Raw genomic sequence first — 144,179 nt, 5'->3', positions numbered from 1 at the left:
TTTTTGGTGCAGTCCTCTTGGAGCTACCTACTTGGGTACGTAGTTCAGAGTTTTCCCCAAGGAAGAGGACAGATGTGAGACGTCGATGGTAGTCCACAGGCTAGAAGGCTGAGCAGCACGACTAGTTTGGCTAAAATTGTATTACGTTAATGGAGAGAGGTAACAACTTTGTCTGAATGCAAGGCCACTAGGAAAGCACCTTTGATGAGTAACTGCGTCTGCTGTAGAATGCAGTAATTTTTCGTCACACAGAAGCCTACATGAGGTTGCATTACCGTAGTTTTTCTAAAAATAATAATAATAATATATATTACGGCATTCCTTTTATGCAACGGAGATGATGAAAACTGAAAGCATGTGTTATCCCACGAAACACATAGATGAAGTCGAAGTGAACGTCCACTAATACCTTCTGGAGGTCAATGGAGAAGAACCATACATTTTCATTTCCTACATAACGTTAATTTCGCGAATGTGTACATTATCAAAAGTGCTGCTTTACTGTCAAATGTTGCTGTTTATTCCGTGCTCCAAAAACGACAATACGAAAGAATTTTGTACGTCCGCAGCTCCTTCCGCGTTCCGCTTCGGCGATCGTAGCGGTCAGTCACATTGCGTTTACTTGTATGCTCTGCAGTCAGTGTTTAAAAGACGATTGACTCGTATACTACACAGCTGCGTTATGCAAAAAGTGGTGTTATTTTCGCTCACCTAAGTGCGCGCAGAAGTATAAATTATGATATCAATGGAATGCTGTACCCGGAAGAGTACTGTGAGACTCGAATTCGCCCAGGACGACGAGTCACCAAGACGTCTGGGGATCCAGATATGGATAACACCCTGCATGAAACAAGAGACATAGTTAGTCTGCAACTTAATGCTAACTATTCTTTCTGTTATTTGAATATTTGCTCGAGCATAGTGCACGAGGCAGTAATCCGGAGGCTTTGCCGTCACTTTGTGTTAACATTAGGAAATGTCGCTAAGTTTACGGTTAATCCAGTCGAAGACAGAAAATGTGCGTGTCTTGAACATCCAAAAGGTAGGACCGAGTAATAAAACTCAAATAACAACTTTATGAAAATTCTCATGCAATTCGGTACAAAGTCTAGAAAGTTTATTATCCGTTCCGCGTCTCAAATGGAATAAGATAAGTCAAGTCTGAAATGAGTACTGGAGGCTATTAAGCACACAACAAATACATGGAACAACAACCAGCGTGTACCATCTGTAATATTACAGATCATGTTAAACAAGACTATCCCAGAAGAAAATTCCACCTTGAACTCAACCTAAGGAATCGTAAAGCTTTATTCTCTGACCTAGAAATGGGACTGTAGGATCAAATAGAACCAAGCCGAAGCCTAACCTTGGTTCAAAATCCAGACCAATAACAAGATCAGTAACAATAAACGTACTTTGGAACTGAGAAAAAATAATTCAGCAACAGAAAAGACATTAACGACCTACAAAAGTTATAAAAATTATATTTCAAATATCAATAAAGCATCAGTTATGTTAAAATTGACCTATCTGTAACGGTTCTTAACCCAAATTTAATAGATTTGGAATTACCGCAGAAACTCGAAACTATTTAGCTAGGTGAAAGTGTAGGGCGTAACGTCATTCTCAACAGATCTGAAACTGCAGTTGCGGCGATATTAACAAAAGGCGGTACTCTAGTGACAAACTTGATTTTTAAAAGGCAAACGGACTGCAGTAACAACATAAGATATGAAGTATTTTAAACATAGCTGCGCAACAGCAACGGTTCCACGTAATAAAATTATAAACAGCCGACCAATTGCAATGGATAAAGAAATCTTTACCTAGGTTTCAACAAATTTAAATTTGTCTTCTTCAGAAGGTGGCCTAAGGACAATGAACATCATAGCTTACATTAAAAGGTATGAAACTTAAGTCAAGAATAGATTTTAACACATATTAGAGAGCTCTTGTATAACAAAAATATGAGAAGGACGCCTGGTACTTACAATTTTACATTAGTATGGACTGATGTATCATCGCCGTTTTTACAAATGTCTGCATAGATCCATTCGTCCAAATTAAAATATAGCCCTAAAAATAGGGTTTGTCATGTAAATATAAATTAGTACATGGATGTTGCAGAGCTCACAAGCGACTGAGTGTAATCGGCCAGCGTAGGCAGGTGACGCTTACGCCGAGAGCTACGTACAGTAAAGTTCTGACATATATACGGTGTGTGTGCTTCACTAATACTGTAATGTAATTTTTATATTCTGGCTGTATATGCCACTGTACGTAACTCTCGGCGTAAGCGCCACCTGCCTTTGTGATGTATAACTACATTGATACTAAGGCTCCCATACTGTTATAACGGGAGTGTTAAACGCTTTCATTCTTGTTATTGTTACTTTATCTAAGGACGCTATTAATACTGATAATTTACACGTTGCTTTTGTACGCCAATCGGCACATGGTTCGCGCCATGAGCGCCACCTGCCCTGGCCGCAGAGTAACTACGCTGGCCGATTACACTCAGTCGCTTGTGAGCTCCGCAACATCCATGTACTAATTTATATTTACATGACAAACCCTATTTTTAGGGCTATATTTTAATTTGGACAAATGGATCTATGCAGACATTTGTAAAAACGGCGATGATACATCAGTCCATACTAATGTATAATTGTAAGTACCAGGCGTCCTTCTCATATTTTTGTTATACAAGAGCTCTCTAATATGTGTTAAAATCTATTCTTGACTTAAGTTTCATACCTTTTAATGTAAGCTATGATGTTCATTGTCCTTAGGCCACCTTCTGAAGAAGACCAGTTTAAATTTGTTGAAACTTAGGTAAAGATTTCTTTATCCATTGCAACTGGTCGGCTGTTTATAATTTTATAAGATATGAAGTTGGTGCCACTAGACCCCGTGATCTCGGGGTAACGTCTTTCATTGGCAATCAAAACGTACTCGGTACTGGGTTCGAAAACCGCCACCGATTTAATTTTGACTGATAATCAGTATTGGTGCCTGAAGGCTTCTTGCATATGAAGTCAACCTCATTCTGCCAACAGCCATGTCAGAGAGGGCGGACGAGGGGATGGAGCTTCAGGGCACTCTCTTGCACTTGGGGTGGGAAACTGCCTCTTAAGGCGGAAGAATCAAGCTATGATCAACGACATGAGGATGCAGAAGGCAATGGAAGCCACTGCATTCAAAAATGGTTCAAATGGCTATGAGCACTATGGGACTTAACATCTGTGGTCATTAGGCCCCTAGCACTTAGAACTACTTAAACCTAACTAACCTAAGGACATCACACACATCCATGCCCGAGGCAGGATTCGAACCTGCGACCGGAGCGGTCACGCGGTTCCAGACTGAAGCGCCTAGACCGCACGACCACACCGGCCGGCGCCACTGCATTAAAGACACATAATATGTATCCACAGAAGATGTAGCCTGTAATTGAAGAAGAGTCATGATGATCTATCCATTTACAAAGGTCCCGGAATAGTCCGTGTTCGGATTTGTCAAGGGGGAGGTGACCATGAGAAGAAGATTTAATAATCAATGGAAGGATAACGTTCTACGAGTCGAGACGTGGAATGTCAGAAGTTTGAATTTGGGAGGGAAGTTAGATAATCTGGGAAGGGAAACGGAAAGGCTCAATCTATGTAGTAGGGGTCAGTGAAGTGAAATGCAAAAAAGACAATGACTTCCGGTCAGCGAGTATAGAGTAATAACAGCGGCAGAAAATGGTATAACAGGAATAGGATTCGTTATGAATAGAAAGGTAGGGCAAAGAGTATGCTACAGTGAACAGATCAGTTATATGATTGTTCTTATCAGAATCGGTAGCAAACCAACACCGTCTACGATAGTTCAGGTATACATGCCGATATCGCCAACTGAAGATGAAAAGATAGAGAAAGCATATGAGGATATTGATACCGTAGTGCAGTACAAAGAAGGAGAAGAAAATATGATTGTCATAACTGGAATGCAGTTGTAAAGGAAGGCGTAAATGAAAAGGTAATAGGAGAGTATGGGCTTGGGACAAGGAATGAGAGAGGAGAAAGACTAACTGACTTTGGTAATAACATCACGAAGTAGTAGTGATGAAGAGTAGGCTGAGTTTCAAGAGTTTAGTGAAGAAGAATCGGTAGCCAAAGAAGTGGGATGTAGAAGTACTAAGGGATGACGAGACAAGCTTGAAGTTCTGTAAGCCTGTAATACAGCAATAAGGAATAGCTCTGTAGGCAGTACAGTTGAAGAGAAATTGACATCTCTAAAAAGGACAACCACAGAAGTTGGAAAGAAAAACACAGGTACGAAGAAGGTAATACCGAAGAAACCATGGGTGAGGGAAGAAATACTTCAGTTGATCGATGAAAGAAGGAAGTACAAAGATGTTCAGGTAAATTGAGGAATGCAGAAATACAAGTCCCTGAGGAATGAAATAAATAGGAAGTCCCAGGAAGCTAAGACGAAATGGCTGCATGAAAATGTGAAGAAAACGAAAAAGAAATTGTTGTCGGATGGACAACCTCAGCATACAGGAAAGTCAAAAACACCTTCGGTGACATTAAAAGCAAGGGTGGTAGCGTAAAGAGTGCAACGGGAATGTTAAATGCAGAGCAGAGGGCAGATAGATGGGAGGAGCAGCGTACACTGAAGGCTTCTATGAGGTGGAAAATTTGTTTGGTGTGATAGAAAAAGAAACAGGAGTCGATTTAGAAGAGAGAGGGGACCGAGTATTAGGATAAGAATTTAAGAAAGCGCTGGAGGACTTAAGATCATGTTGTGTCGATTCCCTAAGGTCTCGACACAATGAGTGGCTAGGTGCACGCGAAACTAACGCAGACGGGCGTAAATTCTGAAACAGGAGACTGGATGAAAACTATAAAGAAAAGAAGAGAGATTTTAATATACTTAACTTTAATGTAGTCTTGTTCTTGTTGAAATACATCTCTTGCATAGTAGTAAGCAATTAGCAATGATACACATGGCGCCTTGCTAGGTAGTAGCGATGGACTAGCTGAAGGCTATTTAATCTGTCTCTCGGCAAATGAGAGGAAGACGTGATACGTGTGGTCGCAAGCTATGTCGTCCGTACAACTGGGGCGAGGTCAAGTCCGTGTCTTGTGACCTGCCCTGTGGTGGCGCTACGTTTGCGAATACACAGTGGCGACACGCGGGTCCGACATGTACTACAGGACCGCGGCCGATTTAAGTTACCACCTAGCAAGTGTGGTGTCTAGCGGTGACACCACATTCCTCCCCCGCAAATCGGCGAACGGTCGTGAGATAAGGCTTCCGCCCGCCGTGGGGAGGACCCCATGTTGACGTATGCGATGAGGTGGGGAGCCTAACAACAGGCGAGGCTGTGCCACCCGCACCCGGCCATTCGGTCCGAGGGGAGCTAGGAAACGCCTGCAAACCTAGTCCAGGGTGCACGTCAACATGAGGTGTATGCGCACGTAATGAGACAGAAGGGTCGACCTCCATGTGGTCGGAGCACCCGACGGGCGAAGACGACATCGGGTCCGGAGCGGGCAAGAGGTCCATGGCGGAGGACGGCTGGTCACGGGAAGCAAGCGGCGGCGCGTGACCCAGGGAGGCGCGAGGCGGCTGCAGCGAAGCGTCCGCTGCTGGCGGCGCCGGCGGCGGCTGCGGCGGCGCGACGCCATGAGGCATAATGGAAGGCATCGTCGGTAACACCTGGGGATGAGGCGAGCCAGTAGATGGGTCCCCAGGGCGCTGACCTGACGGCACCGTCGCTGAAAGCAGACGGGGAGCGGCAGAACCCAGGCGACGACAGAGGCGCAGCTGATTGAGATGCCGACGCACCTCACCAGAGGCCCCCAAAACCAAATACATCGCGCGGCCGAGGCAGCGAAGAATGCGCCCTGCGAGCCAACGCCGTGAACCGCGATAGTTGCGATAATAGACAACGTCGCCAGGAGCAAAAGCAGGAGTCTGCCGCTGCACAGGAACCTGATGCGGCGGATGCAGCAAAGACATCAGAGTTCGATGAGGACGACCATGGAGCAATTCAGCCGGCGAGCGACCATCGCGGGGCTGAGAGCGATAAGAAGACAAAAAGAGCAACAAAGCGTCCTCCCGAGAATGCGACTCTTTCAACTTCAACATCTGCGACTTGAAAGTCCGGACCAATCGTTCAGCGGCACCGTTTGACTGAGGCGAAAACGGCGCGGATGTCAGATGTTGAATACCATTGGCCTTGCAGAACGACTGAAATTCTGCGGACATGAATTGTGGGCCATTGTCGGAAACAATAGTCTGCGGAAGACCTTCAATGCAAAAGATAGCAGACAAGGCTCGGATGGTGGCAGAAGACGTCGTGGAAGACATCCGGACAACAAAAGGAAAATTACTGAAAGCATCGACCACAACCAACCATCGAGCATTCCAGAATGGACCAGCAAAATCGATGTGCAAGCGTTGCCAAGGGGAAGTGGCTTTCGGCCATGCAAAGAATTTCCGCGGCGGTGCGGATGGTTGTTCGGCACACGCCACGCAAGAGGAGCACATATTCGTAATCGCAGCATCGATTCCGAACCAAGTACAGTGCTGCCGAGCAAGTTGTTTCGTTCGCACTATACCCCAATGGCCTTGGTGAAGAAGCTTTAAGACAGAGGACTGTAACGAACGTGGGACTACGACTCGGGATTGATCATTATCGGAACGCAACAACAAAACACCACGTCGTACAAAAAGTCTCTCCTTGTGAGCAAAAAAACGGCGAACCAAAGGATCCTCGATCCGTGACTTTGACAAGGGCCATTGCGTAGCAACAAAACGCAAAACGGGAGCAAGGACAGGGTCAGCAGCTGTGGCTGTAGCTACACGACGAAAATCAATCGGAAACGATGCGACCACGTCATCGGCTTCCGAATCAATGAACATGCAAGCAAGTTCGGAAGAATCGAATGCTTTATCCTCAGCAACAGGCAAACGGGACAACGCATCAGCGTTTCCGTGCTTAGCAGTGGACCGATACAAGATATCGTAGCGGTACTGCGAGAGAAAAAGAGACCAGCGAATGAATTTCTGCGCTGTACGTGGAGGTACAGGCTTGTTCGGATGAAAAAGTGATGTCAAAGGTTTGTGGTCCGTGATGATTGTAAAGTGACGACCATACAAGAAATCGTGAAACTTTGTTACACCAAACACAAGAGCCAAAGCTTCCTTCTCTATTTGGGAATAATTTCTTTGCGCAGATGAGAGCAATTTGGACGCAAAGGCAATAGGGCGATCATGCGAGCCATCCTTGTGCGCAAGCACAGCACCGATCCCGAAATCCGAGGCATCTACCATCAACAAAAGGGGTTTTCGGGGATCGAAGGGCGTAAGGCAAGTATTTGAAAGTAACGCCGATTTCAACTGGCGAAAGGCGCGTTCGCATTCCGTTGTCCAGACGAACGGAACACCTTTACGGCGTAAGCGATGAAGCGGAGCTGAAATGGAAGAAGCATTGCGCACAAACTTTGAATAATAATTTACCTTACCCAGCACACTCTGTAGCTGTTTTAAGTTCTGCGGTGACGGCAAGTCCTGAATGGCACGAAGGTGCTCTGGACTCGGATGTATACCTTGGGCGTTAAGGACATGGCCCAGGTACGGTAAGTCACGAGCAAAAAACACACATTTGTCCTTCCTCAAGCGAAGACCATTCTGACGCAATACCTGAAATAATGTCCGGAGATTCTGCAAATGTTCGGCTTCTGTCTTTCCTGAGATCACAATATCGTCCAGATAGTTCGCAGCAGTAGGGACCGACGCACAAATAGTTTGTAAATATTGCTGAAATAAAGCAGGGGCGGATGCACACCCGAATGGCAGTCTTTTGAAGCGATACAAGCCAAGATGCGTGTTAACCACTAAGACGCGCTGGGATTCTTCGTCCACAGGTATTGGCAAGTACGCATCTGCTAGGTCCAATTTTGAAAAATATTTTCCCGGGCACAGTTTGTCAAAAAGATCTTCCGGGCGGGGCAAAGGAAAAGTAGCAGTCACAAGTTGTGGATTCACAGTGGCCTTGAAGTCCACACAAAGTCTCAATTTTCCGGAAGGTTTTGGCAAAATTACTAAGGGTGAGGCCCAAAGAGAAGCCTGCACACGTTCAATGACACCTTGAGATTCTAAATCGTGCAATGTTCTTGCGACCTCATCACGCAATGCGTGGGGAACATTGCGCGCTCTGAAAAATTTCGGTTGCGCGTTGTCTTTCAGTTCCAAATGCGCTTCATAGTTCTTAGCGCAACCAAGGCCCGGTGCAAAAATGTCTGCAAATTCTTCACAAAGACTAGAAACACTGGCGGAAGGCACAGTCTGATTCACTGATAGGACCTGATTTACAATAGACAAATTAAACAATTGAAACAAATCTAAGCCAAACAAGTTCACTGCACTAGAGGAACGAAGAACATAAAATGACACAAGTTTTGTCTGTCCCTTGTATGTGGCAAGAAGGCTGCACTGTCCTAACACAGGTATATGCTGTCCTGAGTAACTAGTTAACTTAACATTTGCGGCACGCAATGGCGGTTGGCCCAGTTGTTTGTACGTGTCGTGATTGAGCAATGAAACAGCAGCTCCGGTATCGAGCTGGAATGGTATCACTTTTCCTGCAAAGTCTAAGTCCACAAAAAGTTTATTGTCTTGTTGACGACAAGAGCGACTGTCTCGTGCAATTTGAACTGATACAGGTCCAGAAGCACTGGCAACTTTACGGGATTTCCGGCGACGTCGACGCACACGTTGGGTGGGACGAACACAGTCACTGTTAGCGAAAGTGTCACTGGACGGTTGGGAACGAACCACATGAATGTCCATGGGCGAAGGTCCACGAGCTTGATTGTCCTGGGTGCGATTCCGGCGCGAAGCAAAGGGCCTGGAATTTGTGTGATTGTCTGACCTTAACTTTATCTGGCAAACACTTTGTACATGTTCTTTCTTTTGACAGTAAAAGCAGATAGCTTGGCGTGACGGGCAATTTTCACGCGAATGTCTAGTTGCACACCGCGGGCAAGATTTCACTGCAGTTGCTTGCTTACGCGGCGCACGTGGTTGCAAGCTAGGCGGCCGCTGCGAAGTCGGGCGCGAGGGCCGCTTAGCGTCCCGTGCAGCGGGCCCGGCGGGCCGATTAATGTGACACACTGCTGGCGAAGTTTCAAATGATTCCTGAGCAAAGTCAAGTGTGTCTTGCCTGTCCAATATGTCTATCACTTGTTGCAGGGAGGGATTAACTAGCTTCAAAATCTGTTCCCTTATGCGAACATCAGAAACGTTCTGTGCAATTGCATCACGCACCATAGTATCTGAATATGGGAGGCCACATTCACAGGCAAACGCGCAGTCTCTAGTAAGTCCTTGCAAAGTTGCTACCCACTCCCTGTTAGTCTGACCGGCCGTACGTTTTGTACGAAAAAACGTATACCGTTTGGCAACTACATTTACTGTTTCTTTGAAATAGGCATCTAAAGCCGACAAAATTTCCTCGTAGGTCAGAGTTGCTACGTCGCGTCGGGGAAACAATTTCACTATCACCCGGTAGGTAGACACACCGACACAAGAAAGCAAAAACGGCTGCCGCTCGTTACCTTGAATTCCATAAGCAGTGAGGTGGAAGTTGAACTGATCGGCCCACTCAGTCCAGCTTTCGGTTGTGGCCTCGAAGGGCCTAAATGGCGGTGCGACAGCGTTGTGTGGCTGCGGTAGCGAAGAAGCGGCTGCCGCCGCATCGGTTTGCAGCGCACGTTGACCCTGGACGAGCTGTCCAAGGGCTTCCAATAACGCCTGCGTCTGCTGATTCTGCAAGCGAAAAAATTCGGACAGTACATCTGGAGAATGCGGCGAAGCCATGACACAAGCAAATTAGAGAAAGTATAACACAAAGACTGCAACGTGGGCGCGGCACCACTCCTCGGCGCCAAAATATTGTTGTGTCGATTCCCTAAGGTCTCGACACAATGAGTGGCTAGGTGCACGCGAAACTAACGCAGACGGGCGTAAATTCTGAAACAGGAGACTGGATGAAAACTATAAAGAAAAGAAGAGAGATTTTAATATACTTAACTTTAATGTAGTCTTGTTCTTGTTGAAATACATCTCTTGCATAGTAGTAAGCAATTAGCAATGATACACATGGCGCCTTGCTAGGTAGTAGCGATGGACTAGCTGAAGGCTATTTAATCTGTCTCTCGGCAAATGAGAGGAAGACGTGATACGTGTGGTCGCAAGCTATGTCGTCCGTACAACTGGGGCGAGGTCAAGTCCGTGTCTTGTGACCTGCCCTGTGGTGGCGCTACGTTTGCGAATACACAGTGGCGACACGCGGGTCCGACATGTACTACAGGACCGCGGCCGATTTAAGTTACCACCTAGCAAGTGTGGTGTCTAGCGGTGACACCACAGATCAAATAAGGCAGAAGGGGTAGATAACATTCTATAAGAATTTCTAAAATCATGGGGGGGGGGGGGAAGTGGCAACGAAAAGACTCTTCACGTTTGTATGTAGAATGTGTGAGTCTGGCGATATACCATCTGAGTTTCGGAAAAACATCATCCACCCAGTTTCGAAGACTACAAGAGCTGCGATGTGTGAGAATTATCGAATAATTAGCTTAACAGCTCACGCATCCAAGTTGCTAAAAAGAATAATATACAGAATAATGGAAAAGAAAATTGAGGATCTGGTAAGTGACGATAAGTATGGTTTTAGGAAAGGTAGAGCCACGTGAGAGGCAATTCTGATGTTGCGGTTGACAGTGGAAGCAAGACTAAAGAAATATCAAGACATGTTCAAAGGATTTTTCGACCAGGAAAAAACGTACGACAAAATAAAGTCATGCAAGATGTTCGATTTTCTGAGAAAAATAGATGTAAGTTATAGGGAAAGACGGGTAATATACATTACGTACGCGATCCAAGAGGGAATGATAAGAGTAGACGAGCAAGAACGAAGGATTAGGATTAAAAAGGGTGTAAGACAGGGTTGTAGCCTTTCCCCCCTTCTGTTCGATCTGTACATTGAAGAATCAATGATGGAATTAATATTCAAGGTGAAAGGGTATCAATGATACGTTTCACTGGTGACATTGCTATCCCGAGAGAAAGTGTAGAAGAAATACATGATATGACGAATAGAATTAACAATTTAATAAGTACAGGACATGGATGGAAATCGAACAAAGAGGAAAGTAATGAGAAGTAGCAGAAATGAGAACAGCGAGGAACTTGATGGACACGAATTGGATGAAGTTAAGGAATTCTTTTACCTCGGTAGCAAAATAACCAATGACGGACGGAGCAAGGAGGACATCAGAAACAGACTATCTATGACAAGAAGGGCATTCCTGGCCAGGAGAAGTCAAAAATGGTTCAAATGGCTCTGAGCACTATGGGACTTAACATCTATGGTCATCAGTCCCCTAGAACTTAGAACTACTTAAACCGAACTAACCTAAGGACAGCACACAACACCCAGTCATCACGAGGCAGAGAAAATCCCTGACCCCGCCAGGAGAAGTCTACTAGTGTCAAATACAGGCCTTAACTTCAGGAAGAACTTTCTGAGAATGTACGCCTGAAGCACAGCCCCTTGTATGGTGGTGGAACATGGGCTGTGCAAAAACCGGAGCAGAAGAGAATCAAAGAATTTGAGATGTGGCGCTGCACGCGAATGTTGAAAACTAGGTGGACTGATAAGGTAAGGAATGAGGAAGTCCTGAGCAGAATCGGAGAGGAAAGGAATATGTGGGAAAAGAGAGAGAAGGAGAAGAGACAGGATGGTAGAACATCTGTTACAACTTCAGGGAATGGCTTCCATGATACTGGAGGGAGCTGTAGAGGGCAAAAACCGCAGAGGAAGACAGAGATTGGAATACATCCAGCAAATAATTATGGGAGTAAGTTGCAAGTGCTACCATTTGAGGTTGCCACATGAGAGGAGTTCGTGGCTGGCCGCATCAAAGAGTGGCCTCGCGATTAGAGGCGCCGTGTCACTAATTGCGCAGCCCCTCCCGCCGGAGGTACGAGTCCTCCCTCGGCCATGGGTGTGTGTGTTGTTCTTAGCATAAGTTAGTTTAGTGTGTAAGTCTAGGGACCAATGACCTCAACAGTTTGCTCCTTTAGAAATTCACACACTTTTGAACTTTTGCCGCGGCAAGCCTATAGTTAAGTTAGAGTAGTATTAATCAAGATGCAAATAAACGCTATTAGTTTATTATTATTTATCTATAGTTTCCCATAGCAATTCAGTAAATATTTCAAAATATTTTACGGTTTGTTTTACAGTTTGGTTAAGAGGCTATGGCATGGAGGTTTGACCTACAATTTGAAGGGAGTTTTGACCTAACAATTAGTATGATTTTACTATTGTTTTAATGGTATTCTGTTTATTTCTTCTGACGCCCTTTATTTGTAAACCTGGCAAAAATGCCACTCGTACGGTTTCTACTGGAAGAATGAAAGGAGTGGTTGTGCAGACGATTAGAAAAGATGCAATTATCAGAAAGGTCGCAAAAGTTATCAGTTTCGGCAGAATGACATGGGGAAGGTATGGTGAGAAAGTAAGATGTGGCAATCAGACGACCTTCAAAGCAAAGCATGTATCTAGTCTAATATTTGCCATGGACCAGGAAGTAGATGTAACGAGTTATTTGATTAAGGCCCATAAGATGAATTATGATTTAATGTCATTTCAGCCTAGAAAATATGTTTGTGAATATTCTGCTGGCCCCACCTAATGCGATAACAATTTCAACTATGCAGACAACTGGGAAGACAATGCAGTTGCATGTTATGATTGCCTCTTTGTTTTCATGCTACGGAATAAGATATTATCTCGGCGATCACCACAAGCTACAAGCCAAGGAAGAGGAAACGCTTTTAACCAAAGAACAATGAAGGAGTTCTTTGTTAATGTAAGTGAGGTTTTCAACAAACATGCCTTTGGTTCTGAAAGCATTTATAATGTAGATGAGACCGGAGTGAGCACAGTCCAGCCACCGGAGATTATTGCAAGTAACGGAGAGAAATAAACTGCAAAGGTCAGGTCGACCGTTAGAGAGTTGCAAGTAACGGAGAGAAATAAAATTCAAAGGTCAGGTCGACAGTTAGACTTCGTCGTGCTATTGGTCGTACTGGTACAGCTTTGCCAGCTTTATTTCTCTACCTTAAAAGAAGAGTGACTGATTTAAGGAAACTTAGTACTCCTTAAGATTAAGAGTTCCATTGTCATGACTTTGGATCGATGACTGGCGGAAACTTAGAGAAATTTCATCGAATCCTGTAAAACATATATTTTTCATCCGACATTAATTATTATTGTCAATCATGTCTCACACATGACTACAAAAGGCCTAATGATTGACAAGGATAATGGAATAACACTATTTGCCCTGCCACCTCATTATGCCATAAATTGCAGCCCCTAGACATGGCTCTATTTGGTCCATTGTAAAACGTTTTTTTTAATAAAGCAACACTCATCCTGCGAAGATGATCTCTATACATATAATTCCCAGCTTGGTTGGAATAGCGCTTCCTCGTGCATTTAACCCGGTGAATAACCACAAAGGGTATGCCTGCACTGATATTTGGCAGTTTCATACCAATACTTTTACTGAGGATTATTTTCTAGGGTCATACGTTACTGACAGACCATACGGTGGATGAAAATTCGCCTTCGACAGAAAAGGTGACTGTGGCACCAAGTGCTAAGGAGGTTCATGCAAATCCCTCCACTTCTCCAGAAGGTCATCCGGCAACAGCCGCATCTACGGAAAATCATCCAATAGCATCCTCTTCTATGAAAGACGTTGCAGTAGAGTCCACTATCAGGGAGAATAATGCGTTGTGTTAATTTCTTTAGAGGACCATGCAATAGCTTCAGCATCTAAAGGTGTTGTTGAAACTCCTACGAAATGTAACCAGAATGCTGCAGAAATCTCTTCTCATACAACTGAGAAAGTAGCATAAATACGAGTATCTCCAGAAGTGGTCGGACCTTTTCCTAAAGCAGGTCAAAAAAAGAGCATTGAAAGTGTTAGGAAGGTATGTGTCAGTAGATTTGTGACTGACACACCCATTGAAGAGCCATTGAAGTGGAGCGTGTTGAGTGGCTAAGTAAAAGAAGCAAAAACAATGAAAATAAATCTAATGTCTGAACGCGAGTAGCATTTTCAAGAGTCTCCAGACATCAAGTAGCTGAACATAACAACAGACCATCAAACTTTGGAATACGTTCTTGTGAAATTTGATGTGAGAAAAGTGAGGGAGGAATTTATGCTGGGAAAACGTTAAGCTTTATGAATACCAAGGAAATCAAAGTTTCAGAGCAAAATAACACCCAAATCAAATTATTTTAATTTTCCTAACATTCAAGACTCAGAATAGTTATATTAGTGGCGTCTATTGTTCTGGTCATGTAGCTTACTTATTTTAAGAGATGCTAGAAAATTAACCATCCCAGTTGTAACTGGTGGAACGCAATTTCTTGCCTCTGAGACAGCGTTTCCTATTACATTTTAAGCATGTTTTTTATACTCAGTTGTTTTGCTTGACGTTATTAGTACAGTGTACTACAGTTATTGCTCGTTTATTTATGCACACTTAGCTTATTTTCCCATCTCTTCATCACTGGTTCAAACCTTCTTCACCACAGGTCAATTCTCCTATAGCCGTGAAGCTTTGAGCAATGCTTCAACCGTTGGGCAAAATTGATTTAAAGTCATGTCTATGACATGGAGGAAATTTTTATAAACCAGTTAGGTACTGTACATATTTAGGAAATAGAATGAACTATTACACAAAAATAACCTAAAGATAGCCTTATAACATTTGTTTTAAAAGATGGATCGAACCTCCCTAGATTCCACTACCACCATGTTAAGACACGTTTGGACCCTAAGGTAATGGAGTCTAACCACCAATTGGTTTAAGGTCTGGAAGAATATCCACAATAAATATCTTACATCAGATGTTAGGACAGAATGGTAGAAAGTCGTCAATGAAACAAACCCAGTGCGCACAAAGTTATACTTTACCCATCTTGTGTATTCACCGAACTGTGTTAATTTCAATCAAGAGGATATATTTATACTCTGGTTCATTTGTCACCACGCACGCGGAATCGGAGAATGGACTCAACATAACACTTGCATCAGTACTGCGGATGGACGGACGGTGTGGCCGAGCGGTTCTAGGCGCTTCAGTCTGGAACCGAGCGACCGCTACGGTAGCAGGTTCGAATCCTGTCTCGGGTATGGGTGTGTGTGATGTCCTTAGGTTAGTTAGGTTTAAGTAGTTCTACATTCTAGTTGACTGATGACCTCAGAAGTTAAGTCCCATAGTAATCAGAGCCATTTTTGAACTACTGCGGACGCACCGCAGTGTGTCGAGATACAAGAGGATGTGACACCGGACGAAAAGCATTGTGGTAACCTGGATATTCGGTCAATTAGTACGCTACGTCAGGAGCAGAAGGTCTGACGGAATTTTAGTCTGAACACAGAACATTACACCATGAACTGTAGAAAAAAAATGAAAATATCAAACCAATTTTACAAACTATTCGAGAGACTGGCATCTCTTCATCTCAGATATTAAGACCAGTGTATAGATTGCTGAATCCACTGCTTTTATTTTGTAGTTAATCATTTTACTCGTTATGTTACTAGCATTTTAAATGAAGCACACATTCTAGAAGCAGTATATAGGTAATATGAAGAAAAAATGCTGCAACGAAGGAGAAGAAATATACTATATTTGTTGGTGTAACCTTCCTAAAACAACAAGAACTGCTGTTTCTATGGATAACAAGCGATTGCATTTACATGAAATATCTTAAATCTTTACATCTACAAAGACGCATGCATTTAGGGCCGGCCGGAGTGGCCGTGCGGTTCTAGGCGCTACAGTCTGGAGTCGCGAGACCGCTACGATCGCAGGTTCGAATCCCACCTCGGGCATGGATGTGTGTGATGTCCCTAGGTTAGTTAGGTTTAAGTACACTCCTGGAAATGGAAAAAAGAACACATTGACACCGGTGTGTCAGACCCACCATACTTGCTCCGGACACTGCGAGAGGGCTGTACAAGCAATGATCACACGCACGGCACAGCGGACACACCAGGAACCGCGGCGTTGGCCGCCGAATGGCGCTAGCTGCGCAGCATTTGTGCACCGCCGCCGTCAGTGTCAGCCAGTTTGCCGTGGCATACGGAGCTCCATCGCAGTCTTTAACACTGGTAGCATGCCGCGACAGCGTGGACGTGAACCGTATGTGCAGTTGACGGACTTTGAGCGAGGGCGTATAGTGGGCATGCGGGAGGCCGGGTGGACGTACCGCCGAATTGCTCAACACGTGGGGCGTGAGGTCTCCACAGTACATCGATGTTGTCGCCAGTGGTCGGCGGAAGGTGCACGTGCCCGTCGACCTGGGACCGGACCGCAGCAACGCACGGATGCACGCCAAGACCGTAGGATCCTACGCAGTGCCGTAGGGGACCGCACCGTCACTTCCCAGCAAATTAGGGACACTGTTGCTCCTGGGGTATCGGCGAGGACCATTCGCAACCGTCTCCATGAAGCTGGGCTACGGTCCCGCACACCGTTAGGCCGTCTTCCGCTCACGCCCCAACATCGTGCAGCCCGCCTCCAGTGGTATCGCGACAGGCGTGAATGGAGGGACGAATGGAGACGTGTCGTCTTCAGCGATGAGAGTCGCTTCTGCCTTGGTGCCAATGATGGTCGTATGCGTGTTTGGCGCCGTGCAGGTGAGCGCCACAATCAGGACTGCATACGACCGAGGCACACAGGGCCAACACCCGGCTTCATGGTTTGGGGAGCGATCTCCTACACTGGCCGTACACCACTGGTGATCGTCGAGGGGACACTGAATAGTGCACGGTACATCCAAACCGTCATCGAACCCATCGTTCTACCATTCCTAGACCGGCAAGGGACCTTGCTGTTCCAACAGGACAATGCACGTCCGCATGTATCCCGTGCCACCCAACGTGCTCTAGAAGGTGTAAGTCAACTACCCTGGCCAGCAAGATCTCCGGATCTGTCCCCCATTGAGCATGTTTGGGACTGGATGAAGCGTCGTCTCACGCGGTCTGCACGTCCAGCACGAACGCTGGTCCAACTGAGGCGCCAGGTGGAAATGGCATGGCAAGCCGTTCCACAGGACTACATCCAGCATCTCTACGATCGTCTCCGTGGGAGAATAGCAGCCTGTATTGCTGCGAAAGGTGGATATACACTGTACTAGTGCCGACATTGTGCATGCTCTGTTTCCTGTGTCTATGTGCCTGTGGTTCTGTCAGTGTGATCATGTGATGTATCTGACCCCAGGAATGTGTCAATAAAGTTTCCCCTTCCTGGGACAATGAATTCACGGTGTTCTTATTTCAATTTCCAGGAGTGTAGTTCTAGGGGACTGATGACCTCAGAAGTTGAGTCCCATAGTGCTCAGAGCCATTTGAACCGCATACATTTAATTTTTAGCAGAAAGAGAAAAGTAAAGTTTCTCAGAAAGAGGAGAAATTACTCTAAATTTAACGATAAAGGAATATTCATTCATCAAACAGGAGTTTATCATTGCTTCCCTTTTACAGTGCCACGAAAAGTGAAGTTATTCTTATTATGTAATCCATAACTCAGAAAAAAATAAATTAAATAAATTACCAGGAGAAGAAGAAATTGGTGCAGCAAGCGAAATAGTTACGTTAGATAATGTTTTTTTTTTCATTTTCCTGTAGAGTTATTACCTTTTAACAAACGAGATAAAAGGCAGGGTAACCAGGCCGAGAAGGCAGCTAAAGGTGTGCTAATGGAAGGGCTATAAGGGGGAGGAAAGAGACCCAATAAATAAAAAATCCGAAAAAAGAACGAGATTGGCGTTGCCGCCCCTAGACCATGGGGTCTCAGGTTCGATTCCAACCGCGGGCGAATTTCACCCACTTAGGGATTGGTGCTGTGTTATCCTTATCGTCATATCATCATCATTATCGATGTGCTGGTTACCACAGTGATCTCAAATAAAAACACTCCCGCTAGGTGGGCGAACTACCAGAATGGTTTCTCGTGGCCAATAATGCTGTAACATTAACTGAGTATGTCCAATATAGTCGGATTTACTTTGCTTCACGTGAGTGCAGGGGAGTCTAAACAAGTAATGGCCTATGAAGTCAGATCAACTTGAGATTTTTTCCATACATGTAATTCATTTCTAAATTTTATTGATTATTTACAGAGTAAAGAATTTAATTATGAAACTTCCTGGCAGATTAAAACTGTGTGCCCGACCGAGACTCGAACTCGGGACCTTTGCCTTTCGCGGGCAAGTGCTCTACCAACCGAGCTACCGAAGCCCGGTACTAACAGCTTTACTTCTGCCAGTACCTCGCCTCCTACCTTCCAAACTTTACAGAAGCTCTCCTGCGAACCTTGCAGAACTAGCACTCCTGAAAGAAAGGATATTGCGGAGACATGGCTTAGCCACAGCCTGGGGGATGTTTCCAGAATGAGATTTTCACTCTGCAGCGGAGTGTGCGCTGATATGAGTTCGAGTCTCGGTCGGGCACACAGTTTTAATCTGCCAGGAAGTTTCATATCAGCGCACACTCCGCTGCAGAGTGAAAATCTCATTCTGGTATTTAATTATGTACAACATCTAATAGATAATGAGTTCTAATTGAACAGATATAAATATGTTTTGACATAGCAAATCGCCTTGTTGCATTATACGTGATATGTTTTCTCTTTGTAAGAACAAAAACTTCCCTATTACTCGAGTGCGCGATCGATTAGTCTTCGAATGCGGATCTTCCGTAAGTTTCATGAATGGACATTGAATTATTAATTTACAACCCGGAGTTGATTTAAAAATTAATCTAGAGAACCACGGCCTGACTTTCGTGCAAACAAATAGCGCGCGAATTCTCAAATATCGGCGTGGAGTTTAGGATACGCGGTTGGATATCGGGCGTTATCGTTGCGTTTATGATTCGGTAACATTAACAGAAATTTACGGACATTATCTTGATAATAACTGTGAAAGACTTATATGAGCGGCATAGTAATCGTCTTAATGCTTAAAGCAATCGAGAAGCGATTTACTGTCGGGATACGACAACTATTAATCATTGCATTGTCAGCTTGTTGATGCGTTGCTTAGCAACTCATAAACGGACAGTGATGGAATTACTGAAACGATCTTTTAAGTATCAATGACCACTACATACACACCAGAAACAAGTTACTCTAACTGTGAGTGACTTCTGGATCAGATGAGTATTTTTTATTTCAGTTAATTGGTATTAATAAACTTCTTTCGAGGGTGAAACTTCATCAGTGGGGTCGCGTTCATTCACTTTAGTAGAACGATAGACAGTAGTAGCTACGCTATATTTATAGTTTTAAGAGAATAGAGAGAACATACTTGTTTTCCTTTTGAGAAATGTTCCTACTTCAGTCATCAGCCTTCTCAAACCAGAGGCACGAGTGACGCTCCCTCATGTGTATGGTGAACCACCATACACACGTGCCCCCTTCTCACTACCTTCCAGCATTGAAAACCCTGACATATAGCCACGGTACGAACAATGAAGAAAGAAGAGGAAAGATTGGTGAAAGAAACGCAGCAAAGAGAGAGGGGGAGGTCACATCTGGCGCCCAACGAGTCGGCCTGAGTTCGTTGCAGTGCTGGAGATATCTGGCCGCAACGTCTAACTTCGCACGGACCGACTGAATAAGTACTCGCTATTGAAATGCGAGACTCGCAGGTATGGGTAGACTAGCGAATCAAAAGTTGTTATTGTATTCTTTTGTGTGCGTCGTAACGACGTCAGTAGCAGCAGTGTGTTGGGAGATTTAATCTGTGAAAATGCATACTCGAAGAAAAAGAGATTTTAATAAGAGTACGAAAAATGTGAACGAAGGGAGTAGTAATAAGGAAACGAGACCTGAGCCTCAAGGTGAGGCGATTCAGGAATTGAATGTGGGACAGGCATTGCATAGGCTAAGGTAGGAGAGCAATGAAACGTCACATGTGAAAGAGATAGATTCACAAACATCAGGTTTGGGTGAAAGTGATGTGCATGATACTGAAACAGATAGGGAGAAAGATGCCACAGCCGGTGACCCAAGTGAGGTATAGATGTCTAATAGCATGATAACGGACAAGGACGCAAAGATATTGGATTTGTTGGTGGTATTAAACACAATCGTGGGTCCACTGAATACAGATATGAGTTCATTGAAAACGAACGTGCATTCACTGAACACAGGCATGGGTTCTTTGAAAACGGAAATGGGTTCCTTAAATGAGAAATTTGAGAAATCCCAACTTTTAAGAACAATTACAATTTGAGTTCGAAGAATTTGATACAAAAGTATCTAAGGATATTAATGATTTACATCCTGAACTTAAAGGAAAAATAAATGAAGTAGACAGAAAATGTGATATAATTTCACAAGGGCATACCGATTTATCAAACAGAGTCAGTAGTTGAGAAATTAGTTGTCTGAAAACCGGAGTTCAGCTCGAGGATCTGTCCGAAAAAATGACGGTTTTCTAAAAGGATACGTGTAAGAGTATTAATTAGTATTTAAAGGAACAGACTTCCGAATTGGAGGAAGACCTTAACGGATGAATTGAGGTTAAGAATTAGGAGGTTGCGGAGAAATTTAATAACGTTCTCGAAGTGAAACGATCCGAACTTATGGAAAGGAAATAGTCGGAACACGACGGACCTGTCAAATTGTTTACTTATGAATTTCAGGCAATTAAAGAAGGGATAACTGAAGAACTGCCGAAGGGGCAAAGGGACACGAATTTTGAAATGTCTCATTTAGGTCGGTGGTCATCACAAAATGTTTTGACTGACGATAATCATCCAATGGACAAATAGAAAAACAATAGACACTGTAATGAGAATAAATGTAACTACGGTACCACAGTACCTGATAAATCTTATGAACGTTAAGAGAATAAACATGCTCCGTTTGTACAGAGAGTGTATCTATCGTTTCTAAAAGTTGAAACTAGCATATTTAAAAGCCGCAATTTCCGACATTTTCGTCAGATAACGACAACATCCATCCCAAATTTTCATAAATAACTTAATGCGTATTTTTCCACATAGTTGGGAGGAACAAGATAAGCTTCAGTTCATCGTATCCAAAATTACAGGTGAAGCAGCAGTGTGATCTGCAGAAGCATACGAGAACTGTAGTACTTGTGCAGAATTTGAGCAGCTTTTTCTGTCAAAATACTGGTCTACGAGCAAACAGCAACGGTTGCGTGAGGAAGTGAACCAACCCGAATATTATAACAGTGAGCGAAGTTCACTGCGACAGCATTTCGAAAAATACATTAACACGAGATACTGCAGCGAGCCCATTTCACATCGGGAAAGATTGCCAATTCATATTCGCGAAAAACCGATAAATATACCTGATTGTGATGTGGAACAGTTTTTGTCTGTAGTTGATTCTATTGATCTGATTATGGAAGACGTCAGAATGTGGAATAATATTCAAAGGTCTATTACATAGCGTAATGATGCTGGTATTAATAATCGTGTTGGTGGTTGTAATGACGACAACAAAGATAGGAATGCTAAACCTACACTAACAGAAGGAAAGCAAACGACGCACTATGACTATCATAAAACTAACAATGAAAGAGATCAATATAAACGCGATATACTAAGAAAACTTATGGGAATAATGGTAATCGCTTAAATTATGTCAAAACGGGAAAGCCTAATCGTAAACGCAGACATGACATATCTGGAAGAAGACCCTGATAGGATACAACCGTGGGTAGTTTATCCACAAGGTAGTGCCCCAGCATCACAACTGCAAGGACCGAAACCCCTGAGTGACAAACCAATACCGAACTCTAGACACAATATTCATATAGTGGAAGTTCATGAACCACTGATGAAGACATCCACCGACAGGTTAAACTAAAAACGGTCTCCAAAGGCCTTCTTAGGATGACCGTGGATGGAAAGTAGGGTAGGCATAATTTTTCAGTAGATATATTGAGATATAATAATGATTTAGACTTAAGGGAAGATTTGAGTGAAGAAGTGCCGAATGTTTGCAATAAAGGTGGACGAATTTTACAAGCTGTCCTGCAAGCAGTAGTAAATGGTATCGATATCGAGATCTTGATCGACACAGGCGCAAACATTAGCCTAATGACGCAAGATTGTTATAAGCAGATCAGCAGAGAGGGGAGAGTATTAACATTTCTGTTACTGGATGCACTATATCCGGTGCATTTGGTACGAAAGACAGAGAATCTCAAACCAGGCACGAGTTAATGCGGGGGGGGGGGGGGCGGGGGAGGCGGCTACTATAGATAGTACCTTCCTGATTGTTTCGAAAATGGCCGTACCCTGTGTTTGGGGTCTTGATTTTTTGTGTAGAGCCGGAGCAGTAATTGATCTGAAAGAAGGGACGTGTACTTTGAAATTCGGAAGTGAGATTACGACAATTCTTATGACGAAGGGGCAAGTAGTCCCAGAGCAATGTTCTATAAAGCTAATGGTTAGCTATATTGGTGTTAAATGCGATTCAGCAAATTAAATTTATTTTATAGAATCTTCTGAAGGAGGCATAGGTCAAGACACAATACGAGACCAAGTCTTTGAATCCGAATATCTGACGTCAGATCAGAGGGAGGACTTACTAAGTTTGCTAACTAATTATGCACCAGTATGAAATAAACGTTCAGGTATCATCTAAGAGTTAGAGTTTAATATTCAAACCTATCCTCATGAAGTATTTTGTCACACTTCATACTCTATTCCGTGGTCTAAGAGAGAGGCAGTTAAAAAAGGAACCACTAAGATGTTAGAGTGGGGAATAATAGATCCCAGTAATTCTCAATATTCAAGCCCCCTATTAGCTGTCATAAAATCGAATGGTGATGTAAGACTAGTTCTTGACGTTAGGGAAATTAACAAAATCATTATTCCACTACAAACGAGACCCGAAAATTTAGAAGAACTTATTCAGAAGTTTAAAGGTGCCCGCGATTTGACATCCCTGGATATGAGGAATTCCTATTGGCAGACGAGAATATCGCCTGAATCATGGAAGTACACTACCGTTATCTTTCGTGGGAGAAGCTATCAATTCACGTTTAAGCCATTAGTCTTAAACATCAGCAGTGGAGTATTTATTTCCGCATTAGATACGGTACTAGGACGAGATCTCCTTGATAAAGTTACTTTATATGTAGACGACCTTTTGATCGCGACTACGACGTGGGAGGAGCATCTCGATTTGCTAGAGAACGTATTAATGAAGTCAAAATTTGCCAGTAATCAAACCAAGTTTCTCGGACGCATAATTACGCCAAACAGAATTGTGCCCGACCCCAAGAAGATGAATGTTATCAAAAAGTGCCCGTATCCTGTGAGTAAAAAGGAATTAAAGTAATTTTTGGACTTGCTTGATTGTTCCGTCGATTTCTACCTGACCAAATAATTAGCCGAGACTGTTTACTACAACTATTGCCAAATAACATTACTTGGAAATGGACCCAGGAATGCAGCCAAGCATTTGATACAATCCGGCATGCTCAGATTAATGCACATCTTCTGCACCATCCGAATCTTCAGCAAGACTTTTGTATTACAACAGATCCTTCAGAAACAGGTTTACGTGCCACATTGATTTAAATAGATGATCCGCGTGACCTGAACACCATCAAAATTATGGGGTTTGCAAGAAGAACATTGTGTAAATGCGAGAAAGCATATTGTACCACTGAATTAGACGTTGTAGCTGTCATTTGAGCACTCAAGAAGTTTAGGTTTTTTGCTTATGGCAAGAGGACTACAATATACTGTGACTATAAGGCTTTATCACATATCTTGGCAGGTCGAATTTTTCATTCACGGTTAACCCGATGGGTCCTGTTGCGACAAGAATGCAACATTTCGGTGCAATACTTAAGGGAAAAAGACAATGTAATTTCTGAAACTTTATCTTGACTACCAAAAGAGAGAACGGACGAAGAGGATGATGAACTATTTTCACATTTTAAAGTTATGGACATATCAGTAAATTATTACGAAGAATAAGTTTCAGAGTTGTGTCAAAAACTGCCACAGTTGCAAGAAGACGACCTACATTAGAAGCCTATTAGGGACAAGATTAAGCACAAAAATCCTACTAATACTAAATATCAATGTACTGTACCATCTGAGGTATAATTTAGAAAAGAATCTACCAATACCAACTGGAAAGTTTGTATCCCACAGGGTTATATAGAGCCATTACTTTGGTGTACTCATACGAAGTGGGGACATTTTGGACCTTCCTCACCCACCTATAACACTAGTAGCTTGCGATGTGTGTCGTCCGTGTCCGACTGCAGGAGGAAGATTTAAGTTTAATACTGGGTTGTTACTACATTTTTTCAAAATATGTCAAGTTATCTCCGTTACGGAGCCCTACATGTGCGACCAATGTTAAGGAGATTTATCATCAGTTGTGTTACTGATTATGGGAAACTGAAAATGATTCTGACTGACATTGAAGCATATTTTACTACTGGATTGTGGAAAAGGACTACGAAGGAACACAACATCAAATATATATACATATCCTGGTTTTATTCTTGTGGGAATCCGATAGAGAGACTATTTCGGGAGTTAAACGGCTTTCTACGGGCATATAAACCACAGCGGCTTTACAATGGATTGATTAGTTGCCAGAATTCGAGAGGATCCACAATGACCTACCACATGGTTCTACTGGATATTCACCGAACCAGATAAAGCGTGGAAGAAACGAATTTCAAGATTGGTTAGGGAATTGGCCCAGAATTCAAGAAGATGATCGTACACAAGGGGATATTCTGCAAAAAGTTTATGAGAACCTACAACATCAGGCTAAACTACGGAAAGCAAAGTTTGAGAAAAGTGTAAAGAAGGTAATCACATACAGAGTTGGGGAGAAAATACTATTAAGAAATCATCCGAAACGATCCAGCCAGAAGAAACTTAACAAAAAGAGACAGTTTTAGTACACCGGGCCTTACAATATAATTCAAATACCAAATGAAGAAAGTAACATTTTAGCTGATTGTGACTCAGATACCATAAAGGGACTGTTTCACTATACAGAAATTTAGAAATGTCATCAGTAAGAAGAGAAGTACAATAATATGGAAATAAAATGCAAGAAAGAAAAAGAAAGAAGGGAAGTGATACTGAGACACCATTAATGGAACGAAGCCTTGTGAATAATATAAAGGCATACCATGTATGCTATTGTGTGTTGGTGATATACAGATAAACAGGAGATGGAATGAAGAAAGTCATAAGAAGCAAAAAGAGGTATCCAAATTGGGAAAATATTTGGATAACAGATTTTCCGCTAAAGAGAGATTCCAAAAATGTTGTTCAGGGGAATGAAGAATTAATTTAGGATTTGTAAATAGTTTTCATACATTTTTACATATTACGTAGAAAATGTTATTAATGATAGTATTAAGATGAAAAATAATTTCATGTGTGTGTGCTAGGTATGAGAAAGGAAAAGGACAGGACTTGATATGAGGTTGTTGTTGTTGTTGTGGTCTTCAGTCCCGAGACTGGTTTGATGCAGCTCTCCATGCTACTCTATCCTGTGCAAGCTTCTTCATCTCCCAGTACCTACTGCAACCTACATCCTTCTGGATCTGTTTAGTGTATTGATCTCTTGGTCTCCCTCTACGATTTTTACCCTCCACGCTGCCCTCCAATGCTAAATTTGTGATCCCTTCACGCCTCAAAACATGTCCTACCAACCGTTTCATTCTTCTAGTCAAGTTGTGCCACAAACTTCTCTTCTCCCCAATCCTATTCAATACCTCCTCATTAGTTACGTGATCTACCCACCTTATCGTCAGCATTCTTCTGTAGCACCACATTTCGAAAGCTTCTATTCTCTTCTTGTCCAAACTGGTTATCGTCCATGTTTCACTTCCATATATGGCTACACTCCATACAAATACTTTCAGAAACGACTTCCTGACACTTAAATCTATACTCGATGTTAACAAATTTCTCTTCTACAGAAACGATTTCCTTGCCATTGACAATCTACATTTTATATCCACTCTACTTCGACCATCATCAGTTATTTAGCTCCCTAAATAGCAAAACTCTTTTACTACATTAAGTGTCTCATTTCCTAATCTAATCCCCTCAGCATCATCCGATTTAATTTGACTACATTCCATTATCCTCGTTTTGCTTTTGTTGATGTTCATCTTATATCCTCCTATCAAGACACTGTCCATTCCGTTCAACTGCTCTTCCAAGTCCTTTGCTGTCTCTGACAGAATTACAATGTCATCGGCGAAGCTCAAAGTTTTTACTTCTTCTCCATGAATTTTAATACCTACTCCGAATTTTTCTTTTGTTTCCTTTACTGCTTGCTCAATATACAGATTGAATAACATCGGGGAGAGGCTACAACCCTGTCTCACTCCTTTCCCAACCACTGCTTCCCTTTCATGCCCCTTGACTTTTATAACTGCCATCTGGTTTCTGTATAAATTGTAAATAGCCTTTCGCTCCCTGTATTTTACCCCTGCCACCTTCATAATTTGAAAGAGAGTATTCCAGTTAACGTTGTCAAAAGCTTTCTCTAAGTCTACAAATGCTAGAAACGTAGGTTTGCCTTTTCTTAATCTTTCTTCTAAGATAAGTCGTAAGGTTAGTATTGCCTCACACGTTCCAACATTTCTACGGAATCCAAACTGATCTTCCCCGAGGTCCGCTTGTACCAGTTTTTCCATTCGTCTGTAAAGAATTCGCGTTAGTATGTTGCAGCTGTGACTTATTAAAGTGATAGTTCGGTAATTTTCACATATGTCAACACCTGCTTTCTTTGGGATTGGAATTATTATATTTTTCTTGAAGTCTGTGGGTATTTCGCCTGTCTCATACATCTTGCTCACCAGATGGTAGAGTTTTGTCATGACTGGCTCTCCCAAGGCCATCAGTAGTTCTAATGGAATGTTGTCTACTCCCGGGGCCTTGTTTCGACTCAGGTCTTTCAGTGCTCTGTCAAACTCTTCACGCAGTATCTTATCTCCCATTTCATCTTCATCTACATCCTCTTCCAATTCCATAATATTGTCCTCAAGTACATCGCCCTTGTATAAACCCTCTATATACTCCTTCCACCATTCTGCCTTCCCTTCATTGCTGAGCTCTTGATATTCATACAAGTGGTTCTCTTCTCTCGAAAGGTCTCTTTAATTTTCCTGTAGGCAGTATTTATCTTACCCCTAGTGAGACAAGCCTCTACATCCTTACATTTTTCCTCTAGCCATCCCTGCTTAGCCATTTTGCACTTCCTGTCGATCTCATTTCTGAGACGTTTGTATTCCTTTTTGCCTGCTTCATTTACTGCATTTTTATATTTTCTCCTTTCATCAATTAAATTCAATATCTCTTCTGTTACCCAAGGATTTCTATTAGCCCTCGTCTTTTTACCTACTTGATCCTCTGCTGCCTTCACTACTTCATCCCTCAGAGCTACCAATTCTTCTTCTACTGTATGTCTTTCCCCCATTCCTGTCAATTGTTCCCTTATGCTCTCCCTGAAACTCTCTACAACCTCTGGTTCTTTCAGTTTATCCAGGTCCCATCTCCTTAAATTCCCACCTTTTTGCAGTTTCTTCTGTTTCAATCTGCAGTTTATAACCAATAGATTGTGGTCAGAATCCACATCTGCCCCTGGAAATGTCTTACAATTTAATACCTGGTTCCTAAATCTCTGTCTTACCATTATATAATCTTTCTGATACCTTTTGGTATCTCCAGGATTCTTCCAGGTATACAACCTTCTTTTATGATTCTTGAACCAAGTGTTAGCTATGATTAAGTTACGCTCTGTGCAAAATTCTACATGGCGGCTTCCTCTTTCATTTCTTCCCCCCAATCCATATTCACCTACTATGTTTCCTTCTCTCCCTTTTCCTACTGACGAATTCCAGTCACCCATGACTATTAAATTTTCGTCTCCCTTCACTACCTGAATAATTTCCTTTATCTCGTCATACATTTCATCAATTTCTTCATCTGCAGAGCTAGTTGGTATATAAACTTGTACTACTGTAGTGGGCATGGGCTTTGTGTCTATCTTGGCCACAATAATGCGTTCACTATGCTGTTTGTAGTAGCTAACCCGCACTCCTATTTTTTATTCATTATTAAACCTACTCCTGCATTATCCCTATTTGAATTTGTATTTATAACCCTGTAATCACCTGACCAAAAGTCTTGTTCCTCCTGCCACCGAACTTAGCTAATTCCCACTATATCTAACTTCACCCTATCCATTTCCCTTTTTAAATTTTCTAACCTACCTGCCCGATTAAGGGACCTGACATTCCACGCTCCGATCCGTAGAATGCCAGTTTTCTTTCTCCTGATAACGACGTCCTCTTGAGTAGTCCCCGCCCGGAGATCCGAATGGGGGACTATTTTACCTCCGGAATATTTTACCTAAGAGGACGCCATCATCATTTAATCATACAGTACAGCTGCATGTCCTCGGGAAAAATTACGGCTGTAGTTTCCCCTTGCTTTAAGCCGTTTGCAGTACCAGCACAACAAGGCCGTTTTGGTTAATGTTACAAGGCCAGATCAGTCAATCATCCAGACTGTTACCCCTGCAACTACTGAAAAGGCTGCTGCCCCTCTTCAGGAACCACATGTTTGTCTGGCCTCTCAACAGATACCCCTCCGTTGTGGTTGTACCTACGGTACGGCCATCTGTATCGCTGAGGCACGCAAGCCTCCCCACCAACGGCAAGGTCCATGGTTCATGGGGGGGTGATATGAGGGAACCTGTATATTTAAAAGGAAAAAGAGGTCATCATCGTCGAGAAGATGACCTGCAACAGATCACATTGGAGAATTCGTTGCCAATTAGAGTAAATCTGAACACGAGGTATATTAAAATAATTTTATTGCTATTATCGCAAAATAATCATCAGTAAGGCAGGAAATGGGACGACGAACAGTGTGTAAACACGAAAATGAGGGAAACATTGGAATGGTTCACTGAAGTAATTTAGAAACAACGGCAGATAGGATAGAATTTTAATGCAAAGTGGAGGAGAATCATGACACAACGTAAATGTGACTTGCAAGCGAAAACAAAATAAATATACTCACTGCATCTATGAAGGATAAACCAATTCAGCATTGAAGAGAACTCACAACAGATTCACAGAACGCATCACACGAGAGTGATGTCTGTATTCAACAATGAACAAATGGAGTATAGTAAACACGCACCATTGCTAAGATGTATTAATAATGATAATAGGTCTTATTAAATTAAAGTTGAAAATCATTCGTCGTATAATTGTAGATGAAAGCTGGAATATGTTACGTTAATACATGCAACGTGTTGATAAACATGAAATGTCAAGGATATAATGCTCACACCAAAGAAAATCGAAAGGCGCTCTGTTGAAAAACAGACATGATCCTAACAGATTAACTATTAAATAACCTGGCAGTCTGAGCGGCCTGTTTAAAATCTGGAATCGCCGATCGACGAGCAGCAGTACCGGGATCGTCGAACGAAGAAGAGCCGAAGAAGATGACCGAGCTGCCTTTACCAGCCTGCACAGCTCGGTGGCAGCTGCTGCCTGGTCATTTTTCCATCGGAATTGGCTGCAATCCCTGCTTTCTGGAGTCAGTTAAAGTAGGGCTTCTCAGATAATAGTGTTCTGAGGTTAGTGGAGTGGAGTAAAAGTGTAATATCTGTGTGAAAATGTGCTTACAAATTTACAAATTATGACGTTTGTGGTTTATTTAATGGGAAAACCCTGTAAAGCCCCACATTTAATCAATGTTGTAAAGATTGATCTACGGTGTTCATAACTTGTAGTATGAGTCTGGAAATGACTGGTTCAAAAACAACACCATATTACCATCATTACCATCGTTCAGATAACGGGGGGGGGGGGGGGGGGGTAAGCATTAGCTAGAATGGCTACATCTACATCTACATCTACATCTATACTCCGCGAGCCACCTTACGGTGTGTGGCGGAGGGTACTTATTGTACCACTATCTGATCCCCCCTTCCCTGTTCCATTCACGAATTGTGCGTGGGAAGAACGACTGCTTGTAAGTCTCCGTATTTGCTCTAATTTCTCGGATCTTTTCGTTGTGATCATTACGCGAGATATATGTGGGCGGTAGTAATATGTTGCCCATCTCTTCCCGGAATGTGCTCTCTCGTAATTTCGATAATAAACCTCTCGGTATTGCGTAACGCCTTTCTTGAAGTGTCCGCCACTGGAGCTTGTTCAGCATCTCCGTAACGCTCTCGCGCTGACTAAATGTCCCCATGACGAATCGCGCTGCTTTTCGCTGGATCATGTCTATCTCTTCTATTAATCCAACCTGGTAAGGGTCCCATACTGATGAGCAATACTCAAGAATCGGACGAACAAGCGTTTTGTAAGCTACTTCTTTCGTCGATGAGTCACATTTTCTTAGAATTCTTCCTATGAATCTCAACCTGGCGCCTGCTTTTCCCACTATTTGTTTTATGTGATCATTCCACTTCAGATCGCTCCGGATAGTAACTCCTAAGTATTTTACGGTCGTTACCGCTTCCAATGATTTACCACCTATGGCATAATCGTACTGGAATGGATTTCTGCCCCTATGTATGCGCATTATATTACATTTATCTACGTTTAGGGAAAGCTGCCAGCTGTCGCACCATTCATTAATCCTCTGCAGGTCTTCCTGGAGTACGTACGAGTCTTCTGATGTTGCTACTTTCTTGTAGACAACCGTGTCATCTGCAAATAGCCTCACGGAGCTACCGATGTTGTCAACTAAGTCATTTATGTATATTGTAAACAATAAAGGTCCTATCACGCTTCCTTGCGGTACTCCCGAAATTACCTCTACATCTGCAGATTTTGAACCGTTAAGAATGACATGTTGTGTTCTTTCTTCTAGGAAATCCTGAATCCAATCACAAACCTGGTCCGATATTCCGTAAGCTCGTATTTTTTTCACTAAACGTAAGTGCGGAACCGTATCAAATGCCTTCCTGAAGTCCAGGAATACGGCATCAATCTGCTCGCCAGTGTCTACGGCACTGTGAATTTCTTGGACAAATAGGGCGAGCTGAGTTTCACATGATCTCTGTTTGCGGAATCCATGTTGGTTATGATGAAGGAGATTTGTATTATCTAAGAACGTCATAATACGAGAACACAAAACATGTTCCATTATTCTACAACAGATTGACGTAAGCGAAATAGGCCTATAATTATTCGCATCTGATTTATGACCCTTCTTGAAAATGGGAACGACCTGCGCTTTCTTCCAGTCGCTAGGTACTTTACGTTCTTCCAGAGATCTACGATAAATTGCTGATAGAAAGGGGGCAAGTTCTTTAGCATAATCACTGTAGAATCTTAAGGGTATCTCGTCTGGTCCGGATGCTTTTCCGCTACTAAGTGATAGCAGTTGTTTTTCAATTCCGATATCGTTTATTTCAATATTTTCCATTTTGGCGTCCGTGCGACGGCTGAAGTCAGGGACCGTGTTACGATTTTCCGCAGTGAAACAGTTTCGGAACACTGAATTCAGTATTTCTGCCTTTCTTCGGTCGTCCTCTGTTTCGGTGCCATCGTGGTCAACGAGTGACTGAATAGGGGATTTAGATCCGCTTACCGATTTTACATATGACCAAAACTTTTTAGGGTTCTTGTTTAGATTGTTTGCCAATGTTTTATGTTCGAATTCGTTGAATGCTTCTCTCATTGCTCTCTTTACGCTCTTTTTCGCTTCGTTCAGCTTTTCCTTATCAGCTATGATTCGACTACTCTTAAACCTATGATGAAGCTTTCTTTGTTTCCGTAGTACCTTTCGTACATGAATGTTATATCACGGTGGATCTTTCCCCTCGCTTTGGACCTTAGTCGGTACAAACTTGTCTAAGGCGTACTGGACGATGTTTCTGAATTTTTTCCATTTTTGTTCCACATCCTCTTCCTCAGAAATGAACGTTTGATGGTGGTCACTCAGATATTCTGCGATTTGTGCCCTATCACTCTTGTTAAGCAAATATATTTTCCTTCCTTTCTTGGCATTTCTTATTACACTTGTAGTCATTGATGCAACCACTGACTTATGATCACTGATACCCTCTTCTACATTCACGGAGTCGAAAAGTTCCGGTCTATTTGTTGCTATGAGGTCTAAAACGTTAGCTTCACGAGTTGGTTCTCTAACTATCTGCTCGAAGTAATTCTCGGACAAGGCAGTCAGGATAATGTCACAAGAGTCTCTGTCCCTGGCTCCAGTTCTGATTGTGTGACTATCCCATTCTATACCTGGTAGATTGAAGTCTCCCCCTATTACAATAGTATGATCACGAAACTTCTTCACGACGTTCTGCAGGTTCTCTCTGAGGCGCTCAACTACTACGGTTGCTGATGCAGGTGGTCTATAGAAGCATCCGACTATCATATCTGACCCACCTTTGATACTTAACTTAACCCAGATTATTTCACATTCGCATTCGCTAATAACTTCACTGGATATTATTGAATTCTTTACTGCTATAAATACTCCTCCACCATTGGCGTTTATCCTATCCTTGCGGTATATATTCCATTCTGTGTCTAGGATTTCGTTACTGTTCACTTCCGGTTTTAACCAACTTTCCGTTCCTAATACTATATGCGCACTATTTCCTTCAATAAGAGATACTAATTCAGGAACCTTGCCCTGGATACTCCTGCAGTTTACCAATATTACGTTAACTTTTCCTGTTTTTGGTCTCTGAGGACGGACGTTCTTTATCAACGATGATAATGTTCTCTCTGGTAAGCCGTCAGGTATTTTATCGTTTCGCCCAAGGGGGGGTCCCTCTAACCTAAAAAACCCCCGTGTGCACGCCACACGTACTCTGCTACCCTAGTAGCTGCTTCCGGTGTGTACGAGTAATGTACGGTTACAATGCATCCTCGTGATTGGAAATTTGAAACAGGTTCTAGTGCAGCGATGACATCACGCACGCATGCGTGCATCGGATCGATGATGTGGTGTTTTCGTCTACCTATAAGAGATCACAGTTCTGAGAAACTCTTTGAGATTGTCACTAAGTTATCGTATATCCCACCTGTGATGCACAGACGCACTATGTAACGGCTACAACTGAAAAACATTTATCGCGATTTCGGAACGGATGTAGTGGCCTGTTTTGCTGAAGGACACAACAAAAATAACCAAGACCTCAATGAAACTTCGTAATGTGTCACGACAACACAGCCAACAATAAAAGAAGGTAGAGAAGATGCAAAAATACCAAATGCACTACTATCTCATGAGAATGCTTACGATATTAGTAGACGACGCTACTCTTACTCCCCAAACTTCAATGTCGAAAATTCGTTGCCATATATCCTACCCGTTCCGATAATCTCCGTGAATACCGCCTTCTGTGATACATTGTGGAATGTTCTGACGTTAGTTTCCATTCCGTTTCCTAAAGTCCCCGCGAGAAGCGACTTCTATCGCAATGGACTGTTGGTCCGGGCCCCAGCCTGAACTGGGTTGACTGCGGAGGTATAAAATATTCAAGGGCACATACAACATTCTCCACGAAAGTGCTTCTGGTACAAGCCCAACTCGCGGGCCGCCAGCGGATGACAGCTTGGAGTCTACCAGCTAGAGCTTGTCAGTAGTTGCGGCACGTGTGCGTGGCAACTGTTAGTGGCCTCAACCACTGATGTGTATTGTTTAAAGGTCGCAGGTTCAAACCGAATCAGCCGACAGGGGCGGTTATGGCATTACAACGTCAAATACGTGAGACCCTTCATCAGCTAAACACACTAACAAGTATGGAGATAAATAACCATTTGCTGTCTACTCCCAAACAGTAAACATACACTGTGTGCAACGCACGAGCATTAAATTCTGGATGCTACAGGTGTTTGTCCTTGCACCAACTTTTTATGCGAAGGGTCAGTTTTCTATACACTAAAGCTGCGGGAAGGTGGATATACTGAATTTTGGAATTAACATACCATCAGTCCTCATAGCGAGTTGTGTCCTCTACACTTACAAATGCTCCTTCCGTCGTCTGTGCTCACCACTTGATGAGACACGGTGTGAAGATGATTCTTCATAAAATCTAAACCGATAACCATCTGACATGTGATTTTTAGTTTTTAATAATCCGCGAGTCCTCAATGGTTTTAACTATCTATCCGATCGCTACCAATTTCCAACAATGTTCTCAAAAGTTATTTCTTCTGTAATTGATTCGATATTAATGAAGGTACCACAAATTCTCTTTTCTGTGCTCACACAAATGCCGAAACCGCAGGTGCTGGAATAAGTAATCGTGGAGTAGAAAATCAACTAATGAAAAGTGATATCTTTCTCATTGTAGATAATGTCAGGAAGTTGATCCCCTTGTAGTAGCATATTACCGTATGGCGATAGACCGATTAAGTCGATTGTGCTTTAAGGAAGAGCCACCTCATTCGAAATTTCGAGAAATGTAGAACACATGCGCGAGATTGAACATAAATCAGTTGCAGATTTGTCAAAAGTATAGCTCGCTTACCTCTGATGTGGAATGTAAATACCGAATATCACCTTTTTCGGGTCAGCATGGATTCCACGAGCAGTCATCTAATTGAGATGATATATATCTCCTCGTCAATGGTCGCTGAAAGCAATGGATGCAGCGTCCCGCTGGATTTAATTTTCCTCAATTCTGTAAATACGCCTAGCGAACGGAATACGATTTTGTCAAATGTCAGATCCGATTCGTGATAGTATATCAAGGGTGTTGTGGAGGTTTTAGTTGATTCGTTTTGGTGTCTGAATATGGAACGTATGTAACACTTTACCCAACTGTCCACTGCTGACGGACGAACTGATCCTAAAAACATCCCGGTTATGCGCTACATTCCTCCACACAGCCTTTTTGTACAAATATTACAATTGGTGATCACGAAATAGATGAAGTTAAGGAATTCTGCTACCCAATCAGTAAAGTAACCCATGACGGACGGAGCAATGAGGACATCAAAAACGGACAAGCACTGCCAAAAGAGCAATCCTGGCCAAGAAGATTCAGCTAGTATCGAACATACGTCTTAATTCGAGGAATAAATTTGTGAAATGTACTTTTCGAGTACAGCATTTTATGGCAGTAAGTCATGGACTGTGGGGAAACCTGAACAGGAGAGAGTAGAAGCATTTGTGATGTGGTGCTACAGAATAACGTTGAAAATTTTGTGGACTGGTAAGGTAAGGAACGAGGAGTTTCTCCGCAGGATCGGTGAGGAAAAGTATATGTGAAAAACATTGACAAGAAGGAGGAACAAGATGATAGGACATTCGTTAAGACATTAGTGAATAACTTCCATCGTACTAGAGGGTGTTGTAGAAGGTAAAAACTGTAGAGGATGACTGAGACTAGGTTACATCGAGAAAATAATTGAGGACATTAGTTTCCACTGCTAATCAGGGATGAAAAAGTTGGCACAGTGGCACAGGAGAAGAGTTTGTGGCGGGCCGCATCAAACTAGTTCGAAGACATGACTCAAAAAGAAGTAGTTTTCGAAACGTGATATTGGCTGTCCACCCTCGGCTCAAACTCAACAGTTGGAGCAGGACGTGCTGACAGTGTTCGAAGAGGATCCAGCCACCAGCGCTCGACAAGTGACACAGCGCTCCACATAGATCAAAATTCCGTGAGGCGTGCTGTCCACGAACACCGGCTCCATCTTTACCATCTGCAGGAATTCCAGGCCTTACGGAAGAAGGAATACCATCTATGGGTAGACGTTTGTAAACTTGCACAACATGTGTGTTTCGGAGTACTCAGATTCGTGTGCGCAAGTGATTCAAAATCAGCAGCAGAGGGATGGTATTAACATCCGGGCCGGGACAATTGGCGACCACATCCTTGGGTCATATCAAATGCCAAACCGTCTAACAGGATGGGTCTACCTTACATTTAGCAGAGATATTTGGCCTACCCCAACGGATGCAGTGCCACTAAATGTTCGGAGGGACATGTGGGAACAACACAATCGAGCTCTAGCAAACTTTGATATTGATATGCGGAATCACTTCAACGTCATGTATCCAAATCGATGGACTGGTAGGGATGGATCAGTTCCATGGCCAGTACGGTCACCAGGTGTGATACCTCTCAACTACCTTCTGCCGTTAGTATGAAGAGAATGGTGTACGGCACACCTGTAATGTCAGCGGACAACCCTACTGCAAGAGTCCATGAATTATTTGAAATACTTCAAACACGACTGCACGTATTGACTCATGTGCTCTAGGCTCAGCACCGCCGACTTCGGCTCTGCATTGACGTATCGCGTACACAGTTCGTAACCCGTCTCAGATGTAGACAGCACGATGTGCTACTGACGTTTGGTTTAGTAACGTAATCCAAAACGTACACCAATGTACCCTTTCCAGCGCCCAAGCCGTGTATTTTCGGATATGCGTTCCGTCTTGATCACCGATCGGTGTGCCTTCCCAAAGAACATACTAAGTCTGTTTGTCGGTGTCTGTTGGGAAAAATATATATTGCCTTTCGGGTTATGCCCATACACCCATCTCAGCAGTCTATTTGTTAGGCTTACCCTATGCCATCGTACTAACAGACTGAGACTTGTCATGAGAGGCCATGCCGGCGATTTTGTGCCTATTATGACGATACAAAGATAAGGGGAACACCTAGTCGCCGAATGGAGAAAATCTCCGACGGGGCTGGGAATCGAACCCGGGCCCCTTCGGTCGTGACAGGTTTTAGAACTACAGATAGTATATTTTTAATAAAGGGGTTGAGGTGGTGGAGGATCTACAAATGTTAAATCAGCTTCGTGTGTACCTCAAGAGATGGCGAATAACATTGGATATTTAGTTTGGGCTGTTCCTGGAGTATGTATTTGCATATAACGTAGTTACAGCATTATACATTTGCATCAAAATACAGGGTACTTGCAGAGAACTGTTAACATATCTATATTTAGTACATCGCTTTTAAGTATTAGAAAGAAGAAAATAGTCTTCGATTAAACAATTGGTGTTGTATTACTCCAAAAATTCGCATACGGAAAATGTTTATGAGCCTACATCCCATCGGTGGATAACAGGAACCTTTTAGTGCTGGAAAACTTTCTCAGTATCTACATAAACTGTCTTATGAGCTGTTTATTGTAATTAATGTCGTGTCTGATCCTTGGCTGTACAATCAGTCTTCGGAACAAAAGTTATTTCGTGTGAGTCTCTTTAATTATCTTACGTTAGTACCCTTTTAATCCTATTCGTTTATTGCATTGCTATTTTTGCATGTTTACAATTAACAGGTTTACACATTTATATCAAAAGTACCGTGATAACAGTGCATTCGATCGAAAAGTATATGCACTCCTTACTAAATAAATTCCGAGCAGCGTAAATTTAGTTTTATAAGCAAAATAAGTAGGTAAGCTGTATTTGTTCTTTACTTGCAGCACACATACCCTACTATGTGTAAAAAACGAAAGAAAATTATCAACATCAGCACAAATGAACACAATTTGGAACCTACTATTTATAATCGGATTTAAGATGTAGCTCTCTCTGATAAAAAAGGATAGCAGAGGTTCAGACATTGTCGGTTGCCATGATAATGAACCTGCATATTCTAGCGTCCCAGGTGAAGAAAGCAGTGAAGTATCAGATGATACAGGCTACGAAAGTGCTGATTATCTTACCGGTGGTCGTGGAGATAAGTGGAGTTGTTAGCAGCAAGGTAAAAGTGGTATAATTCATAAATGTGTATCAAAGAGCTATTTCATGATACCTTCGCCAACCATAGATCGTTGCCAAATTTTCAGATAGCAAATTTGAGGATATACAAACAGTCTGGCGATTCGACGAAAAACGCATTAGAGTGAGCAGAAGAAAATCTGCCGACAAAGAATCCAATCTAACTATAGGTGAAGTACTAGTTTTTTTCAGAGGTCGTTTATTGAGTATATTTCCTGGAAACCATGGAAATACTACATAACGTGTCTGTTACACATGTTTCTGGTCAGTCAACTAAAACATTTGTTTTTTTCTGCTAAAGACAGTAAAATAGATGGATAGGAACCTCAGATAATATTGCAATGGATAACGTTTCCACAGATGCTGGATTATTTGTGAAATAGTGCAGGATAAGATTACAGAAGTGGGAATTCTGAAAGAAAAAGAAAAAAGAGAAATTTCCATCAAGAGTAAACGCTTCACAGTCCTGAGAAGTGTTACCCTTATCATTCATTTTCAAATACAATTTGACACATGTAAGTTTTCTACCAAAGATCAGCAAAAAGAATTTGTCTATACGCCATGGCACGTTGTGGATCCGAAGATAGCGGAAACTGGAAGATCACCAAAAAAGATTTTGAAGATGTACAAAGTGGTTGGACAGATAAAAAGCCGTCCTAAGAACACGAAGTATTATATACAGTGCAAAGGATTCGTTATTAATAAGCGAACCAGTAACATAGTTTGTTATTCAATACCACGAGAATTATAAAGTAACTAATGATACTGTATTCTGTATTGTGCTAAAACGAACGTCATAGTCCATACCAATACTATACATACGAAAGTAACTCTGTGTCTTACACTTCCACAACTAAGCTGCTGTACCCACTTTGATGGAATTTGGTATGGAGATACCTTGAACGCTGAGACTGAGCACAGACTACTTTTGAAAGTGTGTATAACATGTTTATGATATGAAGAGTGCAATGTGAAATGTGGAAGAATAATTGCTGTTAGAAAAAAAAAAAACTATTTACACCTTGAGTTCTGAACTTAACCAAGTTTGTAAAAATTCCTTTATAGTTCGACATATTTTACACAATACGGGTCAACGTAATGAATACTATGCTTATACAATGTTCTACGTGTTTAATCCGTATTTCCATACTAATATACTTCGCAGTCCTGTTGCATTTTAGTCGCTAAGCGTTACAGGTCTTATCATTTCTAAGACGCGCTTCGTTTTTCGATAACAGATCGCGATCGTGTGGCTAGTATTATAGACTCGAATTCCGGGTTCGATTTAAACATGGGTCATTCTTTTCTCTGCTAGCAACTGAATGTGTGTACTGTCATCACCATTTTATCATCATCGATTTGCAAGTCGCCGAAGTGGCGTCAAGTAAAGAGACGTGCACCAAGCTCCCGAACATTAAGACCGGGACCTCAAGGCCAATAAAGCCACTTGTACGTTTCATTTCATTTTACGTATATGCGAGCGCAGCCACGGGTAACAGCTAGCAACATAACAAATACGTTTTCATTCATTCTGTATCACATATCAATCTGAATGCTATATTATTAATACGGACAGTCTGTATTTGTTGTAATGCAGCGGTGCTGTAGATTCCTTTACTGTAGATTCCAGTCGCAAATGATCAGTCGGGAAAATGTTTGTTACTAAGTCTCCGGCTGAGTTCCAATCTAATTTTGCCTTCATATATTTCCCGCGATATATACATAGGAGGAACAATGTATGGTTTCACTCTTGTTGGAAGTATGCCTCCGGAATTATAACGGAAAGCCTCTCCTGTAGCGTAAGCCACTGGTAGTCGCTGGCAAGGGAACTCTCCATTGCACCCCTTTCAGCTTTACTGGTGAAGTCAAAACCTGAACACAGAACAAGCGCCGGCCGGTGTGGCCCACCGGTTCTAGGCACTTCAGGCTGGAACCGCGCGACCGTTACGGTCTAAGTTTCGAATCCTGCCTCAGGCATGGATGTGTGTGATGTCCTTAGGTTAGTTAGGTTTAAGTAGTTCTAGGTTCTAGGGGACTGATGACCACAGATGTTCCCATAGTGCTCAAAGCCATTTGGACCATTTTGAACAGATCAAGCATGAAAACAAGAATGTGTATCGAACTGTGAAAAAAGAAGCAAAATAGAGACAGTGAAGGGTGTGCAACGCCGAGCGACTATCGAGAAAGACGGCGTCGTGGTTCACTGATCACGGCGTTGGACTACAAAGCGGGAGGTCCGTGTTCAGACCTCTCTCATTCTCAATTTTTTTTCACACATTCATGAATTTTCCGTCCGGTCATTGACGTGTCTGTTCTCCTTCTGTAGTCTTAGCAATTGTCACACTATGCGTTATTTACAGAATATGAGTCATTTGGTAAGGCTATATTAACGTTGCAAGTAAATGTGATGAATAGTGGAAGCAGGCTAGGTGCGTCATAGACCTCACACAGAAATGAAAACAACAAATAAATGGGTGTGAACTCCTTTACAACGAAGGAAGTGAAGTGGCCAAACATCCAAAAACGGAACGCAAGGGGCATAACTTGTGCTACTTGTGTAGAACGAATAGGAGGTACGTAGTCTGGAGGTCCCTTCGTTACATGTCGCCTTTGCAGACAGACATTACACCAAGAATAAGGTACATATTTGAATACAGGGAACAGACACGTCAATTACCGGACGGTCGGTTAATACTTTTGTGAAAAAAATATTAAGCACGGATCTCCCCCTTCGCAATCCTACTTTGTGACCACATAACCACGACGCCATGGACGATGAAGGCTGCTCGATGTAGCACACGTTAGTCTTGGACCGTTCACTGTTTCTGTTTAGCTTGTTTTTATCCGTAGTTCAGTAAACGTTTTCCTGTTTTCATGTGGGATCTGTGTTCAGTTTCTGACTGGCTATCCATTGGGCCATCTTACCACTAAATCTGAGGGGTTTGCGAAGCGAAGTCTGCTTTGTGAACATGCCCGTAACGGTTTCGCACTTAGCAGATGAATGTATGACGAAAAGCGTTACTCTTCGTCTGATCTTCAGTCCTATCTGGTACGGATCTGAAACTGAGGAATGGTACTCAGTTATCGGAGAAAACACTGTCTTTTAAGCGATTTCATGTATTGGAGGGTCTGAACCAGAGCTTCACACGGTTCTGTGACCATGTAGGCTGCAAATTCCTCGACTTGCTCTGAAGGGTGGTCGGTTTCCGGGTTCCGTTAAATATGTCAATAGCCCTCTACACGTAGGTAGCGGTAGGGGGGCCGTGTGGAGGAGACTGGGCTATTTTTTAGGTACAGGCTCTTGGGATAGTTCAGAAAGGGCTTCAGATTCAAAGGGTTTCACGACGAACACAGGAAGAGCGTACGCTTAGGAACAGTCAATATTCTAGTTCTAAACTGTCGTAGCTGTTTTGGAAACGAACCAGAGCTCCAAGCTCTAATACTAAGCACTGATTATCAAATTGTTACAGGTACGGAACGCTCGCTAAAGCCGGAAATCATTTCAGCGAAACTTTTACAAAAGACGTAACCAAGTTCAGAAGCGCTAGATTAAATACCATTGGTGGAGGCGTGTTGGCTGCCCACAGAATTAGTTTATCTTGTAGTGATATTGAAAGAGATAGCTCCTGTGAGTTAATGTGAGCAGAAGTTACTTGACAACCGAAAGAAATTAATAACTGGTTCCTTTTACAGACCCACCCCTAGCTCAAATAATACGTTTGTAGAACGGTTCAAAGGAAACTTCAGTGTCATTTTAAATATATACTCTACAACTACAATTATAGTTGTTCGTGACTAATCTGTCCTAGAAATGCTGGCAAAAATATATGTTTGAAGCCGGCGGTCGGAATGAAACGTCGTCTTCACTCGTACTGAATGCCATCTCTGTAAGCTGTTTCCAACAGCTAGTTCAGGAGGCCAATTTAAATGTAAATGGTTGCTAAACATACTTGACATCTTAGCAACAAACAGTCCTGACCAAATAGTGGGCATCACGACAGACGCAGCCATTAGTGATCACAAAATTGTTGTAGCTAGACTGAGTACCGTAACATCCAAACCCACCAAAAATAAACGCAAAATACATCTATTTAATAAGTCAGATAAAAATCCGGTTGGCACCTTCCTTAGAGACAGTCTCCACTCCTTCAAATCTTACTCTCCGAGCATGAATCAGACGTGGATTAAATTAAAAGAAATAGCATCGATGGCAGCTGAGAGATATGTACGAATTTAATTAATAAGAGATGGTTCTGATGCCCGATAGTACACAAAACGTATCAGAACACTATTACAGAACCAACGAGGGTAGCATACCAAATTTAAAAGAACTCAACATCCCCAAGGCTGTCGAAGTTTTACACCGGCCCCAAATTTAGCACCAACTTCAGTGCGAGATGCTTTTAATAGTGTCCACAACGAAACTCTGTCTCGAAATATGGCAGAAAATACATATAGATTCTGGTCGTATGTAAAGGACACCCGGAGAAAAAAACAGTCGATACCTTCACCCTAACAATGATGATTTACAGAAAAAAAATACAGCTACTAAATACGATTTTCTGAAATTTCTTCACCAAAGAACACGAAGTAAATATCCCAGAATTCGAACTACGAATAGCTGACAACATGAGTAACTTAAAAAAAGGTTTCCTCGGTGTAGCAAAGCAGTTTGAAACACTTAATAAAGGTAAGGCCTCCGGTCCAGATTGTATAGCAGTCAGTTTCCTTTCACAGTATGCTGCAACAATACCTCAATACTTAGCAGTCATTTGCAACCGCTCGCTCGCTAAAAGACCCGTACCCAAAAACTGGGAAGTTACACACATCACACCAATACCCAAGAAATAAAATAAGAGCAATGAGCTGAATTACAGACGCATACCACTAATGTCGATTCGCAGTAGGCTTTAGGAACATAGCCTATGCTCGAACATAATGCATCACCTCGAAGAGAACGATATATCGACAAATAGCCAACCCTGATTCTGAAATTATTGCTCATGTGAAACACAACTATCTCTTTATTCTCAAAGTAATGAGTGCTATCGATAGAGGATGTCAGACTGATTCCATATCTTTAGTTTTCCTGTAGGATTTTGACACCGTACCTCACAAGCGACCTCTAATGAAATTGCGTGTCTAGGAAGTATCTGGCGTTCCCCAAGGGAGTCTTGTAGGCCCTCTATTATTTCTTATCTACGTAAACGATGTAGGACACAATCTGAGCAGCCCTCTGAGATTGTTTGCAGATGGTGCTGCCATCTGCCGTCAAGTAAAGTAATCTGCTGAACAGAAGAATTGCAAAATGATTTATAGAAGATATCTGCATGGTGCAAAAAGTGGCAGTCGACTCTAAATCATGCAAAGTGTGAAGTCATTCACATGAGCACTAAAAAGATTCCACTAAATTTCAGTTACACGATAAATCTCACAAATATAAGTACTGTAAACTCAATTACCTACTTAGCGATTACAATTTCGAATAACTTAAATTGGAACGATCACATAGATAATGGTGTGGGGAAGGCAAAGCAAAAGTAAGGTCTACTAAAAGTAAGGTCTACTAAAAAGTAAGGTCTACTAAAAAAAGGGCTTACACCACACTCTTCCGTCCTCTCCAGAAGTATTGTTGTGCGGCGAATGATCTGCATCAGTTAGGACTGACAGTGTACATAGAAAAAATTCGGAGAAAGGCAGGTCGTTTTACCGAGCAATGAGAGAGAGAATACCCATGGACATGATACAGGAATCGGAGTGGCAGTCATTGAAACGAAGACATTTTTCGCTACGGCAGCACCTTCTCACGAAATTTCAATCAGCATCTTTCTCGTCAGAGCGTGAGAATATTTTGTTCGTGCCCACGTACATGGGGAGAAATAATCACCATAGTAGGAAGAAATGATCACCACAATAAAATAAGAGAGAACTACGTGGCAAGAGTTCGTTCCCCAAGTGCGCTCTTCGAGAGTGGAACGGTAGGGAAATAGCTTAAAAGTGGTTCGATGAACCCTCTGCTAGGCACTTAATTGTGAATTGCAGAGTAATCACGTAGAGGTAGACGCAGATGTGTAGGTGGATTAGACTTTCAGAGGATTTTTCCAAACAGTCTCAGTCTTGAATCTGCCACTTCCGATTAGTTTTATATGTACAACTTTTCCTGGTAAAACATACTTTATAACTATGCACTTACAATTTTATTTATATATAGCACTGATTACGTCTGTGGACTCTGAATAATCATAGATTAGAGATATTTATGTTATATTTGGTATTTGTAAAGCTTACGTACCGGATTTGTTAAATAATATCTGTGTCGGTGAGTTCAGAAACCGCCACAGAAAAGAATTAGTAAAGGAAGACACAGAGATCTCATGACAATCGTCCATTGTATAAATAGTAGTGTAAGAATAATAATGTCGTTGTCGTCTTCTTGGGGTCACGTAGAGAGGAGAAACCTGTGACGCTACATTTAACGTATAGGTAGCTTTCATTTGTCAAGATTTATGAGCAGAACGCCATTAGGCGCTGATTATAAAGAAAGGTGAACTAGTTATTATTCGAGGTTTAAATATAGTTATTTAATGATAACTTGTATGGTATTATTAGAAAGCTTGCCTGGTATTACACCCCTTTATTTATCTAAGACATATTCAGCTTTTTAAGTAGTGTTCATGGTGCTGAGCTGCGAGACGGCGGAACGAGCCGCCGCCGCGGCAGATTCAAATCTGATGATAAGGGCAATCATACCGCTACAAGCGGTCAGGTAAACGTGAATTTAAAGTTGTTTCTTACAGCAGTTCGAGATCGGAGTACAAAGCATTGGATTTTATGTCGTGTTTCACAGGCGGACGCGGGCTGCTAATATTGTAAACTTTAACAGTGTCAAAGTTAAAATACTTTCATGTTTCAAAAGGAAATCTTGATGTGCAAAATTCTGGACTGGTAAAAGTTATAAAGAAATCATTTTCTGGTTAATAATGACAGTCTGATGCACTGGTGTTAGCCGTGGTACTGATTAATAATTAATGTTGACGAAAAATCCAGTGAAAGGTTTGAGGTTCTTTAAGCATTGCGTATGGTAACTTCATTATTATTGATAACGGAAATAATATCAGAACATTTTTACGATAGCTGTAGCAGAGATGGAAATGTTGTGCATTCTATTGAGTTACATTCACAAAACAGTTTTCATTTACCAAGAAGCCAGTTCCAGTATAGTAATAATTAATCTCATTTGTTCGCACAACATATTTTAGTCCAAACAATTAACCAAAGTAAACCAGTGTACAGAAAAAAATATTGGAACGAGAAATATGGTTGTTTACATCGATCGGAACGCGGATGCCTGGTTATTAATTGGGTTCAAAATGGTGAAAATGGCTCTGAGCACTATCAGACTTAACTGCTGAGGTCATCAGTCACCTAGAACTTAGGACTATTTAAACCTAACGAACCTAAGGACAACACACACAACCATGCCCGAGGCAGGATTCGAACCCGCGACCATAGTGGTCGTGCGGTCCCAGGCTGTAACGCCTAGAACCGCTCGGTCACAACTGCCGGCTATTAATTGGGTGCCATTGCTTCCAGTGACCGTTCTGAAATCGTACATTCAAATTGTAATGAATCTCCCTGTCTATTTTTCAGCAATACGTTACATTAGTTGATGTTGAGCAACGCACTAGGCGTCAACTCTCCGGAGATCTTTATGCAGTTCTCTACCATTGATTAGCGTTGAGATATCTTTGTATATAGCAATGTCATCCACTAGATTTCTGATGGAGATTCTGATGTTATCCCACTAGGCCGTCAAAGTATTATGCCGACAGTAAAGCACCCCTGCGGTAAGTCTGAGGTTAGTTTCATTTCTAAAGATATCTCTCCATTGAGAACTATATGCTGCGATCTGTTTTTCAGGAACTGTTCAGTCCAGTCACACAGCTGGTATGATATTTCGTACGCTCGTGAACTGTTCATTAGCTGGCAGTGCGAAACTGAATGAAGGCCAAGGAACACGGCATGTACCTGGGTACCGATATATGCTCTTTTCTGGGTCTCATGGGCGAAAAGTCTCGAGAAATGTCACAATACTAGAGCATAAAGCAGCAGCCAATATTCCAATAAATCGACATCAGCGATAAAGGTCTGCAGTTAAGGGCGTCTGTTCGACGACCCTTTTGGGAAATTGGAATGACCTGCCTTTTCTTCTAATGACGAGGATGTCTTCACACCTCCAACGACTTACGGTTCAGTGCTGCTAGAAGAGGAGGCAAATTCTTCCGCTTATAATATGTGGTACATTATTGATATCCCATAAAGTGCAACGGTCTTTCCTGTTTTGAGCGACTAGAATTCATTTTACTCCCAGTGATCACTTATTTAGATATCTGACAGTTTGGGTTTCGTGCGACGATTTACGGGAGAAACGGCAGAATAATCCTCTACAGCGAAACAGTTTTGGAAATAGTTTAGTTCGCCCTTCTTTCTGTCATTCTTCGTTTCGATGCCGTTTAGGTCTCAGTATAAATAGACAAATGGCTTCGAACCGTTAACTTAGCTGACATAAGTCCAAATCGACTAAAGAATTTTTATAAGAACGTTAGGTACGATTTTGACTTACAATTAATTGAATGATTCAGGCAAGGCATCCCTTTGGCTAATTTTAGCTTCGTTCGTTTTTATTTGTCCGCGAGGCTTTGACTACGTTTAAATTTGCAACGAAGCTCTCTTTGCTTTTGGAACAGCTTCATAATATGTCTGTAGATCCACGACGTGCCTTTCGCATCCCTCACAACTTTGCTCGGAACATAATTGTCTAAGCTATTGTACAATATTATTCAACATGGTTCTGCAGATGAATCTTTCTTGAGGCCCACTCATGCTATTTGATTTGTGCGTCTTGTCCAACTAAGCAGAAATATTTTTTTTCCTATTTACACCCTTATGCAATGGCGCTTAACGGACTCGTGTTCACTGATATCCTAGTCTGGCAAGGATGTGTAAGATCTTAGCTTCTGATGCCTGGTTAAATGTCTCGTTAATTTTCAGGTAAAGCTATAGTGGCAAATTCACAATTTTTGTGACCTGTTACCGACCCCGGTCAGTTGAATCTCCCACCCTCTTGATGTGAAGTTGAAATATTTCCGTAATAATATACCACTTCCAAGATATTAATGCGAAATTTTCTCCAAGCTTTTCCTCAAATTTTCTGCCAATATTGCTCCTAAGACAAGGGGTCGACAAATAGTATTGAGTTGCTATGTTTAACCACTTTTGAAAGCTATATGCACACAGATTATTTCACAGTCGTGGTCTGTACCAACCTCACTAAATATCGTTTTATTTGCGTAATAAACACTCCTTCACCTTTGGCGTTCAACCTATCATTCAGATAAATATTTAAGTCTGAGTTTACACTTTCAATGCTAGTGTTAGCCTCTTGTCCCCTGTAAAATGTGAGATTTATGAGGTAGGCTAGTTCTTGTAGCTTTCCAAGGACGTTACTGCAGTTAACTAACACTGTATTAACGTATGACGGTCGGTACTCATTAACTAATGCCGATGGTAATTTTCCCTATCCTAGTGAAGACTCTGTCTTATCCGGCAGCCTTTGTAGAGATATCTCTCTCACCCGCCACAATACTCCGTCATACTACTCTACTGACCATTAAAATTGCTACACCAAGAAGAAATGCAGATGATAAACGGGTATTCATTGGACAAATATATTATACTAAAACTGATATGTGATTACATTTTCACGCCATTTGGGTGAATAGATCCTGAGAAATTAGTACCCAGAACAACCACCTCAACCACCTCTGGCTGTAATAACGGCCTTGATACGCCTGGGCATTGAGACAAACCGAGCTTGGATGGCGTGTACAGGTACAGCTGCCCATGCAGCTTCAATACTTTACCACAGTTCATCAAGAGTAGTGAGTGGCGTATTGTGACGAGCCAGTTGCTCGGCCCCCATTGACCAGACGTTTCCAGTTGGTGAGAGATCTGTAGAATGTACTGACCAGGGCAGCAGTCGAACATTTTCGGTATCCAGAAAGGCCTGTACAGGACCTGCAACTTGCGGTCGTGCATTATCCTGCTGAAATGTAGGGTCTCGCAAGAATCTAATGAAAGGTAGGGCCACGGGAAGTAACACATCTGAAATGTAACGTCCACTGTTCAAAGTGCCGTTAATGTGAACAAGAAGTGACCGAGACGTGTAACCAATTGCACCCCATACCATCACGCTGGGTGATACGTCCGTACGGCGATGACGAATACACGCTTCCAATTTGCGTTCACCGCGATGTCGCCAAACACGGATGCGATCATCATGATGCTGTAAACAGAACTTGGATTTATCCGAAAAAATGACGTTTTGCCATTCGTGCACACAGGTTCGTCGTTGAGTACACTATCGCAGGCGCTCCTGTCTGTGATGCAGCGTCAAGGGTAACCGCAGCCATGGTCTCCGAGCTGATAGTCCAAGCTGCTGCAAACGTCGAACTATTCTTGCAGATGGTTGTCTTGCAAACGTCCCACATCGTTTGACTCAGGGTTCTAAACGTGGCTGCACGATCCGTTACAGCCATGCGGATAAGATGTCTGTCATCTCGACTGCTAGTGATACGAGGCCGTTGGGATCCAGCACGGCGTTCCGTAGTACCGTCCTGAACCCACCGGTTTCATATTCTGCTAACAGTCATTGGATCTCGACTAACGAGAGCAGCAATGTCGCGATACATAACCCCCAATCGCGATAGGCTACAATCCGACCTTTATCAAAGTCGGAAACGTCATGGTTCAAATGGTTCAAATGGCTCTGAGCACTATGGGACTTAATATCTATTGTCATCAGTCCCCTAGAACTTAGAACTACTTAAACCTAACTAACCTAAGGACATCACACAACACCCAGCCATCACGAGGCAGAGAAAATCCCTGACGCCGCCGGGAATCGAACCCGGGAACCCGGGCGTGGGAAGCAAGGACGCTACCGCACGACCACGAGCTGCGGGCGGAAACGTCATTGTATGCATTTCTCCTCCTTACACGGTCAACTGCTGTTTGTGTATGAGAAATCGGTTGGAAACTTTCCTCATGTCAGCACGTTGTAGGTGTCGCCAACCATGTATGAAGGCTCTGAAAAGATAATCATTTGCATATCACAGCATCTTCTTCCTGTCGGTTAAAATTAGCATCTGTAGCACGTCATCTATCGTGGTGTAGCAATTTTAATGGCTGGCTGGCTCTGAGCACTATGGGACTCAACTACTGTGGTCATAAGTCCCCTAGAACTTAGAACTACTTAAACCTAACTAACCTAAGGACAGCACACAACACCCAGCCATCACGAGGCAGAGAAAATCCCTGACCCCGCCGGGAATCGAACCCGGGAACCCGGGCGTGGGAAGCGAGAACGCTACCGCACGACCACGAGATGCGGGCAATTTTAATGGCCAGTAGTGTAGTAACGGGTAATGTGCGCCTTACATTTTAAGAGCGGGAGGGAGAGTGCGGTTCTCCAACCGGTAGGAACATCTGAGAAACAATCACGGTAAACACTACCCCTGCCTCTACACCACGCCCGAGGGCAGCAGACTTCACTTAATCAACTAACGATCGCTAGCAATCTAGGATGGTCTCTGAATCCAGGTGGTAAGTGACGTTCAAGAAGACATGAGCCATGATTTACTGCCGGCTGCACCGATTGCGGAGAATCGCTGCTGGCACAGCCTGCTCCTCATCTTGAGTGGTCCTTCCTCACAGATTCCCCCCCCCCCCCCACCGGAAGGAAGACAGGGGACGCGGTCATTCCCTACTGAATAGTCCGCTTTTTACCGAATGGGTTACGTCACTCACCTAGAGCCGTGCCGTCTAGGGCGTCTTATCATGGTCCGTGCGATCCCCCGTCGGAGTTTCGAGTCGTCCTCCGGGCATGGGTGTGTGTGTGTGTTGTCGATAGCGAACGTTCATTTAAGTTATATTAAGTAGTGTGTAGGCTTAGGGACGATGACCTCGGCAGTTTGGTCCTAACCACAGATTTCCAAAATTTTTCACTCACGTAGCGGTGGAGCTCCCGGTGACCAGCAGTCCCTCCCTCTGTCACATTTTTTAACTTAGAAGAAGACTGGCCCAGGTCCAACAGCCGCCCAATGCCGCTTCAGTTATACTTTCAGAACAGGGGGAAAAGCTTCAGATCTGATGTACAGCATATGGGCAGTACCCACTTTCGTAATCTGCACAGTGATTCTTGAGTGCAACTTTTCGCCATTTGGAATCAAGTGAGTGTACATAAATTTAAACAACATTACCTATTGAGTGCAGCGATCTGGTGTTATATTTAGGTTAAAGTCAACACTTCAGATCGTAATAATATTTGTTTATATACCGGTTTCCGCTTAGGTTACAGCCATCCTCAGAATTTTTGACCCTGCATGGGTAGGATCAACGAAGCTACAAACAATATTGTTGCATATGAGTACTATTACATATGACGTTAAAAGAAAACAGAGATAGGCTTTAGTGTTTTCTCCTATGGCTGGTGTTGGAGGCGCCACTGTTTTCTCGTGATATCACGATCGTACACTGTGAGTGATTGCTGAGGAGGCACGGGTTGCCGGCCGCTGTGGCCCAGCGGTTCTAGGCGCTTCAGTCCGGCACCGCGCGACCGCTACGGTCGCAGGTTCGAATCCTGCCTCGGGCAAGTTTGTGTGCGATGTCCTTAAGTTAGTTACGGTTAAGTAGTTCTAAGTGCTAGGGGACTGATGACGTCAGATGTTAAGTCCCATAGGGCTCAGAGCCATTTGAACCATTTGAGGCACGGGTTAAATACTGTGCATTTCGCGCGCCGACTATGGATTACGTCATCATCAGCCAATGGCAAATGCTTCACAAGAACTGAAATGTCATTGAAGTATGAAAAGCAGTGTAATCTATTCACACTGGTCTGAAAGACAACACATTGTTCTTATTAATGATTTGTCGATAAACGAATAAACTAGAGAGTGGTACTTATATGAACATACAGATATTACGTGAAAACATAATAGCAGGTGAATTTACATTAAAAATTGAAAACATTAAAATATATACACTTCGTTGTATATTTACTAGGCAATGACCCTTGTAAGAATTCGAAACGACGCCGCTGCTTAGGCAACGTGAAGGCTACGATAGCCACGATGATATCATAAAATTGTGTACTGAAAAGGACGCCGTTGTCATGGTAACGTAACGGCCGAAATGGCAGTTGAGAAACCAAAGAAGTGCGTCTGCAGATGACGACTACTAGCGATTTATCGATTCAAGTCGATATCATCAAAGACGTTTGTGCTGACCACTAACAAATAAACGCTGCAGGAAACTTACTTAATACCCTCCAGCGCCAAAGTGGTTAGTCCTGCCTTCTATCCACAAGGCACGACTGCTTTGTTATACAAGTTTTGGGGTTTAAAGCCTGGAAATCATTCTTTTCGTTACACGATGTGTCGACAACTTTTCTAGCTCCGTCAGGCATCGAGCACAGATTTCGTTGCCCGCTCTTTGAACTCCATCCAGACTCTGAGAAGGATATTGGATGCTCAGCAGTGGCGACCGTTTTCCTGCACCGTTAAATAATTAAATAATAAACACACATTTTAAACCCACTGAAAGACTTTGCCTAAACGTCAAAAAATCAAGTAATAGAAATACCCTTAGATAAATCCCATCACCAAAAAGCGTCCTAGGAAACTCTTAACTATAGCCAGGGGGAGAGAGCATTGATATATTTGTATTTACCTTCGTTATTTTCGTAAAGTGAATGCTACATACAACGCTCTATGTAATCTAGTGTCTCTGTCCACGTTGATAAAATTACCCATCCTTCTAATCATCATTGTCTCCTACATGACACTGTCCAAGAAATTCATCGTTTGCTCTTTTCTTAGAATTTAATATTATGCTTAGATCATGCAGAACTTGGCCAGCTTCTTCAGTTAGGTGTAACATTTGTTTAATTTATATCTTGGTCTTTATTTTTAAAGTCTATCTGACATCTAATTCGCAAGGTACGTGATATTCACCCAATTTTCCGAGCCCTAAATTATCTTTCATATTAGGCCTTTTTATTTCACAGTTTCGAGATATTGTATCGAGTTTTCTGGAAATTGCGGCAGCCTATGTAAAATGAGCGCTCCTGGCCGCGTCTTCATTGGTGACAGTTCCCCTGCGGACGGTGTAAATTTATAAGGCTTGCTCGATCTGTTGTTCAGAGTAATCTTTTATATACAAGGTGATTATGATTAAAGTAAAACTTTCAAACCGCTGTAGAAATAACACCACTGGTCAGAATGACGGAATATTATAGGAGAAGTGGGAAAACGTATGGCAGAATAAAAATAAATAGTTACAAAATGTAGCAATAGATAGCGCTGTAAACATAACTTAACAGTGGTCGACTACAAATGACAAATGAATAATACAACAATGCCTAAGGTCTACATTTGACATTAAGCAAACTGTACTACTCACTGTGCACGTGTGTACAGTTGTGACACTGTTAGTTGCGTAAGCCCATCCACCGCGGCACGGTCACATCACATAGGTTTATAAGTGTCCAGAGGCCAAAATCCGCATAAAATTCATCAATCCAAATCAAGTCGGATTATTATTTTCCGTGTGACTGGCGCAAAACATGTTCAGTATGCTGTCCACCCTTTTCTGCAACAAGTTGAAATCGAGAAACAGCATGTTCCGCAACTGATCGAAATGTTTTCGGGGTCGCGTTCAGAATGTGTTGCGTAATGCGTGCCTCAAATACAGCAAAGTGTGCAATTGGAACACTGAACACAAAATCTTTCAGATAGCCTCACACCAAGAAGTATTCACACGGATTAAGATCAGATGATCGGGACGGCCACGCTATAGGGAAATGGCGGCTGATAATTCTAGTATCTCCGAAATGGTGATTCCACAGCAGCTTAACTGGATTTTAAATGTGCGGAGGTACGCCATCTTGCATAAAAATGATCACATCCACGCTGGTAGAGAGCTGGAATGACGTGTTTGCGCAAAAGTCACTCATAGCTCTTACCAGTAACCCAGTAACAGTACGGGTATCTAGACCGGAAGCACCTATCTCTTCGAAAAATATATGGCCCTATGATAAACGATGCCGTAAACCCGCAACACACAGTGACCGTTTAAGGATGAAGTGGTACTGATTGATTAGCGTGTGGATTTTCCGTTGCCCATATTCGACAGTTCCGTGTACTGACATATCCTGCCATATGGAAATGGGCTCGTTTGTCCACAAAATCTTCCACTGCGAATCATAGTCCACTTCCATGCTAGCAAGAAATTATAAGGCAAAGGTCTCTTGCTGGCAGATCTTCTCCTGCATTGCTGTGGCCACTGCTTTCACTGATCTATACCAGGTTGCACACCAAAAGAAAAGTCTTTTCGAATTTCCGAATCATTTTCTCCAGACCCAAGACAGTCATCGGACCAACACCTTTTTTCAAAACATTCAGTGTCCGGAACATCTGCAGAGCGACGTGTGCACATTCATCATTCTTGTAATAGAGCTTTACAATCAGAGCGCGATCCTGCATTGAGACAGTCATGGCGAATGTCGCAGACGCGAAAGGAGGAAAAGCAATGTACCCGGCGTGTTTATATCCACTTCAATGGGTGGTGCACATGACAGGTCTTTTCATTTACGTATTCTGACACATACAGCGCCATCTACTGAACAATTTTCACATAATTTTTTTCTTCTGTCATACGTTTTCCTCCTTACCCGATAATATTCCATTGCAATTTGACGTCAGTCTGACCAGTGGTGTTATTTCTACAGCGTTTTTAAAGTTTAACTTTAATTGCAATTGTGGTGTAACCGCCAGACACCACACTTGCTAGGTGGTAGCCTTTAAATCGGCCGCGGTCCGTTAGTATACGTCGGACCCGCGTGTCGCCACAGTCAGTGACTGCAGACCGAGCGCCACCACACGGCAGGTCTAGAGAGACTTACTAGCACTCGCCCCAGTTGTACAGCCGACTTTGCTAGCGAAGCCACACTGACAAATACGCTCCCATTTGTCGAGACGATAGTTAGCATAGCCTTCAGCTGTCATTGGCTACGACCTAGCAAGGCGCCATAGCTTTGATAATTAATATTTTGAAGCATGTATCATCAAGACGATGTTCTACAAATGTGGATTAAAGTTAAGTATTATATCAACTACGTACTTTATTTGCTACTATTAATTCCCTTAACTGTTCCAGGCCTCGCGCCAGTCTGCGTGAGTTTAAGCGCGTGCCTTTCGGCTTCCTCTCGTTGTGACTCGGCTGTCTTGCTAAGTCACAACAGCAATCATCTTGTATATAAGTCTCCAGGTTCGTCATTTCTTTCCCGATGCTTTCTTCGTCTGATAGCGTAAATGCCCTGTGGACAGATTCTCTAAGCAAGGAATTTTCTACGTGCTGAGTGATGTTGCCTCATGGCATGCACCTCGTAATCGTTACAGTGGTCCTGAAATTCAATCGTTCTTCTCTTACTGCAACGACCTGAATAGGTAGAGTCCTATATCTGTCGTGAAATTTGTACTTGGATGGCTCGAGTTTAGATGCTTTACGAATTCATAAAGTTTGTTCGTCCAGTGGGCACAGACTATGAATGTGTCATCGACATACACACACAAACATGTTTGCTTATGTTGGCTACTACTGACGGTAACGTATTAACCATGGTCACATCATCCCTTTGTTCTAATTGATTTATTTGTCCAACTATGAAAAAATACTTTTACATTCAACTTACAAAAATATACAAGTATTTGAGCCGTGCACAGCTCACGTTTATCCCATTTATTGTTTGTCTTTTCTATTACGGTACTGCCACTTCGCTTTCTTATTCCATTTACTGGTGTCACTAACGTCCTGCCTTACTTGCCCATGAGCGGCAGCAGCAGCGCGCATCGATAAGTGCACTGTCACACCATCTCTGGAGCGACCGATAGTATTTCCGGGTTGCCGTGTGTCTGACAGTCAGTTGGAGACGGACCAGGAATACAGCCGGGACGCAGCAGCAGTGAAGTCGGGGACGGAGCACTGGCGACACGCATGCACTGTCCGATGGAGGCAGATTGGAGCAGGACGCCCGTTCGTTGGTCGTCTCATCGGCCGACGTACATCTGGTCCTTTCACCGTTTCCAGGCCTGGGCAATCGGTCGATTGGCGTGGAGCAGCCGGACGTAGTTTGGCCGGGGCCGCTGGCGGTCTCTACGCAGTGTCGGAGTGTGTGGTGCTGTTCCCATTGCTACGAGGTCCATTGCTCACCGACCCTGGACACGAAAGTTGAGGTTTGATTTAATCTACCAGCAAGTCAAGACTGTTCACATTGTGTCGTTTGGAGTTCGTTGTCGGCTGTTGGGATATTCCCGCGAGCAACAACGTGGTTTTCAAGTTGGAAAACTCTAGCGACCCTCCGGTGGAGTTCCACTGTATTTGGTTGTTTGAATTGAAATGCCCCAGCGGAATCTTCCACCTTGTGGCCGTTACCTGCCCTAGCCGTTGACGTAAATTCAAGCAGTGTAGTTTCCTCATCGTGTTCTTGCTGTTCAGCCCGGTGTGCAGTTTGACAACTCCATGTATGATTGGTTGTGGGCGCCAATATCTTCTACATTGTTCCATCGAACTCTCTGTTGTGTGCTGGTTGGGTGAAGTGGAAGTCATCCTGTCGGTGGGTCCGTTGACTGTCGATGGGTTGGGTTGTCGACGGATAGTGGATGGTTGGCCCGACAGCCTGTCTCACCTAAGCATACTTTAGTGTTTGAATTCCAGACCGACCCTCGGAAACTTCTGAGCACCGTTGGGTGTACTGCCTTTCCTTATTGGTTTTTGTTGTTTGTATTTGCATGGCTTCTAGCCGATATTTTTAAAATTAAGGTTGTTTTGTCCTTAAGGAGTAAGATTCTTTAGACCTTAAGCCTATTTTAAGGAACTGTTTCACATAAGAACTTTGGCATTTTAAAGGTTTTAATGTTATTGACTGGTCCCGGCGGAGGTTCGAGTCCTCCCTCGGGCATGGGTGTGTGTGTTTGTCCTTAGGATGATTTAGATTATGTAGTGTGTAAGCTTATGGACTGATGACCTTAGCAGTTAAGTCCCATAAGATAACAAATAAAAATGTTCTTGAATTTTAAGTGTTGGGCCTTCAGCCGATTTTGGGTTTGAGCTGTTTTGCTCTTAAGGCCTTCTGCCTAAATTTAGAACTGTTTAACGTAAGGCCTCTTGTATTTTAAACAAAATTAATGTAATGGAGTTTTAAGTGTTAAGCCTTCAGCCGGCTTGAATTTAACTTGTTGGCTCTTGAAGTGTCTGGTTCTTTGGACCTTCAGCCTAACTAAAGAACTGTTATAAGATAAGGTTTTTTTCTTTTAAATTCCTGTTTTGGTTGAGTTTTGACTAATTCAGAACTGTTATACGTAAGGCCTTGTTTTTTTTTTTAATTTAATATTGTTTAGCGTTAAGTGTTGGGCTTTCAGACGATTTTGAATGCAAATTGTTTGCTTTGAAAATCTGAGATTCTTTGGACCTACAGCCTAAATAAGGAACTGTTGTAATATAAGGCTTGCCTTTTACATTTCTGATTATGCTTCCGTTTTAAGTTATTGGCCTTCAGCCGTTTTTAAATTAAAGTGGCTTTCAGCCGGTAATTAACTCCCAAAGATTAAAGCTGCGTGTTTAAAAACAATTTTTTTGGGGCTCTTGCAATGTTTGATCAAATAATCAAGTTCTGTGTTCGAGTGTAACTGACAGCCTCTTATTTTGGTCCCTTTCCACAATTTAAACTATCTGTCCTGTTCTACGCGTTAAGCTGTGCGTCTCAGTATTATTTAATCCTGGAGAGGTTGGAAAAATCAGCCAGTCAGTTTTAAATAAAGATCTACTCGAACCCTTGACTTGGGTTCCCGCAGTTTTAAAACTGTCTCCTTCAGAAGTCAAACGACTCTTATACTACATGACATCGATCTTAAGAATACAAATAATCATACGTCATGACTTAGCATTACAGCACTATAGTATTACAAGCGCTGCAGTCCTTAGTCTTGGCTTGTGATTATTTGCGTTCGTAAGATGGATATCTGATATGAAAGAGCCAATTGGGTTTATTCAATGAACTTAATCATTACGTCATCCAGGAAGGTCCGTTACATCTTCTGAAGAAGGTAATATTGAAATTGTCGAATCCTAGATCAAGGGTTCCAAAAAAATTAATTTGCAAATGTTTGCCTGCATTTTACAGTCTCTCCTAGTTTGCTGTCCTACATTTGCTGACGTTACAGCCATGTTTAATATTTTAAGTATGCTTTACCTAACTTGCATACAAAATGTTATTTTCCATAGTAAAATTTACGTTTCTGCTGTATGTTTTTACTTTCATTTTTTAGTCAGTTGTTCTTGTGAGACATAAAAGAATCATATTTTCTTGTGAAGCACAAAAACAACTCTTTTTTTTAAAAAAAAAGAAAACACCTACATTATGTTGCACGATCCTATGTACCCAATACATTTAAGTACACCTCGAATTGTAAGTCTTAGGAAATCTTTTCTTGCTGTGCGTCATTTTGATTAGAAAATTTTTTTACTGTTTACCCTAAGATGAATGTTGAAGTAAAGGTTTCACGGAGTTGAGCTCTATTTAAAACTGCAACAAAAACTGTATACCAGTTTCGGCTTAAGTGGCTCGTACTAGCCACCGTTACGTAATAAGTTATTTCTTCAGTTTTCTTCTCTTGTATCCCATGTAACTGAGGTAGAGCAGCCTAGATGGTTACAGTTTCGTGCCTATGTTGCGTTCCACGCGTGACGAGCTGAAGAGTCACATCACCCTCAGTTTTATTAGCGGGAATGATGTGGAATTCTATACGCACAGTCACTCAACGTGATACTGTCTTACTCCATGTGTCACACTACTACTGTTGTATGCTTTTGTCAGTGGTTAGAATGAGCATGCAATGGCCCTCCTCTTAGGTCCTTTAACGATTGTCGCTCTTAGATGGGTATGTTGGATTTCAGTCCTTTTATGACGACCGTAGAAATTTATTTCCGGAGGTAGAGAAACCGCAGGAGATCGAAATCAATACAATCTGCTATTTTCTGGTGCTTACGGAGTGAGCGTGAACTTCAATCATTTGTTAAATACATTCATTCCTTCGTCGTTCAGACGCTCTGTTATATTGGAAACTGTACTATTTGCTGCTCCTCGTCTTGACTTATTTAGCAGTCGACCGAATTTTTCTTTTCGTCGTGTTACGGTTTTCCTAGGCTGAGCTTTTTTCCTGTGCTGTCAAGTCATTCCGTGGAGTAACAACAGTCTGCCGACGTCATGGAATGGAGTAAATCCATTCCTGCGATGTCATACCCATTATCCGTCACTTTTCCTTGAAATTTTCCTGCTTATAAGCGACAGGCTGACCTGACGATTTACCTAGCTGGTTTCTGGGGTGTTGAGGTGGCTCTTGAATTTTCGCGAACGGTACAGTAGCTTTTTCGGCTTGGAACATAACAGGAAAATTTAACATGCACAGTAGTCAGCTCTTTCACCAACAGAATTTATCTTACCATACACTCCTTGTCACCAGAAGCCAAGCTACCAGGGGGGAGAGGGGGGGGGGGGGAGGGAAGGAAATGAAACTTCGCAGATAGAGAAGGCATGTGATATCACGTTAATAATTCAGAAATCTGGTCATATTTGCGAAGTACTTAGCAAAATGAATCCACTTTTCATAGTGGGGTTTTAGCCCTATCTGGCCTCTATACGCCCACTGTTCACTTTGGAATAGTGTCGCAGAGCCATTGCATTATGTCCCGTGGGAAGTTGGCCCAAATTGTCTTAAGAGGCTCCGGAAAGGCTCAAAATCATGAAAAGTTCAATTTTTACTTTTTTGCGTTTTCTGAATCTGCAGACTATTACCTTTTAATAGATATATAATTTCTTCAATTCCGAAGACTACAACTATTTTTAATTTTTTTTAAAAATGTGTTCTACATGGGCGTGACCTACTGTGGCGCTGTTAAACTGCTGTCAAATGATGTTATTATTAACGTCCGTGTTCATCAGGTACATTTTAGTGATGTGAGATAAAGTATGTGTTGTGGCTAACCTGTGATGGTTCAATATATATCGCTGGTGTGATTGTCGATTGTTTCATGTTTATTTACTCTGTCGTTATCTCGAAAATATTCGTAATTCTGTTTCTTGAGTCTCTGTTTTGTTGCAGTATAGTAATGAGTAAAAGTAAAGTTATTAGAAATCCTCTGAAGGCTTTTAAGAAAAGGAGAAATGTAGGAAAGCCAAAGGTATGTGTTATTACTGTAAACAATAAAGTCGATGAAAATCCCCAACATAGCTTGTGTCCCAAAGAACAAGACAGTTGGTGTAAATATAACAAAGGATTGCTAACTGGTGAAGTGTACACACATAAGCATAGTCTGCCTCATGCAATAATGGAGGTGATACAACCTATTTTCAGAGACTTAGCAGCACCTGAACTGTTGAAAAAGTGTATTCACGGAAAAACTCAAAACCCCAATGAAAGTGTATATAGTGTTATATGGTCGAGAATCCCCAAGACAGTATTTGTTGGAATAGAAACACTTCACTTTGGTGTGTATGATGCTGTTGTGACTTTCAATAATGGCAACATTGTAAGGTGCAAGGTATTTAGAAATATGGGAATGAAGATAGGTTCTAACATGGTACGAGCGATGCTTGCTTTAGACAAGGAACGCCTTCGGGCTGCAGACGGGGCTGTAAAGAGTCTAGAAATACAAGCAAGAGTTAACAGTAGGAGGAACAAGAGGAAGCTGGAGGAGGAGTTTGCAGAGGATGAAGATAATCCATCCTATGGACCTGGAATGCACTAAAAAGCTAATCCAATCTTTGTCGCTCGATTCCCAAAACTTTTATTTTCTCATACTAATTACATGTTTTCTAAGGATCTTCGCAACATATTTGTTTCAAACTTTCAGTAAATGTTACACAGTACCTTCTGCATAATTTAACACTGCCTTTCTCCAAAAAACTGTATATTTTTGAATATATAAATAGAAAATTGCAAAAAATGTTGCGAATTTTCATTACAATTGAAAAAAATCATCTTTAATAACTGAACTAAAATTTTGTAAAATCCCTCTGTTACGTTGTAGCCCATATTCCAATAAATAATCTGTAAAAATTTCAACTTCCTACCTCAAATACTTTGTGAGGAAAGATGTAATTTATAAGCGTTATTTTAACATTGCAAGTATAGGGCGTTCCGGAGCCCCTTAAATAGTCTTTCATAAATCGGATACTCGTACGGGGATAGAGTTGACATCCGAGCTGGTCGTATACATATTCCATCGGGGACAGATCTAGTGATCTTGCTGGTAATGGTAGAACCTCAACATTATGCAGACATATAATAGAGACAAGTTCCGTATTTGAACGAGCGTTGTCCAGCTGAAAAATGGCGTTATAATACTGTCACATGAGAGGTAATGCATGAGGATGTAGTATGTCTATTACGTATTCCCATAGTCACTACCATCCATGACCTGAAGTCATAATCGTCGGCTCTCAGCACTATGACGCCAGACAGTCCTAGCAAAGCGAGGCTCGCCGAGTCATTCCCTCTCCAGCTCGACTCGTGCGGTGACGTCACGGCCCCAACACTGCCGCGCGTGACGGCCTTTAGTCGTCGTGGATCTTAAGCTCTACAGGGTGAAAAGTATTTAAACCGACAAACTCTGGGAGGTTGTAGGGGACATCAAAACAAATATTTTTACCTAATCAAATTTTTTCCTATGAGGATTATTTAAACCGCTGGAGGCCGTATTACGCTCTTTAGTTGTTAGAGGGCCAATTAAACTCTTCAGTTGTATAGACAACTGCTGCCCACCAGTGTAGTAGCGCATTGTCTCTGTTTACTAATGGAGCGATACACCTGGAGTGAGTACACTGATATGGTTGTTGCGTACTACGTAGCGCACCCCAACGGACGAGCTGCACAGCGGGTTTATGAACAAAATATCCTAATCGCCGTATCCCGCATCATACGACCTTTGCTGCTGTGTGCCAACGTCTGCGTGAGACCGGGTCATTTAGCAGATTACCAGGACAGGGATGCCGTCGCACGGTAAGAACGCTGCAGTTTGAGGAAGATGTATTGCAGCATGTGGAGTGGGATCCTTCAGTTAGCACTCGTGCAATTTCACGTAACATGGGGACGAATCAGACGAATGTAAAAACAGTCCTTCGAAAGCAGTTGTTACTTCCATTTCATTTACAGGGAGTCCACAACCTGGAACCAGTTGGTTATCCACCAAGAGCACAGTTTTCGCAGTGGTACCTGGAACAGCGTGAAACGTATCCTACATTTCCAATCTCTGTGCTGTTTACCGATGAAGCAACGTTCGGGCGTGATGGAGTATTCAACATGCACTATTCGCATGTCTGGAGTGGGGATAACCCACATGCCACAGCTACTAGCGCGCGTGAAGTGCGGTTCTTCGTTAATGTGTGGGTCGGTGTTGGAGACTTTTTAATTGGGCCCTATCTGCTACCTAGGTCATTAAATGGTAGGCACTAATACAATTTTCTCGCCAGAGCATTGCCAGAATTGCTGGAAGACGTTCCGCTCCCTACAAGACAACGCATGTGGTTCCAACATGACGGGGCGCAGGCTCATTTCAGTCATCGTGTGCGTCGATTCCTGGACCGATGGTTCCCAGAAACCTGGATTGGCAGAGGTGGTCCTGTACCATGGCCTGCTCGATCCTCAGATATGTCCCCTCTGGACTTTTTTGTGTGGGGAGAGATGAGTTACCTTGTTTACGCAACTCCTGTTGCATCAGAAGAGGATCTGGTTGCCCGGATAGTAGCAGCAGCAGCAACAATTCAGGATACTCCTGGGGTTTTTGCCCGTGTCAGAACATGATCCGACGGTGTAACCTTTGTTTATTTGTCAATGGAGGAATTTTTGAAAATCTATTGCCATTGAAATTTGGTTGTGTTAATGTGTTGTCTCTTGGTCGTAATAAAATGGAAAAGTGTTGGTCGGTTTAATTAATTTGCCGCCAGAGAAATCTTCCTCTACCGGTTTAAATACTCCTCATAGGAAAAAAATGAAATTAGGGAAAAATATTTGTTTTGATGTCCCCTACAACCTCCCAGAGTTTGTCGGTTTAAATACTTTTCACCCTGTATAACATCAACTCCCTAAACGCACATGTCAAAAGACATACACTACTAAAACGTTGATATTTATTTAGCTATGTGTTTCAGACTCTTGTATTTACGTTAATGAGATATTTTAATACTTAGGTTATATTTCAATTTGGTCTTGACAAGTTCTGCTGTTCTATTTGAAACTGTGTTGTGCTGAAATTCGATTGGTGTTTCACCAAATCACTCGATACTACATTCTGTTGAACAGATTTGAAGTACCACATTGAAGAAAATGTACTTTCAAAAACGTATGAGGACCAGAAAAAGATTTTATTTGAAATCGAAGTCTATGGTCTTTGCGTACCGATCTTTTGGATAATTAAAAATTTTCGACATCTGTATCTGTTCTGGATAGCATGAGTGCATCATTTTGTAACCTGCAGACTTATTCTTTAAGAAGACTAATTGTCGTTGGGCTACATCTACATCTTGTGAGCAGTCTGCTATTCACAGTAATGTGCCTCGCTGAGGGTTCAGTGAACCACCCCCACCTTGAAGCTGTCGCTGTACCGTTCCACTCTCAAAAGGCCGGCCGGAGTGGCCAAGCGGTTCTAGGCGCTTCAGTTTTGAACCGCGCGACCGCCTCCAGCCTCCGGCATGGATGTTTGTGCTGTCCTTAGGTTAGTTAGATTTAAGTAGTTCTACGTTCTATGGGACTGATGACTTCAGAAGTTAAGTCCCATAGTGCTCAGAGCCATTTGAACCATTTGAACTCTCGAAAGGCGCGGGAGAAACGGGCACTTACATTTTTCTGTTGTACTCGCTAATAGTGCGTGTAAAGAATGATTGTCGGTAAGCCTCTGTATTGGCTCTAATTTCTCGAATGATCTCCTCGTGGTCAATACGGCTGATGTTTGTGTGTGTGTGTGTGTGTGTGGGGGGGGGGGGGGGGGGGGAGTAATATGTTGTCCGACTCCTCTCCAAAAGCTAAACAACAAAAGCTAAACGATCCCGTGACGAAGCGCGCCGGTCTTCATTGGATCTTCTCTATCTTGTCTATCAGTTCTACCTGATAGGGACCCCAGATAGATGAACAACACTCAAGAATCCGGCGAACAAGCAACTTATAAGTCACATCTTTCATAGATGAGCTACATACCCTTAAGATTTATCCGATGAATCTGAGTCTGGTGTCTGATTTTCCCACTATCTGTTTTATATGGTCATTCCACTTAAGGTCGCTCTGGATAATTACGCCTAGATATTTTAGCCAGACGCTGTGACCTGCTGTTTGTCAGCAATAGTGTAGCTGTACGTATTATACGTACGCGCAATATGTTACATTTATTTACGTTCAGGGTCAACTGCCAGAGTCTGCGTCATTCATCAAATTTCTGCAGGTCGTTCTGCAAGTTCTTATTATCTTGTGGCGTTGCTACTTTGGCATAGACAACTGCATCATCTGCGAATAGCCTTAATGTGCATCCGACGCTTTCTACTAGATCATTTGTATATATTGTAAACAGCAACGGTCCTATCACACTTTGCTGTGGTACTCCGCATATTATCTTTACATCTGTCGATTTAGTTCCGTTTAGAGCTAGGTGTTGAGTTCTGTCTACCAGAAAGCTTTGAATGCAATCGCAGGTCTGCTCCGATACTCAGCAAGCTCGTATATCTTTCATTAGACGGCAATGCTAGACGGTGTCAAATGCCTTACTGAAATCAAGGAACATAGCATCAACTTGAGCGCCACGGTCCACTGCTATGTGGATCTCATGGAGGAAAAGAGCGAACTAAGTTTCGTAGGATCTCTGTTTGCGGAATATATGTTTATTTTTATAGAGGAGATGTTCATTTTCCAACAACGTCATAATTCTTGAGCATAAAACAGGTTTCATAATTCTGCAATAGCTTGACGTCAACGTTATAGGTCTATAATTGTCTGGATCAGTCTTACGACCTTTCTTAAAAACTGTAATGACGTGTACTTTTTTCGAGTCGTTAGATACCATTCGTTGCTCAAGCCATTTATGATAAATTACTGCTACAAGGGGAGAAAGTTGGTTCGGATTATATTTGTAGAATCTTATAGGTATCTCATCTGGTCCTTGAATTGCTATAATAATAATTATAAAAGGTGGCAATTATATTTACGCACTTTCTTTTAAATGGATATGATGGTATCTCATACACAAGTAGTAATGCAAAGAAACGTAATGATGCTAAAATGCTTTAAATTCTTGCTATGATTTAATCTTTAAAATTTAATAATTCTCTTCCTGTTAATATTTAATTAATTAACTTACGTAGTTCAGATTTCGTAACGCTGACGGCGTTAAAATTTAAAATGGTTCAGTCCCTGTTTTGTTTTCTTTCAATTGTTGCGAGCCAGCGATGATGAAATGCTGTTCGCTTTCAAGTCTACACAATTATAAAAATCAGGTACAGGAAAAACTTTTGTGATCACGGTTGCGATTTTGACGGTATTCACCTAATTGTACTGATTAAGAGTTATCGTTTCCGAAAGATGCAGGTTTGATTAAAGCTGTGTGCACTTTTACGCGCATAATGAAAATATTACTAACACGTCACGTAACAAAAAGTAACATGCGAATCACAACCGTGGTAAAACGAAGAAAACATATGATGACATAAATGTTCTTCGCTGTTATTCAGGACAGGTTTAGATTAAACACCGCAACTTTCTGTCTTTAGAAATCACAAGACGATATACTTTAGAGGTATTTGTTTTGAATAACAAAATCCGCCCAGACAAAATGTCTTACATATAATCAGTTCACACTTAACGATCATATATATAGTTTCGTAGTACAAACAATGCTAGTTTATTCCTTGCACTACAAAGTCTTTGATTCACTGAGCACAAAAATTAAAATAACACAATTATAATTACATTTTTAATATCGTCAGTTCTTCTTCATATCATGAAAATAAGGTTTGACATCTTCGTAATATTATTTTTCATCGTTGTAGCACTATATCCTGAAGCCTTTCCACTACTAAGCGATTGTAGCTGCTTTTGCAATTTCATGATTGGTTATCTCAATATCTGAGCGATAATACAAAACGAGCTACCCTTTCTGAACTTTTTCGATGTCATCCGTCAGTCCCACTTGATGCGGATCCCACACCGCACAGCAATTCTCCAGCACAGGGCGGACAAGCATGATGTAAGCAGTCCCTTTAGTAGACCTCCTATTGCTCTTTCTGAGTGTTCTGCCAATGAATCGCAGTTTGTTTCCTTCAATTTAGGTTATTTGCAATGTCAGTTTAGCTTACGTACCAAATTATATCCCGCTCTATAAAACAAAAACACAAATGTAACAACTGTGATACTAACTCACTGGAGACTTCACCAATAATGAAAGGAAATCACGAAAGTTTTACTTTCGCTCGCGGGCGCGGGCGCGCTTTTGTGTACGCGTGTGTGTGTGTGTGTGTGTGTGTGTGTGTGTGTGTGTGTGTGAGCGTTGAACCGGCAAGACACGGAGATACTGAAAGGGGACTCTTCAAGGTTGACGTAAACTAGCCTGAGAGAGCCTACTTACAAAGTTTCAAGAACCTGCTTTAAATAATGACTCTAGCGATAAGACAAAATTTCTTCCATATTCCTCCCGTAGGGATCATAATCACGAGTTTAAGTTACTTACACAAAACACAGAGGCATGTAAACGGTCGTTTCCCCACGCTCCACACATGAATGGAACGGGAAAAAGCCCTAATAAATGATACAAGGCGACGTACCATCACCCATTTCCTTCACAGTAATTTGCGGAGATGGATGTAGGTGTAGATGCAGATACTAAAAGCTCTTCGGGTTTTAACGTATTATACTTGTGGAGAGTATTGTTTCGATATCACGTTGGGCTTAAGAAATAGTATGAAGAAGTTCCTCACTGTATGAGACATACCTTATCAAACGGTCCATACAATGGAATCCCTATGCGAAATACATTCACCTTTGACTTACACACTGAAGCTCCAAAGAAATGCGTATATACATGTGTGTTAAAATAGAAAGATATTTAAACGGCCGGAATATGGCGCTGCTGTCGGCAACGCCTATATAAGACAAGTGTCTGGCACAGTTACTGATCGGTTACTGCTGCTACAATTGCAGGTTATCAAAATTTAATTGAGTCTGAACACTCTGTAATAGCATCTCCGAGGTAGCGATGAAGTGGGAATTATCCCGTACGACGATTTCATGAGTGTCCCGTGAATATCAGAAATACGGTAACACATTCGATCTCCGACATCGCTGCGGCCAGAAAGAACGGATCCAACAACGACTGAAGGCAGTCGTTCAACGTGACAGAAGTGTAACCGTTCTGCAAATTGCTGCAGATTTCACTGCTGCGCAATGAACAAGTGTCAGTGGGCGAACCATTCAACGAAACATCATCGATATGGGCTTTCGAAGCCAATGGCCCACTAGTGTACCCTTGATGACTGCACGACAGTAGGCTTTTTGCTTCGCCTGGGTACGTCAACACCGACATTGGACTGTTGATGACTGAAAACACGTTGCCTGGTACGACGAGTCTCATTTCAAATTGTATCCAGCGGATGGACGTGCACGGCTATGGAGACGACCTCATGAATCCATTGACCCTGCATGGCAGCAGGCGACTTTTCCATCTGGTGGAGGCTCTGTAATGGCGTGGGGCGTGTTCAGGTGGAGTTATGTGGGACCCTGATACCTCTAGATACGACTCTGACAGGTGACATGTACGCAAGCATGCTGTCTAATCACTTGCACCCATTCATGTCCATTGTGCATTCTGACGGGCTTGGACAATTCCAGCAAGACAATGCGACACCCCACACGTCCATAGTTGCTACAGAGTGGCTCCAGGAATACTCTTCTGAGTTTAAACACTTTCGCTGGCCATCAAACTCCCAATACATGAACATTATTGACCGTATTTGGGATGCCTTGCAACGTGCTGTTCAAAAGAGTTCTCCACAACCCCCCCCCCCCGCCCCTCACTCGCCACCGTACTCGCACGGATGGTGTCAGTTCCCTCCAGCACTGCTTCAGACGTTAGTCGAGTAGATGGCACGTCATGTTGTGACACTTCTGCGTGGTCGCGGTGACCCTACACGATATTAGGCAGGTGTACTGGTTTCCATGGCTCTACTGTGTATTACTGCTGCGTTAATGTGATACCTTGGAAGACTTGGCTGCTTTGTACAATATTTTACTCATAAACTCACGGCAGTATAGACACTGTACGTAACTAATCGTAAGCGTTATTACTTGTGCAACTTTCATTTGCTCTTGGTTCTGAGGTACACGCGGTAGTAAATTCACAACCACCACTTTCAAATGCGCTTTGTTAATTAACAGAGAACAAATATTCCAGCCGGAAAAATGCCAATTTCACTATAACTTCTCGTAATGTCCAGAAGTAAACACGGAAATGAGTTTGCGGTCAGCGGGTAGCAAATTAGTTCCAGATCGGTCAGTTTAATTACATTCTGAATGTTAGGTGAAAATACAAAAATGAAATTGAATGTGGTAACGCCTGAAAATTCTTTATTAAACGTTAATTATTTTGTTAATTTAAGGGTGAATTTTTGTGGATAAATGGAGACATGAACCACAGAATACTGACGCATAAAATATGGACTTGAAGAGGTGTGTAGGATAACGTTCTCAAACAACCGGGTATGAAATCTAAGTCAAATGCGAGTATCATTTCATTCTGTTCGTAAAAGAATAATGTTTCAATTTTTAATGGTCTTGTAAATTTTATGGCTTTCATGCAAGTAACTATTAATGTGATCACGCAATAATGTTTCAATGAATTATAGGTGGCATACCACCTACTGGTATGACAGGTGATCAGCCACGTCTGACAGCAGGTGAACAACTAGAATCAAATTCCCGGTAGTAATAACCATGGGACAAGCGACAACGAGTTCAGGATTTCTCTGTAGGCTTTAATGTTATACAAGAATTTATGTATACAACTGAGTTACAAATGTATTCGCTATACGATATTTCTGTAACTTCGCTACTTCTCTTCGTTGCAATGAGGCCTAACGAAGATACCTATGGAAGCTGTCGAAATGTCATGTAAGGAGAAAATTAGTAACGCGTTAGCATTCCTGAAGTCTCGTACAGTGTCAGTTTAACAGACAACGCCTTACAGAAGGGGCGTTCAGAAAGTAACGCAATACTTTTCTCCCGAACGCATGTTGGTTTAATTCAGGATGCCAGTGTACAATATTATTCCCCACTCTTTTAGCAACAAAACACCATTTTTCACGATCGTTGAATACGACAGCCTTACGTCACCTTACTGTGACAGCCCGTATGCCCAGATGTTATCACGCTACCGGTCAACGCCGGAGCCATCGTCTTACTGCACTAATAACCTCACCATCACCCCCATGCTACTTCACGCCGAGTACATGCTTCATTGGATCAAACAGATGGAAGTCTGAAGGTGCGAGACCCGGGCTATAGGTGGCTGAGGAAGAACAGTCCAGCGAGGTTTCAGTGAGGACCTGTCGGGTGAGCAGACTTACGTGAGGACTTGTGCTGTCGAGGAGAAGGATAAATTCGTTTCCAGTTTCGTAGCGGGGAACGCGCTGATGTCGTTTCTTTCATTTCCTGAGGGTAGCACAATACACTTCATAGTTGATCGTTGCACCATGAAGGATGACATCAAACGGAATAACCAGTTAAAAGACACAGAAGAACGTAGTAGTTACTTTACCGGATGAATGAACTTTTTTATGAATTCGTAATGTCTATTCTTTGTGATATGTCTGAAATAATAGACACCACGCGGAATCCGCATATGTGAAACATATGATTTAAATTTAAGGAAGAGGTGGAGAAAAGAAAGGAAAGGGAAGGGATTACTCGACAGTCACCACGCGTTCTTCTTCAGTGCGGATGCACTAGCACGTCAGAATTCCCGGGGGGAAGCTCACAAGGGAACCTCCCCATCGCACCCCCCTCAGATTTAGTTATAAGTTGTCCCAGTGGATAGGCCTTGAAAAACTGAACACAGATCAATCGAGAAAACAGGAAGAAGTTGTGTGGAACTATGAAAAAAATAAGCAAAATATACAAACTGAGTAGTCCATGTGCAAAATAGGCAACATCATGGAGAATATGAACCCAGGAGCGTCGTGGTCCCGTGGTTAGCGTGAGGAGCTGCAGAACGAGAGGTCCTTGGTTCAAGTCTCCCCTCGAGTGAAGTGTTTAATTTTTTATTTTCAGACAATTATTATCTGTCCGTCCGATGCGAGGTAACTGCGCCGTAGTATGGGGACGTTGTATGAAAACGTTAAAAACATATGTTTTGACAGAGCACAGGGAAAACTGTGCGACTGTGAAACTGTTGTATTCATTTGCTGCAGTTTATGTGACAAACTCTTATGTTTTCTTCACTTTTTTGGGAGTGATTATCACATCCACAAGAAAACCTAAATCGGGCAAGGTAGAAGAATTTTTTTACCCATTCGCCAAGTGTACAAGTTAGGTGGGTCGACAACAAATCCCTGTCATGTGACACACATGCCGTCACCAGTGTCGTATAGAATATATCAGACGTGTTTTCCCGTGGAGGAATCGGTTGACCTATGACCTTGCGATCAAATGTTTTCGGTTCCCATTGGAGAGGCACGTCCATTCGTCTACTACTCGCACGGTTTTGCGATGCGGTCGCAAAACACAGACACTAAACTTATTACAGTGAACAGAGACGTCAATGAACGAACGGACAGATCATAACTTTGAGAAAATAAAGAAAGAAAATTTTTCACTTCAGGGAATACTTGAACCAAGGACCTCTCGTGCTACAGCTCCTCACGCTAACCCCGGGACCACGGCACTCCTAACCCGAGAGCGTCCTTGATGGTACCTATATTGCACGTGGACTACTCAGTGTATATTTTGCTTATTTTTTTCATAGTTCCAAACAACTTCTTCCTGTTTTCTCGATTGATCTGTGTTGAGTATTTCAAGGCCTATCCACTGGGCCAACTTATAACTAAATCTGAGGGGGGTGCGATGGGGAGGTTCCCTCGTCAGAGTAGCGAGCATAGATAACTGGACAAGGACTGAGGATAGGTAGCGCTCGGTGGAAATGTGGGTCACAGGTGGGGTGCGCCGAGAATGTCCGCGCACTTGCAATAAAGCCTGTTTCCGGGTGGCGCAAGTGGTTAACGCACCTTCGTAGTATACAGGAGATCCCTCGTTCGAATTCCGGCACGGCACACATTATCACTTGTCGCCGCTGATGTCGCACACAAAGTCCTGATGCAGCTGATATCAATAATCACTTTGGTGTGACGCCACTGTATGGACGGCTGTTTTGTTTCCGGTTCGAAGTGATGAAGCCATGTTTCACCGCTTGTGTCGACGTTCCACAAAAATTGCCACAAGCAACCTCGTAATGCGCAAACAACTTCTCACAGGCGGTCCTCCGTTGTTTCTTATGGTCTCCTCTCACGCAACGATGGACACAGCGGGCACACATCTTTGAGTATCCCAATTGTTGGACTAGGGTGTCAGCACCACCAACACAGACAGCCAGTTGTGGAGCGAGGTAGCTACTTGATTGCGGTCCGTCGATCACACAAAATGAGAGTGACCGCACGTTCCAAAAACAGGAGGACACACATCTGTGTGCGGCCGGCCGACGCGTGTGAGAACGATCTGGTTTGCGCAACTTTGTTGCGATGTGGACAGTCACCTTGCCCAAAGATTCATCGTGCGTTCCTTCACTGCCAGGTCTCCATACACATTCTGTAAGCGCCCATAAATGTCTGCGATGCTCCCATTTTCCGTTTAGAATTCACCTCCGTTACAGATGCCATTTTGAAGGCCGCGTATAGTGCCGACACTTGTCGGAACTTAATGAATGTATAGGGACTGGAGCGGGAATACTTCACGATGTCCCACAACAAATTCCGCATTTTTTCAACCGAAATACGCATAGGAAAAAGTGTGTTCCATTACTTACGGAACGCCTCTTGTAGGTAACATCGTTTCAATTTATGAGGAAGCAATGTTCTGTACACTGCTTGACAAAAAAGTAAAGCAGCCAAAATATATGGTTTATGGACGATCAAAGATGCAATTCCCAGGTAGAATGGCTACTAGTTTACAATAGCGTTGTTCGTGTTTAGCGTTGATGGTTACATGAGTGGCGTGGACAGCGTGGGGGTGTTGAGTGATCACTGAAGGAGGCAGGGCTCGCCTGTGAGACAGCGTTATCAGTATAAGATAGTGTTTAGAATGGTTTCCACTGTGGGTCACTGTGTAGCTGGGTAGTCCAGTCATGCGATACACACTATCTGATAAAAGGTATCAGGTATCCGGATACCCCCAGAAACATACGTTTTTCATATTAGGTGTATTGTGCTGCCACCTACTGCCATATCAGCGACCTCAGTAGTCATTAGACATCGTGAGTGAGCAGAATGGGCCGCTCCGTGGAACCTGTGGACTTCGAACGTGGTCAGGTGATTGGGTGTCACTTGTGAACAAACTTGGGTGCTATTCTGTCATTCTGCGCAACGGATTAATCTGAGATGTACCCTTTACCCTGTGGCTCTTGCAAGATGCAATTTCCACCCTCACACTACTAAGAAGTCAGACAGACGCTTCTGACATTCTAAAGAGAAATGACTGAAAAACTTTCACCAATAAATATCTTCTGGAGTCGTCCGCTGTAAGGAAATAACACAAAAATTCACAAAATTTATTACGTCAATAGTGGGATACTTGGGTACTGGTGCAGTGCTAGTTAGTGTAATAAAAACATAAAACAAACGAAAATTATTATTTATTTTGCTAATATTCTGAGAAATCACAATGGCACTTTTAGTTATGAACTGAACAACCTATTTCCGGGAATGTGAAGTTACCTCTTCAGGATAGGATTCGCTAATGAAATTTCTATACAAAGTTTAAGATTGTTATTTACTTGGCAGAATGGCTGAGAGCCGCGCCTCTTAACTTGAATAATTATCTGTTAGAATGTTGCTAGGTAGGGTCGAGGCTGTTGTGTGTGAAACGCAGTGAAGTGTATTGTTGTGGAGGAAATATGGGGCTCGCAAGAGCTGTAGCACACAATACCGTAAGCTGCAATGACTGCTGTCTGCGCCGCTCGCTGCTGACAAATAAGATAACTCTCGTTCTATCTGGATTGACCTACGCCAGTCTAACTCTCCCTATGCCTCGATGAAGTCAAGGACTCTTATTCGCTCCTAGTCTAACTATTGGCGTGGTACACGAGTCAGATAACCAGTCCACGGCGATGCCACTCAAAAATTCGCTCGCAGGTGTTTAGGTATAATTCTGTCTGTTCACACCGCATAATAAGTGTGTCGGTCAACACAGTGAACAACGCTTAATCTCAAGGACTCAATATAGAGTCGCACCCAGATTCGCTCTCGATAGACGTGCTCTCCCTGTGAAGTACTGAGGAGAGATTTGTTCCTCGCTCTTTGAGTACACGTACGAGCGCGCACGCTCTCGTTACGTGTTCCCACCCCAAGAGCAACAACGGAATGGCCCCTCTCCACGCCAGATGTGAAGGGGTATATCTTTTGGTCTCTTCCATTAGTCCATCAGCTCAAGGCATCAGAAATATTGACTGCCAATTAGCATTGCCCCTGTAAAACGGGAGAATGACGTTTCATTTAAGGCGACCAATTCGGAAATCTGTAGCTTCAACGTTTGGCGTTTGCTGTCTCACTGTGAAAACCTCTGAAACTGTATGTTCTGTTTGTAAAGAATGCGTAGGCTGGGCGCTGTCACACTGTAGTGGAATTTGCTTTTAAGCTGAACATGGGGTCGTTTTCCCCTTTCACTCAGGCAAATGCTGTCCGCTCCATGGGCAGTCGAGGTTGACTCGTCCTCTGAAGGGACCAGCCTCCCGGCGTGCAATCTGCCTCTCTTGAACTAAAAGCTCCTGTGACTTGTGTCTGGAATGTATGTGTGTACGCCAGCCTCGAGTATTTCAACCACAGTGCGCTTACTTGTTATTTGCATATTGTTTATGTGAATTCATAAAACATTGACTTTATCTTATCGAGTTTGGGTTCGAATGAAGTGTCTTGATGTGCGGAATATGATTGTGACGGCGGAATATGTAAGCAATGAAGGTAAGGACACCATGATGTCTTAAACACTTGTGCCGGCCGCGGTGGCCGTGCGGTTCTAGGCGCTTCAGCCTGGAACCGCGAGACTGCTATGGTCGCAGATTCGAATCCTGCCTCGGGCACGGATGTACATGATGTCCTTAGGTTAGTTAGGTTTAAGTAGTTCTAAGTCCCATAGTGCTCAGAGCCATTTGAACCTTTTTTTGTTTTTTTACACGCTTGTGTCATTCGTCTGTACAGGAGATTTCCACACTTCTAAACATCCCTAGGTCCACTGCTTCCAATGTCACATTGAAGTGTAAACGTGATGTGACACGATGAGCACAAAAGTGTATAGGCCGACATAGTCTGTTGACTGACAGAGACTGCCGACAGTTGAGGAGGGTCGTAGTGTGTAAGAGGCAGACATCTATCCAGACCATCACACAGGAATTCCAAACTGAACCAGGATCTACTGCAAGTACTACGACAGTTAGGTGGGAGGTGAGAAAACTTGGATTTCATGGGGGAGTGGCTACTCACACTCCACGCATCACACAGGTAAATGGCAAACGACATCTCGCCTGGTGTAAACATTGGACGATTGAACAGGGGAAAAACGTTGTGTGGAGTGACGAATCACGGTATACTATGTGGCGATCCGATGGCAGCGTGTGGGTATGGCGATTGCCCGGTGAAAGTCATCTGCCAGCGTGTGTAGTGCCAACAGCAAATTGCAGAGGCGGTGGTGTTATGGTGTGGTAGCGTTTTTCATGGAGGGGCTAGCACCCGTTGTTTTTTCGTGGCACTGTCGCAGCACAGGCCTACATTGAGGTTTTAAGCACGTTTTTGCTTACCACTGTTGAAGAGCAATTCGGAGATGGCGATGGCATCTTTCAGCACGATCGAGCACCTGTTCACAATGCACGGCCTGTGGTGGAGTGGTTACACGACAATAACATCGCTGTAATGGACTGCACAGATTCCTGACCTGAATGCTATAGAACAACATTCGGATGTTTTATAACGCCGACTTCGTTCCAGGCCTCACCGGCCGACATCGATACCTCTCTCCAGTGCAGCACTGAGGGCCGAGCCGCCCAATAGCTCTGGGTTCGGTGTGGGGCGGCGGTGGGGTGGGTACACTGCTTTGGCCCATTGTGGGGTTGTGAACCACTGAGGGCTACGGTGGGATGAAGCCTCTCCATAGTCACGTCCATGTTACACCTAGTATCTGTGTGAGTTAAGCAATTCCAACAGTGACTGGTATTATACTCATTGCACACTACGTTTCTTTCGTTTTGTGAATTGCACAATTTTGGAGATCTGAATATTTAAAACAAGTGGTCATCTATGTCGCAGTTTGAAATCTTGTCCCGATCAAACTGGATATTTTTGGAGGTTCTATCAGATTGTAATTTATTACAGAAAACTACATCACATGCAGAGAATCTGAGCTTATTGTCAATAGTGTCTTCAGAGTCATAAACAGCAAGGGAACCAACACACTTCCATGGTGAACACCCATAGTTGCTTCTAACTCTGTCGACGACTTTTCTCCCCATCAAAAAATCCAGTCCAGTCAGAATTTTCTCTTGATACCACATACAATCGTCCTTTCGCTAACAATCGTAGATATGATACCGAGTCAACTGCTTTTCTGAAATAAAAAGAAATGCTGCAACTACCTGCCTACCTTTACACAGGCCTTTCAGTATGTCATGAGAGGAAAGTGGGAGCTGGGTTTCAGAGGATCGACGATTTCGAAATCCTTGTTGGTTTGCATGAAGGAAGTCATTCTGCTCGACATACCTCATTGCGTTAGAGCGCAGATCATGTTATAAGATTTTTCTATCATTGGGGGTCAAGCATGTAGGACGATGTTTACTTAAATCACCTCTGCTACTCATCTTCCAGGTGGGTGTGAACTATGCTTTCTTCCAGCTACTGGGTGCGGTTCCTTGTTCGAGGAATCCACGAAAGATTATACATTGTTAACAGAGGGGTGACCTCAGTCCAATAATGTGTATAGAATCGACAGGAGTTCCATAGGATCCTGGAGCTTCGTTCAATTGCATCTGAAAACCAGTGACACTAGCCTATTTCACTCATCTTTGCAGTGGCACCAGAATTAAATTGGATTTTCGTTTGTATAGAAACAAGTGGAAACATAGTTTCTACTTTTCCTCTGCTACTCTTAATTTCAGTTCCTATCTAGTCCCGGAGTGACTTTAAACCATCTTTACTTACGACCAGAATTTATTTGTGGCTCTGTGAAAGATCTATCGACAATCATCTGCTATGTTAGTCACTGAAAGCCTTACTCAATGCTCCCATGGCAGCCAAACATGATTAATTCAGCAACTCTCTATCTACAGCCCTATGATTTGCTTTATACTACTTACGCAGTAGTTTCTATTTCTTTAGAAGTTTCTTTAACGTTACTGTTTACCCTGGTGGGTCTCTCGCACCATGACCTGCTCAACTGGGCACACGTCTATCGAGTTCATGGTCAACCACGCATATAAGCTTGAGTCATAGTTCCACTTCATACTCCTATCTTGAACTCCAGGTGGAGATATAACAGCAATGCTTCTTTGTCTACTTTGCTGAAAATATAAAGATTATTACTTGCCACAGTGAGCCAAGCACTTTGTTATTCTTTGTTTTTATAACTGTCTCATGGTAAATGACGTCAATTGCAATGTGGACATGATCAAGATGTTCCGGTCTAGCTTTTAGATGTGACGGACTTCCATTGTGAGTGGGCATCCTAACTATGTGTCGTAGGTAGTTTTCAGAAGAGGCATTTAATAATGTTCCACCACTCACAAAACCGTAATTTTCCCAATTGACTATTGTATATTTAAAGTTATCAGGAGAAAGAAAACTGGCATTCTACGGATCGGAGCGTGGAATGTCAGCTCCCTTAATCGGGCAGGTAGGTTAGAAAATTTAAAAAGGGAAATGGAGAGGTTAAAGTTAGATATAGTGGGAATTAGTGAAGTTAGGTGGCAGGACGAACAAGCCTTTTGGTCAGGTGATTACAGGGTTATAAATACAAAATCAAATAGGGGTAATGCAGGAGTAGGTGTAATAATGAATAAAAAAATAGGAATGCGGGTTAGCTACTACAAACAGCATAGTAAACGCATTATTGTGACCAAGATAGACACAAAGCCCATGCCTACTACAGTAGTACAAGTTTATATGCCAACTAGTTCTGCAGATGGTGAAGAAATTGATGAAATGTATGATGAGATAATAGAAATTATTCAGGTAGTGAAGGGAGACGAAAATTTAATAGTCATGGGTGACTGGAATTCGTCAGTAGGAAAAGGGAGAGAAGGAAACATAGTAGGTGAATAGGGATTGGGGGGAAGAAATGAAAGAGGAAGCCGCCTTGTAGAATTTTGCACAGAGCATATCTTAATCATAAGCTAACACTTGGTTCGAGAATCATAAAAGAAGGTTGTATACCTGGAAGAATCCTGGAGATACCAAAAGGTATCAGATAGATTATATAATGGTAAGACAGAGATTTAGGAACCAGGTTTTAAATTGTAAGACATTTCCAGGGGCAGATGTGGACTCTGACCACAATCTATTGGTTATGAACTGCAGATTGAAACTGAAGAAACTGCAAAAAGGTGGGAATTTAAGGAGATGGGACCTGGATAAACTGAAAGAACCAGAGGTTGTAGAGAGTTTCAGGGAGAGCATAAGGGAACAATTGACAGGAATGGGGGAAAGAAATACAGTAGAAGAAGAATGGGTAGCTCTGAGGGATGAAGTAGTGAAGGCAGCAGAGGATCAAGTAGGTAGAAAGACGAGGGCTAATAGAAATCCTTGGGTAACAGAAGAAATATTGAATTTAATTGATGAAAGGAGAAAATATAAAAATGCAGTAAATGAAGCAGGCAAAAATGAATACAAACGTCTCAAAAATGAGATCGACAGGAAGTGCAAAATGGCTAAGCTGGGATGGCTAGAGGACAAATGTAAGGATGTAGAGGCTTGTCTCACTAGGGGTAAGATAGATACTGCCTACAGGAAAATTAAAGAGACCTTTGGAGATAAGAGAACCACTTGTATGAATATTAAGAGCTCAGATGGCAACCCAGTTCTAAGCAAAGAAGGGAAGGCAGAAAGGTGGAAGGAGTACATAGAGGGTTTATACAAGGGCGATGTACTTGAGGACAATATTATGGAAATTGAAGAGGATGTAGATGAAATGGGATATATGATACTGCATGAAGAGTTTGACAGAGCACTGAAAGACCTGAGTCGAAAGAAGGCCCCCGGAGTAGACAACATTCCATTAGAACTACTGATGGCCTTGGAAGAGCCAGTCATGACAAAACTCTACCATCTGGTGAGCAAGATGTATGAGACAGGCGAAATAAGCACAGACTTCAAGAAGAATATAATAATTCCAATCCCAAAGAAAGCAGGTGTTGACAGATGTGAAAATTACCGAACTATCAGTTTAATAAGTCACAGCTGCAAAATACTTACGCGAATTCTTTACAGACGAATGGAAAAACTGGTAGAAGCGGACCTCGGGGAAGATCAGTTTGGATTCCGTAGAAATCTTGGAACACGTGAGGCAGTACTAACCTTACGACTTATCTTAGAAGAAAGGTTAAGAAAAGGCAAACCTACGTTTCTAGCATTTGTAGACTTAGAGAAAGCTTTTGACAACGTTAACTGGAATACTCTCTTTCAAATTCTGAAGGTGGCAGGGGTAAAATACAGGGAGCGAAAGGCTATTTACAATTTGTACAGAAACCAGATGGCAGTTATAAGAGTCGACGGGCATGAAAGGGAAGCAGTGGTTGGGAAGGGAGTGAGACAGGGTTGTAGCCTCTCCCCGATGTTATTCAATCTGTATATTGAGCATGCAGTAAAGGAAACAAAAGAACAATTCGGAGTAGGTATTAAAATTCATGGAGAAGAAGTAAAAACTTTGAGGTTCGCCGATGACATTGTAATTCTGTCAGAGACAGCAAAGGACTTGGAAGAGCAGTTGAACGGAATGGACAGTGTCTTGAAAGGAGGATATAAGATGAACATCAACAAAAGCAAAACGAGGATAATGGAATGTAGTCAAATTAAATCGGGTGATGCTGAGGGGATTAGATTAGGAAATGAGACACTTAAAGTAGTAAAGGAGTTTTGCTATTTAGGGAGCAAAATAACTGATGATGGTCGAAGTAGAGAGGATATAAAATGTAGACTGGCAATGGCAAGGAAATCGTTTCTGAAGAAGAGAAATTTGTTAACATCGAGTATAGATTTAAGTGTCAGGAAGTCGTTTCTGAAAGTATTTGTATGGAGTGTAGCCATGTATGGAAGTGAAACATGGACGATAACCAGTTTGGACAAGAAGAGAATAGAAGCTTTCGAAATGTGGTGCTACAGAAGAATGCTGAAGATAAGGTGGGTAGATCACGTAACTAATGAGGAAGTATTGAATAGGATTGGGGAGAAGAGAAGTTTGTGGCACAACTTGACGAGAAGAAGGGATCAGTTGGTAGGACATGTTTTGAGGCATCAACGGATCACAAATTTAGCATTGGAGGGTAGCGTGGAGGGTAAAAATCGTAGAGGGAGACCAAGAGATGAATACACTAAGCAGATTCAGAAGGATGTAGGTTGCAGTAGGTACTGGGAGATGAAGAAGCTTGCACAGGATAGAGTAACATGGAGAGCTGCATCAAACCAGTCTCAGGACTGAAGACCACAACAACAACAACAATATTTAAAGTCTATTAAGATGATTACAGTGTGATTATTGAAGAGAATTGAAGGTGTCTCTGAGTTTTCGGTTATATCGGGAGATTTACATAACATAGGCCATGTTCCGTTCCTAATACTGTGAGCAGGTTGTTGATTTCCTACAGTGACACATGTATAACAAGTCTAAATTTTCAGTGTATTGGTAGCTAAGTTCAAACATATGTCAAGTGTACAAGCATGTATGTGACTGCTGTACGATGTGTCCCGACTCATCTGCCAGGTAACTGCAAATCAATGAGCCGAAGAAGATTTTCTTTCAGTGTAGTGACGACTGTTTGAAACACAAAGGAGGCTGGCATAGTGCTTTAAAATACTCCTAAGACTTCTTTCAGAATACTGTTCCTTGTGTACATAAAAATAATATTAATTTATCATATTTGGCAACAGAATTTCTACAGGGTGTTTCCGTAAGAGCATGCAACATTTTAACTCAACATACAGGATGCTTCACAGAAAAGTTTGAGGTAGGTAACCTGGGATCGGAGAAGCCAGCTTAAGGAGTATGGAAGTAAATTTGTCTATCGCTTTGTCTAGAATTACTGTTTTGCAGCTTGTGTAAAACTAAAGTGCGTACATTCTTACACGTACTATGCTATTTATTCACATGTATACTCCTTATTTTCTGCAAGGAAAGATAGAGGAGAATTCCATTTTGGCACATATTTTACCTGGCCATCTGAATGCCCACCTGTACTTTAGGTACGTACAAAGAGTTCTACCTAAGTTGTTGGAGAACGTACCATTGGCTTGTAACACCAGAACTCTAAGGTTCTATTAATTTAATTTGTCTTTTTGTGTTTTATTTAACATTCAAGGCTAAACTGTTGTATATATTAAAGTTCCTGGCAGATTAAAACTGTGCGCCGGACCGAGACTCGAACTCGGTACCTTTGCCTTTCGCGATCAAGTGCTCTACCAACTTTTTTTTTTAATGTCATTTTGTTCGTTTTTGTTCGTTGCATTTGCTCTGGGAGGACGTCGCAAGACACCCGTTTCATTTCGCTCTACATCCGTTAACTCAGTTTTTTTTTATTACAGAGTGCAGCTAACCCTCTGTCCGAACATGCTGAGCTACCATGCCGGCATAAATGTTCAAATGTGTGTGAAATCTTATGGGACTTGACTGCTAAGGCCATCAGTCTCTAAGCTTACACACTACTTAACCTAAATTATCCTAAGGACAAACACACCCACGCCCGAGGGAGGACTCGAAACCCTGCTGGGATGAGCCAGACAGTCCAAGGTGCTGCAGTCATTGACTGTGCGGCTGATCCCGGCGGGGGTTCGAGTCCTCCCTCGGGCATGGGTGTGTTTGTCCTTAGGATAATTTAGGTTAAGTAGTGTGTAAGCTTAGAGACTGATGACCTTAGCAGTCAAGTCCCATAAGATTTCACACACATTTGAAAATTTATGCTGGCATGGTAGCTCAGCATGTTCGGACAGAGGGTTAGCTGCACTCTGTAATAAAAAAACTGAGTTAATGGATCTAGAACGAACTGAAACGTGTGTCTTGCGACGTCCGCCCAGAGCAAATGCAACGAACAAAAACGAACAAAATGAGATTAAAAAAAAAAATTTGGTAGATCACTTCCTCGCGAAAGGCAAAGGTCCCGAGTTCGAGTCCCGGTCTGGGTCGCAGTTTTTATCTGCCAGGAAGTGTCATATCAGCGCACACTCCACTGCAGAGTGAAAATTTCATTCTGTTGTATATATTCTTTGATTATGTCAATAACACAAGAGTGTTCGCTTTTTTCTTTGTAAGACTCTGATGTCATGATTTGATTCTATGTAATGTAGTGTATCTATCATTTGAATTCTTTGCTTCATTTGGAGGGGGGCAAAACTTGCTGTATGTAACTGTAATTTTTGTGTGAATAATTTTTTGTAGAAACGCCAATATGTGTTATTTATCTGTTTTGTTCAAAAGATTTGTTTAGTATTTTGTATTTGCTGATCCTCACTTACGGTTCTTGGTTCGTTATATGTATAAAAGGTGTGGTTCCCCTCGAGAACGGAATCGTGCAGCGCGCTCATAATGTGGTTGGCATGGATAGAAAGGTGGAACCAAGAGTTATAGTCGGACACGAGTTACTGAACCGCCAACAGCTCATGTAACAACAGTGGATTGTGCTGGTGCCGGGAGAGTGTTTTTGTGCCTTTTTACAATGTGCCAAAGCCTCAGATGGATAGATTTGTAAGCTAGCTCTGCTTTGGTAATGGTATCTATCATCGCCACCAAGAAACGACAGAGCTTTACCATTATCAACTGCTGATCCACCTGCCAGGAAGTAATCGCCACCAAATGCGCAATCACTGTAACGGAATGGAGGACTTGTAGATATGCAAAGTGAAGGATCAGCTCACTGGATTTTTTGTGTGCTCAAATATAACGTAACTTATACCTGAATTTATGTACCTACCTTGATTTTTTTCTTATCACAACACCCTTCAGGATCTTCTCCGTTTGAACAATAACTTCCGAGTGTCCCAATTTTGAAAATTGATATTCAAACGGAAAGACAATTACCTAATTAAATTTGTTCAAAAGTTGTGAAGTAAATTATCTAATATTATTGTGGATTTTGCTGAAGTCAAGGGAGGAAGTAAGTAGCTTTTGTGAGAGCCTCCCGGTATCTGAAATTTTTCATAATTTTTGTTTTGTGATCTTTCAAAATTTCCCAATTCTGCTTTAAAAAAAGTAAAGAAGTATCAAACAGTTTTCTTAAGTTGTCATTCTTTAAATTGTTTATGAAAATGTACCAGTTTGCTGCATTCCAGTAGTCAAGATTAAGGGCCACACCTTGTTGCACAATTGCACAAAGTTACTTGATTATAGAAAGTTCTAACTACTCTTGCTTGATGTTTACGTTCAGATCTGTACTCCTTGTGTTCTCAAAAGTGTAGTATCAGTTTATGAGCACCCACTTTCTGTTTTATCCTCACTGAAGGTAAAGTTGGCTTGAATTTCATTGGTCATTGTCAATTGCCTTTAAAGAATAATGTGAATGTTACTAAATGTGAATATTATTTAAATTTGTACTGTGCAGAAAATTTGTGATGAAGGAAGACTAGGCATATGCCCAATTCCCATTTTAACAGTGACTTACATGTATAATGTGGATGGAGTTAATCAGTGTGCCAAAGCATTTAGTATTGATGAATGTAACAGTGTCTTTTGTGATTGTGAGAACGTGAACATCTTGCGGTTACTACTTTTACCCACTATAACATTGTCGTATGCTTGTGACTTAGGTAATTCCACTTTCGTAACAGAAAAGTATAGGCTGAGTCTTTCCATTAAATTTGCGTATACCTTAACCTTTGAAAAGAGATGTTACACATTTCTGTGCCTAATTAGGCAGGCGACTGTTTTTTCTTCGGTATTTGACAGTTTGGGTAGGTTAAATATTGTTTGGTACTTGTTAAATATTTACGTAACTTTCACTGTCACGTCCGATAAGCCACCTCCTTTAGGTACACACGGTCAATACAACAAAATTCCTTTCAGAGGGTAACTATAATTGCTTTACAAAAATAATTTCATTATACGAACTGCCTCTAGTTTTGAGGCAATGGTAGTTCGTAGCAGTGCAAGTGTTATAGGCTGTTCGTGAGAGGATTTGGATACAACATGGCGGTGCTCCGTCTCACTTCATTGTAGATGTTCGCAATCATCTCAATGCTATATTTCCTGGTCGCTGTATTCGAAGGTGAGGTCCTATACTTCACCTGAATCCCCTTTATTATTTCCGGAAGGGGGGGGGGAGGAGATGTCTAAAGTCACTTGTCTATGAGATCCCAGTGGATACGGAGATGGAATTAGTTGCCAGAATTGTAGATGCCTCTGATGTAATTCGAAACACACCAGTGATATGTTTCAGGATGCGTCAGGATCTTGTTCACTTATTTCATGCTTTCATTGAGGTTCGTCTTTTTCAGCACAGTTGGTAAGATACAGAACAAATAGGTCGTTATTGTGTCAGTGGTGGTATATGTAGTTAACTGTAACTACCTAATGTAAATAAAAAAATACGCAGTAATGTGATTTTATTCCTATTACCTCCTTAAACGGCATTCTCCAAACCCAAGTTCCCTACCACAAATTATTCAGTGAAGCATCCTCTGTGCCCTGTTAAACTTTCGCACGCTCTTAAGGAAAAGTTTTGGATAATAACTTATAACGCAATTTTATTATATGTCTTCCGTGGCCTACAAAAAAGAAAAGGGACACTATGTGCTTAACTATAAATATACATTCAAATTCACATATAAATATTTTCTTTGGAGATATGCAGTGTTTCAATGCAGCATTTGTTTAGTAGCACGGTGGTCCCACCTTTCGAACGCCATACGGCTGCCGTTTGCTTGATTTAGATTTGACACGCACGTTCTTTCATTTCCCGGGATTTGTTTCATTTGATGCCTACGCACACGTTACACAATTCCCTTAAATTACGGCCCAGTGGTTTGTTGGCATTTAGTTGGCAGCCGATAGCATCACAAATGTGCTCAGTCGATTTCAGATCAATCGAGTTTGGTGGCCGAAACGTCGAAGTGAATTCGCAGTCATACATCACTAACCACTGTCGCATTTTCTAGGCTTGTGACAAGGATAAGTGCTGGTCGATGTCATCGCCATGCGAGAAGACGCAAGCATGAAGGATTTCAAGTGTTCCACAATGATATTCGTCCAGTCCATAGCTGTCATGGTGTCTTCCATTACTATAATAAATCCCACAACATCTCTAGCGAATATCGTCTACGTCACTGGCCTCATCGATGCGCGTCTGTGAAGCTGTGTATATTTCGAGCCGCCCATTCCTCTGGATGCCGGCGTATCTGGACACATCCGTGAATCTGGTGTCACGAGAAATGTCATTCGTCCAACCAGGTGATACATTTCCTTTAACCCAGGGCCCATTGACGATGAACAAGCGACCACTGCAACCGCAACTGACGATATCGTTGGGTCGACATGGGTGCACGTATAGGTCGCCTGCTGCGGAGTCCCAGCTTCAACAATACGCTCTGAACCGTCTGCCCCTGCACCAACAATGTCGGTTGCTCTCGCTCAGATCACCATTTAATCTGTTATAGAGTGAGGGGACTCCTTCCCTCTCCATGTTCTGTGATTACCCATGGACATTCAACATCTTACCGCCTGTTGCTTTCACCATACGAGGCTCACGACAACAGCACGCAGACAGACACAGATTTTCCTTATCCGAGATACTTATTCTCATGTCCCGGGTTATAAATGTCTGGTCTTTGTCAGACTCTCTTCCCTCGGTGAGTTTCCCTTTTTGGGGGCCGTATACAGGGTGAGTCACCTAACGTTACCGCTGGATATATTTCGTAAACCACATCAAATACTGACGAACCGATTCCACAGACCGAACGTGAGGAGAGGGGCTAGTGTAATTGTTTAATACAAACCGTACAAAAGTGCAATAAAGTATGTTTTTTAACACAAACCTACGTTTTTTCAAATGGAACCCCGTTAGTTTTGTTAGCACATCTGAACATAGAAACAAATACGTAATCAGTGTCGTTTGTTGCATTGTAAAATGTTAATTACATCCGTAGATATTGTAACCTAAATTTGACGCTTGAATACCATTCCTCAGCTGTTCGATCGTGTGTATCGGAGAGCACCGAATTACGTAGGGATCCAAAGGGAACGGTGATGAACCTTAGGTACAGAAGAGACGGGAACAGCACATTACGTCCACATGCTAACACTTTTTATTGGTCTTTTTCACTGACGCACATGTACATTACCATGAGAGGTGAGGTACACGTACACACGTGGTTTCTGTTTTCAATTACGGAGTGGAATAGAGTGTGTCCCGACATGTCAGGCCAATAGATGTTCAATGTGGTGGCCATCATTTGCTGCACACAATTGCAATCTCTGGCGTAATGAATGTCGTACACGCCGCAGTACATCTGGTGTAATGTCGCCGCAGGCTGCCACAATACGTTGTTTCATATCCTCTGGGGTTCTAGGCACATCACGGTACACATTCTCCTTTAACGTACCCCACAGAAAGAAGTCCGGAGGTGTAAGATAAGGGGAACGGGCTGGCCAATTTATGCGTCCTTCACGTCCTATGAAACGCCCGTCGAACATCCTGTCAAGGGTCAGCCTAGTGTTCATTGCGGAATGTGCAGGTGCACCATCATCTGATACCACATACGTCGACGCGTTTCCAGTGGGACATTTTCGAGCAACGTTGGCAGATCATTCTGTAGAAACGCGATGTATATTGCAGTGCTCTCCGATACACACGATCGAACAGCGGAGGAGTGGTACTCAAGCGTCAACTTTAGGTTACAATATCTCCGGATGTAATTAACATTTTACAATGCAACAAACGTTACTGATTACGTATTTGTTTCTATGTTCAGATGCGCTATCAAAACTAACGTGGTTACATATAAAAAAACGTACGTTTGTGTTAAAAAACATACTTCCGTGCATTTTTGTATGGTTTGTATTAAACAAATACACTAGCCCCTCTCCTCACATTCGGTCTGTGGAATCGGTTCGCCAGTATTTGATGTGGTTTACGAAATATATCCAGCGGTAACGTTAGGTGACTCACGCTGTATATGTATTATATAAATGTGGAACACTGGTATCAAGATCTTGGAAGGTTCTTGATTGGTGTAGCTCAAATTAAAAGATGCTCTAACGAACATTCTGACGGACTTAGGCCCAAATTGCGTAGTGTTTGGATAGGTTTGGAATTTGGGTCTAACGGGTCGCGTGCTAAAGTATCCATGATCACTGTGTGCTGATTGTGCAGTGGTCAGTCCATCTTTTTATTAAGCAGAAGACCTATGTTCGCATCCCAGTCTAGCACAAATTTTCCAATTTTTCCGTTGACTTAAATCAATGCCCAATCGCAGCCAATGTCTGTAATTCCTCTGTGTCTACATGCAAAGTATTTCACGTAAACTCGCTGAATTGTAAATTGTTGCTCTTTCGTTTATTTAATTATGATTATTGGTGTAACAACGCATATAAGAAAAGAGTTACGTGAAATACTTTTAGCAATGCTGTGCTTTGAATTTCTTTATCATCATTACCTTTTAGCAAAATAAAATATATATATTGCAGTCTTATTGTCCTGTATCTGGCCTACAATTTAAGGAACGATTTTTCGTAACTGTAACTCATGCTAAGAATCAATATATCTTCCCTACTTCATAATTATTGAAAATTGAAATTATTTTGTTATGAACACTGATGTTACAGTTCGTATGATCGTTCAAAAAGACAAGGTTGCAGTGGATTTTATTTCTCGATAAGATACTATTTCATACCACGACTAGCCCAAGAACATGAGACTCTCATTAAAAAAAATTACGTTGTCACTATAAAGTTTGCCAGATCAGAATGGAGCACAGCAAGATTCCTATCCGATTTTGAAGGTACATTAACTTATTGGTACTGTGAATTATATTCTATCAGCAGCCCGCGTCAACCTGCAACACATCATAAAATCTGCTGATCTTCACTGCCAGCCTGGGAGCTAAAAGAAATAATATTATTTTACTATAATTTTACCGCTTCCTTGCGGTATGCTCGACTATATTGTAAGTCGTTTAAATACGCCGCGGCAGCGGCTCTTCGTTCTCCACGCAGCTCAGCACCACAGATAATATTTATATAACTGAAAAATGTCTCAACAGGATGGGATAATAGGCAAGCAAGCTTTAACAATTAATAATACAAGTTTTCATTTAAACAACTCTATTAAAACATTTAAATACCTCATTGATTACAGACCTTTGTAAATTCACACGTAATGGCGTACATTGCTCAGTCTCGACAAAAGAATGCTACATTAGCGTTCTCTACGACAACACAGGAGATCTTACTCGCACAACTTCCAGATTAAGAAGACAAAGACATTAATATACATCACGTATTATATACTAATTCCTTTTTTAATCTCTGTTTGACATTTATCTTCTGTGGCGGTTTCATTACTCGCCGACGCAGACGTTCTCAAAAGTAAATAATAAAAAAATACATAATTTTATACAATGATACAATATGATACATCTAATTTTCTAATTACTACATAATATGTTGTTTTTGTTTCTTACTAGACGTTACAATGCCCCCTGGCAGCAATTGACTAACGTTGAAAATGTTCGGCAATATGCTGCCACTAACGTCTGTTTGGTTATTGTCTGTTACCTTGGTTAGAAGATTCACTTTACACTTCTTAGTTCTTTTACACTGTAGGTTTAATTACATTTTTTATACTGTTCTTACACTTTGCGAGGTGACCGTAAACCTAGTCCCAGGGTCATTACATTTATTTGGCTCCCCCATTCAGGCTACGTGCGATCAGAAAACCTGGGAAAACTGCGCCGGAGCCATGGTCATCTCGCCTGGTTTGTTTGAATACCCAGTTTGATCACAAAAAGGTTCAGACTCTATCCAATGTTCACATATAACAAAGGCTACTTGTGAGAGTATGTTAAACGCTTAGTCTCTTTGTTACCAATATAATATTTGTGTTCTGGATTGTAATGAAAGTCACTTATTACACATTTTTATAGTAGTATAATGAATCGTCTCTGCACTTACTCACGACAATTGGTTTGAAATGTCTAGCATTCGTGCGAGTATACTTCATTAACATGACGAAAACATATTATATCTATACATCACTGAACCAATGAATACTTTGAGTCTGTATTGAATAACTCAAGAAAAAAAAACAAATGTTTGTCACGTCATCTCGTGTCCACTAAACCCTATTCATTTTAGTGCATTTAACACATATTTGATAGTTCCTTTGAATGACAACAATGTTGTACGGAGCTGGCGGCGCGAATCAATTGTTGAGTAGCGTCGTCTGGAACGCCGCGTGCCGACGGCCGCTGGGTTCGACGACCGGCTCTCAGTAACAGCGACGTCGTGCTGACGTGGCGCCCAAGCAGTCGCGAGCCGCGCTGAACCATTCGCCGATGTCGGCGAGTTGCAGTGGTTTACCGCGACCGGCTGGCTGGCGGCACGGCACTCGTCTCTGCTTCTCCGCATGGCTCCCCGTCGTAGCGCATGAAACAAACATTCCACAACGGTGTACTGTCTTTAAGGACACAGATTACTAGCTGTGGAAGAAAATGCAACTTGTTAAAAGCGTTTATTGTTCAGTAAGCCTTCGCTTCACTGGTATGCACAGGATGTTTTGGCGTGATAACAGGTTTCTTGTGGCATTGTGACACTGGTATTCAGGGTTCGTCACACGCACATTGTACTACACATTTTCACTCACTCCCACGGTTGATACACTGCCAGAGCGTCTTTCAACACGCGAAAATGTTTCGTTACACACATACTAAATGTCTCCGTCGAGCGATGTTTGTTTGAATCGACTCCGAACGGATCAATAGCTACTGTTTTTATACACTGTCTATTGTTCGTTGAGCACTGCACTAGGACAGTCTATCACTCAACACTAGACTTATCGACGTATATATTGGTGCAGATACAACAGTCATTTTCTGTCCCTACTACACACAATATTCCGTCCTTTCCTCAATTGTTTGTGCACACAGTTTATTTTTTTAATACCTTTTAACTGTTCTTTGCATAATCACTCTCATCTACATGGCGTCTATTTGTTTTTACCTTATCACAACACAGTTTTCATATTGTTACTAGGCGTATATGGCCCTTTTGTAAATTTTTTAAAGGTGTGTGATTTTTTTTACATAGTTTTCCTTTCCTCCTTTCAGTGTAGCTTGCCTGGTTATCACCCATCTAGCAAACAGATTTTACCATGTGCATGACAGCTTGACTTGGGCGTATTGCTCAATAAATACTTCGTTTAGCACTAGCATTATTTTTAATGATTTTTCCTACATGACTACAGTGTAGGTTCCGCATTGGTTGACTGAATTCGCGTATCGCGTAATGAATATTCAAGGTCGTGTACCAAGTACACAGGCTTCAATTGAAGCATTGCTACATACAAAGCGGAATTTCCACGGAACGGGCTTGTTTTTAATTAGCTTCTGCTCCAGTGTCGTTCTCAAATCACTACTGGCAGTAAACATCACATCACATAATTGTTGCATATTACAAAGTCAATGTTTGGCTAGTAGAGACTCTCTCTCTCAGGGTTCCTTATTCTAATACAATTACAACAGTTACCTTACTATATAAGATTGCATCATTAATTGCACTTACATACTACACATAGAAAATGATTCAAGAAATTAATCCTTTGTAAAATGATTCAAGAAATTAATCCTCACTTCATCAATAAGAAGATTGTTCGTTGCTTAATGAGCATATAATATTTTAATGACTCTAATTGTCTGTAAACAAAATCTTTCCTGTGTAAGCTATTGCTCACTTTCTGATTCCACTTCCTCCAAGTTTCATTACACACAAATTTCTTTCTGAATACTAACATACTTATATTCTAAAACACAATTAAAATCTTCTTACAACTATTACTCTTTATATGTGAGATGTCACTGAATAATTAACTTCACATCTTTACGTGGATACAATCCTTTGATCTTCCCCGTATGGGGATGTGCTAACAAATAGCTACATTCGTGTGGCACGCTTATTACTTCAAAGGGCCCTGAATATAGCAATTGCCACTTACTATTCTGTTTTAAGGTGGCTGAAGATTTAGGGTGGTTACGAATAAGTACTAGGTCTCCTACATTATATTTCTGTTCGTTAGTTACACCTCGGTCGTACTTCCTTTTCCTCTTTACCGCGCAGCTGGTTAGTCTGTTCCATATCTTTTTCATCTTTTCCTCCCTTGTTTCTGCCTTGGCTGGTAATCTCGGTAAAGGCGTGAGCCATTCATTCGGTGTCTCATTAACTCCCTTCAATATCTCTACCGGTGGGTAGCCTGTACTTGAATGGGGTGTTAAATTGTGTATTTCTACAAATTTAGGTACTAACCCTGGCCATTTTGTATGTCGGTTCCCTAAATAGATTCTAAGGAACTTATTCAATTCTCTGAATATTCTTTCAACTAGACTTGCTTCTGGATGGAACCGGGATACCAGAATATGCTGTATATTTTGTTCCCGTAGGTAATTTTTCCAAGTTCGACCCGTGAAATAAGAGGCATTATCAGTCGTTATGGCTTCGGGTTTTCCCACTTGAGGCAAGTATTCTTGATTGATCCGCCTGACCATGGTTTTGGCAGTAGCTGATTTTATGCAATAAATTGCTAAGTATTTGGAAAAAATATCGTACATGGCCAGTATATATTTCATACCTCCTCTGGCGATGGGATAGGGACCTGCTACATCCACAGATACTAGTTGAAGCGGCCTGAGTGGAACTATGGGATGTAGTTCAAACTTAGTGGATCTACTATAGTGTTTTGCTTTCTGACATATCACGCAAGTTCTAACTGTTGCCTGAATCTGGTGTTTCATACGGGGAAAGTAGCAGTATCTCGCCATGATTTCTGCACACTTTCCAATCCCTGCATGGCCCCATGCCAAGTGCATGTGCCATATCATAACTTTTACCGACTGGTTAGGTATACATACTGCCCAGCAGTCTTCTTTCGTGCTAAGTTTATGATACAAAATATGGTTCACTATTTTAAAACCTTGCTCATCTCCATTGTTAACACCCTCTTCAATATTATTAATGATTTTTTTCCACATCGGATCTGATCTCTGTAACTCGAACATGTTTTTACATATATATAAAAAATCCTTCATGTAAGTATTCTCACGTACTAACAGCACTTTATACTCCGCGGATTGCTCTAACAATTCTGCTAACTCCGGTAATCCTACCGGCAGTCGCGACAGAGCATCCGCTATTACGTTATCTTGGCCTTTTATGTACATAATCTTTATCCTGTATTCTTGTAAGACAAGCATCCATCTCCTCAGTCTGGTATGGAATAGTTTGCATGACATCAAAAAACTTAACGCCTGGTGGTCACTATACACTCTAATCTCCTTCCCTTGTAGATAATAATTAAACTTTTTTACAGCCCAGACTACTGCAAGTGCTTCCAGTTCGGTTGCCGAGTAGGCTCTCTCGCAGCTAGTTAAAGTCCTACTGGCGAAGCCGATAATCTTTACTGTTGTCGGGTCGTTTCCTTCCTCCCACTGAAACAGGCACGCTCCCAAGCCATAGGAACATGAATCCGTCGCAAGACAAAAATCTTTTGACAGATCTGGGTGCTGCAAAATATTTGCATTCAGTAGTGCGGTTTTAATCGCTTCGCAAGCTTGTTGACATTTGTCAGTCCAAACCCACTGCACATTTTTTCGTAGTAGATTTAGTAGTGACGCGTCATTTAACAACTGATTGGGCACGAACCTTCTGAAAAAAGACGTAAGTCCAAGGAACGCTTTCAATTGTCTCTTAGTGCGGGGGCTTGGAAATTCGCGGATCGCCTCTAGTTTTTTGTTGTCTGGGCTGATACCAAGTGGTGTAATAAGATGGCCTAAAAATTTAATTTTATTTCGTCCAAATTTTGACTTTTCAAGGTTTGCTGTCACACCTGCTTGCCTAAATCTCTCTAGTACTCTATGCAACAATTCCATATGTTCGTCCCAAGTAGCAGTAGCGATTACCAGATCATCAACATATACAGTGATTTTTTCTAATAAGTCTGGACCCAGTACCGTGTCTAGTGCAGTAATAAACACTCCAGCACTCACATTCAATCCGAAGGGAAGTACCTTGAATTGGTAACTTCGCCCTCCGAATATGAAAGCTGTATACTTCCTGGATTCCGGTGTAAGTGGGATTTGCCAGTATGAACTTTTAAGATCGACCGAGGTCAAGTACTGCACTCCATGAAATTTTTGTATCTGCTCATCTAAATTCTCTGGACGAGTCCGGACAGGTATAATAATTTTGTTAATGTCCCTCGCATCTAACACTAGCCTGATTTTTCCATTGGCTTTCGCCACTGCTACAAGAGGACTACTGTATGGAGAGAAGGAGGGCTCAATGATATCCCACTCTAACATCTTCCGAATCTCTTTAGCTACTAGTTCCCTCCTCGACCAAGGGATGGAGTAAGTTGCGCGACAGTATGTTTTATGGGGCATCACCTCTATGTGATATTGGTACCCTTTGACTATTCCTGGTCGGTCGGTAAATACCATAGTATATTCCGATAGCAGCTGCGTCAACTGTTGTTTTTGTGTATCGCTTAAACCTTCAGATTCCTGCACTTTGGTTTGAAATGCCTCTACATTTGTTTCAATATTTCGATCCTCTAAATTCGGGTAATAGAGGTCTGCTGCATGTGAAAAATCATCGAGGTGTAGTACCCAAGGGTTCCTACCTTTGATATTGATTCGATTACAACACGGCACAAGTACCTCCTTCGATTTCATCATAAATAACTCAATCCTCCTACCCCTATTAACTATGCTTAATTTCCCCACGGAGAGGTCGATCAATGCGTCCCTTTCACGGAGAAAATCTACTCCCAGAATGCAGGCCACCTTTAATCCTTTAACAACGAGGAACGAGCTCACTATGGCTTCGCCCTCCTTACAAATCTCCACCTGCACCTGGTACTTAACTAATTGGCTCTGTGCACTAATGGCTCCAGACACCTTACAATTATTAACCGGGAAAGTCGGAATGCTATGTCCTTTTCCCAGCGCTTTAAATAACTCCATACTCATTACACTTACTGAGGCACCTGTGTCGATGATTATATTCACTGCAACATCATTGATTTTCGCTTCGATAATAGCTTGCACATTTTCGTTATTATCGTTCTTACATTCGTGCGGTTCGTTCAGCAGATCTTTATCCATACTGACACCGTCGTTGTATCGCAGCATACGTATCCCAGGTATATTATTATGACTCGTGTTGCTCTCACTCCACCCCTCGGCCAGCGATGGAGAGCATATCGAGGCCGATTCTAGTTTGTTGGATTGTTTACTTGTGAGGTACTTGGACGGCTATTGTCCGCGACCTCCACTATATGTACACTCTGATTTGTAGGCCGCCACGGCTGCGCAATAGGCGCGTTTTGCGGTGGTGGTCTATTGTTGTCATACCGGTCATTATCCTGTCGCTCTGGGCTTCTTCGCTGATTCTGCTGCCAATTTCGATTACTATCATTATAATTGCTCTGCCACTGACCTCGCGCATTTTTCCAGCGGTTGGTCCCTGACATTCCGGATTCGTACCGGTCGTCAAATCGACGCTTTTTGTTATAAGTTGGTTGTCCATACCCGTTCTGGCCTCTACCATTACTACCATTTTTCGAATGTTCTTGCCGCTTGTTACCACCCCCACCATTTCCATGGTTGTGGTTTTGTACACTACTATTTCTGTCATGCTTACATCCTGACCCATTATTCCGCGAGTGATCGCACGCTGATTTTGCGTCTTCCTGTATCAAGTCTATTGAATCTAGAACAGACAGGAAGTTTTCCATGTCGCTTTCTGGTACGTGTATTAATTTCTCTTTGATATGAATGGGTAAATGTGATTTTAGTAGTCTTATTATGTCTCTTGGTGATATAGGCTCGTCCCAGTAGCGCGTTTTGTTTATATACTTTTCAAAATACCGCCTCAAATTCCCAAGACAGGGTGAGTACGGTTCGGGATTGCGTCTTCCTGTATCAAGTCTATTGAATCTAGAACAGACAGGAAGTTTTCCATGTCGCTTTCTGGTACGTGTATTAATTTCTCTTTGATATGAATGGGTAAATGTGATTTTAGTAGTCTTATTATGTCTCTTGGTGATATAGGCTCGTCCCAGTAGCGCGTTTTGTTTATATACTTTTCAAAATACCGCCTCAAATTCCCAAGACAGGGTGAGTACGGTTCGGGATTATATACTTCTTTTCTTAGACGCTCTTGTATACAAGGCGACCAATATTTCGACAGAAATGCCCTTTCGAACTGTTCGTATGTCCTGCAGCTGTCTGCTACTTCTGTAGCCCACAACGCTGCGTCACCTTGTATGTATGACATTACGTATTGAATTTTCTGTGTTTCATTCCAGACACTGGGCAAGATATTTTTAAAGCTTTTTATGAATACTACTGGGTGTACTGATTTCCGTTCAGTAGTAAATGTTTGAAATTGCCTATTTTTGATTAAACTTTCTTCAACTAATATTTTTGAACTACATGGGTTTGCTCCGGGGACATATGCTGTGTGCTCCGAACTGAAGCTACAGCTCTTCGCATTATCGACTACCGATTCCCCATTGTTGTATCGCGTATAAGTTTGTGCGTTGCCAAAACCATGGGCTGTTGGCGATATAGGTTCCTGTTCCAGATGTTTTCTGCTTTGTGCTAAACCCTTCTCCAGGTCGGATATCCGTTTGTTCATATTCACTTGCACTGCGGAATATCCTCACTGAGTATTTGTTTGATGGTTTGCACGTCGTTCTGTACCTGACTATTTACTGCGGCACTGAACGATTCGGAATCTCTATTTGCTATGGCTGCTTGTACTTTAGAATTAATATTTTTGTCAATCTCACTCTCCTTCACTTCTAGCCATGAGTTGAATTCTGTTTCAATTTTAGTTGCTTGTTCGTTCCACTTCTGCTCTACAAGCTGCGTGGAATCTATTTCTAGCTTTTCTACTCGGTTGGCTAATACACCTATTTCGTCTACCCTGTTAGTGTTTGCTACTTGCAGGTTGTTGACCTGTTCAGTCAGCTCCTGCACGGCCTTAGGTATCGACTCATAATTCTGTTTCATATCTGCAATCTCTTTTTTCATATTTTCTAACGACTGCACAAGTTGCTGGTCACGCTCAGCTTGCTGGCGATCTCGCTCGGCTTGCTGGGCAAGTAAATTTTCTGTTAATTGGCGATTTCGCTCAGCTTGCTGGGCAAGTAAATTTTCTGTTAATTGGCGATCTCGCTCAGCTTGCTGGCGATCTCGCTCGGCTTGCTGGGCAATAAAGATTTCAATTTTTTCGTCCTTTTCAGCTTGTTGTTGCGCAAATTTTGCCTGGTAATCTAACACACGCTCTAAGATAGCCTGAAGTGAATACCCACCAGGCAGATTACCACTCTCTGGTTCCTGCTTTTCTGGTGGTGGTACAATTTCTTTATCGACATCTCCTTGAGCACTAGTGGGCGGTGGCACCACCCCCTGTGCCCCTGCCCCCACATTTTCGCATGTTATATCCTCAAAGAGAGTACTTGAACTGCTTAAAGTACCCGGTTCTACATTTCCTGCACTAACTAATTGTTGTTCCTCAGTATCCATATTGCTCGGACGCTGACTACGCAACTTAACCATATTCCTAAACTGCTTACTAAAACACAGAATCTGACAGTTTTACCACTTGCACACAAAATACGTTAATTCATCTACACTACACTGCACACTAAAAATTACTATCTACCATCAACTTTTTCCTGTCACAAACACTAACATCAAACTACGCACAATATGCACACCACTAGCGATATGAGATCACTTCACTGGAGCTCAAATTCTACAAACAGGACAACTACACTGTAGTCTTACCTTTAGTTTATCTGATCTCGGGGTTCGGCTGCCCCCGGATTACGTAGTCGTTACAGTTTCTCAGTACTATCACGATCGTCTTCTCAGACTCGCTTGCAGTAGTACGTTTTGTCATGAAAGAGTGTTTGCACATTCATTAATACATGGCATTGATCATGATATACATACATACATTTATCACTAAATACATATATATATATATATATATATATATATATATATATATATATATATATATATATATATATATATATATATATATATATATACACATAACAATAGACACTGAAAGAAAAATACATAAAATTTTATATTTGTGGCCACTGCAAATTCGGGCCCCGCGTTTTTGGGCGACAGTTTCACGTAAACTCGCTGAATAGTAAATTGTTGCTCTTTCGTTTAATTATGATTATTGGCGTAACAACGCATATAAGAAAAGAGTTACGTGAAATACTTTTAGCAATGCTGTGCTTTGAAATTCTTTATCATCATTACCTTTTAGCAAAATAAAATATATATATATATTGCAGTCTTATTGTCCTGTATCTGGCCTACAATTTAAGGAACGATTTTTCGTAACTGTAACTCATGCTAAGAATCAATATATCTTCCCTACTTCATAATTATTGAAAATTGAAATTATTTTGTTATGAACACTGATGTTACAGTTCGTATGATCGTTCAAAAAGACAAGGTTGCAGTGGATTTTATTTCTCGATAAGATACTATTTCATACCACGACTAGCCCAAGAACATGAGACTCTCATTAAAAAAAATTACGTTGTCACTATAAAGTTTGCCAGATCAGAATGGAGCACAGCAAGATTCCTATCCGATTTTGAAGGTACATTAACTTATTGGTACTGTGAATTATATTCTATCAGCAGCCCGCGTCAACCTGCAACACATCATAAAATCTGCTGATCTTCACTGCCAGCCTGGGAGCTAAAAGAAATAATATTATTTTACTATAATTTTACCGCTTCCTTGCGGTATCCTCGACTATATTGTAAGTCGTTTAAATACGCCGCGGCAGCGGCTCTTCGTTCTCCACGCAGCTCAGCACCACAGATAATATTTATATAACTGAAAAATGTCTCAACAGGATGGGATAATAGGCAAGCAAGCTTTAACAATTAATAATACAAGTTTTCATTTAAACAACTCTATTAAAACATTTAAATATCTCATTGATTACAGACCTTTGTAAATTCACACGTAATGGCGTACATTGCTCAGTCTCGACAAAAGAATGCTACATTAGCGTTCTCTACGACAACACAGGAGATCTTACTCGCACAACTTCCAGATTAAGAAGACAAAGACATTAATATACATCACGTATTATATACTAATTCCTTTTTTAATCTCTGTTTGACATTTATCTTCTGTGGCGGTTTCATTACTCGCCGACGCAGACGTTCTCAAAAGTAAATAATAAAAAAATACATAATTTTATACAATGATACAATATGATACATCAAATTTTCTAATTACTACATAATATGTTGTTTTTGTTTCTTACTAGACGTTACAAGTACACGGACATAAAAAATATCATGAGAGAGGCACAGTAGAAGTGAGTTTGGAAGTCCCCGGTACCCCCTGACAGCAAATCGTTTGTAGAGCTGCAGCTAATTCTGGTCTGTTCAAGCGTGCAGTATCCACAATACGGAACCTATGTCCATGACATCAGATATGCTCGATGAGTTTCAAACCTGGGCTCCTGGGTGTCCCCCTAACCGCGTTTCCTGGAACCTTGCTGGGCGGCGTGGGAGCGATGTAGTAGCTCGTTATCATCTTAAAACACCGCACAACCATAACGATGCTGGAAGGCCAGGAATGGGTGTAGATGCGCTCGAGCAGTTCCACAAGCTGCGGAACATTCAAAGTCCATTCAAGAACAACATCTCCATATCATAACAGAGACACCACCGACTTGGACCATAATTTCTTTACGAGCAGGGTCCATTGATTCATTAGGTCTGTGGAAAACACGGTGACTCACATCAGCATGGTGCTGTTGAAATGGTGATTCGTCTAATCATATTAGGTTACGCCACTCTTCTGGTGTCAATTCCTGGTGACCGGCGACATATGTAAAACGTTGTGTCGGATGTTGTTTAATTTACCGTGGCACTTTCGTAGGGCACTGTTCCCATATCCCGTGGAGCCTATGTTCCTACGGACTGTCCAATGGGAGTCATGTCTAGCGCGTCCTGTGTTGAACTGAGCCGTGATTTGTTGCATTGTTGCCTTTCTGTCACCATTGACGATCCGTCTCTGGTATCGAGGGTTGATGGACGGTTGGTAATTCGTCTGTTGTGGGTTTTGATACCCTTATCCATCCATTCACGATACAGCCTGGACACAGGTGAACGTGTGGAGCCGAATTCCTGGACCACTGCCGAAATCGAAATTCCCATCCATCACGCACCCACCACTGTACTCCGTTTGAATAGCATCAGATCACTACGGCATTGCATGTTACACAGATCACTTGCTCTACCACTTCTTTGAAGGTCTCCTATACGAGCTGGCACACGCGGCGTGTGGTGCGCGTACAACACACCTGCACCATCTGTGCCCCTCTATCTCGTGACGTCTGATAATTCGGTATATCAATGTCGTATAAAGGGGATAAATTGTTAGCAAAGATCTATAAAAGTTCTTGGCCGAGTTACTTGAAATTATTACACGATGCTCTAAATAACATCTGGACGGACATAGGGTTATTTAAATACTCTAACACATAGATACATAGGTGAAATGTAATGGGGAAATGTTACCGAAAACATCGAAAAGCTCATCTTCGATTTACTTCAAAATATTTACTCGATACTGCAATGAACATTTACACATAATAGCCTACACTTTGTAGTTTCTGAAGATATATAAATATATATGTCATAGGTGAAAGGGAAATCTTATCAAAAATCCCGAAAAATCCATCAACTTACTTTTAATTTTTATGTGATGAATATTGTGGCTAGCATACGCTATAAATATTTTAATCGGTATATAATATACAGGTACATATGTAATACAATAATGTAGTTGAATTAAGTAAGATGATGCCGAGGGAATTAGATTAGGAAATGAGACACTTAAAGTAGTAGTGAGTTTCGCTATTTGGGGAGCAAAATAATTGGTCATGGTCGAACTAGAAAGGATATAAAATGTAAATTGGCAATGGCGAGGAAAGCGTTCATGAAGAAGAGTAATTTGTTAACATCGAGTATAGATTTACGTGTGAGGAAGTAGTTTCTGAAAGTATTTGTATGAAGTGTAGCCATGTATGGAAGTGAAACATGGACGATAAAAAGTTTGGACAAGAAGAGAATAGAAACTTTCAAAATGTGATGCTACAGAGGAGTGCTGAAGATGACATGGGTAGGTCATGTAACTAATGATGAGGTACCAAACAGAACTGGGGAGAAGAGGAGTTTGTGGCACAACTTGATTAGAAGAAGCGGTTGGTTGGTAGGACATGTTCTGAGGCATGAAGGGATCGCCAGTTTAGTATTGGAGGTCAGCGTGGAGCGTGAAAATCGTAGAGGAAGACCAAGAGATTAATACACTAAGCAGATTCAGAAGGATGTAGGTTGCAGTAGGTACTGGGAGATCAAGAAGCTTGTACAGGATAGAGTAGCATGGAGAGCTGCATCAAACCAGTCTCAGGACTGAAGACCACAACAACAACAACAACGTGTAATATACAAATGGGAAACGACCTTAACAAAAATCTTGTGAAGTTCCTGACAGATTTAGTTCAAAATTTTATACATTACATTAATAACCATCCAGGAAGAAATTACGCGGTATATTTATAAACGATAATATACAGGCTTTTCCTTTAAAATTCATGCAAGATAGAAAATACTGTGCTGTGAAGTGAAAATGTGAGGTTTTCTTTCTTGCAGCCAGTTTTAGTTATGATAGCAAGGCATATAAACCGTTAGACAAATCGTTTCTCACTTACCTATCCTTTCTCCTCGTATATAATTACGCAGCAATGTGCTGTCTTGATTTCTTCCTTTCAGTTGTTTTTACAAAAAAACAGTAATTGAATGTTAATGGCTTGCTGTCTCGAGATTGGAATACAAACACGGAATGTGAAATACTCGAAACTTTCAAATGCTACCCAGTCGCAGATTAAAGCTATGCGAAAAACTGTCACTGAAGCTACTATCCCCACGGATCAAGAAGCTAGAATAATCTCTCTCACATCCCGTATGCCCATAATCCCAACCAATTTAGCAAATGATTTTTACTTCAGTCCCGAATCAAGCTTTCGCTTGTAATAAGAAGCTTCATAGAAACACATGTGAGTATCGAGCCGGGAAGGGAGGGGAGGAAATGGAGGAGGGAGGTGTAGAAGAAGAAGAAGAAGAAGAAGAAGAAGAAGAAGAAGAGAGAGAGAGAGAGGGAGAGAGAGGGGGGCGCAGGTGATGGCCAGAGAGAGGAAAGGTAGGAGTGGGATATGGACGAAAAGAGCAGAGAGGAGCAGGTGGCCAATTGCGAAGCGTTGCCGGATTCGCTAGTGTCAGATGAGACATATTACTGCTTCATAAAAGAAAGTAAAGATACACATTCTACACCATATGAGAGGTTCTATCTTTTACCAGTATACCATTCATATGATGTAGAATCTGTTACGAAAATGGGAAAGATTATTAAGCTCTCAATACTGGACTCAGCTATCACATGACACAGAATACCACCTCAGTTTTATGTCGCCAAAATCAATATCCTTTTTTCCCCTCTTGTGTAAATGTAACTCGAGATAAAATATCTATGTTCCTTTTTTTAGTTAATGTAACTGTTTTCTGTATGACAAAATTGTTATTATATCGTATGCAAACACTCAACATGAAACGATTCTTGTATCTTGTTGTTGTTGTTGTGGTCTTCAGTCCTGAGACTGGTTTGATGCAATTCTCCATGCTACTCTATCCTGTGCAAGCTTCTTCATCTCCCAGTACCTACTGCAACCTACATCCTTCTGAATCTGCTTAGTGTATTCATCTCTTGGTCTCCATTTGCGATTTTTACCCTCCACGCTGCCCTCCAATACTAAATTGGTGATCCCTCGATGTCTCAGAACATCTCCTACCAACCGATCCCTCCTTCTAGTGAAGTTGTGCCACAAGCTCCTCTTCTCCCCAATTCTATTCAATACCTCCTCATTAGTTATGTGATCTACCCATCTAATCTTCAGCATTCTTCTGTAGCACCACATTTCGAAAGCTTCTATTCTCTTCTTGTATAAACTATTTATCGTCCATGTTTCACTTCCATACATGGCTAAACTCCATACAAATACTTTCAGTAACGACTTCCTGACACTTAAATCTATACTCGATGTTAACAAATTTCTCTTCTTCAGAAACGATTTCCTTGCCATTGCCAGTCTCCATTTTATATCCTCTCTACTTCGACCATCATCAGTTATTTTACTCTCTAAATAGCAAAACTCCTTTACTACTTTAAGTGTCTCATTTCCTAATCTAACCCCCTCAGCATCACCCGATTTAATTTGACTACATTCCATTATCCTCGTTTTGCATTTGTTGAAGTTCATCTTATATCCTCCTTTCAAGACACTGTCCATTCCGTTCAACTGCTCTTCCAAGTCCTTTGCTGTCTCTGACAGAATTACAATGTCATCGGCAAACGTCAAAGTTTTTATTTCTTCTCCATGTATTTTAATACCTACTCCGAACTTTTCTTTTGTTTCCTTTATTGCTTGCTCAATATAAAGATTGAATAACATCGGGGATAGGCTACAACCCTGTCTCACTCCCTTCCCAACCACTGCTTCCCTTTCATACCCTTAGACTCTTATAACTGCCATTTGGTTTCTCTACAAATTGTAAATAGCCTTTCGCTCCCTGTATTTTACCCCTGCCACGTTCATAATTTGAAAGAGAGTATTCCAATCAACATTGTCAAAAGCTTTCTCTAAGTCGACAAATGCTAGAAACGTAGGTTTGTCTTTCCTTAATCTTTCTTCTAAGATAAGTCGTAGGGTCAGTATTCCCTCACGTGTTCCAACATTTCTACGGAATCCAAATTGATCTTCCCCGAGGTTGGCTTCTATCAGTTTTTCCATTCGTCTGTAAAGAATTCGCGTTAGTATTTTGCAGCTGTGACTTATTAAACTGATAGTTCGGTAATTTTCACATCTGTCAACACCTGCTTTATTTGGGATTGGAATTATTATATTCTTCTTGAGGTCTGAGGGTATTTCGCCTGTTCATACATCTTGCTCACCAGATGGTAGAGATTATTCAGGACTGGCTGTCCCAAGGCTGTCAGTAGTTCTAATGGAATGTTGTCTACTCCGGGGGCCTTCTTTCGACTCAGGTCTCTCAGTGCTCTGTCAAACTCTTCACACAGTATCATATCTCCCATTTCATCTTCATCTACATCCTCTTCCATTTCCATAATATTGTTCTCAAGTACATCGCCCTTGTATAGACCCTCTATATCCTCCTTACACCTTTCTGCTTTCCATTCTTTGCTTAGAACTGGGTTTCCATCAAAGCTCTTGATATTCATGCAAGTGGTTCTCCTTCCTCCAAAGGTCTCTTTAATTTTCCTGTAGACAGTATCTATCTTACCCCTAGTGAGATAAGCCTCTACATCCTTACATTTGTCCTCTAGCCATGCCTGCTTAATCATTTTGCACTTCCTGTCGACCTCATTTTTGAGATGTTTGTATTCCTTTTTGCCTGCTTCATTTACTGCATTTTTGTATTTTCTCCTTTCATCAATTACATTCAATATTTTTTCTGTTACCCAAGGGTTTCTACCAGCCCTCGTCTTTTTACCTATTTGATCCTCCGCTGCCTTCACTATTTCATCCCTCAAAGCTACCCATTCTTCTTCTACTGTATTTCTTTCCCCCATTCCTGTCAATTGTTCCCTTATGCTCTCCCTGAAACTCTGTAAAACCTCTGGTTCTTTCAGGTTATCCAGGTCCCATCTCCTTAAATTCCCACCTTTTCGTAGTTTCTTCAGTTTTAATCTACAGTTCATAACCAATAGATTGTGGTCAGAGTCCACATCTGCCCCTGGAAAGTCTTACAATTTAAAACCTGGTTCCAAAATCTCTGTCATACCATTATATAATCTATCTGATACCTTTTAGTATCTCCAGGGTTCTTCCATGTATACAACCTTCTTTCATGATTCTTGAACCAAGTGTTAGCTATGATAAAGATATGCTCTGCACAAAATTCTACCAGGCGGCTTCCTCTTTCATTTCTCTCCCCCAATCCATATTCACCTACTATGTTTCCTTCTCTCCCATTTCCTACTCTCGAATTCCAGTCACCCATGTCTATTAAATTTTCACCTGCCTTCACTACCTGAATAATTCCTTTCATGTCATCATACATTTCATCAATTTCTTTATCATCTGCAGAGCTAGTTGGTATATAAACTTGTACTACTGTAGTAGGCGTGGGCTTCGTGTCTATCTTGGCCACAATAATGCGTTTACTATACTGTTTGTAGTAGCTTAACCGTACTCCTATTTTTTTATTCATTATTAAACCTACTCCTGCATTACCCCTATTTGATTTTGTATTTATAACCCTGTATTCACCTGACCAAAAGTCTTGTTCCGCCTGACACCGAACTTCACTAATTCCCACTATATCTAACTTTAATCTATCCATTTCCCTTTTTAAATTTTCTAACCTACCTGCCCGATTAAGGGATCTGACATTCCACGCTCCGATCCGTAGAACACCAGTATTCTTTCTCCTTATAACGACGTCCTCTTGAGTAGTCCCCGCCTGGAGATCCGAATGGGGGACTATTTTACCTCCGGAATATTTTACCCAAGAGGACGCCATCATCATTCAATCATACAGTAAAGCTGCATGCCCTCGGGAGAAATAAAGGCTGTAGTTTCCCCTTGCTTTCAGCCGTTCGCAGTACCAGAACAGCAAGGCTATTTTGGTTAGTGTTACCAGGCCAGATCAGTCAATCATCCAGACTGTTACCCCTGCAACTACTCAAAAGGCTGCTGCCCCTCTTCAGGAACCACACGTTTGCCTGGCCTCTCAACAGATATTCCTCCGTTGTGGTTGCACCTACGGTACGGCCATCTGTACCGCTGAGGCACGCAAGCCTCCCCACCAACGACCAGGTCTATGGTGCATGGGGGGCGGGTCTTGTATCTTATCCATAAATAATATATACGTAAGTTGCACGTCATTTTTTGTCTGTATTTGCGACATTCATTTGTTATCTGAAGGTGCTCTAAGGAGCCAATAGCAGCTTCATGACTAAATAAATATAGAGTTTCAGAACATTACAAAGTGTTTTCTATTTAACATGCAGTACCGAGCACCAAAGGTAAATTCAGTGTAAATTACAGTTTAACCAGACAACATTTTGAATAATTCAAGTAAGAAAGTTTATTGTTTGATATACAGTAGTAGTAGAGGAAACGTCTTGTAGCCTCAGACGGAGGGTAACCGCGGACATTTAAATTTCTAAGAAATCGACCACACTACGTAGGTAAACCTCTATTTTAAATGTGCCCCGTCTACAGTAATAACATATCCAATGTCGGCTGCAGTGTAGCTCACGAGGGAGTTACAATTGTCAGTTACATTCGTGGAAAAACTTTTTCGTCAGTCCTGACAAATTTCATTGGGGACTACGACGTACAATATGTGGGTTGTTTGAAGATGTCGGAAATTCCGTTCATTTTTAGTTTGTTATAGTATTCGGTACATTTCTTCTACAATTTAAAGACTGTAAAAAAGTAGTGTACGATAGCGGTCGGGTACCTCGCACCCGACAATATCGGGTACCAACGGATATTGCTTTACAGAAAGTACAACAGTCATATTTGTAACGCATTATAGGCGTTTCTGTTGTTTACTATCGCTGATGACAGATCTTGCACAGGAAGTTTCTTATGAGGGGAACGTTCTCAGTCTGCCTCACCAGCCCATTCTTCATCACCACATCGCCAATTCCCTCCACTAATCGTACATTCCCTGAAACTGACCCGATGTGTTGTGACTACTCCCGGTCGCAAAAAAGTGTCAGTAGTGTTGTTCGAGACTCGAGAGAGCGATATTTTAACATCTTATATAAACAAAAAAAAAAAAAAGAGATAGATATAAAGGGCAGACAGAAATGTATAGGCAGTAAGTAGGACGTACCTAAAACGAGAAAGGTAATGTCGTGAAAAGGACTTTCAATACAAAGAAAAATATTCAGTTTCTTTGAAGAAGATCAAGAATACGTGATGCGCCGCGAGGATCGGTACTGGACACACTGCTATTTCTAACCGACGTAAAAAGTGGTTTAAGAACTTTAGAGGGTGACAAAACTAAAACATTTACTGATAGTACAAGCATACTAATCCAGGGCCCAAGCACAGCATTAACAGAGACGGTTTAGAAGATACCCGAAGACGCCCAAAGTGGTTCACGGGTAAATCTTTACATCTTAAGAGACTCACATGATGCAGTTTCACACCATCTGTAAGAACCTGTTAGCCCAAGAAGCAGAGATAAATGGTCATGGAATACATGAATCGGAATACATAAAATCCCTTTGTCTTCAGATGAGTAATAAGTTAAAAAGAGGTCAGAACACTGATAAGTTAACCTAGAAGCTAAGTCCAACCTGTAATGCCATTAAATCAATTATATTGATCCAAACAGAAATGTGTTGGTTTGTTATTCGTATTGTCAGCCCTGGTTTTTGTAGGGAACGATCATCTGTTGCAGAAGACCTTATGCAAATACAGTGTTTATTCAATGGGATCGAACAGTATACATCTTACAGCAGTAAACATTTTATTTAAAGTAGATATTGGTACATCCCGTCGTAGCCTCTTTAAGGATCTTGGAGTTCTTAGATGTACTTTTCCAATACGTCTGTTACTTAATAGCGTCTCTTTATTGCTAACGGTAAATGTCAGTTTCCGTGGAACTGTAGTTTACTTTGAAGACATTGGAAATCACTAACACTAAAGAATAAAATTAAAAACATGTCTCATTAGCCACAGAATAGCAAAATGTCTATAAAACTGGGATTGCATGTTCTATGAGCTAGCCGGCCAGTGTGGCCGAGAGGCTCTAGGCGCTTCAGTCTGGAACCGCGTGACCGCTACGGTCGCAGGTTCGAATCCTGCCTCGGGCATGGATGTGTGTGATGTCCTTAGGTTAGTTAGGTTTAAGTAGTTCTATGTTCTAGGGGACTAATGACCTCAGATGTTAAGTCTTATAGTGTTCAGAGCCATTTGAACCATCTATTAGCTACAAGGCAAGTAGTACTGTTTGTTATAAACTGCATGTACCGTAAACAGGGTTCAGTATTTACAGGCGAAAGAAACTATTTCTTTGAAAAATAAAGCTGCAGTTCTGAGGCTTTGGTATGTAGGGTATTGGTAACAGAGGCACGATCATTAATTTAGAAAAATCCGCTTCAATTGTACAGAGATTTATTGAAACCACGACCGGTTTCTAGATTCTAAAATCCCATCTTCAGGTGAATGAAATTTTATTATCTGGCAATACATAAGATGCGGTAGGGCCAGTCAATGCCAGAGTTCCAACCACAGCATGTCAATGGAAGAGTTCCAATCACAGCATGTTGACGGAAAGTGTCGGCCGCTGGGCAGGCGAACGCTAGGAACGCCAACCACGACAGTGGAGCTGCCCAACGGTGCACATTTTCAGCCAACATGCAATGACTGGAACTCTTTCATGATTTCATACACCTGAAGACGGAATTTTAAAAGCTGGAAACGGGACGTGGTTTAAACAAATATTAATAAAACTGAAGCCAATCCGTCTGAATTATCTGTAATCTAGTAAATATAAATCTGTTAATAGGAGATAAACAGTAGTTACACTGTAAAACTGATGGGGCTGGAGCTTCTTTCAATGTAGCAAGTGTCTTTCTAATCCACTCGATTTCATTTAGGTAGCATAATCGTAAGTACTGTAGCAATAACCAATATAGTGGTACTTTACAGTATACAGATGAAGTTTCTATGGGATAACTCTCTCAAATTAATGTATAACTTGACTATTACCACAACTCTGTAGATTCTCCTTGTTGATGGGATCTACGGAGCACGACAGATGAATGAATTAACGAAAGAACGAATGAACTTCACACAGTACTTCACGCAACAAGCCAAAACGGAATATAACTCTTATACGTTGCGGATTACAAATTTTTCAGTGGTTACAGGCAGGTAATGTGTTGCGTAGCACACTCGGCTCCCATTCGGTGGGGCGACGGTTCAAACCCGCGTCCGGCCATCCAGATGAAGGTTTTCCGTGATGTTCCTAAATCAGTCCAGGCAAATGCAGGGATGGTTCCTTTGAAAGGACAAGGACTATTTCCTTCCCCATCCTTGACCCAGTCCGAGCTTGGGCTCCTTCTCCAATGACCTCGATGTCGACGTGATGTTAAACCTAATCTTCCTTCCTTTTTACAGAATTACCAAAACCGTTTTAGAGCATTCTTTTTTCACGTTAAATTGGTTCAAATGGCTCTGAGCACTATGGGACTCAACTGCTGTGGTCATCAGTCCCCTAGAACTTAGAACTACTTAAACCTAACTAACCTAAGGACATCACACACATCCATGCCCGAGGCGGGATTCGAACCTGCGACCGTAGCAGTCGCACGGTTCCGGACTGCGCGCCTAGAACCGCGAGACCACCGCGGCCGGCTTTGTCACGTTAGAAAGGATATTGTGATACGGTTCTCTCAGCATTGCCAGATGTTTCCAACAATACAAGTTCCCCCTGCATCCAGACCTGTCAGTGCTACGGCACCTGTGCTATATTCACAGACTGTAAAATCTTGCTGTGGAACAGTGCTCATTTACCCACAACAGAATTCTCGTAATGGTCGATTCCCTCCACCTAATGTTCCCAAAATGCACATTTTCTGTGCTGCGACTCATTCGAGACACTCAAATTCTTGAGACTTACGTCACGCAATATTTTTAAGGCGGAGAAGTGTTTGTGGAAAAAGTGACCAGTCAAGGAGTGTGCGCATATTCTCTACCATGTCTTCACGTGTATTTCGTTCGTGATGATGACTGTTTCAAATCACTAAATCGTAACTCATGGAGCAGAGTAATATGGCTACAATGGTTCTTGTTCATCTAGTCAAAATTTTAAATTTATTTACATTTGTGACATCACAAGCCATACCAGTTTATCTACGGCGTTTCTTATCTACGGCATGACAAACCAAAAGGGTTTTCATTGGCATACCTAACGAAAATGATTTCATTGTTAAGTCGCTGACATGACGTTATCAGGATAACGGTGGCAGGGCATTTTAAAGCCCATGCTGGTATTAACAGGACATTAAAAAAATTGCAACGTGGCTTTGGCGGGAAATTTAAAAATAACTTTAGCATCCATTAAAAGAAACATTATTCATACTGCAGTATTTATAGCATACGTTATAAAGAAATAAAGGAGGTGCCTACGGGAAACTTAAAAATCTAGTACCCATTAATATGTAACAACCACCGAAGATTAAAATGAAACAGCCAGTCCGTAAGCAACTGCGATGTTCAAAATTATTCTGTAGCAGCAGAGGAAGTATTAGGTCGCAAGTACAACCATCGATGTATCAGACGTGGCAGTCCAATATCTTGGCCTGAAAGACCAATAGATCTCTTTTATCTGAGTTTTGTTTGTGGAGTGCCAACAATCTCCGATAAAGTGGTTCTGTATCAACAATACACGTCAGCAGATTGCATCTGAAACACTTTTCAGTTTTGTCAAATCCTTCCATGTGTAGATAAATAAGGGTTTGAACTGAGTAGGTACATTTCTGACGACTTACTGTGAGATAATTCCTACAAACAAGCATCCTGTTTGGGAGAGGGAAGGGGACACACCTCAGACGAGTACATCGTTGGACAGAGATGGGTGGAACCACCTCAAGTAAGCTTTTACCACAGTTACTGAAGGCATCTTGTTTTCGTTTTTAGACCAACTGCATTTTCCTCGGATAATACCGTTTTGGAACTCAATTGTGTTATTTATCAATTACAGCACCGTCTGTCGGACGATGATAAAAGCTTAGCATACAAAAGTCACGTACTTTTCCCTGTAGAATCCGAATACAGAATAATAATAGCATGTTCTTTTTTCAGATTTCACCCTCTACAGGTAGGGAAGGGGGTTGAAATTCGGTATAGCCAGACAGGATGTGTAAGAGCACTGAACAGCTGTTTTTCCGTTTCTTAATCCGATCTTTAGTTTTATAGATATTTCACTTTCTCATGTTAAACATCTCTCCCTATTATATCATTTTAAGCATATCAGTTACATGTTGACTACAACATTAAAATGTATTACAAAGTAGCAGGGAAAAGTACACAAAACTACCACAAATATCAATTTATTATAAGCAACATTTCAGTTCGTCACACAACCCAACACATACAGGGTATTACAAAAATGTACGGCCAAACTTTTAGGAAACATTCCTCACACAAAAATAAAGAAAAGATGTTATGTGGACATGTGTATGGAAACGCTTAATTTCCATGTTAGAGCTCATTTTAGTTTCGTCAGTATGTACTGTACTTCCTCGATACACCGCCAGTTGGCTCCAATTGAGGGAAGGTAATGTTGACTTCGGTGCTTGTGTTGACATGCGACTCATTGCTCTACAGTACTAGCATCAAGCACATCAGTACGTAGCATCAACAGGTTAGTGTTCATCACGAACGTGGTTTTGCAGTCAGTGCAATGTTTACAAATGCGGAGTTGGCAGATGCCCACTTCATGTATGGATTAACACGGTGCAATAGCCGTGGCGCAGTACGACTGTATCGAGACAGATTTCCAGAACGAAGGTGTCCCGACAGGAAGACGCTCGAAGCAATTGATCGGCGTCTCAGGGTGCACGGAACATTCCAGCCTATGACTCGCGACTGGGGATGACCTAGAACGACGAGGACACCTGCAATGGACGAGAAAGTTCTTCGTGCAGTTGACGATAACCCTAATGTCAGCGTCAGAGAAGTTGCTGCTGTACAAGGTAACGTTGACCACGTCACTGTAAGGAGAGTGCTGTGGGAGAAGCAGTTGTTTCCGTACCATGTACAGCGTGTGCAGGCACTATCAGCAGCTGATTGGCCTCGACGGGTACACTTCTGCGAATGGTTCATCCAACAATGTGTCAATCCTCATTTCAGTGCAAATGTTCTCTTTACGGATGAGGCTTCATTCCAACTTGATCAAATTGTAAATTTTCACAATCAACATGTGTGGGCTGACGTCTTGATTGGCCCCATGTTCTTCCACCTACGCTCAATGGAGCACGTTATCATGATTTCGTACTCGATAATCTACCTGTGGTTCTAGAACATGGGCCTTTACAAGTACGACACAACATGTGGTTCATGCACGATGGAGCTCCAGCACATTTCAGTCGAAGTGTTCGTACGCTTCTCAACAACAGATTCGGTGACCGATGGATTGGTAGAGGCGGACCAATTCCATGGCCTCCACGCTCTCCTGACCTCAAGCCTCTTGACTTTCATTTATGGGGGCATTAGAAGCTCTTGTCTACGAAACACCGGTACCAAATGTAGAGACTCTTCGTGCTCGTATTGTGGACGGTTCTGATACAATACGCCATTCTCCAGGGCTGCATCAGCGCATCAGGGACTCCATGCGACGGAGGGTGGATGCATGTATCCTCGCTAACGGAGGACGTTTGGAACATATCCTGTAACAAAGTGTTTAAAGTCACGCTGATACGTTCTGTTGCTGTGTGTTTCCATTCCATGGTTAATGTGATTTGAAGAGAAGTAATAAAATGAGCTCTAACATGGAAAGTAAGCGTTTCCGGACGCATGTCCACATAACATATTTTCTTTCTTTGTGTGTGAGGAATGTTTCCTGAAAGTTGGGCCGTACCTTTTTGAAACATCCTGTATATATCCACTTTCAACACTTTTTAGGATATCATCCACCGCAAACAGTAAGTTCTTGCAGTTCAGGTAAATATGAGAGGTATCTTCATCAGCTAACCAAGTTCTGAAAGTTGTATCTGCCTTAATAAAATCAAACTGATAATGAACTGCATTTTGTAGACAAACAATGTACAGTATAAATAAAATTGTCTTGATATAACAGTTTGTTGTACTGAGTTAGAGACCGTTCAGTGCAAGAAGTACATTCATATTAATCACACCGTCCAGAAGCAACAAAGTGTTCAGAATCTTTAAACCAAGCCTTCTTGAGCGATTGAATTATTTCTACATTCACTTCTGAATATGCATTTAGATCACAACGCACACCAGTATCCTTGTATGTGAATACAAAACACCGTAGCAAATTAAACACAAATGCATAAGAATATTCTTTTAGAGAGCGAACTCTAATTTTTCTTGTAGTTCCACTGCACGAAGTGATGTTTTATGTGCAGAGTTTCCTACTAGGCGCATATAAAAGAAAAGAGATAACGTTAGATCTTATGACAATTCATCTAAATCGACCGTGTCCATCTTGTTGGTTCCACCGTGATAAAGCGTGCACAGAAGCATTTCAGTGCAGTAAATACTTCCATATTTGTCATGCTTTTCAGTCATAGCTACGTGTTTGAGATGCATGTCTTCTTGAGCGATTGCATTATTTTCAGATTTACTTTTAGAAAAACATTTAGATCGTAACACAAACCAACAATAGAACTAAACTCTATTGCAAATTAAACACAGAAACACAACAATGTTATTTTAGAGAGCGAAAACTATTTTCTCTCATAGTTTCACCTCTTGAAGTGATGTTTTATAAACACTGTTTCTTTCTTACCTTCGTCGTCAGTGTAAATTCCGTCCAGCTGTTCTTCTGATCTTTGGGAGTGAAGTTTGTTATATGTGGAAGGGAATCCAGCACTTCGCACGCCCCCGAACTTGGAGCATCATGAACATTTCTGTTAGGATTACCTTTAATTCGCAGGAATGCCTCCGCTATCGCTAGATATCTCTTCTACATATAACGAGAGCCTAATTCTGGACAATTCTGTACATTTGTCGAAATTATGAGCAGTGGACATGTAGGAAGCTACGGCTGCCACTAAACCATAGATTTCCTCTTAGTGATACGTAGTGAACGTCTGGACGTTTTCTTTACAAGGCTATTTTCCAAGGACGTCACTAACAATTTAGTAAAAGTTTTCGACCCTCCTCGTGCAAACTAGCATAACAGACACTCTCAGCACAAGATTTAGTATGTAGGGCATCCACAAGTAAGAAGAATAATTCATTAATTTAAAAAGATCTGCTTCAGTTGAACTAATGATTTATTCAAACCATGATCGGTTTCGTGGATGTTAAAATCCCGTCTTCAGGTGTATAAAATTCTTATATTTCGTCACGACTACAATTAAGTCAGCCCAGTCAATGGAAAGGATCCAAACCATTGCTTCTTAGACAGCTCGTTCAGATCTCCGGCATGGCTCTCCACTCAGTCGTGGTTGGTGTCCGCAGCATCTAGCTGCCCGATGGCGAACGGTATCCACATAGGATGCAGCATTTTTTGAGACCTTTTAATGACTGACTCCACCGCGTTTCATGCATGACCAACAGCTGAAGATGAGGTTTTGACGAGCCGAAACTGGCAATGGCTTGAATAAATCATTAGTACAAATGGAGTGGATCACTTTCAATCAGTTAATACATATGAAGACAAGAAAAAACAATAAAAAACAGCGATGCGCCAATATGCAGGGTTGTCCATTGATCGTGACCGGACCAAATATCTCACGGTATAAGCGTCAAACGAAAAAACTTCAAAGAACGAAACTTGTCTAGCTTGAAGGGGAAAACCAGATAGCGCTATCGTTGGCCCGCTAGACGGCGCTGCCATAGGTCAAGCGGATATCAACTGCGCTTCTTTTTTTGTAATAGGAACCCCGATTTTTTATTACATATTCGTCTAGTACGTACAGAAATATGAATGTTTTAGTTTCACAAACATATTGTTCACAATTTTTGACGAACAGTTGGCAACAGGTAGGTTTTTTAAATTAAAATACGTAACGTTGGTGCGTTTGAACATTTTATTTCGGTTGTTCCAATGTGATACATGTACCTTTGTGAACTTATCATTTCTGAGAACGCATGCTGTTACATCGTGATTACCTGTAAATACCACATTAATGCAATAAATGCTCAAAATGATGTCCGTCAACCTCAATGCATTTGGCAATACGTGTAACGACATTCCTCTCAACAGCGAGTAGTTTGCATTCCGTAATGTTCGCACATGCATTGACAATGCGCTGAAGTATGTTGTCAGGCGTTGTCGATGGATCACGATAGCAAATATCCTTCAGTTTTCCCCACAGAGAGAAATCCGGAGACGTCAGATCCGCTGAACGTGAGGGCCATGGTATGGTGCTTCGACGACCAATCCACTTGTCATGAAATATGCTATTCAATACCGCTTCAACCGCACGAGAGCTATGTGCCGGACATTCATCATGTTGGAAGTACATCGCAATTCTGTCATGCAGTGAAACATCTTGTAGTAACATAGATAGAACATTACGTTGGAAATCAGCATACATTGCACTATTTAGATTGCCATTGATAAAGTGGGGGTCAATTATCCTTCCTCCCATAATGCCGCACCATACATTAACCCGCCAAGGCCGCTGATGTTCCACTTGTCACAGCCATCGTGTATTTTCAGTTGCCCAATAGCGCCTGTTATGCCGGTCTACGTTACCGCTGTTGGTGAATGACGCTTCGTCGCTAAATAGAATGCGTGCAAAAGATCTGCCATCGTCCCGTAATTTCTCTTGTGCTCAGTGGCAGAACTGTACATGACGTTCAAAGTCGTCGCCATGCAATTCTTGGTGCATAGAAGTATGGTACGGGTGCAATCAATGTTGATGTAGCATTCTCAACACCGACGTTTTCGACATTCCCGATTCTCGCGCAATTTGTCTGCTACTGATGTGCGGATTAGCCGCGACAGCAGCTGAAACACCTACTTGGGCATCACCATTTCTTGCACGTCGTGGTTGACGTTTCACATGTGGCTGAACACTTTCTGTTTCCTTAAATAACGTAACTATCCGGTGAACGGTCCGGACACTTGGATGATGTCGTCCAGGATACCGACAGCATACATAGCACACGCCTGTTGGGCTGTTTGATCACAATAGCCATACAACAACACGATATCGACCTATTCCGCAGTTGGTAAACGGTCCATTTTAACACTGGTAATGTATCACGAAGCAAATACCGTCCGCACTGACGGAATGTTACGTGATACTTCTTACTTATACTTTTGTGACTATTACAGCGCCCTCTATCACAAAGCGAAAAAAGTAGCCCAATTAAACATTCATATTTCTTTACGTACTACACGAATATGCAATAAAAATGGGGGTTTCTATTCTAAAAAAACGCACCTGATATCCGTTTGACCAATGACAGCGCCATTTAGCGGGCCAACCATAGCGCCATCTGGTTTCCCCCTTCAAACTGGACGAGTTTCCTTCTTAGTAGTTTTTTATTTTGATGCTTATTTCGTGAGATATTTGGCCGGGTCACTATCAATGGACCACCCTGTAGAATTGTGCAAACTGAGCACAAATTGATATTCATGCAGGTATGGACGGAAAATGCAGATGGATGAAACTGTGACGTTGCAGCTGGGAAGAATAGTAAACAGGGCAGCTTTAGAGACCAAGCCACAAAGTCATTCGGTGATGTTACTATTCCACGATAGTCGCAGAAATGGGTGAACCATGGCAGAACATAGCAACAAGAAGAAAGCCATCGACCTAGAGAGGCGACAGAACGAGAGTACGGAGAGGCACTCAGAGCTCCGGATTCATCATTACCAACGACCCATCGTGCAACCGATGCTTTCGTGACCACAACGACTATTAATAGGCGTCTCACAGAACGAGGGCTGATCTTCCGGGGCCTACCATACACCTCTGTACACTAGAAAGACTGGTAGCAGTGGTGTCGGGCACGTTTGGCTTAGAGTCTCATCAATCCTAGTAGAATTTTCTTCAGTGGTGAGTCTCACTTGGAAATGAGCCCCTATGACCAGTGAAGACGTGTTTGGAGACACCTTCGGGCAGCACTGTGGTACCAACCTGACTGTCGCACACCATACGGACTGACAACCAGGAACAATAGTCTGGGGTGCCATGGTGCCATTTGTTTTCATAGGATGACCCCTTCGGCTGTTGTCCGCGGCCCATTTATAGCACAGTGGTACGTCGTCGATATTATACATGATACTTTTTTGCCCTTCATGGCAAGGCATTCTAGACTTATATTTCAGGGAGGTCTGCCTGTACAAGGTAACAGTTTCTACTCCTTACCTTCGTCAGTCCCAAATCCTACCTTGGCCAGCGAGACCACCGGATCCTTCCCCAGTTGAGAAGCCTCTGAACATTATAGGTAGAATTCTCCAACCTACTAGGGATTTTGACGATCTAACACTCCATTTCCACGGAATTTGGCACGTTATCCCCCAGAAAGACATCCAACAAGCTATCACTTCCAAGGCGAATAACTGCTTGAATATGAGCCGGAGGTGGTAAAAAGCGATACTGACTTGCTGAATTTGTGAACCTCTTATTCTTGCATAAGCAATCCATTTTGTTTAGAATTGTTATCATTTGTTTGGTACACCTGCCGATTTGCTCCCAGTCGTGTAATTCGTTTGTGGTGCGTCACCTTTTTACCTCAGTGTGAATTTGTCACAGCTTCGAATATTTTATGAACTGCAGTCGGAGTCACGATCATTGAAAATAGTACGTCGCATTTACAAGTTTACATTATTTGCAAGAATTGTAGTTTTTTCTTTTTACTGTTGCGTGTATGGATAGAAATTTTTTTGAAATTTGTGGAAAGATCTTATGGGACCAAACGGCTGAGGTAATCGGTCCCTATATCGATATAGAACTCTCCTTGTTATACAGGACTTTATTTTTGTCGCCAATCTTTTGACTGTTTTGATGCGCACAGCCATGAATTTCCCTCTTGTGCCAACCTCTTCATATCAGAGTAGCACTTGCAACCTACGTCCTCAAATATTTGCGGGATGTATTCCAATCTCTGTCTTCCTCTACAGTTTTTGCCCTCTACGGCTCCCTCTAGTACAATGGATGTTATTCCCTCATGTCCTATCATCCTGTCCTTTCTCCTTGTCAGTGTTTTCCACATATTGCTTTCCTCTTAGATTCTGCGCAGAACCTCCTCGTTCCTTATCAGTCTACCCACTTATCATTCGCCTGTAGCACCACATCTCAGAAGCTTCGATTCTCTTCTGTTCCGGTTTTTCCGTATTTCCACAGTACAATTTCACTACCATACAATGTGTACATTCTCAGAAATTTCTTCCTCGAATTAAGACCTATGTTTGATACAAGTAGACTTCTCTTGACCAGGAATGCCCTTTTTGCCAGTGCTAGTCTCTTTTGACATCCTCCTTGATCCGTCCGTCGTTGGTTATTTTGCTGCCTAGATAACGGATTTCGTTAATTTCATCAGCTTTGTGACCATCCATCCTAATGTTAAGTTTCTCGCTGTTCTCGTCTTTGCTACACCTCATTACCTTCGTCTTTCTTCTATTTACTCTCAATACATATTCTGTACTCATTAGATTCTTCACTCCGTTCAGCATATCACGTAATTCTTCGCTTTCACTCAGGATAACAATGTCATCAGCGAAGAGTGTCATTAATATTCTTTCACCTTTAATTCTTATTCCACTCCTAAACCTTTTTTTTATTTCCATTATTGCTTCTTCGATGTCCTGATTGAACAGTAGGGGGAAAAGACTACTTCCCTGTCTAGCACCCTTTTTAATCCGAGCGCTTTCTCCATGGTAGTCTACTCTTGTTATTCGCTCTTGGCTCTTGCATATATTGTATGTTACCTGTCTCTCCCTATAGCCTACCACTACTTTTCTCAGAATTTCGAACACCTTGCGCCATTTCACTTTGTCGAACGCCTTTTCCAGGTTGCTATATCCAATGAACATTTCTTGATTTTTTTGTAGTCTAACTTCCATTATCAACCGCAACGTCAGAATTGCCTCTCTCGTGGCTTTACCTTTCCTAAAGGCAAACTGATCGTCATCTATCACATCCTCGATTTTCTCTTCCATTCTGTGTATATTATCTTTGTTAGCAACTTGTATGCGTGGGCTGTTAAGCAGATTGTGCGATAATTCTCGCACTTTTTCCGAAAGTCAGGTGGTATATCGCCAGACTCATACATACGACACACACCAACGTGAATTGTCGTTTTGTTGCCATTTCCACCAATGTTTTCAGAAATTCTGATGAAATGTTATCTACCCCTTCTGCCTTATTTGTTCTCTAGTCCTCCAAAGCTCTCTTAAATTCTGATTCTAATACTGGATCTCTTATCTCTTCTAAATCGACTCTTGTTTCTTCTTCTATCACATCGGACAAATGCTCCCCCTCACAGAGGCTATCACTGAACACTTCCCACCTATCCGCCCTCTGACAGTGGAATACACGTTGCACTCTTTATTCTACCACTATTGCTTTTACTGTCTCCGTTGGTTGTTTTTACTTTGCTATATGCTGAGTCAGAACTTCCGACATTTTTCATGCAGCCATTTCGTCTTAGCTTCTCTGCACTTCCTATTTATTTCATTCCTCAGCGGCTTGTATTTCTGCATTCCTCCTGTGAACGGGAACGAGTTATGCCGAAGTTGGTGTCTCTCGCGTCCATCTAGAAAAGGTAACCTGAAGATGCCTAAATAAGGAGGAACGCGTCGTTGAAAAATAAAAAACCAAAATTGCAAACAAGGCTGTTTTTAACCAATACAATAATCCAGTACCAGACTTCGGATTCTCTGTCTGACCATAGCTGAAATTTTCCCATCACCCGGTCTTGTGCTAGCATGCCGCCTCCTTTGTGACTTCTGATCAGAGTGTTCGCTGTTACCAGCTGGAAATTATTATAGAACACAATTAGGCTTTCTCCTCTCTTGGCACAAGCCCATATTCTCTTGTAACCTTTTCTTGTACTCCTTCCTCTACAACTGCATTCCTGTACGCCATGACTATTAGATTTTCATCTCCACTTACCATTTCAATACCGTCATATTGTTTCTTTATCTCTTCATTTCACCTTGCAAGGTCGCCATGTATACCTGAACTAACGTTGTCGGTATTGGTTCGCTATCGATTCTGATATGAGCTACCCTATCATTAAACTGTTCACAGTAACACTCTCTCTGCCCTATCTTCCTTCTCATGACAAATCCTACTCCCATTACACCATTTTCTGCTGCTGTTGATATCACTCTACACTCATTTGACCAGAAATACTTGGCCGGCCGGCGTGGCCAAGCGGTTCTACGCGCTACACTCTGGAACCGCGCGACCGTTACGGTCGCAGGTTTGAATCCTGCCTCGGGCATGGATGTGTGTGATGTCCTTAGGTTAGTTATGTTTAAGTAGTTCTAAGTTGTAGGGGCTGATGACCTCAGAAGTTAAGTCCCATAGTGCTCAGAGCCATTTTTGAACCAGAAATAGTTGTCTTCTTTACTTTCACTTCTCTGACCCGTATTATATCTAGGTTGAGGCTTTGCATGTCCCTTTTCAGATTTTCTAGCTTCCCTACCACATTCATGTTTCTGATATTCCACGGCCCGTGTCGTAGAACGTTATCCTTTGATTGATTATTCAATCTTGTTCTCATGGTCACCTTCCCCTTGGTAGTCAGCGCCCGGAAATGCCAATAGAGGACTACTCAGGAACCTTTTGCCAATGGAGAGATCAACATGACACATTTTCAATTACAGGCCGCATGTCCTGTGTCTTTACTGCAGTTCTTTCCATTGCGTTCTGCATCCTCATGCCGTCGATCATTGCTAGCTCTTACGTCGCTTTTAGGGGCAGTTTCTCCACCCTAAGGACAAGAGAGTGCCCTAAACCTCTGCTCTCTTTAAGAAGGAATGGCAGAATGACTCTGACTTCTTATCCCGGTAGCCTTCGGCCACCAATACTGATTATTGTCAAAACTTAAGCGGCGGCAGGTTACCTACCCGGAACCGATTACGTTTTGATTTGTAATCAAAGACGCTACACCTAGACGATAGGTGCTAACACACAAGACATAATAATATGTAGAGTTCTGATTTCTAATCTTGAGTTACAAAACAGGTACGAATAAAAATATAAATAAAAATAACTGGACGGTTAATTGTGGCTACCTGCGGAACTCCAATAAAAATCCATCGGGCTTGCACTTCCTGTACAGGGTAGCTGAGGAAGTAGCGTCTCATAGGATTTCCTTTAACTGTTATCTACTCTATACAATGAAAATCACACAGCTGAAGCAGCTGTGTTTTAGTTGCACATCGTATTTCTCCACATTTCTTTAACTCTACTCCCCTCCTTCAGTGAGACACAATGGCGCGTATGCCCCGTCGGTTGCGGACACGGAACAATGTCCTCAGTGCGTGAACCACCTCTTCTTCCACGAATGCCATTCTTTAAAGGCCCAAACAACAGGAAGTCCGAAGGAACTAGGTCAGGCTTGCAGGTGGATAAGGTAACGCGCGCAACCCTTTCTCATGATGTGCCTTATCGTTTGAATCTAAACATCCCTTGCGGAGTAGTAATGCATCGATCCACGCGAATGAGGACATCAGCCCGCTGCAACTTGTCGTGTATGAGAGCCGTAGATGGTCTCCCAAGTAGTTACAAATCCTGGAGCTCCACCGAGCCGCCTTCTGATGGCTTCATTCTCTGTGCCCAGCGGCCAACTGTACTACTGTCGACTGTGGAGGTTCCACGGACTTCACACAAACCTTTGATAATATTCCCCACTGTTTCTTTATCTACAGTTATAAATTCAACGATGAAATCCTGCTTATAACATACATCATTTACAGGCGCCATCTCGAATCATAACTTAAGCTGTGCTACTTGTCGGAGGGAACGGAAATTTATTGCGCCCACTCAAGAAACTTAATAAATAAAATCAGTGAAGAAACAGTCTAGATCACGACGGTACTCTATTAAAATGACCTCTCCCGGCTGATGCTTAGGCTACCTTCAGACACGAGTACCAACTGAAGTTGACGATGCATAGAACAGCCAGTTGACCTCAGTCGCTGAAACTACGATCGTCGTATAACGTTGGTCTTACGCTTATCATTTTGCTCGGACAAAAGCGTTTACTTCCCTGTTCAATGGAACGAAATAATTGCACTGATTACTCAGGCTTGACACTCGGATGACTTCCTTCTGCTTATGAGAAGTCAGTGATTGATGGAATAATTGTTTACAGTAAGCAGTCTATCTCTTCCTGAACGATTTGCGAATCTTAATCTCAAATTTGAGGAGAGGTTGATGCAACTCGTAAACTTAGCCATGCAGGTTCAGTGTATATATTAGGTCTACAACTTTACTTCCTCCGTTTTGCAATAGATGACACTAGTGGTAAGGGGGCGTGCAAGAGGTAAGCAATAAGGTTAGGAATTTGTAGACATAGAGCCGTCAAAATATTAGCCGTTTTGTGATTGCATCATAAGGGTATTCTCAATCAAATATGTTAACTTACGAGCCCAGTTCTCGTCGTTTGTGGGGAGTTTTAGTTTTCTTCTTTAACATGAAGGCCTATGGTGAGGCAACTATTAGCGGAAGAACGAGGAGAGAATGTTTTCATCGCTTCAAGAACGGTGATTTTGACGTCAGTGACCGGCATGGCGGTAGAAGACAGAAGGTATTCGAAGCTACTGAAACCGACAAAAACAGTCACAGGATAGCGTTATCGAATCATGATGATGTGTCTGAGCGGACCACTGAAAGACGAACCGTCACAGAACAGCGATCGACTTAAAAAGGTGATTTTGCATCATGACAGTACTTGACCCGGTGTCGCAAAACCAGTTTACTGGTAAAAATTGAAATGGGAAGTCCTATCCCACCTACCATATTCCCCATAGCTTGCTCCCTCCGACTGCCACCTTTTGTGATCAGTAGCACGTGGCCTGGCTGACCATCACCTTTGGTCATATGAACAAGTTCAAAATTGGATCGAATCATGGATGTCTTCAAAAGACGCCCAGTTTTTCCGATGCGGGGTTAATATTCTGCGCGAAACATGGATAAAGTAGTGGCCACCGTTGGCCAGTACATTGAATCGTAAAGTTTTTGTAAGTTTCTCGCAATAATGCTTCAAATTTCGAGAAATCCGATTCATAAGTATTTCCCCACTGCTCTTTGCACACTGTTTAGTAATCAAAAATTAAGAGGCGTACATTTACAGAAAGTTCTTTAACAAATTAAACATGTAAATATGGATAAATTTTACGTATGTATGCGATGTGATGTTCATAGCATGCTGGTGATCTCCTCGTTATGACTACAGTTGCCGTGGTACTTAGTTCATGTAGCGACAAGACATATCCACGTCATCTCCTCCATGTCGCTCTTGACAAGAAGCGCTGTGTTCTAACTGCAGTGATTCCACGTGTTACTAATACAGAAAAAAATAAGGAAAATCTATAATATTTGTGAAGTAAGGCACATCTACCCTACTCAACTCCCCGAAATGTGAAGCAGCGATTTTGCAGTATGGTAATTCTGCCGGCTTTTATAAAATTCCGACAGAAGAATGTCTCTTGCTGTGGAGTGAAAGACAGTTTGTGCTTTAAAAGTCTGGGTGACTCGCTGCATCCGATACGACAGCTAAAGACTTTGCCGGAGTTTCTCCCTAATTGCGTGCAACTTTAATCCTCAAATTACCCGTGGTAATGAAGGAACCAGGGGAGAGGGACTACGCGATGTCAGACAATTTTGTGGCACTCCCTCGGCAAAACAAAAAGAACGAAATACGCTTAAGCATGCAGTGAACGCTCCTGTGGCCACCAAATTCTCGAAAGACGTTTTTCTGCCGTAAACAAGGACGTCAGAAAGTTTCAGATTCAGTACCCGTCCGGAGCCGTCTTTTGTTTGCGAGTTTTTTCCGCCCCGGTACTGCGAATGTTGAATTCACTTCACTTTCCACTGCACGTACATTTTTAGGTACGGGACAGAGTTTCTTGTAATTGTGAATATCGTAGTATCAAGTCTGTGAAGATCTTTTGTTATCGACGAAGGTGCACCATTTTCTTCGACGAAATCGTTTGATTGCTTTCGTGTATAAAATATAAAAAATTGCAATAACGAAAAGTAGTGCTTTACAAAAGAATGGAAAAACTGCTAGAAGCCCATCTCCGCGAAGATCAGTCTAGAATTCATAGAAATGTAAGAACGTGTGAGGCAATACTGATCCTACAACTTCTCACAGATTAAGGAAAGGAGAACCTAAGCTTATAGCACTTGTAGACATAAGGCTTTTGACAATGTTGAATGTAATACACTCTTTGAAATTCTGAATGTAGCAGGGGTAAAATACAGTGAGAAGAAGGCTACTTATGACTTGCTCAGAAACGAGACGGAAATTATAAGAATCAAGGGACATAAAAGGGAAGTTAGTGATTTAGAAGGGAGTTAGACAAGGTTGTAGCCTCTCTCCAGTGTTATCCAATATGTATACTGAGTGACCGGTAAAGGAAACCAAAGAAAATTTTGTAATAGGACATAAAGTTGAGAGAGAAGAAATTAAAACTATGAGTTTTGCCTATGACGCTGTAGCTCTGTCCGAGACGGCAAAAGACTTGGAAGAGCAGTGAAACGGAATGGAAGCAGCTTGAAAGAAGGATATGGGATGAATGTCAACAAAAGCAAAACAAAACTCTTGAGAAGTAGTCGAATTAAGTCAGGTGATGGTGATTAGGAAACGAGACTATAACAGAACTAGACGAGTATTGCTATTTTTGCATCAAAATAACTGATGATGATCGAAGTGGACAGTACTTAAAAAGGGAACTGCCAATGGCAAGAAAAGCGTTTCTGAAGAACGGAAACTTTTAAACATCGAATATAGATTTAAGTGTTAGAAAGTAGTTTTTGAAGGTATTTGTCCGGTGTACAGCCATGTATGGAAATGAAACATGGGTGGTAAGCAGTTTAGACAAGATAGGAATCGAGGCTTCTGAAATGCAGGGCTACTGAACAGTGACGAATATTAGCTGGGGATCTCGCCTTAGCTATGAGTAGGTACAAAATACAATGGGGGAAATTTGTGGCAAAAGTGAAGACGGGATAGCTTGATAGGACACATTATGAGACATCAAGGGATCACGAACTTAATGTTAGAGTGAGGTGAGGGGTGTAAAAACTATAGAGGGGGAACGAGAGAGGAAGACGATGAGCAGACTCAGAAGGATCTAGGTTTCAAAAAAGGTTTAAATGTGTGTGAAATCTTATGGGACTTAACTACTAAGGTCATCAGTCCCTATGCTTACACACTACTTAACCTAAATTATCCTAAGGGAAAACACACCCACCCATGCCCGAAGGAGGACTCGAACCTCGTCCGGGACCAGCTGCACAGCCCATGACTGCAGCGCCTTAGGCCGTTTTTTTTTTTTTTTTTTTTTTTGCATTTTGTTCGTTGTTGATCATTGTGTTTGGTCGTTGCGGACGTCACATGACGTCCGTTCAAGTTCGTTTATTGATCCTTCCACTCAGTTTTTTTATTACAGAGGCCAGCCAGATCCCTGACCGAACACGCTGAGCTACCGTGCCGGATGACCGCTCGGCTAATCCCGCGCGGTTGCAGCCGGCCAGAGTGGCCGAACGGTCGGAGGTTCGAATCCTGCCTCGGGCATGGGTGTGTGTGATGTCCTTAGGTTAGTTAGGTTTAAGTAGGTCTAAGTTCTAGGGGACTGGTGACCCCAGATGTTAAGTCCCATAGTGCTCAGAGCCATTTGAACCATTTTTCTAGGTTGCAGTAGTTATTCGGAGATGAAGAGGATTATGCAGGATAGAGCAGCAAGGAGAAACTCATTAAACCAATCTTCGATCAGAAGGCCACAAAAACGAAAAACGAGGTGTATAGCTAATTTAATTTTTATTAATTTAACTGTATGACAAGAAATATGGATTTATTTATCTCAGTATTGATTTACTTTCACTTATTTATCGTTCAAATCAAGATTAGAACCAGAGGGCCGCTTCTTTTTCATAATTTACACCTATTATGTATGGAGTTCAGAATGTGCGTTACACGTGTCGTCCCACGCTAAGACCATTGGGCAACGTGAGTGTCGCTTTGTCGGAAGGGAGTGCGTGTTTCTAGTCTCCTATAGGCATAGTCCTGCTGTGGAAAAGATACAAGGTGCACCATAGAGTGCAAATGAAATGGCCCGGCAACTGGAAATATACTCCAGAGTTGAGGAACTCGGGGTAGCACGATTCTTGTGGGTAAAACGTGAGGAACAAGAGGCGTGAAAAATTACGCAGAGGCATTGTTCTTATGCCCGACAATGTAACACCACACTCCGCGTGCACAACACAAAACTTCTGAGAGCCCTTCGATGGGAGGTTTCGAAGCATCTCCCACATAGTCCAGTTATTGGACCACGCGATTTCCATTTTAACATCATGTTTAAAGAATATCTGCGAGAAGAGAGATTTTTCAGTGATAAGAACACACAGCGATTTTCGAATGTCTGTATCGGCAAGGAGCTTGTTTCAGTCGGCGAAGAACTGAAAGACTGTTAGTACGTTGTGACCCTTGTTTACTTGGATTTCGTGACAATCCTGAAAAACAGCGTCATATATCTGCTCCACTTTGATGCGTACAGCAACATTCAATAAAAGTTACTTGGCCTGCCGTAACGTGTATCTCAATCTCTGAAGCCTCCTCCTACTTCCATTATGGCACTTCTGACTCCCAAGACTTAGCATCCACCTGTTCGTTCGCAATGACTCATTCATCCTGTCCGCACCCACCAAACACGCATGACATCACCTTCACTGCCCAGTCATTCAACAATAATGATAACAGTTGCACTACAGTTTCACTATCGTCGGGCTGTGGAGAATGGGAAGAGATAACATTCAATAAGGAGAAGTAATTACTTTTGGGATATTCACAGGTTTTTCGGTGTCTTTTAGGGGAGGAAAGAAATCAACGCACGTTATGGACGTGGAACACTGCGACTGTGATTAAATAAAGCTTGGCAGAAATAACTGTAGCTTGGGTAGCGGAGATGGTAGAGCACTTGCCCGCGAAAGGCAAAGGTTCCGACTTCGAGTCTCGGTACGGCACACAAATTTGGTCTGCCAGGAAGTTTCATATCGGTGCACTTTCGACTGCTGAGTGAAAATTTCAACCTGGATGACAGTAAACCGTCGCCTTTTGCTACTGTTAAGTTTTTCTTATGCATCACCGCGAGCGACTTCGAATCGCCTAGCAGCTCACGTTTTTCTGCATGTCCACAGTTACATGCCCCCCCCCCCCCCCCCACCTTTAGCTACTGTGTACTATCTGAAGCTGAGTGGCTGGGCGATTGTAAACCAGACATAATCATCATCATCACTACCATTTTTAGTGTTAACGAGCCATTAAGGCCTACAGCGGAAAATAAAAGAAGTGACCACACTACAAAGGCAGAAAAACCAGCACCCTATAGAAATATTCTAAAAGAACACAGTACAAAAAGCACAATAAAAAGGAGATCAGTCAAAATCAACATAGGAGATGGTAGTGCAACGTTTCAGGTCTCCAGGTTCACCTTCCACCACTGTTTGCTCTACTTCTTTTAGGATTGTTAACACTCGATCCCCCCATCTCATCCTTGGACGTCCCATTGGTCGTCTCCCACGGGTTGAGAATGAAGGACCCGGTATGGGAGGGATCTATCGTGGCCAAACCAATGTAGCTTCGTCTGACCTAAAATTCTGCCGTTTGTATAGATCTCTCGTTCTTCGTTCCACCACCATAATACAATAAAAAATTTATTCCCCCCCCCCCCCCCCCGCTGTTGACGGATCACAGTTATTTCTGAACAACGTTAAATAAAAAGTTGATATTTGGCACAAACTTGTAATCCAACTTATTAGACGAAGTCATTGGATTTAGTCTGCTGTATTTTCAATTTCAAATTAGTAGTTTTAGAATAATAGTATGCAAATTTTTGTGGATTCCGTGTTGATTAATTAGCTACTGGCTTTTCCTTTAAGTACTGAAATCTTAATATGTACTCTGAGAGAAAGAGGTTACCACAAGGAATGAATTCGTAGCGACTCGCATCAATAGGAGACAGATGACTCAAAAGAAAAGAAATACATATATGTTGTTGGTTACCGAAACTGATGAGTTATCCAAATATGAAGTACTCTTTTCGAGCACGTTGACATTCGTAACACAGTTTTTAAAAATACTGTTACCTATAATTTTCAAAATAGTGTGCTACTGTTTACTGGTAGTCATGTAGGAAACAACCCACTATGAGTACAGAATTTCGATGTCAGAGCCAAATACCTAATAGGAAAGCAATGCTCAATTTTCCGACTCAGAGTGGGCAAGGTTACAAGAGGTACCTGTGGAAATGAGCTCTTCAGAGCAATCTGTTCCCTGCACTGCCCACGCCCACGAATGAAACCTCTCTCAGTGTATTACTAGAGAGGGAAACATGTTCGTTAGTCAACGATGTATACGCTTCTCTCCGTGCTCTTCCGCGAGCATTACAGAACTTTATTAAATTCGTATTTTGATTAATACAGGACATTGATTATCTGACTTTGAATATTTCGAGCAAATCAATTTGAAATTCCCACTAACTGCAACATGTAAATTTTCACGGTCGGTAATGTCAGATATATGGAAATCTTCCTTGCTATTAAACAGGAAAAACTAAAGTTGGCCAAGGATGTCCGCAGTACACTGGAAGAAGCAGAAATTTAGATGGTAATTTATAGTTGTGGGGACGCATATGTAGGTACTACAAAAGGAACGGTAGAAAAACAACTGTAAGAACACACAGGTAACTGCACAACGGGAGAAACAGACAGATCCGCTGTTGCGGAGGGTGCATTGGGTACAAGTTACCACCGGAGTCTATTTGATAAGTTTCAGATACACTCCTCGAAATTGAAATAAGAACACCGTGAATTCATTGTCCCAGGAAGGGGAAACTTTATTGACACATTCCTGGGGTCAGATACGTCACATGATCACACTGACAGAACCACAGGCACATAGGCACAGGCAACAGAGCATGCACAATGTCGGCACTATTACAGTGTATATCCACCTTTCGCAGCAATGCAGGCTGCTATTCTCCCATGGAGACGATCGTAGAGATGCTGGATGTAGTCCTGTGGAACGGCTTGCCATGCCATTTCCACCTGGCGCCTCAGTTGGACCAGCGTTCGTGCTGGACGTGCAGACCGCGTGAGACGACGCTTCATCCAGTCCCAAACATGCTCAATGGGGGACAGATCCGGAGATCTTGCTGGCCAGGGTAGTTGACTTACACCTTCTAGAGCACGTTGGGTGGCACGGGATACATGCGGACGTGCATTGTCCTGTTGGAACAGCAAGTTCCCTTGCGGTCTAGGAATGGTAGAACGATGGGTTCGATGACGGTTTGGATGTACCGTGCACTATTCAGTGTCCCCTCGACGATCACCAGTGGTGAACGGCCAGTGTAGGAGATCGCTCCCCACACCATGATGCCGGGTGTTGGCCCTGTGTGCCTCGGTCGTATGCAGTCCTGATTGTGGCGCTCACCTGCACGGCGCCAAACACGCATACGACCATTATTGGCACCAAGGCAGAAGCGACTCTCATCGCTGAAGACGACACGTCTCCATTCGTCCCTCCATTCACGCCTGTCGCGACACCACTGGAGGCGGGCTGCACGATGTTGGGGCGTGAGCGGAAGACGGCCTAACGGTGTGCGGGACCGTAGCCCAGCTTCATGGAGACGGTTGCGAATGGTCCTCGCCGATACCCCAGGAGCAACAGTGTCCCTAATTTGCTGGGAAGTGGCGGTGCGGTCCCCTACGGCACTGCGTAGGATCCTACGGTCTTGGCGTGCATCCGTGCGTCGCTGCGGTCCGGTCCCAGGTCGACGGGCACGTGCACCTTCCGCCGACCACTGGCGACAACATCGATGTACTGTGGAGACCTCACGCCCCACGTGTTGAGCAATTCGGCGGTACGTCCACCCGGCCTCCCGCATGCCCACTATACGCCCTCGCTCAAAGTCCGTCAACTGCACATACGGTTCACGTCCACGCTGTCGCGGCATGCTACCAGTGTTAAAGACTGCGATGGAGCTCCGTATGCCACGGCAAACTGGCTGACACTGACGGCGGCGGTGCACAAATGCTGCGCAGCTAGCGCCATTCGACGGCCAACACCGCAGTTCCTGGTGTGTCCGCTGTGTCGTGCGTGTGATCATTGCTTGTACAGCCCTCTCGCAGTGTCCGGAGCAAGTATGGTGGGTCTGACACACCGGTGTCAATGTGTTCTTTTTTCCATTTCCAGGAGTGTAGTTGCAGATACAAAAATGGCTCTGAGCACTATGGGACTTAACATCTGTGGTCATCAGTCCCCTAGAACTTAGAACTACTTAAACCTAACTACCCTAAGGACATCACACACATCCATGCCCGAGGCAGGATTCGAACCTGCGACCGTAGCGGTCACGCGGTACCACACTGAAGCGCTTAGAACCGCACGGCCACACCGGCCGGCTGTTGCAGATACAATCAAACATTATGGAACATTATGGAGATAGACCATATGGATTATAATACATGCCATTAATTTTAATAGTAAGAAGGGGTGTGTGAAACTAGACGCTATCTAGATTTAAGTACCGAAGAAGATGTGAACTAGTCTTCCACCATGGGTCTGATAACAATAGCGGCAGACTGCAATCGACAATAGCCAACTGCGGTCACATTTTCAAAACATGCGACGTCGCGTCTTCGTGTGTGAACGAATGGAAGCGGAAATTATACTTTACTCAGCAACAGGCCTGTCTGTGCATCGATTCTTCGAAAAAGTTACAACCCCCTTGAAGATGTCCTCCACAGACGGGGACGAAGAGTTGGATTTAAACAAGAAATAATTCCGGCTACGGCATAATAGACCGAATATTTTAATAAATGTTCCGAATACGAGTTTTCCATAAAATACTCTAAGAAAAAAAAGAAAAGGACCAACAACATAGGAATTATCCGAAAAGGATATAAATCGGTAGAAGCGATGTGCGTGTACAGGCAAGCAAATGATAAACGTTCAAAAAAATTTAATGATTGCTTCAAGAGAAAGAGCTTCACAAAGCGCGCAAGTCAATAACGCGATGGATTGCATCCGTCCCTGAGAGGATGTCCTCCCTAGGGATATAATGCAAAATTCTGTCCGATTCACGCCTTAGGTTGTCAAAATCCCGAGCTGATTGGATGGCCCTGACCATAACGACCCGAACGTTCTCAACTTTGGACAGATCCGGCGACCTTGTTGGCCAAGAAAGGATTTGCCGAGGACCGAGACAAGCAGTACAGACTCTAGCCATGTCTAGGCGCTCGTTATCTTGCTGAAATGTAAGCCCACAACGGCTTGCCATGAAGGGCAACAAAACGGGTCGTAGAATATCCTCGACATGCTGTTTCGTAAGCTAAAGTGCGCGTCATTTATGTTGGCGGCCGAGTTTAGGTTCGTTCTGCCCATCTGACGTCAAAAAATACAGTCAGCCAATGAACAGAGAACGACGTTGCCAGATCTCGACTGCAGAGCAGAGCACGGACGAGTGTCTTCAGTTTTAGAAACGTTCAGTCATAAATAAAATAATAGAACAAAAGCAATGTCTTGATAGCAGACTTTGTTTTTTGAAAGTTTGGAAAAACCATTCTTTATACCAATTGCTTCATTTTCTATTAATTAAACCAAACAAGCAATAAGACTCTTAATTCAGGCGATAGCAAGGAGAGGTGTTGGTATCAATTTCACAAACTGCTTTTTCGCAATAAAGAACTGCGGTAATTGTTTATTTCCTATTGTACTTCGACGAAGTGCGAGTAATTCATAGGCATACCAACAGTGTTTGTCAGAATTTTGCGTCATGTGTTATACTCCATATGGAGTAACGTTGTATGACGAGCTGCGCTAGCGTAAAGGTTAATGCGTTGGGTTAATAAGTAGAAGGTAAAGAGTTCAAACCTTGTGCGATGTTAAATATTTTCTTTATTTAAAAACAATATCGAAGTGTCTTACTTCACGAATTTTATTCGTTTGAATGCAATTTTTTGAAATTTCTAGTGCTTTGTCTCTTCATTAATCCTTTCGCTGCTGCAGTCACGTGCTCCCCGCATTCCGCGCTGTGCGCGATTTTGTCATCACTGCACTGCTCGCCTGTGCAGACACATGGTGTTCCCACTGCTTTGACACACTTCTTGACTGATACCTTACTCCCATAAATGACTTAATTTTGTTTCGATGTTCAACCCAGTTATTGTGCAGCATTAAATGTAGTAAACCATTGCACGAAATTTTGAAGAGTTTGCAGAGGTAAAAGTCCATAGCGTATACTTTCCGTATTGTCGATTTTAGTTGCCACAATGTTGAGAATGAAATGTGGACAAGGTACCTAAATTTCATATAAAATTTACTGTATAACAATATCTCATTTAATTTAAGTACCACATAGGTGTCGTATGTACGAGGGTTGCCCAGTAAATAATGCCCCATATTTTTTTTCTCCGAAATAAAAAATATTAGAAATGTGAAACTTTAGGTGCGAGTTATTTGAAGTTTCCCGCGTGTGTACGCAAAGTTTCAATTTCCTCCAACAGAGAGCGGTGGTGTAGGAATGTTCTAAAATGGCGTCTGCAAGTGACATCCGTCAGAAACAACGTGCAGTGATTGAATTTCTCGTAGCAGAGGAAGAAACCGTGGGCAATATCCATAAACGCTTGTGCAACGTCTACGGAACATCTGCAGTCGATAGGAGTACTGTTGGTCGCTGGGCACAGAGGGTGAAAGCATCAGAGGGCGGTGCTGCGGAGCTCCGAGATTTGCCGCGGTCGGGAAGGCCTCCCACGGCTGTCACGCCTGACATGTTGCAGCGGGCTGATGTTCTCATTCGACGGGATCGACGCATTACGACTCGACAATTGGCACTGGAGTTGTCAGTAAGCAAAGGAAGTGTGGATGTGATTATCAATCAGCTTGGATACTCAAAAGTGTGTGCAAGATGGGTTCCTCGGTGTCTTACTGTCGATCACAAATCCCAAAGAAAAGACATTTCTTTCGATTTGTTGCGACGCTTTCACGTTGACGGGGAGGCCTTTTTGTCACGGATTGTGACAGGTGATGAAACTTGGGTGCATCATTTTGAGCCCGAAACAAAAAGACAATCGATGGAATGGCGTCATGCTTATTCTCCACAGAAGAAAAAATTCAAAACAGGTCCTTCAGCCGGAAAAGTCATGATGACTGTGTTTTGGGATTGCGAGGGCGTAATTCTCATTGATGTGATGCCAAAAGGCAGTACCATTAATTCAGAGGCTTATGTCAAAACATTAGACAAACTTAAGCAGCGCTTCCGGCGCCTTGGGCGTCATGTTAACCCACAGGATGTTTTGATTCAGCATGATAACGCTCGTCCTCACACAAGTTTGAGGACTTGTGAACATATCGCGAAACTGGGTTGGATAGTGTTACCCCATCCACCCTACAGCCCCGATTTGGCTCCTTCAGACTTTCACTTGTTTGGGCCAATGAAGAATTTCATTCGTGGAAGACGTTTTGCCGATGACGAAGAAGTGATTCACGAAGTGACAACCTGGCTCCGTAGGCAGAGTAAAGATTTTTACCGGCAGGGAATACACGCTCCTGTGTCTCGCTGGAAAAAGGCCGTCGAACTTGAAGGAGATTATGTGGAAAAATAAAGCAACTAGACAAAACATCAGTCTTTCACATATGTAAATTTGATTGTTGTGGAATAAATACTTCTGGAGAAAAAAAATATGGGGCATTATTTACTGGGCAACCCTCGTAATATTGAGAAATATTCCGTCTTTCGTGACTGTAATAAAAGTTTTATTTACACCGGGCGCGTTTGGCTTTATTTTAAAGCACTTCAATCAGTCAAAGGAATTGGGGGGGGGGCGAAGGTATCAGTCAAGAATATGTGTAAAAATCTAATTTTTGGGCCAAATAGTTTTTGTGGAATCGAATGATAAGTGTGTCAAAGCAGTCGGAAACACCATGTGTCAGCACAGGCGAGCAGTGCAGTGACAAAATCGCGCACAGCGCGGAATGCGGGGAGCACGTGACTCGCTACGGTCGCAGGTTCGAATCCTGCCTCGGGCATGGATGTGTGTGTTGTCCTTAGGTTAGTTAGGTTTAAGTAGTTCTAAGTTCTAGGGGACTTATGACCTCAGCAGTTGAGTCCCATAGTGCTCAGAGCCATTTGAAACATTTTTTTAGCACGTGACTGCAGCAGCGAAAGGGTTAATGCGGCCGTGGTGGCTTTACTTCATAAACTGCGCGCTCCCCCCTAAACGTAAGCTTGCGAACTATACTATACTATGGCGCTGCTTCTCTTGGCGCGTGCGTCGTGTGCCACTGGCAACGCAGCAATCTCCCGCGTCTGGGCGGGCATGCGCGAGCCGCCAAGATAAAAGAATTCAACTATAGCAGCAGATGACAACCAAAGGGGCCTTGCTGTGAAAAGAAATGTCACCGCGTATCATTACTCTTGGTTGTCGGGCCCTATGGTAAGCGATAGGTAGATTGGTCGAAGCGACACACATCACTGAAGAAAGTTCTCCTCCAGTCAGTGAGGTCAGAGGAATACGCCCGACATCAAAGGCAGCGAGCTTGTTGTTGTACCGAAGTCAATGGTAGTCGGCACAACAAGCGCCGTGGGCTCAGCCCTCTTTCTGTGGGCCGCGTATTAATGGTCCTTATGGTCGCTGAAGCACCAATTGCGTGGTGGATCGATGATGAATCCGAGGCTCTGAGTGCTTGAGTGCTTCTCTGACGACTGCTCGGTCTTCAGGTTTTGTCGTCTCTCTAGGACGCCCGCCACCGCCTTGACTCGGTATTCGGCTAAAGCTCAACCATTCCTGCAAACATTGTCGAATACTGGTAACACTCCTACTGAAATGTCGAGCAATTTGCCGATTTCTCGAGTTGTCTTCTTTGAGCTCGTTACATGTCATCCCTGAAATGCTGACATATACGTGTAGTGCTCTATATATCAATCAGTATTCAAGTTTCTCCGTGGTCCGTCCTCTCTTGTCTTGGAGTGTAATTTTACATGTTACATGTTGTAAGTGATATATTTAACGTGTGCAGAACTGGTTTAGGCAATTATGGTGGTTTGCTGATATACGCTGTATGGCAAGGAATGTTAGAAGAGCGTGTGTGTTTGGTAAAATAAGGAACAGTCTCACAAGCTATGTTATTAACATCTTGATTAGTTTCAAAGTATTCAATATAATGCTCCAGAAAAGCAATTTGGATACGCAGACTAGCTCGTTACATTCAGTGGAAATAATCACACGTACACACTCTCTCATAAATCCAACGCAACGGAAAGTAAAGGTCGTGGTCCATGAAACTCTTCAGCTCCTAACGTTTCGTCCATTGCACTGGACATCTTCAGACGGGTGTTTCTCCTCCGGTGAGTCTTGCCGACTGACGGGTCGGACGTCTGAGAGCGACTTATATATCGTAGAAAGTGGGCGTGACCAGAGTTACACATGATATGCAGAGATAATCTTTGTCAACATAAAACTTAACTATCGATCGTAATCTCGTCACGGATAAAACTGTCTAGCAATTCTGTAGTGCTACTGTCCAAATATCACTAAGTTTCATGGTCTGTTCTTTCCGATTAAAATTATCCCTATGTTTATATGTTTCAGTTGCTACTCTACAAAGCCGTGGGTAATAGTTCGTCGTCGTAGATAAAATTTTTGTTTCGGAAAACCTCACTTGATGATTTTCTGACTGAAAAGCGTGTTCTGCTACAGCCGATTTATCTGTTTTTCCTAATCGGCAAAGGCTTCTGTGTTCTTTTAACCGTGTATTTACGCTTCTTTTTGTTGTTCCAATATAAACGTTTCCACATGTACACGGAATTTTATATACGCCACTGGCTGATAGAGGAGCGCGTTTATCTTTTACAGACCGGAGAACATGACAAATTTTCTTCGTTGGTCTAAAAACAGGTCTAATATCATGTTTAATTAAAATCTTTCCAATCTGATCCGTTACTTTCTTTATGAAAGGGAGAGAGACTGTATTCTTTCATCGTTTTTCGGGCTTGTCCTTATGCTTTTTGTTGTTTGGATGCAGAATTCTGCTTACTTCTTTTTTTGAGTAGCCATTTTTCTCAAAAGCGTGCTTCAGATGGTTTAATTCGACGTCTTATGAGATAGATGGAAGATTGAAACAACAGATTTTTAGAAAAATATCGCACACAAACAGATACTTACATAAAAACTCTAACCACCATCCACAACATAAGAGAGGTGTGATTAAATGTCTCGTTGACGGAGCCAGACGGATTTGCACGCCGGAGTATCTAGACACACGGCTTTGTAGAGAAGCAATTGAAATATATAAACATAGGGATAATTTTAATCGGAAAGAACAGACCATGAAACTTAGTGATATTTGGACAGTAGCAATACAGAATTGCTAGACAGTTTTATCCGTGACGAGATTACGATCGATAGTTAAGTTTTATCTTGACAAAGATTATCTCTGCGTATCATGTGTAAATCTGGTCACGCCCACTTTATACGATATATAAGTCGCTCTCAGACGTCCGACCCGTCAGTCGGCAAGACTCACCGGAGGAGAAACACCCCTCTGAAGATGTCCAGCACAGCTCTGGACGAAACGTTAGGAGCTGAAGAGTTTCATGGACCACGACCTTACATCCCGGAAGGTTTACCAGAAGATGTGTCATCCGGTCGTGAAAGCCTTCATACTATGGAAAGGAAAGGGCCTGCATTTCTATTATATTGCATAGTGAATGCTTTCTCGTAAAGGCAGCGTTAGCTGCTCATAGCTTCCAACAGTGCTGTATTTCCTCGATTTTGTTATTAACAATTTTATGCAGATAAGTGATTAAATCATCTGAATAAGCAACTAGATCCGAATTCTCATTCCTACATTACATCCTAATATTGACCGACAATACGTAGGAGAATGCCTGACAAACAGCAATCAGCAAAACAACATTCGTCGACCTGTCCCTTTCAGCACCTGAAAATTAAAAACATGCAAAGAAGAACGACTAGCTAATACTATTTGACAGAGGCAGCTCAACAGATGATTGCCTATCCGTCAGAATGTACGTCAGTCGTGATTCAAACTCACAACAGTGAAAAGATCGTTGTCATGCGACTTGGCACGACTTCCAGCATTAAATGTAAACAATGACCAGGTATCTTCTTATATAAATCCGAAAGAATTAGTTCAATAAATATTCGTATTGTCTCAGCACAAAAGTAAACAAACGTAATACTAGTACAGACACAAAAATCTACGAATACAAGATACATATTCAGGACAAACAAACAGAACATCATTATTGTATCTCACAATTTTCCAACAAGTTAAAGTCAGTTTTGTACATTATGAGAAAGTAACAACCTTTGGTTTAGAACACTACGAAAAGGAAACATAATTCTCTGTGCTTTAAACATTTTCCATACAACTAAATATTAAGCAACTTACAATCATCCACTTTGAGACGAGGAAGCATATCGCCCCATTCATATTCGTGGAGTAAAATTACAGCTAAGCAATGCCACTATAAACTCGCCATTCTCAATAAATTTCAGCACTGTAAATAGACGGAAGTACCCTTACGCAATTCCTTAATCGTAGTAGACTCGGTAAAACAGCGTGCATATCGGGCAGACAGAGGCACTCTTTCTCTCAACATCAGAACATAATACAGACTCGACTAGCCATCCGAAATAAGGCCTGAATGGCGAAATCTCTTTCAGATGAGAAAACTCTCTTGGTCACACACCTGTTGACGAATCCTACCGGTTGGAAGCAAAATACCATTAAAGGCTTACAGTCACAACATTAAGTATGCAAGGAGCTTGCTTCAGTGCTTATACCGATTAATCGAAACTTATTATGAAAAACTTGCATAGTGTGTAGCAAAGTTAAATATTGGCCGGCCGAAGTGGCCGCGCGGTTCTGGCGCTGCAGTCTGGAACCGTGAGACCGCTACGGTCGCAGGTTCGAATCCTGCCTCGGGCATGGATGTGTGTGATACCCTTAGGTTAGTTAGGTTTAACTAGTTCTAAGTTCTAGGGGACTAATGACCTCAGCAGTTGAGTCCCATAGTGCTCAGAGCCATTTGAACCATTTTTTTGTTAAATATTGTGATCAACTGGAAACAAGATATAATACGAAGAAGCGAAGTGCCATTTAAAATTGTCCCGTTCACATTAATAAGCGAACTTTCCCATCGTATTACGTTGACACTAAATTTAGAATCATCTGGGTTAGGCCGTGTCGTATTTCCTCTAAAATAATCGACGTTTCGACCCCTCTTCTGGGATCTTCAGTATGTTACGGTGTACACTATTTGCTAGAACACTGTCAGAGGCCAGTGTTGCGTTCTCTTATAAAAGGGAGTTTTAACGCGTCTTTGCTGGAGAATGGGATTATTGGTAAAATTCTTGTGGCTGCCATTGGTGGGCCATCGTCATAGGCTAATATTCACGCACTGATGCAGCAGGAGGAGCGTTGTGGGCTAAACTGTTGTGGATACTATTTGTGACCCTTCGACATTGCATAGAAAGACACTATTCTACACTTACCCTGGAGAAGGGTTAATGGTTGAAATTCCTCCTGCTGCTATTGGTTGGCCATCTTCATTGGCTAGATGCGAAACGGGCAGAGCAAGAGAGTGGGAATGTTTACCCAAAATATTATTATCCACCGAGGTGACTTGCAGCGCGTTTTTTGTATTGCTCGCACACCACGGTTGCATATTTACTTCTTTGATTTCGGGTAGCCACGATGCCGGAAGCATGTAGCCGACCTCTACATTGAAATTACACGAATTCTAGGAAATTTCTACCGCTTCTCGGACCTTTCTTCAATAAATGTTGGTATCCTTAGCCAGCACACGTACGTTATTGAAATCGATGTCAGAGCCACAGTTCTCATGCTGTTTCGCTACTGACGATTTTACACTTTTCTTTAGCCGCGTGTGACGTTGTTCCTTAATGCGTTCTTTAACAGTTCTTCCCGTTTTGCCTATATACATTTTGCCGCAGCGACGTGTCACCTGATAGACGCCTGCATTGTGGAGGCAATCAGGTGCATCCGTTTTTCGTCGGAAATAATCTTTTCCTTTGTTTTGACTAAAGAAAGATATTTGGAATTCTGCCTATGTGGTCAGTGATCTCAATATAACAAAGAAATATGGCGCAGCCTAACAACGCAGACGGCTTTAACTTTAGTTTCCAAACGTAATTTATTAGTACACTTTTCTGCGTTCGCAAGTTAAGAAAATCCTTTCCTACGAAAGGTTGTTTGAATTATTTTAACCGTTCATCAATTGTAGAGTGCTCAAACATTCTATCATCTAACAGTGAAAGCAAGGCTTTCATAATATAAGCAGTTTTTATCAAAGAAGTGTGTTAGAGCGTTTACTAGACAGTTTCTCCATCACTGTACGAGCCTAGAGCTGCTGCGACAGAGAACTTGAGATTTTAAGCAAGACACGTGAAAAGAGCCTACTGTTTGAAGTCGTACAGGATCACTTACTTTCCCGTACCCTTCTGGTGCCAGTCTCAACACTGTGTGTTACCACTTTATAGTGAAAAAAAAGTATAATTCCACTGTCGGACGTGGTGAGGACCGGGCATAGACACAATGAGACATGCGAATGTCACTAGTCTGGAGAACTGGACAACGAACGATTTCGCCAATTATTAACAATTCCTCTGAATGATTTCACTAATTTACTATGCCACCATAGCCTCTCCGTACATGGTGCATCGACGAGAAAAGTTAGGAAAAAGCTGGAAGGTATTAGACTTTTTAAGCTACGGAGAGACAGACTGATAGGAGTAGAGGAAAACATCAGTTTCGTAATCAGACGTAGCTACGCCACGAACGATGCAACACAAAACTGAAATTTTGTGTAGCCATTCTAGAGACGGGAAGCACGAGTAAAGTAGCAAGTGTTCCGTGCATGCGGCAAGATTCGTCTGAGTCTGCCATACACAGCGCCACTCATGAGTTAACGCTGGTCCCCCATACCCTCGACCTGTCACTGAAGCTGGAATTCCCGCCACCGTTGTGACCATCTTCCAATGGTCTGCAGTTCATGAAGCTTTCCATCCATCAATAAACATGGACAAGGACTATTTAAAACATTCAGGATACCAGATTGATGAGTATAGGGTGCAATAACTGATAGAATCCGTTCCAGGAAAAGATCATCGTTGGAATCTGGAGCTATGTTGAATGCTTTTATAATCAGTTTAGATTCAAAGGTTGGGTCATCAAATACTGACCTTAGTTGCAAAATATCTGGCACTTTTGTTGATTTGGTATCATGAATTGAGGCTACCAATACTGATATGGGTTCCAGAATTGATTCTAGCAAATCTAATTTCAGTGTAAATGGAAATTACACCAATACTGATTTGAAATCTGAAATTAATGCCGTTCGTCAATGTGTCCAAAGTGTAAAGACAATGTTTTCTAATTTTTATTTCAAATTAATGCTAATAGTGAGAAACTCGGGGCTACGAATTCTAAAAGTGATGCATCTAGTTCTAATTTTAGAGAGTAAAATCGACATGAATGAAAATTTAAAGCTAAAAACACAGCACCAAAATCATATTTATTCATTCTAAACTGTAGGTTTAAGGACGAATTAACTGAAGTGAGAAAAATTCGTGAGTTGTCTATAGCTGATCTTGAAACAAAGATAACAGGGGAAATTGATTAGATCGCCAAGTGCTTCAAGGTACATTTACCAGTGAAACAGCAGTACATACAAGCAGGGAACAAGAAGTGTCGGATTCTAGCGTGGAAAACTGCATGTCTCAATGTAGATTAACCAGGCAAATAATATTTCCACCAATGTAGACAATTTGCAGAATGTAATGTAGAAGATTTGTGGAGTGAAATAGACACTAATGTATTCTTACGTGACATCTACATGTGTAGTTTGTACAAAATGTGTCCAATGCCGCAAGTTTGGTGAATTGCTGGTTGTTACTCATTTTTGACCCTTTTAAGGCTGCGCACCTCTGTGGTTTTTGGAATGTGTTGGAGTATTTATTACCCCAGTGGTGGTCAGATCGAAATAGAATCTAATTGCAGCCATTTGGCAGGAGATGTGCTACGATGGCATGCAAAGGTGATATTGTAATGTAACTTGCTTGTGTGTACTACAAACGGTTTCAAATAAATACGAAGACTGTAACAAAATACCTCCCGCTGAATTATAAATATTTTCACCCCCAGGTATTTCGATGATAAACCATCTAGGAAATATATCGAGGTAATAGAGACTGGGACACTTTGTGAAATTTATGATTTTTAATTCATGAAGAGACATTGTTTATTGTTTCCCTCTCTATCTGAGCATCTCTTGATATGTATTCTCGTTTACGTTTTTCCACAAATTGAGTGCATAAGAGCGTTTGGCTTCACATAAACAAAGACCAGTAAGAGAAACTTTTTGTTTCCACCTGCCCAGACTTCTCTGGTTGTCACTGACATTCTGGTTGGTTATTACACGCGATTTGGATGGAAAAAAACTACACGACTTCCTTTTTAAAAAACTTCTATTAGGACAGAAATAACAGACAATTGTACTAATAATGCACTGACACATTTTATGACCATTTCAGGTAAATGATAATTTAAATAAACATATAAGAAAATGTTCTTATTAACATACTCGCTTTCGTGTGGCCTCTCACAACTGACTTATGTATAAAAATAATTTATCCTTAGATATACCATTTCCTCACGTTTACTGTTAACAATAAACCTCTCTTACCTCAGCACTGAAGAGACGCCCATTTCGTTAATGATCAGAATTTCGTGACGTTGAAAATTATGCCTTCCAAAAACTGTTGTGAAACTATTGAAAAAAATGTACCAAATTTGTTCGCTTGAAGCTAGGAGCTCGTACTAAGCTGATCCCCTCTGGGTTATGTAATGAAACAGATTGATATCGTTTTAAGAAATCTAGGAACCTGTCAATTCCAACAAACCTACAGTCCGACGTAGATTTGTCACATCAGTGATAGAATTAGCCACACTAAGATCATGTACCAAAATATCGAGACGTATGCATCGGGTACTTTATCAAAGCATTGCTTAAAATGCGTCTCATTGATATTTGAGAAAACTTTCCAATAGGCAAACGACAAAAACTGTGGAAAGCCTAACTATCTCACCATCATGAACTGCATCTTGCGCAATTTTCTAACGATATTTTTTCAGGGTTTGGTAAGCAGTTTCATAATTAGCTGAAACTTTAGGAAGTGAGAAACCTACCTTCCTTACCTTCATTACTGCTATAACAATTATATCTGAAGTAATTGCCCACTGTTTCTTTTTTATGATTTTTCAACATCATTACCTGAAACAAGGTAAAAATACTACTAAAAAAACCTGCCGGAACAGCCTGCCATTTACGATCGCCAACCCATAATTTTTTGTGATAACCAGCCCCGAATAGATACATCTGACGACAACAGAAGTGGGAAAACAGACATTGAACTTAACCTCTACGTTATTACAGAATAACACTGTGCAACTCTTTGACAATAATACAAAATAAATTGAATATAAGTAGAATCGATGACAGAGCAAATAATGAGAACCGATTATATCAATGAAGGAATAATCACAGCTGCAATAACACAAAACGCCAAAAACAGGAAACTGTTACCAAGAGTTAGAAACAGCATAAACTCTACTAAGAACATTGCGATCGTACTGCGGTTTGAGTTTAGTCAGCTGGGAAGCAGCAGCGACTGAGAACTGGGATTTGTAACAACCAGCCGGTGTAGCAATCTTCTCCGGTCAGCTCCACAAAAGAGGTACCCAATGGCTGAAACTTCACAACTTCACCTTTGCAGATAGCTTAGAATTACTGAAAAAGATAAATTACATATTGTTGTCCCGTCACTTAGCAGTCATCACACAGTACCTACGCCCTGTTGTTGGAGTAACTCTAATCCCCCTCATCAACCGTGAGATGCCACCTGCCGGCTCTTTGGGATTGTCACAAACTCTGGGAGATTCGTCAAACCCTCTTTTCAGCATAATTGCTGTGTCCGCTTGTTCGACTGCCTTGTATACTCGTTCTTACCTGGACGTGGGAAAATTCTATACGTTTCTCCTACCAGCACTTCCACTACAGCCTGCAGTGTTCAACATACAATCACGTGATGAAGTGTCCAGCCTCTGCATCATGTACTTGCCTCTCGTTTACTGAATGCATCTGCTTTCACTCTCATGTGGTGGTTTTGAATATTCGGCCTTTTTGCAGGTACTGTCTTTACGTCCAACAGCTATACGTTATCAGACGTGTGTGAAGTTATAGTGATACAGATTCTTTTGTGGAGTACGGCTGAAGACTTTCCAGCCTTCAGATGTGAAATGTGTAATGTAATAAAGTTAATGGTTTTATCTTAATCTAAGAAGACATTTTTTGATGCGTGTGCGTCGCGGAGATGTGGCGAGAGCGGACGGAAAGGTTTCACGTGGTGTTATTCACTAGTTCACTTCGTCGACGGTCGTTCACCGTAGCATCTAGGTACCCAGTCTCCGGCGGCTATTACAAAGTTACAATTTAGGAAAATATAGTGTAAAGTATGTTGAATGTCCATGATGGAATCGGTACTCGTTTTAAGAACGTTCTACTCAACGTTTATGTTTTTACCTCACTTACAGCATTTTATTACATGCCACTGTCTTGAATTCTGTGGTGTGAAATTCACTAAGTTACTTCTGTTGTGAAGATGACAAATAACGAATATAACGAATCGTATATTCAAAATGTGTCTGTGTGGAAGATTAATCAGATACGTCCAAAAGCAGGAAGCAATGTCTTTGGTTATCCAACAGTTCGTCGAAATACCACAACACTACCGATTGTGGGAGGCAGAGTAATCTACTAACTGAAAGTGAATGAAAGATACATTACTCCAGCACAAGGTAATGTCTTGCTCAGAATTATCCGGACGACCTGAATTACGTTCCGGCGGATTTGCATGCAGCCCACATAATGTAGCTGTTTTGCAGGTGCTGTTACCTCTTTGCAGTACAATTGTTTACCATGCAAAACAAATATCATAAGATACCTGTAGAGAATACCATTGTTTATGGCAATCAGTCCAGATGTGAATCAAAGACACGACAATGCAAATACCAGGAAAGGTGTAATTATAGATGAGATCGCTCTCAACTGTTATAAACCCCACTTTTATTACAATAAGTGACTTTAAAATGCATTACCACACTCATTAGAATCTGTGATATGTGACGTAAACCATAGTCTTTCGGCAAAGTTAAATATTTTTATGAACGAGAGATATTGAGCCAGTATTGCTAATATTCTATGACGGTTTAAAGTACTTTTGCTCTCTGAAACAGTTTCCCACACCTGTAAAGGTCGTTCATGTGGTGAGTGTTTTTGGGTAAACTATCTGTTGAAGTAGCCAATTAAAAAATGCGATTAATTGCGGCAAGTGCTCTATGGAAATCTCAATATTAACAGCGTATCATCAGTAATTTCATTGTGCTCATAAGTCATGAACAGTTAGTTGTGCAAGTGTTTGAACTTTAATTGGAATGATAAACTCTTTTGTTCTGGGTATGGTTTCGAATTCAGCACTTATATCCGTTGGTAACTAGGCAAATCCTTCGTGCCTTAACGAGATTTCGCGCAAACAATCTTCATTGCTATCTAAGCACAATGAGACGTGAAATACAAAAGACTTCACAAGTATCAGTTAGGACAACTGAACTTTAAGATAAAATACCAAAATACCATGAACCATGGACCTTGCCGTTGGTGGGGAGGCTTGCGTGCCTCAGCGATACAGATGGCCGTACCGTAGGTGCAACCACAACGGAGAGGTATCTGTTGAGAGGCCAGACAAACATGTGGTTCCTGAAGAGGGGCAGCAGCCTTTTCAGTAGTTGCAGGGGCAACAGTCTGGATGATTGACTGATCTGGCCTTGTAACATTAACCAAAACGGCCTTGCTGTGCTGGTACTGCGAACGGCTGAAAGCAAGGGGAAACTACAGCCGTAATTTTTCCCGAGGACATGCAGCTCTACTGTATGATTAAATGATGATGGCGTCCTCTTGGGTAAAATATTCCGGAGGTAAAATAGTCCCCCATTCGGATCTCCGGGCGGGGACTACTCAAGAGGACGTCGTTATCAGGAGAAAGAAAACTGGCGTTCTACGGATCGGAGCGTGGAATGTCAGATCACTTAATCGGGCAGGTAGGTTAGAAAATTTGAAAAGGGAAATGGATAGGTTAAAGTTAGATATAGTGGGAATTAGTGAAGTTCGGTGGCAGGAGGAACAAGACTTTTGGTCAGGTGATTACAGGGTTATAAATACAAAATCAAATAGGGGTAATGCAGGAGTAGGTTTAATAATGAATAAAAAAATAGGAGTGCGGGTTAGCTACTACAAACAGCATAGTGAACGCATTATTGTGGCCAAGATAGACACAAAGCCCATGCCTACTACAGTAGTACAAGTTTATATGCCAACTAGCTCTGCAGATGATGAAGAAATAGATGAAATGTATGACGAGATAAAAGAAATTATTCAGGTAGTGAAGGGAGACGAAAATTTAATAGTCATGGGTGACTGGAATTCGTCAGTAGGAAAAGGGAGAGAAGGAAACATAGTAGGTGAATATGGATTGGGGGGAAGGAATGAAAGAGGAAGCCGCCTTGTAGAATTTTGCACAGAGCATAACTTAATCATAGCTAACACTTGGTTCAAGAATCATGAAAGGAGGCTGTATACATGGAAGAAGCCAGGAGATACTGACAGGTTTCAGATAGATTATATAATGGTAAGACAGAGATTTAGGAACCAGGTTTTAAATTGTAAGACATTTCCTGGGGCAGATGTGGATTCTGACCACAATCTATTGGTTATGAACTGCAGATTGAAACTGAAGAAACTGCAAAAAGGTGGGAATTTAAGGAGATGGGACCTGGATAAACTGAAAGAACCAGAGGTTGTAGAGAGTTTCAGGGAGAGCATAAGGGGACAATTGACAGGAATGGGGGAAAGAAATACAGTAGAAGAAGAATGGGTAGCTCTGAGGGATGAAGTGGTGAAGGCAGCAGACGATCAAGTAGGTAAAAAGACGAGGGCTAATAGAAATCCTTGGGTAACACAAGAAATATTGAATTTAATTGATGAAAGGAGAAAATATAAAAATGCAGTAAATGAAGCAGGCAAAAAGGAATACAAACGTCTCAAAAATGAAATCGACAGGAAGTGCAAAATGGCTAAGCAGGGATGGCTAGAGGACAAATGTAAGGATGTAGAGGCTTGTCTCACTAGGGGTAAGATAGATACTGCCTACAGGAAAATTAAAGAGACCTTTGGAGAGAAGAGAACCACTTGTATGAATATCAAGAG

The sequence above is a fragment of the Schistocerca nitens genome, chromosome 5, assembly GCF_023898315.1.
Source record: "Schistocerca nitens isolate TAMUIC-IGC-003100 chromosome 5, iqSchNite1.1, whole genome shotgun sequence".
In the NCBI taxonomy this organism is placed as follows: Eukaryota; Metazoa; Arthropoda; class Insecta; order Orthoptera; family Acrididae; genus Schistocerca; species Schistocerca nitens.
Note: the sequence above shows the minus strand (reverse complement) of the source record.